The following is a 126,883-nucleotide window of genomic DNA, read 5'->3' as shown; positions in this document are numbered from 1 at the left end:
TCTCTCGACTCTCTCTCTGTGTCTCTCTCTCTCTATGTCTCTGTGTCTGTCTCTCGACTCTCTCTCTGTGTCTCTCTCTCTCTATGTCTCTGTGTCTGTCTCTCGACTCTCTCTCTGTGTGTATCTCTGTGTCTCTCTCTCTCTATGTCTCTGTGTCTGTCTCTCGACTCTCTCTCTGTGTCTCTCTCTGTGTGTATCTCTGTGTCTCTCTCTCTCTATGTCTCTGTGTCTGTCTCTCGACTCTCTCTCTGTGTCTCTCTCTGTGTGTATCTCTGTGTCTCTCTCTCTCTATGTCTCTGTGTCTGTCTCTCGACTCTCTCTCTGTGTCTCTCTCTGTGTGTATCTCTGTGTCTCTCTCTCTCTATGTCTCTGTGTCTGTCTCTCGACTCTCTCTCTGTGTCTCTCTCGCTCTATGTCTCTGTGTGTGTGTGTGTTTGTGTGTCTCTCTCTTTCTCTGTGTGTCTCTCTGTGTGTCACTCTCTGTGTGTGTGTCTCTCTCTCTCTCTGTGTCTCACTGTGTGTGTCTCACTGGGTGTGTCTCTCTCTCTGTGTCGCTCTCTCTCTCTCTTGTAGCAACACAAATACTTGTGTTGAGTGTGTGAAATCAAATCAAAGTTTATTTGTCACGTGCGCCGAATACAACAGGTGTAGACCTTACAGTGAAATGCTTACTTACAGGCTCTAACCAATAGTGCAAAAAAAGGTATTAGGTGAACAATAGGTAGGTAAAGAAATAAAACAACAGTAAAAAGACAGGCTATATACAGTAGCGAGGCTATAAAAGTAGCGAGTCCAGGTAGCCATTTGATTACCTGTTCAGGAGTCTTATGGCTTGGGGGTAAAAAAATTTGAGAAGCCTTTTGTCCTAGACTTGGCACTCCGATACTGATTGCCATGCGGTAGTAGAGAGAACAGTCTATGACTGGGGTGGCTGGGGTTTTTGACAATTTTTAGGGCCTTCCTCTGACATTGCCTGGTGTAGAGGTCCTGGATGGCAGGCAGCTTAACCCCAGTGATGTACTGGGCCGTACGCACTACCCTCTGTAGTGCCTTGCAGTCGGAGGCCGAGCAGTTGCCGTACCAGGCTGTGATGCAACCAGTCAGAATGCTCTCGATGTTGCAGCTGTAAAACCTTTTGAGGATCTGAGGACCCATGTCAAATCTTTTTAGTTTCCTGAGGGGGAATAGGCTTTGTCGTGCCCTCTTCACGACTGTCTTGGTGTGTTTGGACCATTCTAGTTTGTTGTTGATGTGGACACCAAGGAACTTGAAGCTCTCAACATGCTCCACTACAGCCCTGTCGATGAGAATGGGGGCGTGCTCGGACCTCCTTTTCCTGTAGTCCGCAATCATCTCCTTAGTCTTGGTTACGTTGAGGGATAGGTTGTTATTCTGGCACCACCCGGCCAGGTCTCTGACCTCCTCCCTATAGGCTGTCTCGTCGTTGTCGGTGATCAGGCCTACCACTGTCGTGTCGTCTGCAAACTTAATGATGGTGTTGGAGTCGTGCCTGCCCATGCAGTCGTGCGTGAACAGGGAGTACAGGAGGGGACTGAGCACGCACCCCTGGGGAGATCCAGTGTTGAGGATCAGCGTGGCAGATGTGTTGCTACCTACCCTCACCACCTGGGGGCGGCCCGTCAGGAAGTCCAGGATCCAGCTGCAAAGGGAGGTGTTTAGTCCCAGGATCCTTAGCTTAGTGATGAGCTTTGAGTGTACTATAGTGTTGAACGCTGAGCTGTAGTCAATGAATAGCATTCTCACATAAGTGTTCCCTTTGTCCAGGTGGGAAAGGGCAGTGTGGAGTGCAATAGAGATTGCATCATCTGTGGATCTGTTTGGGCGGTATGCGAATTGGAGTGGGTTTAGGGTTTCTGGGATAATGGTGTTGATGTGAGCCATGACCAACCTTTCAAAGCACTTCATGGCTACGGACGTGAGTGCTACGGGTGTGTAGTCATTTAGGCAGGTTGCCTTTGTGTTCTCAGGCACAGGGACTATGGTGGTCTGCTTGAAACATGTTGGTGTTACAGACTCAATCAGGGACATTTTGAAAATGTCAGTGAAGACACCTGCCAGTTGGTCAGCACATGCCTGTAGCACACGTACTGGTAATCTGGCTGGCCCCGCAGTCTTGTGTATGTTGACCTGTTTAAAGGTCTTACTCACGTCGGCTACGGAGAGCGTGATCACACAGTCGTCCGGAACAGCTGATGTTCTCATGCATGCCTCAGTGTTGCTTGCCTCAAAGCGAGCATAGAAGTGATTTAGCTCGTCTGGTAGGCTTGTGTCACTGGGCAGCTCGCGGCTGTGCTTCCCTTTGTAGTCTGTGATAGTTTGCAAGCCCTGCCACATAAGACGAGTGTCGGAGCCGGTGTAGTATGATTCAATCTTAGCCCTGTATTGACGCTTTGCCTGTTTGATGATTCGTCGCACGGCATAGCAGGATTTCTTGTAAGCTTCCGGGTTAGAGTCCCACACCTTGAAAGCGGCAGCTCTACCCTTTAGCTCAGTGAGAATGTTGCCTGTAATCCATGGCTTCTGGTTGGGGTATGTACATACAGTCACTGTGGGGACAACGTCCTCGATGCACTTATTGATAAAGCCAGTGACTGATGTGGTGTACTCCTCAATGCCATCGGAAGAATCCTGGAACATGTTCCAGTCTGTGATAGCAAAACAGTCCTGTAGTTTAGCATCTGCTTCATCTGACCACTTTTTTATAGACCGAGTCACTGGTGCTTCCTGCTTTCATTTTTGCTTGTAAGCAGGAATCAGGAGTATAGAGTTGTGGTCGGATTTACCAAATGGAGGGCGAGGGAGAGCTTTGCATGCGTCTCCGTGTGTGGAGTACAGGTGATCTAAAAAAAAAAATCCCTCTGGTTGCACATTTAACATGTTGATAGAAATTTGGTAGAACTGATTTAAGTTTCCCTGCATTAAAGTCTCGGGTCACTAGGAGCGCCGCCTCTGGGTGAGTGGTTTCCTGTTTGCTTATTTCCTTATACAGATGACTGAGTGCGGTCTTAGTGCCAGCATCTTTCTGTGGTGGTAAATAAACAGCCACGAAAAGTATAGCTGAAAACTCTCTAGGCAAGTAGTGTGGCCTGCAATTTATCACAATGTACTCTACTTCAGGTTAGCAAAATCTAGAGACTTCCTTAGATTTCGGAGTGTGCTGTTCTATATTGCCGGTGCAGCGTATATCCCGCTAGCTGAATATCCATGTCGTCATTCAGCCACGATTCCGTGAAACATAGGATATTACAGTTCTTGATGTCCCGTTGGTAGGAGATTCGTGATCGTACCTCGTCTAGTTTATTGTCCAATGATTTCACGTTGGCGATTTCACCCGCCTTTTCCGGGTCCTGACCAGGCATCCGGCTCTTTGTCCTCTGTACCTGCGTCGCTTCCTCTTGCAAATAACGGGGATGTCGGCCCTGTGGGGTGTTTGGAGAATGTCCTGTGCGTCTTGCTTGTTGAAGAAAAAATCTTTGTCTAATCCGAGGTGAGTGATCGCTGTCCTGATATCCAGAAGCTCTTTTTTCCCGTAAGATACGGTTGCAGAAACATTATGTACAAAATAAGTTACAAATAACGCGAAAAAAACCACATAATAGCACAATTAGCGCCCGTAAAACTGCTGCCATTTCTTCCGGCGCCATTTTTGCTTTACTTAATTAGAGACTGTTATTTCCTGGGCCTCCTAAGTCCAGACTGGCCCAGCTGACATTTGTATCTCTAGCTCATGTGTCAGCAACAGGTTTATCCAGTGATAAGTCTCTGTCCTTTTACATGTCAATACTTGTAATGCCAATGTAATGGCATGTGACATTCATACCCAGAAAACATGACTCCCATGTGGGTATATGGTGGGCAAGATGGGCACAGGCTAGCCCACACCAGCCCTAGCCTAGTGTTTAGAGTGTTGGACTAGTAACTGAAAGGTTGCAAGATCGAATCCCTGAGCTGACAAGGTAAAAATCTGTCGTTCTGCCCCTGAACAAGGCAGTTGACCCACTGTTCCTAGGCCGTCATTGAAAACAAGAATTTGTTCTTAACTGACTTGCCTAGTTAAATATATATATATATATTTTTTAAATACATTTGCTGGGTAAAATGTTCAGAGTTCCACTTTGGAATGTGCTACAGACAGGTGTGTATTACTCCTCCCTCTGGCTGGGTCCCCACTGTGTATGAGTGTCTGTCTGAGGGCGCACGCACGCACGCACGCACGCACGCACGCACACACACACACACACACACGTCACACCTCCATGTTCACGTCCCCCTCTCCATCCAACGTGGAGGGGCAGAGTCCACTGACAACAGGACACGTGGGCTTCACAGTCATTCCCCAGATACTGAGAAACAACTCACTCAAACATCAAGCGGACAGTACACAAACACACTGTGGAGGGACAAACAGACATGTGAGGGGGACATGTGGAAGAGAAATCACAGCAGTGAAAATTATAATGAGTCATAGCAGGTTCAGACAGTGTATTCTGCTGATATGAAGCCATCTTAGACAAACCTGCTTAGTGCCTGTCTTCATTTTTTTGTAATACATTTTTTTAAACTACCCAATTTCTTTGCTAAGCATAGAGGCAACCTTTCCTTGAATATATGCCCACATGATCTCTGACAAGTCAAAGCTCCCTGATTCAGGATGAGGGTCCGGCAGGGAAACAAATGCTGATTTCAGATGACACCCTCTCTTGAGCCCATGTGTCTCCTCCATATTGGTGCCAATATGGGCACCGAGGGGGGATCTGTCTGTTCACACACGCCCATCACTTAGGAGGACACACCACCACAGAGCCAAAAGGCATCGTTAAACCCTGATCAAATGGCCTTCCTCATCCCAACAGAGGAGCGTAGTTTAGAGTAATATACAGTATCTCCCTCATCTCATTGACTGTCTATTGAGGAAGACATGACGGCCTATTGAACCATATGATGGGAACTGAGAAGACATTGAGAGGTAGTCAATCAGTGGAAAGACACAGGACAGGAGTCTCTTTGAACAAGCTGCGTCTTGCAGCTTATCTCACTATGGTGGTGATGCACAGAATGAGATTAGACATTGTTTTGATGCAGATAAGAGGTTGTTCCAGACAGAATGGCTGTAGTCAGGGATGGTTTGGTTCTGGCATCAGAACAAGTGGAGATGAGGAGATACTGTGGATAACAAGCACATGTAGATGAGTCATTGTAAATCTCCAACCCTGAAGGCAGTGTTTCATTGTGTTGTTTTTCCCCAGCATGCCCTTTGATATGACTTGGATCAGACCAGGTTTTTGTAATACAAGGGCCCTGTACAACAACATCCACATAGCTGGTGTCTTTTTTAATCCCTCCATTTATATGGGTGCTGTTTGTGAGGCATTTCCCTCTTCATAAATGTGTGTGCTAACCAGCTGTTGGGATATGAGGGCAATACCTTTTTTTTTATCTGATTAAACTCTGCAGTCTGACTTCAGTTTTCAGGGCTGTCTGGGATTTCCTTCAGAATAATAATAGAGTGGCAGTGCTAAGAGCAGCAGTAGGTTAGACTTTCCTGCCACCTGGTGTCAAAGCTGTGATACTGCAAGAGAGATGGAGCGAGAGAGAGAGATCTACATTACAACACTGTATATAGCCATAACATGACATTTGTAATGTCACTATTCCTTTGGAACTTTTGTAAGTGTAATGTTTACTGTACATTTTTTATTGTTTATTTCACTTTTGTTTGTTATCTATTTCACTTACCCATCCAAATCCGTCTGTTTAAGGTAGAGATATGTTTTTTTGTTGTTGCATGGGCTGCGTCTCAATCTACCACATCTGCCGATATTGCTCTTTTGCATCTGTAGTGAAAGGTGGCAGAGCTAGAGTGGTGTTTGCCAACCATGAGACTTTCCGAAAATAGGTATTCTCACAAAAACGTCTGTAGTGTCCGAACGGTTTGGCCTACGAAGTATTCTGACCACTCTATTGAAAGACGAGACTCTCACTATTGTGTTTGTGACATGTCTGAAGTCTGTACAGCCTCTTCTGCCAACTTCTGTCTGTAGCGTCCAAACGGTTTGGGCTACACACTAGTATGAGCACTCGGTGGACAGCTGAGACTCTCATGAACACTCTCACGATTAGTCTGAATGTCCCCAGTACCAGTTAAAGAAATGAATGGAAGGGAACGGGGGATACCTAGACACTAAGGTAACCTGCCTAAATGACTACTGACCCGTAGCACTCACTTCTATAGCCATGAAGTGCTTTGAAAGGCTGGTCATGGCTCACATCAACACCATTATCCCAGAAACACTAGACCCACTCCAAGTTGTACACCGCCCCAACAGATCCACAGATGATGCAGTCTCTATTGCACTCCACACTGCCCTTTCCTACCTGGACAAAAGGAACACACACCTATGTGAGAATTCTATTCATTGACTACAGCTCAGCGTTCAACACCATAGTGCCCTCAAAGCTCATCAATAAGCTAGGGACCCTGGGACTAAACACCTCCCTTTGCAACTGGATATTGGACTTCCTGACAGTCTGCCACCAGGTGGTAAGGGTAGGTAACAACACATCCGCCACACTGATCCTCAACACAGGGGCCCCTCAGGGGTGCGTGCTCAGTCCCCTCCTGTACTCCCTGTTCACTCATTACTGCACGGCCAGGCACAACTCCAATACCATCATTAAGTTTGCCGATGACACAACAGTTGTAGGCCTGATCACCCACAAAGACTAGACAGCCTATAGAAAGGAGGTCAGAGACCTGGCCGTGTGGTGCCAGGACAACAACCTCTCCCTCAACGTGATCATGACAAAGGAGATGATTGTGGACTACAGGAAAAGGAGGACCGAGCACACCCCCATTCTCATCAACGGGCCTGCAGTGGAGCAGGTTGAGCGATTCAAGTTCGTTGGTGTCCTCATCACCAACAAACTAACATGGTCCAAGCACATCAAGACAGTCGTGAAGAGGGCACGACAAACCTATTCCCCCTCAGGAGACTGAAAAGATTTGTCATGGGTCCTCAGATCCTCAAAAGGGTCTACACTTGCTCCATCGAGAGCATCCTGACTGGTTGCATCACCGTCTGGTATGGCAACTGCTTGACCTTCGACCGCAAGGCACTACAGAGGGTAGTGCGAACGGCCCAGTACATTACTGAGGCCAAGTTTCCTGCCATCCAGGACCTCTATACCAGGCGGAGTCAGAGGAAGGCCCTAATAATTGTAAAAAACTCCAGCCACATTAGTTATTGACTGTTCTCTCTGCTACCGCACGGAAAGAGGTACCGGAGCGCCAAGTCTAGGTCCAAGAGGCTTCTAAACAGCTTCTACCCCCAAGCCATAAGACTCCTGAACACCTAATCAAATGGCTACCCAGACTATTTGCACTGCCCCCCCTCTTTTACACCGCTGCTACTCTCTGTTGTTATCATCTATGCATAGTCACTTTAATAACTCTACCTACATGTAAATATTAACTCAACTAACCGGTGCCCCCACACATTGACTCTGTACCGGTACCCCCCAGTTTATAGTCTCGCTATTGTCATTTTACTGCTGCTCTTTAATTACTTGTCACTTTTATTTCTTATTCTTATCTGTATTTTTTAAAACTGCATTGTTGGTTAGGGGCTCGTAAGTAAGCAATTCACTGTAAGGTCTATCTGTTGTATTCGACACGTGACTAATACAATTCGAATAATTGCTGTATTTTTGAGACAAAAGTAATATTCTGCAGATGTTGCATAAATCCGACAGTATGCCTTGAACTATTTGAAGTCTGGGTTTATCACTCCTTTACAACACAATCATATGGTGTGATTTTTGCTTTTTCTGTGTTCTCTTATTTTTCATGATCATAGTCATAGTCAATATTTTCTGTTCTGGTAGTTTTGAAATAGTAAATAAAACAAAGGATGAATTCCATAATAAACTTTTCACAATACCGCATGCAGCCATCCACAGCAACATCTCTAGGATATGTGGATGGTAGCGGTGTGAACAGGTAGTGGCTCGAGTTGTTGTTGTCCTTGATGATCTTTTTGGCCTTCCTGTGACATTGGGTGTTGTAGGTGTCATGGAGGGCAGGTAGTTTGCCCCTGGTGATGCGTTGTGCAGACCGCACCACCTTCTGGAGAGCCTTGCGGTGCAGCTGTGATACAGCCCGGCAGGATGCTCTCGATTGTGCACCTGTAAAAGTTTGTCAGGGTTTTGGGCGCTGTTGCGCCTTCTTCACCACACTGTCTGTGTGGGTGAACCATTTCAGTTTGTCTGTGATGTGTACGCCAAGGAACTTAAAACTTTCCACCTTCTCCACTGCTGTCCCTTCGATGTGGATAGGGGTGTGCTCCCTCTGCTGTTTCCACGATCATCTCCTTTGTTTTGTTGACGTTGAGTGAGAGGTTGTTTTCCTGTCACCACACTCCGAGTGCCCTCACCTCCTCCCTGTAGGCTGTCTCGTTGTTGTTGGTAATCAAGCCCATTACTGTTGTGTCGTCTGCAAACTTGATGATTGAGTTGGAGGCGTGCATGGCCATGCAGTTGTGGGTGAACAGGGAGTACAGAAGGGGGCTGAGCACACACCCTTGAGGGGCCCCAGTGTTGAGGATCAGCGAAGTGGAGATGTTGTTTCCCACCTTCACCACCTAGGGGAGGCCCATCAGGATGTCCAGGACCCAATTGCACAGGGCGGGGTTGAGACCAGGGCCTCCAGCTTAATGATGAGCTTGGAGGGTACTATGGTGTTGAGTGCTGAGCTGTAGTCATTGAACAGCATTCTTTCATACGTATTCCTCTTGTCCAGATGGGATAGGGCAGTGTGCAGTGTAATGGCGATTGCATCGTCTGTGGACCTGTTGGGGCGGTATGCAAACTGAAGTGGGTCTAGGGTGGCCGGTAAGGTGGAGGTGATATGATCCTTGACTAGTCTCTCAAAGCACGTTTTGATGACATAAGTGAGTGCTACGGTGCGGTAGTGATTTATTTTAGTTATCTTTGCCTTTTTGGGTACGATGGTGGCCATCTTGAAGCATGTGGGGACAGCAGACTGGGATAGGGAGCGATTGAATATGTCCGTAAACACACCAGCCAGCTGGTCTGCGCATGCTCTGAGGATGAGGCTAGGGATGCCGTCTGGGCCAGCAGCCTTGCGAGGGTTAACACATTTAAATGTTTTACTCACGTCGGCCACGGACTTGTCCAAGGTTGTCCAAGGTACTAGACAAGGTTGTCCAACGGACTAGACAACAACAGATAGACAAACATTCTACAGTACTTATCACTCCTGGAGATATTAACCCCCAACAACAGCTGCTCTCCGGCCACCAATGACAGGACATTGATTAAGGCAGCCCCCGCACCTCTCTGATTCAGATGGGTTGGGTTAAATGCAAGACATTTCGGTTGAATGCATTCCGTTGTGCAACCATATAGGCCAATTCCTATGACTGTAATAGGTTAAAATGGCAGTCAGTAGTATAGACAATAACAAAGCGTATTCCCCCCTTGTTTAGGTAAAAAAATGACTGACCATACATGATATCAAAATTGTAGTTTTAACCATGTTTTGAGGCTATATAGTGTTTGTTTACAAACATTGCCGTTTAAGGCATTTGTAAGTTATATTCTTCAAGAATCAATGGGTACATATCAATTTATAAGTCCAAAAATCGATATAGCAACTGCTGATTGCCCCTTTAAAGTGGCACTCTAGTCTCATTTTCACCACATTTATAACCTGATTTACTTAACAAAAGCCTCATTTTAATAGATAGTCCAGGTCAGTTGCATTTCTCTTTTGTTCTCTATTAGTCTTCAATTGTTCATCAAGCAAAGAGGCTGATCACATCGCGGATTCCCATCAGACCTACTCCTTGAAGTTTGCAATTGTGTAAAAAATGCCCACATTTTTTTTACCCTTTAGTATATGTACTTTAGTATACTTATACATGGGATATCACTTTAACAGTAAAAGTTCAGAAATCGCTGGAGGACGTCTTCAAGAATATAACAAAAATGCCTCATGAGCTTAGTTCAACTGTCGTATCCCACCAGAAACCAAAATACAATATTGTTTTAATACAATGTAATTGTAAACAAACACTGTATAGCTTCAAAGCATGGTTAAAACTATAATTTGATATTATGTATGGTCAGTCCTTGCATCCATAGCTCTATCTATGAATTTAAGAGTGGTTACCTTTCTCCAGCCCCATCCCTGAGCATTTTACCAAAACCAGTGGCGGGGTGTCTGCTTTGTTATTGTTCGAAATGCAGATTGCCCCTTTAAAAGCATCTATATGACTCATTCATTTAGTGGAAGGTTGCTATTTCTGTCCTTTTTCTTCCAGCCTCTTTGCCTTCTCCTCTGGACTGGTGTCTTCCCCAGCGATCATCGTTATGGCTCTTATGTTGTGGTTGATTCACTGAACGACATTAGAGCATATAGCTAACAACAGTCTATAAAGCCTGATGACCTACAATGATTTACCAGAGAGATTATATTAATGTATGGTAAATGTTTGTGCCTTGTTTGTGCCTACCAACCCTAATGCCATCCTGATGGATATAACAATAGTTTTGCTAAAGAAATGTACTTATGAGATGATACAATTTTAGATTTACTTTAAAACGCTATGGTTATTTTGATGGTAAGCATTATAGTTAAGACCAAACCTTGTCATACTGATTTAATAAACAAATGATGTAATGGAATTATAAAAAGTAATCAATACGTTATAACCAATGATTACAATATAGTAAGTAAGTAAAATAGTACATCTGCCAATGGGATTGCAAAAGCTAGGAATTAGGTGATTTGTATATTTTACATATGACATAAAATACAATTTAGTGAACTATTTACAATTTACAGCACAAAATATTTTAACTTTTCTATATTACATGTAAATATTTAACTAAAGTGTACTTTTTGCATCATACAAATGGGGTCATATTTGGATTGTCCTTGACAAGTTATGGGGCCTTTTCACTGAGTTTCTCCCTCTATATTTTCCATGTCACACCGGTAAAGGATATGTACTCTTTTTGCTCTTATCCAGAGCGAGTTATAGTTAGTGTATTCATCTTAAGATAACTGATGGGACAACCACTTATCACAGTCATAGAAAGTCCATTTTCCCTCAATAAAGTAGCTGTCAGCAAAGTCACAGCTAGTAAGGGGGAAAAAGTGAAGTGTGAGTGTTAGTTCACAAAAAGTCTAAATAATTATACTGTGCCTTCGGAAAGTATTCAGACCCCTTGACTCTTTCCACATTTTGTTACGTTACAGCCTTATTCTAAAATTGATTAATTATTTTTCCCCCTCATCAATCTACACCAATACCCCATACCCCCCCCCCCCCCCCCAGACTGAAATATCACATTTACATAAGTATTCAGACCCTTTACTCAGTACTTTGTTGAAGCACCTTTGGCAGCGATTACAGCCTCGAGTCTTCTTGGGTATGACGCTACAAGCTTGGCACACCTGTATTTGGGGAGTTTCTCCCATTTTAAACTGCAGATCCTCTAAAGCTCTGTCAGGTTGGATGGGGAGCATCGCTGCACAGCTATTTTCAGGTATCTCCAGAGATGTTCGATCAAGTTCAAATCCGGGCTCTGACTGGGCCACTCAAGGACATTCACAGACTCATTCAGACACACTCCTGCGTTGTCTTGGCTGTGTGCTTATCCTGTTGGAAGGTGTAAGTTCGCCTCAGTCTGAGGTCCTGAGAGCTCTGGAGCAGGTTTTCATCAAGGATCTCTCTGTACTTTGTGCCGTTCATGCTGCCGCTGAAAAACATCCCCACAGCATGATGCTGCTACCATCATGCTTCACCGTAGGGATGGTGCCAGGTTTCCTCCAGATGTGACGCTTGGTCTTCAGGCCAAAGAGTTCAATCTTGGTTTCATCAGACCAGACAATCTTGTTTGTCATGGTCTGAGAGTCTTTAGGGGCCCTTTGTCAAACTCCAAGCGGGCTGTCATGTGCCTTTTACTGGGGAGTGACTTCAGTCTGGCCACTCTACCGTAAAGGCCTAATTGGTGGAGTGCTGCAGAGATGATTGTCTTTCTGGAAGGTTCTCCCATCTCTAAAGAGGAACTCTGGAGCTCTGTCAGAGTGACCATTGGGTTCTTGGTCACCTCCCTGACCAAGGCTCTTCTCCCCCGATTGCTCAGTTTGAGTAAGAGCTCAAGAGTCTTGGTGGTTCCAAACTTCTTCAAGAATGATGGAGGCCACTGTGTTCTTGGGGACCTTCAATGCTGCAGAAATGTTTTGGTACCCTTCCTCAGATCTGTGCCTTGACACAATCCTGTCTCGGAGCTCTACGGACAATTCCTTCGACCTCATGGCTTGTTTTTTGCTCTGACATGCCCTGTCAAATGTAGGACCTTATATAGACAGGAGTGTGCCTTTCCAAATCATGTCCAATCAATTGAATGTAACAAAATATGGAAAAAGTAAAGGGGTCTGAATCAGTCAATCAATCAATCAATCAAATGTATTTATGAAGCACTTCTTACATCAGCTGATGTCACAAAGTGCTGTACAGAAACCCAGTGTCACGCCATGACCATAGAGAGCCTTTTTATTCTCTATTTTGGTTAGGTCGGGGTGTGACTAGGGGTTGTTCCTATCTAGGTTGTTTATTTCTATGTTGGCCTGGTTATGGTTCCTAATCAGAGGCAGCTGTTTATCGTTGTCTCTGATTGGGGATCCTATTTAGGCAGCCATTTCCCCACTGTGTTTTGTGGAATCTTGTTTTTGTGCGTTTCATTGAATAAACATGTGGAACCCATATCACGCTGCGCTTTGGTCCAAGTATGCTTACAACGACGATCGTGACACCCAGCCTAAAACCCCAAACAGCAAGCAATGCAGGTGTAGAAGCACGGTGGCTAGGAAAAACTAGAAAGGCCAGAACCTAGGAAGAAACCTAGAGAGGAACCAGGCTATGAGGGGTGGCCAGTCCTCTTCTGGCTGTACCGGGTGGAGATTATAACAGAACATGGCCAAGATGTTCAAATGTTCATAGATGACCAGCAGGGTCAAATAATAATAATCACAGTGGTTGTCGCGGGTGCAACAGGTCAGCACCTCAGGAGTAAATGTCAGTTGGCTTTTCATAGCCGATCATTCAGAGTATCTCTACCGCTCCTGCTGTCTCTAGAGAGTTGAAAACAGCAGGTCTGGGACAGGTAGCATGTCCGGTGAACAGGTCAGGGTTCCATAGCCACAGGCAGAACAGTTGAAACTGGAGCAGCAGCACGGCCAGGTGGACTGGGGAAACGAGTCATCAGGCCAGGTAGTCCTGGGGCATGGTCCTAGGGCTCAGGTCCTCCGAGAGAGAGAAAGAGAGAGAAAGAGAGAGAGAGAAAGAGAGAGAGAAAAAAAGAGAGAAAGAGAAAGAGAATTACAGAGAGCATACTTAAATTCACACAGGACACTGGATAAGACAGGAGAAATACTCCAGATATAACAGACTGACCCTAACCCCCCGACACATAAACTACTGCAGCATAAATACTGGAGGCTGAGACAGGAGGGGTTGGGAGACACTGTGGCTCCGTCCAACGATACCCCCGGACAGGGCCAAACAGGCAGGATATAACCCCACCCACTTTGCCAAAGCACAGCCCCCACACCACTAGAGGGATATCTTCAACCACCAACTTACCATCCTGAGACAAGGCAGAGTATAGCCCACAAAGGTCTCTGCCATGGCACAACCGAAGGGAGGGCGCCAACCCGGACAGGAAGATCACGTCAGTGACTCAACCCACTCAAGTGACGCACCCCTCCTAGGGACGGCATTGAAGAGCACCAGTAAACCAGTGACTCGGCCCCTGTAATAGGGTTAGAGGCAGAGAATCCCAGTGGAGAGCAGGGAACCGGCCAGGCAGAGACAGCAAGGGCGGTTCGTTGCTCCAGTGCCTTTCCGTTCACCTTCACACTCCTGGGCCAGACTACACTCACTCATAGGACCTACCGAAGAGATTAGTCTTCAATAAAGACTTACAGGTTGAGACCGAGTCTGCGTCTCTCACATGGGTAGGCAGACCATTCCATAAAAATTGAGCTCTATAGGAGAAGGCACTGCCTCCAGGTGTTAGCTTAGAAATTCTAGGGACAGTAAGGAGGCCTGCGTCTTGTGACCGTAGCGTACGTGTAGGTATGTACGGCAGGACCAAATCGGAAAGATAGGTAGGAGCAAACCCATGTAATGCTTTGTAGGTTAGCAGTAAAACCTTGAAATCAGCCCTTGCCTTATCAGGAAGCCAGTGTAGAGAGGCTAGCACTGGAGTAATATGATAAAAAAATGTTGGTTCTAGTCAAGATTCTAGCAGCTGTGTTTAGCACTAACTGAAGTTTATTCAGTGCTTTATCCTTGTAGCCGGAAAGTAGAGCATTGCAGTAGTCTAACCTAGAAGTGACAAAAGCATGGATACATTTTTCTGCATCATTTTTGGACAGAAAGTTTCTGATATTTGCAATGGAAAAAAGCTGTCCTTGAAACAGTCTTGATATGTTCGTCAAAAGAGAGATCAGGGTCCAGAGTAACGCCGAGGTCCTTTACAGTTTTATTTGACACGACTGTACAACCATCAAGATTAATTGTCAGATTCAACAGAAGATCTCTTTGTTTCTTGGGACCTAGAACAAGCATCTCTGTTTTGTTCGAGTTTAAAAGTAGAACATTTGCAGCCATCCACTTCCTTATGTCTGAAACACAGGCTTCCAGGGAGGGCAATTTTGGGGCTTCACCATGTTTCATTGAAATGTACAGCTGTGTGCCATCCGCATAGCAGTGAAAGTTAACATTATGTTTCCGAATGACATCAAGAGATAAAATATATAGTGAAAACAATAGCGGTCCTAAAACGGAGCCTTGAGGAACACCGAAATTTACAGTTGATTTGTCAGAGGACAAACCATCCACAGAGACAATCTGATATCTTTCCGACAGATAAGATCTAACCAGGCCAGAACTTGTCCGTGTAGACCAATTTGGGTTTCCAATCTCTCCAAAAGAATGTGGTGATCGATGGTATCAAAAGCAGCACGAGGACAGATGCAGAGCCTCGGTCTGACGCCATTAAAAGGTAATTTACCACCTTCACAAGTGCAGTCTCAGTGCTAAGATGGGGTCTAAAATCAGACTGAAGCGTTTTGTATACAATGTTTGTCTTCAGGAAGGCAGTGAGTTGCTGCGCAACAGCTTTTTCAAAAATTCTGAGAGGAATGGGAGATTCGATATAAGCTGATTAGTTTTTTAAATATTTTCTGGGTCAAGGTTTGGGTTTTTCAAGAGATGCTTTATTACTGCCACTTTTAGTGAGTTTGGTACACATCCGGTGGATAGAGAGCAATTTATTATGTTCAACAAAGGAGGGCCAAGCACAGGAAGCAGCACTTTCAGTAGTTTAGTTGGAATAGGGTCCAGTATGCAGCTTGAAGGTTTAGAGGCCATGATTAGTTTCATCAATGTGTCAACGAGATATAGCATTAAAAACTTGAGTGTCTCCCTTGATCCTAGGTCCTGGCAGAGTTGTGCAGACTCAGGAGAACTGAGCTTTGGAGGAATATGCAGATTTAAAGAGGAGTCCGTAATTTGCTTTCTAATGATCATAATCTTTTCCTCAAAGAAGTTCATGAATGTATCACTGCTGAAGTGAAAGCCATCCTCTCTTGGGGAATGCTGCTTTTTAGAATACTTTCCAAATGTACCGTACCTTAATGCCTAACGTTAAGGTTTCAGAGTAAATGACTAAACTTAACCCTAACCTTAAAAATGTGGAGTTAATGCCTATTCTTAACCTTAAACATTTTGAAATAACTTTGAGATGTAACGTTTGAGAAACATGGATGAACGTCTAATTGTGATGTGAGAGCTAGTTGTGAGAACCACCATATAGTTTTAGCATGGCATGCATTAGCTGACAGATCTGAAACAGATTTGATATGTTGACCAGATGATAATCAAAAGGTAATTTGATCTCTCTCTAACAAAAGGACAAAAGATGTGTCAGGAAAGGAGGCTATTGTACATGAACAATGCTAAACTCATTGACTACCAAAAAATGCATACACATAACAATCAATCTGTCATCACGTCTTAAAACAGAAGCATGACAAACAAGGAAACTATTGTGACACCATATAACATTTGACAACTTTTAGACTAAGTTTGACCTCCTTTATCCCCACAGATAAAGGTCGGGGGAAGATCAGTTGATGATTTTTCAGCAGACTGAGATAGATATGTATGTACAGTTATCTTACCTTGTGCAATTATCTATCATCTTACATGATGATCTATTAGTGTATCACAAAGAACTGAGGACTCTGTGGTGTCTTTTCAGACATTTCACTGTGGTTTGCATAACAATGAGCGACAATTTACAAGCTGAGCTGCTCCCTGTCACATCTGCTCCTGCTACGTCCTCTGGTGTTCATCCGGTGTCTTCTTGACCTGCAGTCACTCCCCCTGTACTCCCTCTCTCTCTCCCTCTCTGTGTGATTGTGTGGTTGGAGACAGGTGTGCTGGAGTCAGAGCAGATCCCTAACAGCTGCAACTCGTTCCATATCAAGACCTCTACAAATACTCAGTCCTGCCACTTCCACTCTGCCAGATTGTAATCTCTGTTCATTACCGCTCTGTCTCTGGCTCCACATCTCACCACCCAACTATGTTGCTCTGGATTTTACTCACCACCACTACCTTGGATTCCCCTCAGGACCTGTTTACCCTGTTCTACTCAGCCAACTCCAACCACAGTCTCCACATCTGTTTTTTTTGCAACTCATCCAAGCTACCCCGGATCTGCACTCCATATCTCTCTGTGTAACAATAAATATTTTGGTTCATTCATCCCTGTTTCCTCATCTGAGTCTGCTCCTGGGTTCCCCGGTGTCGCTCCGCTTAATACTCCCACTGAATGTCCCTGAACACAGCTATCTACGGTCATTTTCTTTTTGAAAACATAAAGTTCTGTCCAACATTATGCAATTGGAAGTTGGGTGTGTTGGAATTAAGGTATAGTTGAAGTCAGAAGTTTACATACACTTAGGTTGGAGTCATTAAAACTCATTTTTCAACCACTCCACAAATGTCTTGTTTAACAAACTATAGTTTTGGCAAGGCGGTTAGGATATCTACTTTGTGCATGACACAAGTACATTTTTCAACAATTGTTTACAGACAGATTATTTCACTTATAATTCAATGTATCACAATTCCAGTGGGTCAGAGGTTTACATACACGAAGTTGACTGTGCCTTTAAAAAACTTGGAAAATTCCAGAAAATGATGTCATGGCTTTAGAAGCGTCTGATAGGCTAATTGACATAATTTGAGTCAATTGAAGGTGTACCTGTGGATCTATTTCAAGGCCTACCTTCAAACTCAGTGCCTCTTTGCTTGACATCATGGGAAAATCAAAAGAAATCAGCCAAGACCTCCACCTCCAATTGTAGACCTCCACAAGTCTGGTTCATCATTGGGAGTAATTTCCAAACGCTTGAAGATACCACGTTCATCTGTACAAACAATAGTACGCAAGTATAAACACCATGGGACCATGCAGCCATCATACCGCTCAGGAAGGAGACGCGTTCTGTCTCCTAGAGATGAACGTACTTTGGTGTGAAATGTGCAAATCAATCCCAGAACAACAGCAAAGGACCTTGTGAAGATGCTGGAGGAAACAGGTACAAAAGTATCTAAATCCACAGTAAAACGAGTCCTATATCGACATAACCTGAAAGGCCGTTCAGCAAGGAAGAAGCCACTGCTCCAAAACCGCCATAAAAATAGCCAGACTACGGTTTGCAACTGCACATGGGGACAAAGTTTGTACTTTTTGGAGAAATGTCCTCTGGTCTGATGAAACAAAAATAGAACTGTTTGGCCATAATGACCATCGTTATGTTTGGAGGAAAAAGGGAGATGCTTGCAAGCCGAAGAACACCATCCCAACCGTGAAGCACAGGGGTGTCAGCATCATGTTGTGGGGGTGCTTTCCTGCTGGAGGGACTGCTGCACTTCACAAAATAGATGGCTTCATGAGGAAGGACAATTATGTGGATATATTGAAGCAACATCTCAAGACATCAGTCAGGAAGTTAAAGCTTGTTCGCAAATGGGTCTTCCAAAATGAACAATGACCCCAAGCATACTTCCAAAGTTGTGGCAAAATGGCTTAAGGACAACAAAGTCAAGGTATTGGAGTGGAGTGGCCATCACAAAGCCCTGACCTCAATCCTATAGAACATTTGTGGGCAGAACTGAAAAAGCATGTGCGAGCAAGGAGGCCTACAAATCTGACTCAGTTACGCCAGCTCTGTCAGGAGGAATGGGCCAGAATTCACCCAACTTATTGTGGGAACCTTGTGGAAGGCTACCTGAAATGTTTGACCCAAATTAAACAATTTAAAGGCAATGCTACCAAATACTAATTGAGTGTATGTAAACTTCTGACCCACTGGGAATGTGATGAAGGAAATAAAAGCTGAAATAAATCATTCTCTCCACTATTATTTTGACATTTCACATTCTTAAAATAAAGTGGTGATCCTAACTGACTTAAGACAGGGAATTTTTACTAGGATTAAATGTCAGGAATTGTGAAAAACTGAGTTTAAATGTATTTGGCTAAGGTGTATGTAAACCTCCGACTTCAACTGTATTTTATACTTTCTATTGCATCTTACCTATGCCGTTTTGTCATTGCTCATCCAATTATTTATATGTAAATATTCTTATTCCATTTCTTTACTTAGATTTGTGTGTATTAGGTAGTTTTTGTGGAATTGTTAGATTACATGTTAGATATTGCTGCACTGTCGGAACTAAAAGCACAAGCATTTCGCTACACTCACAATAACATCTGCTAACCAAGTATATGCGACCAATACAATATCATTTGATTGGAAGTGTTGAAATACAATCATACTAACAGTATCCTATCGTCAATCGTTCATATTATACAACACTTCTAGGTTAATAATTTTGCTTCAGTTAACGAGGATGAAATATAACAGTGCTAGCTAGCAACATCGACAAGTACCATGTCAAGTAAAGGCATAATTCTACTTATTATTTTTGTACTCAGGAAAGGAGCACAACTTTAAAAAACGCAGTGCAAGTCAAACAAGCACCCTAGGTACCCCGTTTGACTACACCTCGGTGATGCACTACGGAAAGTAGGACTTCACCAATGGCAATGGATCCACCATCATCACTAAGCAACCAGAATGTAGTTGGCCAACTGCCTTACATGAGCTCCAATGACGTCTTAAAACTAAACACGCAGTATAACTGCAGTAAGTAAGCTATAGAACTTTGCTCAGTGAAAGAATGAGACAAAACCATGGACTTATGTGTTTCATTAGCAGCATGTCAATGGCTTTTATATTGTATTGGTCATTGATGGGAATGTCGTAAAGCCGTTTACAAGGTGTTACGTCATAGGTCAGTGTTTCATTCAAAGTAAATGTATTTGAAGCTAATGAGATCTCAGAACAGTACATAGTGTGCATAGTCCAATGATATTTGGAGGTTATACAACAAAGTGCAGGATGTGCCTTTAGCTAGCGCCTTAAGCACTATGAGTAATCCATGTGTTTGCCCAGCATCACTACTGGTCTACCATGCAAATACTTCCCTTGTATCTCTATGTTCCAATTATGCAGCATCTGCGGTCACATTCCTAGAGACATGCAGCTTTGAGGACAACCAGGAGTGTGGTATCACCCTCTGTTCCAGTGTCAGTGCCAGCTAGGAGAGAGTGGGCAGGGTCCTTAATGGGCCAACCTCAGACCACACCAAGCTGGGTCCTTTAAGGGGTAAGCCTCCATGTTACAATTGTTTGGGCACATTTCAATCAAACATGAAAACGTAACATTTTAATTTGACACACACATATATATATATATAAGGAGTTAAACATTGATACGTTAGGTGCTAGAAGACTGGCAGTTATGTGTTTTTATTGTTAGAAGTCTGGTCAACTCTCATCCCTGAAAGTATGGTACATCTTGTGTTTTACAGGCTCAAAACTCACCAAACCATGTCGCTTGACTAATTCCTCATGGCCTGCAATGATCAAGCTGATCAGATTCAGAATCACATACAATAGGCCAGAACCTAATTTCCCCCTGATGACATTGATAACACGAAGCTGACACCAGTGTTCATGGGTCCCTCTCATATATAGATTTTTATTTCTGACAGATACTGATCCAGTGTCTGTGGATAACAGTACCACGTTTCAAAATGGTATGTATACTGACTGACTATATACAAATTTTCTGGTGTTTTTATTTAGGACATACATATTTTTGCTCAATAAAATTAAAGCGGCAATCAGCAGTTGAAACAATAAAGCGTTTTCCCCACCTCTGTTTCGGTAAAAAGCTGAGGGATGGGGCTGGAGAAAAGTGACCACTCTTCCACTCAAATTCATAGACAGAGCTATGGATGCATGTTGAGGCTATTTAATATTTGTTTACATCTACTTTGCTTGCAAACATTGGAGTATAACAAGCTTATATTTTGGGTTCTGATGAGGTAGGACAGTTGAACTAAGCTCGTGAGGCATTTAAGTTATATTCTTCAGGAATCAATGGGTCCATATCATTCATTTATAAGTGCAAAATTTGATGTAGCAACTGCTGATTGCCCCTTAATAGGTGGTCCAGGTAAATCGCCTTTCCTCTTTAGTTCTCTATTACTCTTCCATTGTCTCTTAAGTAAGGAGGCTGATGACATTGCGGATTCCCATCAGACCAACTCCTTGAATGCCCTACCCCTTGAAGTTTGCAATGGCTCAAAACATTTTTTTTACCCTTAAGTGTGTACTTTACTGTACTTATACATGGGATATCACTTTAACAGTAAAAGTTCAGAAATTGCTGGAGGACGTCTTTAAGAATATAACATAAATGCCTCATGAGCTTAGTTCAACTGTCGTATCCCACCAGAAACCAAAATATGACTTTGCTTTAATACAATGTAATTGTAATCAAACACTGTATAGCTTCAAAGTATGGTTAAACTATAATTTTGATATCATGTATGGTCAGTCCTTGCATCCATAGCTCTGCCTATGAATTTGAGAGTGGATATATTTCTCCAGCCCCATCCCTGAGCATTTTACCAAAACCAGTGGCGGGGTGTCTGCTTTGTTATTGTTTGAAATGCAGATTGCCCCTTTAAAAGCATCTATAATGACTCATTAATTGAGTGAAAGGTTGCTATTTCTGTCCTTTTTCTTCCAGCCTATGACTTCTCCTCTGGACTGGTGTCTTCCCCAGCGATCATCGTTATGGCTCTTATGTTGTGGTTGATTCACTGAACGACATTAGAACCTAAACATATAGATAACAACAGTCTATAAAGCCTGATGACCTACAATGATTTACCAGAGAGATTATATTAATGTATGGTAAATGTTTGTGCCTTGTTTGTGCCTACCAACCCTAATGCCATCCTGATGGATATAACAATAGTTTTGCTAAAGAAATGTACTTGAGATGAGATAATCCAATTTTAGATTTACTTTGAAACGGTATGGTTATTTTGATGGTAAGCATTATAGTCAGGACCAAACTTTGTCATACTGATTTAATAAACAAATGATGTAATGGAATTATAAAAAATAATCAATACGTTATAACCAATGATTACAATATAGTAAAATAGTAAATCTACTTATGGGACTACAAAAGCTAGGAATTGGGTGATTTGTATGTTTAATAACATGTGACATAAAATAAAATGTAGTAACTGTTTAAAATGTACAACAAAATGTTTTAACTTTTTTAAATTACATGTAAATACTTAACTAAAGTGTACTTTTTGCATCATACAAATGGTGTCATAATATTTGGACTGTCCTTGACAATCCAAATATACAATCCAAATGTACTCTGTTGCTCTTATCCAGAGCAACTTACAGTTAGTGCATTCATATCACAGCTATAGTAAGTACATTTTCCCTCAATAAAGTAGCCATCAGCAAAGTCACAGCTAGTAAGGGGGAACAAGTGAAGTGTGAGTGTTAGTTCACGAAAAGTCCAAACAATTATACAGTGCTTTTGGACAATATTCAGACCCCTTGATTTTTTTCCACATTTTGTTACATTACAGCCTTATTCTAAAATGGATTGAATCATTTTTTCCACCTCAATCTATCCACAATACCCCATAATGACAATATAAAAACATGTTTTTACACATTTTTGCATATTTGTTTGTTGTTGAAAAAAATGGAAATACCATATTTACATTAGTATGCAGACCCTTTACTCAGTACTTTGTTGAAGCACCTTTGGCAGCGATTACAGCCTCAAGTCTTCTTGGGTATGAGGCGACAAGCTTGGCACACCTGTATTTGGAGAGTTTCTCCCATTCTTCTCTGCAGATCCTCTCAAGCTCTGTCAGGTTGGATCGGGAGCGTACAGCTATTTTTAAGGTCTCTCCAGAGATGTTCGATCAGGTTCAAGTCCGGGTTCTGGCTGGGCCACCCAATGACATTCAGAGACTTGTCCCGAAGCCAGTTCTGCGTTTTCTTGGCTATGTGCTTAGGGTCGTTGTCCTGTTTGAAGGTGAACGTTCGCCCCAATTTGAGGTCCTGAGTGCTCTGGAGCAGATCATCATCAAGGATCTCTCTGTACTTTGCGCCGTTCATGGTTAGGGACTGGTCTCCCAGTCCCTGCTGCTGAAAAATATGCCCACAGCATGATGCTGCACCACCATGCTTCACCGTAGGGATGGTGCCAGGTTTCCTCCAGGCGTCACACTTGGCATTCAGGCCAAAGAGTTCAATCTTGGTTTCATCAGACCAGAGAATCTTGTTTCTCATGGTCTTGATAGTCTTTAGGTGCCTTTTGGCAAACTCCAAGCGGGCTGTCATGTGCCTTTTACTGAGGAGTGGCTTCCATCTGGCCACTCTAACATAAAGGCCTGATTGGTGAAGTGCAGCAGAGATTGTTGTCCTTCTGGACGGTTCTCCCATCTCCACAGAGGAATTCTGGAGCTCTGTCAAAGTGACCATTGGGTTCTTGGTCACCTCCCTGACCTAGGCCCTTCTTCCCCGATTGCTCAGTTTGGCCCAGTGGCCAGCTCTAGGAAGAGTCTTGGGGGTTCCAAGCTTCATTTAAGAATGGGCTCCCGAGTGGCGCAGCGGTCTAAGGCACTGCATCTCAGTGCAAGAAGCGTCACTACAGTCCCTGATTCGATTCCAGGCTGGAGTCCCATAGGGCGGCGCACAATTGGCTCAGCGTCGTCCGGGTTTGGCCTTCATTATGAATAAGAACTTGTTCTTAACTGACTTGCCTAGGAGGGGGGGACTAAAATAAAAAGTAAAACAGAATGATGGAGGCCACTGTGTTCTTGGGGACCTTCAATGCTGCAGAAATGTTTTTGCACCCCTCCCCAGATTTGTGCCTCAACACAATTCTGTCTCGGAGCTCTACGGACAATTCCTTCAAACTCATGGCTGGGTTTTTGCTCTGACATGAACTGTCAACTGTGGGACCTTATCTAGACAGGTGTGTGCCTTTCCAAATCAAGTCCAATCAATTGAATTTACAACAGGTGGACTCCAATCAAGATGTAAAAACATCTCAACAGCTCAATTTCGAGTCTCATAGCAAAAGTTCTGAATATTTATGTAAATTACGTATTTCTGTTTCTAAAAACCTGTTTTCCTTTGGTCATTATAGGGTATATTGATGAGGAAAATGTTTTATTTAATCAACTTTAGAATAAGGCTGTAACGTAGCAAAATGTGAAAAAGTCAAGGGGTCTGAATACTTCCCGAAAGCACTGTACGTACACCGAGTATACAAAACATTAGGAACACCTTCCTAATATTGAGTTGCACCCTCTTTTGTCTTCAGAACAGCCCCGATTTGACTGTTTAAGATACACTTTGAAGAGGTAGGGTTTCAGATGTTTTCAGAAGATGGGCAGGGACTCTGCTATCCTAGTTTCAGGGGGAAGCTGGTTCCACACTTGGGGTGCCAGGACAGAGAAGATCTTGGACTGGGATGAGCGGGAGCTGCTCTCCTGTAGGGGTGGGAGGGCCAAGAGACCAGAGGTGGCAGAACAAAGTGCTCAGGTTGGTGTGTAGGGTTTAAGCATAGCCTGAAGGTAGGGCGGGACAGTTCCTCTTGCTGCTCCTTAGGCAAGTACCATGGTCTTGTAGTGGATGCGAGCTTCGACTGGAAGCCAGTGGAGTGTGCGGAGGAGCGGGGTGACATGGGAGAACTTGGGAAGGCTGAACACCAGGCGCGCTGCAGCATTCTGGACCGGTTGCAGGGGTGTGAGGACACAAGCGGGGAGCCCAGACAACAGAGAGTTGCAGTAGTCCAGATGGGAGATGACAAGTTCCTGGATTAGGACCTGCACCGCTTCCTGTGTGAGGTAGGGTCGTACTCTACAGATGTTGTAGAGCATGAACCTGCAGGAGCGAGTCACTGCTTTGATGTTTTCAGAGAACGACAGGGTGTTTGTTGTCCACGGTCAAGCCATGGTTCTTAAGTGCAATTACTTATTGTTATTCAGTAATTAAAGCCATTATAATTACTACAGTTATTACCTGGCCATTGATTTCCACACGTCTTTCTTACCTCCATACATCATACTTCCTGTCTGGGTTGGCGCCCCCCCCCTTGGGTTGTGCCGTGGTGGAGATCTTTGTGGGCTATACTCGGCCTTGTCTCAGGATGGTAAGTTGGTGGTTGAAGTTATCCCTCTAGTGGTGTGGGGGCTGTGCTTTGGCAAAATGGGTGGGGTTATATCCTTCCTGTTTGGCCCTGTCCGGGGGTATCATCGGATGGGGCCACAGTGTCTCCTGACCCCTCCTGTCTCAGCCTCCAGTATTTATGCTGCAGTAGTTTGTGTCTGGGGGCTAGGGTCAGTTTGTTATATCTGGAGTACTTCTCCTGTCTTATCCGGTGTCCTCTGAATTTAAGTATGCTCTCTCTAATTCTCTCTTTCTCTCTCTCAGAGGACCTGAGCCCTAGGACCATGCCTCAGGACTACCTGGCATGATGACTCCTTGCTGTCCCCAGTCCACCTGGCCGTGCTGCTGCTCCAGTTTCAACTGTTCTGCCTGCGGCTATGGAACCCTGACCTGTTCACCGGACATGCTACCTGTTCCAGACCTGCTGTTTTCAACTCTCTAGAGACCGCAGGAGCGGTAGAGATACTCTTAATGATCGGCTATGAAAAGCCAACTGACATTTACTCCTGAGGTGCTGACTTGCTGCACCCTCGACAACTACTGTGATTATTATTATTTGACCATGCTGGTCATTTATGAACATTTGAACATCTTGGCCATGTTCTGTTATAATCTCCACCCGGCACAGCCAAAAGAGGACTGGCCACCCCTCATAGCCTGGTTCCTCTCTAGGTTTCTTCCTAGGTTTTGGCCTTTCTAGGGAGTTTTTCCTAGCCACCGTGCTTCTACACCTGCATTGCCTTCGGTTTTTGTTGTTTTAGGCTGGGTTTCTGTACAGCACTTTGAGATATCAGCTGATGTAAGAAGGGCTATATAAATACATTTGATTTGATTTGATCATACACCTAGATGATTTGCTTTGACAATGAAGAAGATGTCATGTTTGTTCAAGGTACACAATTTGTTACCTTGTGCAAATAAATGTTATTTAACAGTATGATAATTGTGTTTGTGATGAATAGTTGTTTGCAATGCTAACTCACATGTCTGCAAGGAAAAACTATGTTAATAAAGAGAGGGTAAAAGTTCCAAGTTTTGAGTCACTTCACTTCAAGTCTTGATCCTTTGCAATACCCGGACATACACTACTATGAAGATACAGAGAAGGGAAGAAACACAAGATTTTAATACATTTGTCTTATGATTTACAACTTTCTTTTCACATGACAATCTTTGGTTTGGTGTTTGTGTTGTTGTAAAGTATTTAGAATTTTAGGTAACTTGACCATAGCAAGGACATATGTTTCGTATCCATAGGAGAATGTATATTTATATTTTCCTAGTTGTGGACTTCATAACGTTGTCTCGGGTAAGAGATTGAACTGTGAATACCAATTTTATATTGATTAAAAATATATATTACATTTTCAAATTACAAAGACATGATCAGAAATATTTACACGGTTAAGTTATTTATTTATTTACCCGGAATTGCTACAAAATCATATTTTGTTCTTCATCCGCAGCCTCAAGCAATTTTCAGAGGTGAGTTTGTATACTCTAGCCATACATCATTTTATTTAATATAATAACCAGAGAAATAAATACACTAGGGAGTTTGAGTAGTCCAGACCAAAGGTTTTACATTGGCCTATACGGGATTGACACCATTTTTTAAATGTACACTTTTAGAAAACTGTTGCCTTTAATCTACATTCAAATACAAATACAAAATAGATACTAACAATTATTAATAATTTTCTATTTCAAACTTGTCTATTTTGTTATTTTTCAAGATATTGAGGATTTCGACTTGGACATCAACAGAATAAACATGGGTAGGTTGAGCTGAGTTATGCAACTAGAGTTGGTGGTTGTATGTACTGCAATATTCTTTTAGACTCTGTTTTACCTTGATTCCATAGTGAATAATAATTTACAGCATTTACATTTCCAGACTTAGACTTACGCGAGGGTGATATAATCGAGGTCAGTACACCCTACAAAAGATGAAGAATTTTGATGAATATTCTGCTGGCTTCAGATGTACTCTTTCACTATCATTTACTATTTCTGGTGTATTCAAATCATGTAGCCTCCGCATAAACGAAGGGTTCCAAGGAATACCGTTTTGAACAAGGACAAACTATGGGACCTTCCCGTCCCCTATGTGCTAGAAGAAACCCTTGGTGAGTACAAATCTTCATCAGGTCTCCATTTATAAATCCATATATGGACAGACATCCCCAAGTAACATCACACGGTAGACTATACCTGTCACTTGAGGGATGTCCTCAGGTGGGATGTCATATGTCTATACACAGAACGTTGGCTTGTTCTTTGTGAATGGAGACCTAATGAAAACCTAAGTGGCCAAAACACTGTCTCCAATAAACCACATGGGAGCTAAGATTGCAGAGTCTCTTTTGACCATTTACTGAACATATTATTCTGCATCCAGCATCTGCTCAGAAACAGTGGTTGTGTGTATGTAATCTGTTCCTATACTGAGTGAAGGCTTTCCCACCCGGTTGATAAATAAAGGTTGGATAAGTGATGGATCGTTCCCCCAAAGGCCTTCATTTGCCATCACTTTACCATGTGTTTTCTATATGAACTCAGCTTTGAATGCAAAAGGGATCATTCTGCGGGCCTTTGAGCAGTTCAGACTAAAATCATGCGTCGACTTCAAGCCCAGAGGCTCTGAGTATCACTTCATTTCAGCCCAGAAGAACAGAGGGTAAGATCCTTTTTTCACTGCCTGATCACTTGAGGGAACATGGGTAGTTTGCCCCTTTTTACTGAAGATATCTGACTTGCTTGATATTGATACAGGTTAATTTTTGTGTCTCCTTGCTTTCTTTTAATGTAGGTGTTCCTCCCACGTAGGGAGATCTTCCAAGTATGGACAGCCTCTTTCCATTGGAAATTACTGTGATCATATTGGCATTGTGGAGCATGAGTTTCTACACGCTCTGGGAATCTGGCATGAACAGTCCAGATATGACAGGGATGAATATGTGACCATTGTTTGGAAAAATATAAGACGTGGTTTGTTCACATTTTCTTCAGCGTTTTTCAGTTATAAATTCTAATAATATGGTCTACATATTATGCTATTTTTTGTTATTAAATTAACTTGATATACATGATGTCTTCACAATGTTAGCAAAATGTTGTACGTGAAAGTAAATGATGGTTATTTATCATGAGTGTAATAGGCTGATAATCAAGACTTTAATTTCAGGAAATTTGAGGTTGTAAACTAAAGCAGTAATTAAGTGTCATGAATCGACTCCTTGTCTACAGGTCATGAGAGGAACTTTGTGAAGGTCTCTCCCCATTATTCGACCACCCTGGGTTTCCCGTATGACTACAGCTCGGTGCTGCATTACAGTGAGACATCATTCAGCAAGGGAGAGGGACCTACCATCATCACTAAGCAACCTGAGTACCAAAAGATTATTGGACAACGCCTTGAAATGAGCCCACAAGATGCCTTGATGCTGAACAAGCTATACGGATGCAGTAAGTGTGTGTCATGAAACCAAGCAGGTCTACTGTACTGCATGTCCAAGTTGAAAAACATGTATATTCTTCTCCTCCTTTAGAAAAATCTATTTCATTTATGGAACATTGCAACTTCGACAACCAGAGATTGTGTGGGATGAGTCGCTGCACCAAGAGTTTGGTAGGTGGCTGGAAAAGAATGAAGACTGTCATTGGGGGGCCCTATTCTGATTTCACCAACCTGGGGAAAACAGACGGTGAGATTTAATGCTGTAATACAGCTCACACTTTACTAACAGTTGACTACTTCATGAAAATGCTGTTAATACAGACAGTAAACTGAACTTGTGCTGTAGGACCATTAGATACAAATATCAGACAATTGTTAAAAATGCTTACCCTACTTTACCCAGGTACTGGTTTCTTCATGCATGCCAGCACAGCGTCAGGCCAGGAGGGGGACACAGCCCGACTGGAGAGCAGGGAGACGACTCCCAGCAGGAAGTGCAGTGTCCAGTGTCTGCAGTTCTACTACTACCACAGTGGTAACGAGTTAGACCAGCTCAACATCTGGATCAGAGAGTATCGTGATGAGAAAGACCCTAAAGGAACTCTCCGCCTCATGGAACAGATCACAGGTTAGGATGATGAGAAGGTGAATCAACCACTTGGAAAATTCACTCGTAGAAATAATTGTTTAATCTCTAGTGTCTCTCTCTGAAGGTTCCCCAGGATCTCACTGGATGCCCTACCACGTGCCCCTGAATGGCACCAAAACCTTCCAGGTGGAGTTTGAGGTGCGTAAAGGAGCAGGACAGTCTACAGGTGGGTTTTCCATCGATGACATCAACCTGTCAGAGACAGAATGCCCCCATCACACCTGGCAGATGAAAGACTTTGAGAATCTTTTAACCACCAGTGACATTAACACTGTTGTGTACAGCCCCAGATACTATTCCCCAGAGGGCTATGCCTACCAGATTGCCATTTATCTTCGTGAAATGTTGTTTGGAGTTTATGTGCGCTTAGTCTCAGGAAAGTATGATGACCAACTCCAGTGGCCTTGCCACCATCGACAAGTGACGATTCAACTGCTGGACCAGAATCCCCACATCCAGCAACGCATGTCCAAGCAAATCAGCATTACCACTGAACCCTCACTTCAGGACGGTAAGAGAAATTTAAACATTCAATACGAGTGTGTCCAAAACACAATCGATTATAGTAAGTGCACAGCTCATTTGCAATACCCAGCCTAGCTTTGATCACATTTACAAACAAACCCTTTCGAGACAGTGGCAAACAGAAATGGCCATGCTTATGAGTCATATGACTGAATGCAAATGCTTCTATATTATGAGAGCCTCCATTCCCTTGCATGTGTATGACGCTAGGTATTCCTCCATTTTTCAGACCATGATTCCTGGAACAATCCCTGTAAAGTCGGAATGCTAGAAAACAGGGGTGATGAGTCCTTCTACGTAAACCCTGCAGTTGGCTACTTAAAGTTCCTAACCGTGACGCACCTGAAGCATAGAGAATTCCTCAAGGGAGGCAACATTTTCTTCCTCATCACCATGCAAGGTGAGCCATCAAATCCATATGCGATTTATTTTTTATTTTTATCAATGGCCAACATCAGATAACATTTAACTTAATTAGGTTGAATCAGATACATAATTTAATTTTCTGTTCACAGTTTTTTCCTACACACCACTTATAATGGTGATCATATTTATTTTCTCCAGATATCTCCAATCTGCGATTTACCAACTCCCTGCCCTGTTCCAAATGGTCACCACAGAACTTAATTAGAAACCCAAACAACCGTGATGAAGGCCCATGTGCCAGAGTAAGAAAGATTAGATCAAGGACAGATTAGCATAGATTTGATTAATTTCAATATATGTGCTTAGGTAAATATTGTATGTATTTGATTTTATATTTAAAATCAGTATGCCCATGGTCATTATGTTATTTAGATTCATTTAATTGTATTATGTTCTATATTTATTGTAAACATCTTGCCCACCTAAATGCCATCCTGGGACAGATTATGTCTATTGTAGTCTTAACTATGATAGGCCAGTATCGATAGCAAGCATTACATCTAGTACCCGTTGACCACACTCTCCTTATCCTGCTTCAGTATGTATTAACATGTCCTATGTTTATTGATAATCATAACTAACCACTGATTGTATTCTGTCCTAAACCACACACTTTACATAATACTGGTTGTATGTTTTATGAGATTGAAAAAGCTACAAATTGGGTGATTTGTATATTTCCTCTGTTCCCATGTGACACTAAATTTTGTTTATGAAAATTAGAATATCCTCAGTATAGGGAATTTGTCCAGTAAAAACGTTAGGTTTGTCCCATTTATCTGCATATTCTGTTAAGCCGGAAGTTTACATACACTTAGGTTGGAGTCATTAAAACTCGTTTTTCAACCCCTCCACAAATTTCTTGTTAACAAACTATAGTTTTGGCAAGTCGGTTAGGACATCTACTTTGTGCATGACACAAGTAATTTTTCCAACAATTGTTTACAGACAGATTATTTCACTTATCACTGTATCACAATTCCAGTAGGTCAGAAGTTTACATACACTAAGTTGACTGTGCCTTTAAACAGCTTGGAAATTCCAGAAAAGGATGTTATGGCTTTAGAAGTTTCTGATAGGCTAATTGACATAATTTGAGTCAATTGGAGGTGTACCTGTGGATCTATTTCAAGGCCTACCTTCAAACTCAGTGCCTCTTTGCTTGACATCATGGGAAAATCAAAAGAAATCAGCCAAGACCTCAGAAGAAACATTGTAGACGTCCACAAGTCTGGTTCATCCTTGGGAGCAATTTCCAAACGCCTGAAGGTACCACGTTCATCTGTACAAACATTAGTACGCAAGTATAAACACCATGGGACCACGTAGCCATCATACTGCTCAGGAAGGAGATGCATTCTGTCTCCTAGAGATGAACGTACTTTGGTGTGAAAAGTGCAAATCAATCCCAGAACAACAGCAAAGGACCTTGTGAAGATGCTGGAGGAAACAGGTACAAAAGTATCTATATCCACAGTAAAACGAGACCCATATCGACATAACCTGAAAGGTCGCTCAGCAAGGAAGAAGCCACGGCTCCAAAACCGCCATAAAAAAGCCAGACTACGGTTTGCAACTGCACATGGGGACAAAGATCGTACTTTTTTGAGAAATGTCCTCTGGTCTGATGAAACAAAAATAGAACTGTTTGGCCATAATGACCATTGTTATGTTTGGAGGAAAAGGGGGGAAACTTGCAAGCCGAAGAACACCATCCTAACCGGGAAGAACGGGGGTGGCAGCATCATGTTGTGGGGGTGCTTTTCTGCAGGAGGGACTGGTGTACTTCAGAAAATAGATGGCATCATGAGGGAAGAAAATTATGTGGATATATTGAAGCAATATCTCAAGACATCAGTCAGGAAGTTAAAGCTTAGTCGCAAATGGGTCTTCCAAATGGATGACGACTCCAAGCATACTTCCAAAGCTGTGACAAAATGGCTTTAGGGCAACAAAGTCAAGGTATTGGAGTGGCCATCACAAAGCCCTGACCTCAATCCCATAGAAAATGTGTGGGCAGAACTGAAAAAGCGTGTCCGAGCAAAGAGGCCTACGACTCAGTTACACCAGCTCTGTCAGGAGGAATGGGCCAAAATTCACCCAACATATTGTGGGAAGCTTGTGGAAGGCTACCGGAAACATTTTACCCAAGTTGAACAATTTAAAGGCAATGCTACCAAATACTAATTGAGTGTATGTAAAGTTCTGACCCACTGGGAATGTGATGAAAGAAATAAAAGCTGAAATAAATAATTCTCTCTATTATTCTGACATACCACATTCTTAAAATAAAGTGGTGATCCTAACTGACCGAAGATAGGGAATTTTTACTAGGATTAAATCTCAGGAATTGTGAAAAACTGAGTTTAAATGTATTTGGCTAAGGTGTATGTAAACTTCCGACTTCAACTGTATCTAATCTGTCATATTTTAGCATTCAAATAAACAGATTTATTAAATATTAATTCATAATGTTATGCATTTTGCGCCGACTTATTTATACCCTTCTCTTTAATCTTTGATTTCTCGTTTATTCTGCAAGCAGCTGCGTCTTTGCGTCATATGTTTGTACATGCAGGTATGATCATCATCATGATCGTCCTGAGTTGACGGGGATGATTTCTAGTGAAAAGGCCACAGTTGGCATGACAATGTAAGATTAAGATGAGAGGTGGAATCTGAACTTGTTTGGTTACCTCCATGACAAAGGTGAGCCACTTTGCAAAACATCAAAACTGACCTGAAGTTTATCACACAGTGCAGCAATAATGTTGCTTTATAGAGCCCTTGAAAAAACTGGTTTGAATTTAATTAAATAGATATTTATTTCATTTTTTACAGGCGTGAATGTTATGAAGACCTGATGTGATTGATTTTCTTGCTCAGATAATTGTGAGTCCATAGTTAATTGAGCATCCAGACTTTTTATATGTACCTTCTTCATTTCACAATTATATGTATCACTGCACCATTGTAGAGAACAGAATGTAAAGTACTGTATGTATTCTGACATTTAAGTTAGTCTCACACAGCAGAGAAAGACTGAACTAACCGGCTCTGGGATCACCTGGACACAGTGATTAACATTCTGTTTATGACGTTCTGCAGGGGAAGCCATGAAACTAGATTTACAACACCACTCTTAACTGAATATACATTTGATCACCTTAAAATACATATGAAAGACTGACATTCAAATGACAATGCTTTCATTCTTATTTAAAAAAAGTGATGCAAACATGTATGGTTATGATTACAACCAATCAAATCAATTGGAGCAGGTGTCATCCTATCTTTGCATTTTAGCTCTAACAGTATTATTTGTTTTTATTCAATATAACTCCAAGTGTAAAAAATCATAAGGAATACATAGTGGTGAATGCAATTTTGACTGGCCAGGTATTCTATGATATAACGAACAAATGTGATGTACTGGGTGAGATGCCAAGCGTGAATGAATAAGGGTGAGATGCCCAATGGGCTATATGTCCAAAAGCATGGGAGAGGGTGGGGAGTAATGCAACAGTGAATGAAGTGTGTTAAGGTGAGATGCCGAGTTTGTATGGTGTAAGTTGAAGCTTACTGGTGTGAATGAAGATTTAGAGACGCTCAAATCGTATAAAAGAATTACACTTGATATTTCAGTAGGAGCTGGTATCAGTTTGAATGAGGTCAGAGACCTTCAGATGAGATGTCTACGTTGTATTAACTGAAACTGCCGAGTGACAGCAGTACATTAGATATTTCAGTTGGAGCTGGTATCGGTGAGAATGATTTTTAAAGGGTCGCGGACCGACGGATGAGATGTATGTAACAGAGTTATATCATTGAATATTGAGGAGGTGTGCATGAAATACGAGAAAAGTGATACAGTAAAGTACGTTAAGATTGGCCCTGAATGTATACAATTTATACCCTCCCTATTGTGTGGGACTGTGATTAATTTGAATACATATTTGATAAACATCTATTATATTAGGGATTGTTATTTCCATTTAGTAATAAGTACTATAGTTGAGGAGTTTTTAATAAAGAGGGCAACAGTGTAAATGTAAATCTGTTGAAGGAATTCGATTCCTATATGGTCAATAACCAATTTAATTATACAAAGCAAACACTCTGTCCGTTTATAAGAATTTATAAAATCATTATTTGCATAAAATAGACATAGACCCGTGGCCAAATGTAATCAGTAGTGTTTATTCTCGAAAGTACTCAGACGTGCATATAAGAAAGGGCCGTTCTTTGTGTCCCTTCTTTTGCTAGCGCACATGCATACACACTAATCTGGATTGTCTCCTGAGGCTTTTTGACAGTTTATTACCCCTTAGCTGACAGTTCCAGTTCCCCCCAGATACGGAAATCCCAGAGGTCTTGAACTATTCTCCCTTATCTCCACAGAATTGGAGCTGAATCGGGTCAAACATAAGTTAACGATCAATTTCGTTTTCTTTAGAGACACACAGACATTCCTTTCTACCCTCCTAAAAGATCCAAGACCTCTTCCGTATAAACTAACATTATTCATCCATATAGAAAAACAGTAATTCAATTAGTTATAGTTATAGCTGGATGTGTACATGGTTTGGTCATTTATACATAAAATTCATAACAATATCCCTATGTAAACGCATATCCTGATTTAAACTGTACTAATCTACTAGAACATTTGACAATAATTACCAAATCCGTATATTTAACCACAACGTTGAATTTAGCATTAGGTATTGTGGGAAATGGACTTTTTAACTTGATTGATGAGTAATAAGTAAGGTACATATTAGATACGGGGAACGTGATACAATTTGTACATTCCCCACCGGGTGTGGCCGTGATTGACGGGTGGATTACCTTATTCTCCCGTGTCCAGTTAAATAATTACTGTTTCAGAGATATAAGTATATTAATAAAAATAATAGAAAAATTTGTTGAGCCCAATTTTAAGCCTTAAAAATATATTCCTATTTAAACATACTCCAGGAGATAAATAAAATCGTTACCATGGAACTCCCAAAAATTTAAAGTGTTGAAGACACTGAAATCCACATTAGAAATAAATGGCAGAAAAGAGGGAAAGGAATGGAGGAGAGAAACTATACAGAGAATGGACTGAAGAGGGCAGCATTGCCTCACATAGCGGGCTCCCAGTCGATGGGGAGCCTGGTAGAATACTAGACTCACTAAAAAGTCAAACATATAAATCCAGTTCCGAGTGGAAACAAGAGGGAGAGATACGGTTAGTTAGTGTTTGTTTAGGATATAAACTGAACGTTTTAATAGCTTGTTTAGGTTAAATTGAAAGACTAATCCATTCTAAATGATAGCGAGGCGATTTCGATGGAATGCGTTGTCTTGCCTAAATGGTCCGCTGGAACAACGTATTAGGAATGAAGTCGTATTTAAAATACTGAATCATAGGAGAGACAGTTACCTAAATCTAATGAATTCTAAATAATAACGAAGAGAAAATGACGATAGAGTTGTGCCCATCGAAATGATATTATTCTTATGGATTGACTGACATACGTTATAAATTTAGCGAGGTACATGGTGTTTAAAAAAAAGTTGGAGTAGAGAAAGTTGGAGTAGAGAAAGTTGGAGTAGAGAAAGTTGGAAAGCTTGCGATAGACTTAAAGGTTTGGTTGTTAACTAACGTTGTGATAACATTGAGTACTAACGTAAAACTGTGTCATAAAGTAGAATACACCATAACGGTACTCAAATGGATTGGTTCCCTGACCGGTTTGGGTTCTTTATTTTGTCTAATATAGTAAGGAACACTTCTTTGAAGTGGTGGTATGACTTATGACTTCTATCATAACTTTCCATTGTGGTCTGATCAGCCACATTGGAAAGCCATTTGGATGGAGAATCTAAGGTCATTGGCGTCTGAGATTAAGGTAATTTGATACAACAAGGCGGTGAAATTAATATTATGGATATTGGTGGAGGATGAAAGGTCACTTGAGGGCGCCATTGGTCAACTTATGTTTGAAGTGCCCACTTCTCTGTTCATTGCACTATGCTTGGCTGTGGAATGGGTATAATGGTTTCAGGGGGGGAGTGATGGAGGTCCATGCCCGGGTTGGGTGCATCCTCTATGCGGTCCCCTACCCCCCACCCGGGATTGTCCACAAGAGGGCGCCACTGGACATTTTAAGCTGATTTTAAGCATATGGGCCTGGGAACACAATGAAAATCAGTTAGGATACATAAAACATTTTATTTTTAAAGGTACACTCATGTTAAGTAAATAGAACATATTTTAAGCCAACAGGGCAGGAACAGAGAATTGTTAGATTTGCGCCAGTATTGATACAAGTATCAAAAGGGGGATGGAATAGCGCACTTAGTGGTGTGGCCTATTAGTTAAATATCCCTAGAGTTGGTTTACTAGGATAATAATGGAGGACATTCTAGCTAATCAGATAGAACAAATAGAATGACAGAGTTAGGGACCTGAACAAGTAGGCAAAGAAGAAGATATAATCAGAGAGAATAAATGAGAAATTGTTTGTTAACCAAACCTGTATGTCCAAGATTTTATGCACTACAGGTGAATTACAGGAGAAGGTGATTCATGCAATCCATTCCATGAGGAGAATAGGTGGAATGCAGCCCCGTTGGGAGGGGCCATACCAAGTATTCCTTGGTATGGCCAAGGAGTATTTGCTTTATCTTGGCCAGGTCGCAGTTGTAGATGAGAACTTGTTCTCGACTGGCCTACCTGGTTAAATAAAAATAAAAAAACTGAGGAAGACAACAGGTACTTAACTATTCCCCTCTTTTATGAAGTTACTCACTGAAGAGGGTTAAACCAAGGCCTCATAACTTTTAAAGGGTTAATAAATTGTGTTATGATAAACTGTAAGTCTGTGTGTGTATTAACACATGCTTTGAGTGTTGTGCCATTCAGACATTATCAGAAGGCGGAAACCGCCTAAGTTCATACATACTCCTCCTGTCTGGGCCCCACCTGGGTATCTGAGGTTCTGAGAATACCACTGGTTTCCCGAGAACACAAGGCTGCCGCAGGCCTGATGAAAACAGCCACCTATCAGAAGAAGCTTGGACTCTTTCACCTTGTTATGACCCTACACTTGTGATGTTTGTTTTTTAAATTACATTTTACTTGCATTGAGTGTGATATGTGTTCGCATTACCTAACTTCATTAATTGAATGGTCTGTACTATGCAGAATCCTTGGACGTCCCTAAATTGAAATGTAAAATGTTTAGGAAAGGCGTTAAATGCGTAAGCATGCTTCAGTTCTGTTGGCGACTAGCCGAACCGAGTGTGCTAGCATACTCCCTTAAAAGACATTCGCTTGAAAAACGAGGTGAAAAAAATGGCAATAGTACTGTTTGTCCATTTTGCGACGCCGTAGCCAGTTACACTTCCTCAAAATAGTCAGAACTAATCGAAGATATCACAAGAAATCTGTCATTAATGTTGACGTTTTTACCGAATAAATCTTAGTTGCGCAATTGTACATCTAACTAAGTTTTTTTTGTGCAGTATTTCTCAATGAAAAAATGTGCAATAAAAGGACTCGTCTCTGGTTGAATAACAACAAAGACTATATTGAAGAATCCCTACTGTTGACCAATCACCGACGAAGGGGCGTAGACATCGGCTCCGAACTTCGGCTTGCCTCCAGAAAAAAATGTCGTGTGCCCGAACAGCGGAAAAAACCCTCACCGAAGTCCAAAACTAACAAAAACCTCACAAAATGTCGACATAGGTATGTGCACGAACTCTACCGAACTGTTTCGCCCGGGAAGCAAGCAAACTTTTTACGTTAAGTACGTCCCAAGAACCTAGATATCTCTAAACCATTTGAGTTCGAAACAGGACACGCTGATTGGGTAGTTCATGTACCTGCGCAGCCAGACGAACGAAGGGTTCCATTAGTTACCACAGCCACAAAGTCAAAATGGGTTATATCGTAAAAATGCATAAAAATAACAAATTTGCCTTTTAAGACTAGGCATACAGTTATCAGGTTAAAATCATATTTTAAGAAGATAAATGGGCGGGGTTTATGACTTTGTGGCTGTGGTAACTAATGACGACCCAGTAGGAAAGCGAAAGAGACAACCAGCTAAAGGCGAGCGCGCGGCCATGTTGAATTGTCGTTTTTTTAAAGAAGAGACAATAGAGAGACAAGTCGGTGGGTTTCACGAAACACAAACAGTTTCATAATACTTGGGAAAATTGCTTTAATTAAGTTAACGAGAGAAGACGTTCGATGAACATTAAGGTAACGTGTTATATTTGTTTGAAGTAGCTGATAGTGCATGGGCGCTACTCGGCTGCCTTTGCTAGTAATGTTATGTTTGAAGGAGAGTCGACCAGTCAGCCTACGCTAAACGTTAGTTACCATAGCTAGTTAACCAGCAATGTTTGCTAAGCAAACGTGCTAGCTAGTTATTTCATATTTAACTTTCTAAAATCTGTCGACTGTATCTAAGTCGTTAGCCTCAGCTCGAACATGTGTCGTGAAGGTACTGCTAGCCTCCTAGTTGTCAGTCAAACTATCTCAGCCCAAAAACTTCGATTAACACGTTGTCACAGCTAGCTAGCTAACGTTAGTTGACTAACACAACTCTAGCTAGCTACGTTAGCTTAGCTAATCTACTTTACCGGGCATTTAATGCCACTATGTAGATAATTATCCAAGTAAAGTTTGCATACCGTTACTGTGGTCACACAACCAATCATTAGTTAGCCATCTAACGTTAGCTGGTAAACCAATTGTGGGTCTGTTGGTTGCTCATACGGCTATCAATTTGTTAATTGTCTCATGAGTACACTGATCACCAACTCAGCGCTAACGTTAACTAAACTATTTTGTTGAACTCAGTCCTAGCTAACTATCGTAGTGTTTTAGCACAGCCAACTTGTGCGTAGTTAACGTGTACTCGTAACTTATTTTTTGGGATCTTTTTAAAACAGTTTTTCTGCTTTGCTTTTGCCCCAGACCACTGCACTTGGTAACTAACGTTAGCTAACTGCTAACTACTCTTACATCGACAATTTTTAACACGTAACCTAACTAGCTAGCTAAACACCTTGCTAATATGTCCAGTTCGCTAGTTACACGTTAAAATTAAAATGCTCAAGTGTAACGTTAGACTCGATTAGCTCACGTTCTGGAAATAAACACATTCTATCATTTCAAGTGCAGTCCTGGTTAGTGGTTGTTTTGTTTAGAAATTTAGATTAATTTACATGTTTAAATTATTGAAACCAATCTCAATTTCCTTTTAGTATTAGCTACACTCAATAGCGGCACAGGCACAAGTTTTCATTTGTGATGCATTTGTCCTTATGATGTATTGTTGCTTTCGTGCAGGTAACCAGGAGTTGAATGCAAATGTGACTGAGGAGTGTGTCAGCTCCACATCTACCACAGCAAAAGAAGAGCACAACAGCAGAACACACATTGTTACTGTCAAAGTGAACAGCACAAAGGGTTGGAACTATTTCCCTCAGTGTTTTGTGCAAGTAATTTTTTTTGTGGTTGACAAGAGCACGATTTTTTTGCTTCATAACACACCAAAAAAACACCAAGTTGAAAGACTCAGAAAAACATTGGAATAGTCCATGTGAATCAGAGGACAGTACAGGTCTGTTTGAATGTAAAAGCACTTGAGACTAACAAAGAAACGTACGACCACTTCAGTCCAGGAAAAACGGTGAAAAGGTCTTTGACCATAGAAACGATATTAAAAACTTTACAGGTTGTTGTACACGGAAAAGAGACTTCAGAAAAAGCTATTTTCACCAGGAATAAGACTGCTTCAGGATAATTTACTTTAATGTTTGAATTCTGAAACACTTTCACAAAGGTTTGTTTTTTTGAGCGGATATATGATCTATTTATTCATATAAATGCTAATTTCTCCCTTTTTCGGGAGCGTCGTCTTGTAAATATACAATTTTCATACTCCAGACTCTTCTTTTCAAGAGGGCTGTACGTATAAGTGTATACATAAATTCTTTAAATTAGAAATTCTGAAAACAAGGTTTTATTTTTTTTGTGAACTAAATAACACAAGGACATTAGTTCCACGAGTGGAAAAACAAGATCTAAGGAAACATTGGATAGGGGGAAAAAAGTTTAGCTTTACACTGTGAGTGACTAAGGAATTGACAAACTGTGAAGGAAAAGCTCTCTAAGCCATGTCTACAGCAAGAACGGAGAACCCAACATCCATAATGGGACTGAACAAGCCCAACGGGCAGTTTAGAGGACCACTCAAGCCAGTTGGACTAACATCAGGATCCCTGGCAACTGCCCCACAACCAGATGCCCACCAGAAGGGAGGTAACATTCCCCAGGGCAGTGGGGGCATCCGTTTTGGCGATGACTGGAAGAAGTGCCTGCAGCTTCCACAGAAAGACTGCAGATTTAGAACATCAGTAAGTCCTAGTGACACATTCAGTTTAATAAAGCAAGTCCATCAATCAATAATGACCCTAGCTTCAACCTTGACATCTACTCTTTCCCCAGGATGTGACATCGACCAAGGGGAATGAGTTTGAAGACTACTGCCTGAAGCGGGAGCTACTGATGGGGATCTTTGAGATGGGCTGGGAGAAACCATCTCCTGTACAGGTGACTTCCCTCTGCTGCTCTGTCCATTACTTTTTTGGAATTTTGTTGAATGTGTGTTAGTGTTTGCGGATGTTTGTGGAACTGTCTCTCTCACCACCCTGTGTGTCTCTGTCCCCAGGAGGAGAGCATCCCCATTGCTCTGTCAGGAAGGGACATCCTGGCCCGGGCTAAGAACGGCACCGGGAAAAGCGGAGCCTACCTCATTCCTCTCCTGGAGAGGATAGACCTGAAGAAGGACCACATACAGGGTGAGAACTGCACCAGCTGCTATTCAATACCCTTTCAACATCAATCCATGTAATCTCATTTGCTTGTTTAAATCAATTTTGGTACGAAGTCCGTCTGTGAAATCTGAGTTTAATGTTTTATGATTAATTTGGCCTATTTTGACGTAATCACTGGTGAATACCCCTATTAAGTTGTCTGAACAATTCACTAGATTGATGCACAAGTAAGCACACATTCAGTGTATGGAGAGGACATTACAACGGTCCAGTACGCCTGGTGGGACACGGAATCTCTGACATATGGACAGACCTAGTGTCACAAACCTAACGCCCACACAGTGTGGTCTAATAGATCTGGTCCACAAGGGAACAGCATGCCACAGATTCATAATATGTCAAGGCCACTTGAGTTTAGTGAGTTGGATAAATTACATTCAGTTAAGCCAGTGCCTGAGCTCATGACCTGTCAGTGAAATTGAGCTTTTTAATGGTCTCCAGTTATAGGTTATTTATTCCAATTGATTTGTGGAGATTTTTTCCTCTTGTCCCTCATTCCCCAAACCCCTTTTTTTTCTGTTCTATCCTTCATTTCTCCCTCTCTCTCCTTCCTCTCATCTCTGCAGCCATGGTGATGGTTCCTACACGAGAGTTGGCCCTGCAGGTGAGCCAGATCAGCATCCAGGTGAGCAAGCACATGGGTGGGGTCAAGGTCATGGCCACCACGGGAGGCACCAACCTGAGGGACGACATCATGCGTCTGGACGAGACTGGTAACTACCACTCAGTCACGGGGGACGGGCAGTCGAAAGGGTTATAGAGTGGCTGTAGTGTAGTGGCATAACCAATGTGTGAAGAATTGCAGCTGATCATAGCTCTACATGCATTAATGATATTGTTTGCTTGCGTGACTGACACTGAACTTTGTTACTTTAAATCCAGTTTGGCTGTCGATCAAGAGACTTGCCCGTGTGTTACGCAACAGCACATTGTGCAGATCCTCAATGTGCCTTTATCTACTGTACGTACTAGGGCTGTAACGGTCGGTCCCCGATTCAAATGTTTAAGATACTTTTGGTCATGTAGTGTATGTGGACACCTGCTCGTTGAACATCTCATTCCAAAATCATGGGCATTAATATGGAGTTAGTCCTCCCTTGGGGCAGTTGGTATTCTACTGGCATCTGCCTAACCCAGATTTGTCCTTTGGCCTGCCAGATGGTGAGGCTTGATTCATTACTCCAGAGAACGCGTTTCTAGTGCTCCAGAATCCAATGGTGGCGAGTTTTACACCTCCCCAGCCGACACCATGCGCAATGCCAAGCGATCTTGGGCTTTAGTGCGGCTGCTCGGCCATGGAAACCCATTTCATGAAGCTCCCCGTCGAACAGCTCTTGTGCTGAAGTTGCTTCAAGGCAGTTTTGGAACTCCACAATGAGTGTTGGACCGAGGACAGACTATTTTTATGCACCTCAGCACTACCACTTCGTTGCTGAGCTGTTATTGCTCCTAGATGTTTCCACTTCACAATAACAGCACATACAGTTGACCTGGGCAGCTCTAGCGAGGCAGAAATTTGACGAACTGACTTGTTGGAAAGGTGGCATCCTATGACGGTGCCACGTTGAAAGTCACTGGGCTCTTCAGTAAGGCCATTCTCCTGTTAATGTTTGTCTATGGAGATTGCATGGCTGTTGTATATAGTGTATGAGTTCTTTTGTCTGCTGTAACGATAGCTCCCTGATTCAAATGTTTAAGGTATGAGTGCATTGATCCGCAGGATCCCAAACCGATCCAAATGTAACATGCATCGTCAGAAAATCTTTTCAAATTTACGAATCACCGAATCATTGTTTAAATTTTTTTTTTGGCTCAAATTACTTTCTACTTTCCGGAAATACCTAATCTTTTATGGCAACTGCGTCCTCTCCTTAGTGTTGAACTAAGCATGTAATTATGTTGACAGTCATTGATCTAAAAGTAATTTTGCATGCCCAACAACCCCAGTCAGTAGACTGGTCAATCTGCGTCCTGTGTGCAGCTTCGCACACTGACCAACGATGGGTAGGTCTATTCCTGATCTGGTATATCTGCGACTCACCTTCAGCATTCAAACGTTTGTAAAATGGCTTGTGCAATATTAGCCTTTATTAGTTGAGTGACAACCAATTACATTTTTCTAGTTAAAAATAAAAAATAAAATGCTCATTTTGAAAAGGTGGGTAGGCTACATACTGATCAGGGCATACATTAGATTTTATTTTGATTGTTCATGTTCACTATCAGCAGTAGTTTTGCTTAAAACAATCTGTATTTGTCATTTTTAGCTATATACGGTAAAAGTTTATAATTTCATAACGAAGACGGCAATCACTTTTTCTATCTGTTGTTGGTCGAAGCTAGAGAAGAAAACAAGCTCACTCTGAGTCCGTCAACTTCCAAACGGTCTAAACCAGGGGTATTCAACTCTTACCCTACGAGATCCGGAGCCTGCTGGTTTTCTGTTCTACCTGATCATTAATCGCACGTCTGGTGTCGCAGGTCTAAATCAGTCCCTCATTTAGAATGAACAACAGAAAAATGCTGTGGATCTGGCAGATCCGAGATACCCAGGGGTGGCAGGTAGCCTGACACGGTAAAAACCTGTTCTGCCCCTGAACAATGCAGTTAACCCACTGTTCCCCGGTAGGCCGTCATTGTAAATAAGAATTTGTTCTTAACTGACTTGTCTAGTTCAACTTAAAAAGCTCATGAGCGCCATCTGCAGCAAATTTTAATTTAGAATGGAAAATGAATGTGTGTATGCAACAGATGTTAGTGGATCGCATCAATACGTTCCTCTAATCAAACTGAATCGCTTCAAACTAAAATGTATTATACACTTATCGGTGACAATTTGTCTAGATGCGTAACAACCCGTCTTAAAAGGGAAAGATGAACATCCCTAGTACTTACTGTTCATTTTCACTCTTCTCTTCCTCGTCCCCTGTCTCTCAGTGCATGTGGTGATAGCCACACCAGGCAGGATCCTGGACCTGATAAAGAAGGGCGTGGCCAAAGTGGATAAAGTCCAGATGATGGTGATGGATGAGGTGAGCGTTACTGGTTGTTTTATTGAAGCGGCATATGTTATGAAATCTGGAACGTATATTTTTTGTGGGAAAATCCGTAGTTGCTAATTTTGTTTTGCTAATGGAATAATATTGTTGGTTTAATAAGCCAAGTGAACGTAGCCCCACTTTGCCACCTGCTCTGTTTGAAATACACTGCTCAAAAAAATAAAGGGAACACTTAAACAACACAATGTAACTCCAAGTCAATCACACTTCTGTGAAATCAAACTGTCCACTTAGGAAGCAACACTGATTGACAATGAATTTCACATGCTGTTATGCAAATTGAATAGACAACAGGTAGAAATTATAGGCAATTAGCAAGACACCCCCAATAAAAGAGTGGTTCTGCAGGTGGTGACCACAGACCACTTCTCAGTTCCTATGCTTCCTGGCTGATGTTTTGGTCACTTTTGAATGCTGGCGGTGCTTTCACTCTAGTGGTAGCATGAGACGGAGTCTACAACCCACACAAGTGGCTCAGGTAGTGCAGCTCATCCAGGATGGCACATCAATGCGAGCTGTGGCAAGAAGGTTTGCTGTGTATGTCAGCGTAGTGTCCAGAGCATGGAGGCGCAACCAGGAGACAGGCCAGTACATCAGGAGACGTGGAGGAGGCCGTAGGAGGGCAACAACCCAGCAGCAGGACCGCTGCCTCCGCCTTTGTGCAAGGAGGAGCACTGCCAGAGCCCTGCAAAATGACCTCCAGCAGGCCACAAATGTGCATGTGTCTGCTCAAACGGTCAGAAACAGACTCCATGAGGGTGCTATGAGGGCCCGATGTCCACAGGTGGGGGTTGTGCTTACAGCCCAACACTGTGCAGGACGTTTGGCATTTGCCAGAGAACACCAAGATTGGCAAATTCGCCACTGGCGCCCTGTGCTCTTCACAGATGAAAGCAGGTTCACACGCACATGTGACAGACGTGACAGAGTCTGGAGACGCCGTGGAGAACGTTCTGCTGCCTGCAACATCCTCCAGCATGACCGGTTTGGCGGTGGGTCAGTCATGGTGTGGGGTGGCATTTCTTTGGGGGGCCGCACAGCCCTCCATGTGCTCGCCAGAGGTAGCCTGACTGCCATTAGGTACCGAGATGAGATCCTCAGACCCCTTGTGAGACCATATGCTGGTGCGGTTGGCCCTGGGTTCCTCCTAATGCAAGACCATGCTAGACCTCATGTGGCTGGAGTGTGTCAGCAGTTCCTGCAAGAGGAAGGCATTGATGCTATGGACTGGCCCGCCCGTTCCCCAGACCTGAATCCAATTGAGCACATCTGGGACATCATGTCTCGCTCCATCCACCAACGCCACGTTGCACCACAGACTGTCCAGGAGTTGGCGGATGCTTTAGTCCAGGTCTGGGAGGAGATCCCTCAGGAGACCATCCGCCACCTCATCAGGAGCATGCCCAGGCATTATAGGGAGGTCATACAGGCACGTGGAGGCCACACACACTACTGAGCCTCATTTTGACTTGTTCTAAGGACATTACATCAAAGTTGGATCAGCCTGTAGTGTGGTTTTCCACTTTAATTTTGAGTGGGACTACAAATCCAGACCTCCATGGGTTGATAAATTTGATTTCCATTGATAATTTTTGTGTGATTTTGTTGTCAGCACATTCAACTATGTAAAGAAAAAAGTATTTAATAAGAATATTTCATTCATTCAGATCTAGGATGTGTTATTTTAGTGTTCCCTTAATTTTTTTGAGCAGTGTAGTTAATGTGCTGAGGATGCACTCAATTGGGTCATCAACAAATGTCTTTGTGTCCTGACTCTCTCCCTCTCCAGGCAGACAAGCTGCTGTCTCAGGACTTTGTGGTTCTCATCGAAGACATCATCAGCTTCCTGGCTAAGGGTCGTCAGATCCTACTCTACTCTGCCACCTTCCCCATCAGTGTGCAGAAGTTCATGGTGAGAGGACTTGCCTTGATGATTGGGGGTCTAGAGAGTGAGCGAACAGGGGGAGACCAAGGGGGTGGTTGGATAGACCAAGGGGGAGATGAGCATGGAGGTTCAATGAGAGAAAGGAGTCTGAATTAAAAGTTGACAACTGAATTGTTTTTACTCTGAATTGCGATTTGTTTCCCCCTGTCCCACTCTCCAGGCGAAGCACCTTTCAAAGCCCTATGAGATCAACCTGATGGATGAGCTCACGCTGAAGGGCATCACCCAGTACTACGCCTACGTCACTGAGAGGCAGAAAGTCCACTGCCTCAACACCCTCTTCTCCAGGGTGAGTGTCTAAAGCTGTGGAGGTAGTTTGTTGAGCCAGTGCATTCGATAAGTATTCAGACCCCTTGATTTTCTCCACATTTTGTTACATTACAGCCTTATTCTAAAATGTATTGAATTATTTTTTCCCCCTCATCAATCTAAACACAATACCCCATAATGGCAAAGCGAAAACAGGTTTTTATACACTTTAGCAAATGTCAAGACACAAATCTGGGGAAGGTTACCAAAAAATGTCAACAGCATTGAAGGTCACCAAGAACAGTGGCCTCCATCATTCTTAAATGGAAAACTCCTCCTAGAGTCTTCCATTCCTTTGCGTCCTCAGAGCATGCGCGTACCAGTTGGCTGGTGTGTTTATGGACATATTCAATCAATCCCTATCCCATTCTGCTGTCCCCACATGCTTCAAGAGGGCTACCATTGTTCCTGTTCCCAAGAAAGCTAAATGACTATTGCCCCGTAGTACTCACTTCTGTTATCATGAAGTGCTTTGAGAGACTAGTCAAGGATCATATCACCTGACACCCTAGACCCACTCCAATTTGCTTACTGGCCCAATAGGTCCACAGACGACGCAATCAGACTGCCCTAACCCATCTGGACAAGAGGAATACCTATGTAATAATGCTGTTCATCGATTACAGCTCAGCATTTAACACCATAGTACCCTCCAAACTCGTCATTAAGCTCGAGACTAGAGGTCGACCGATTAAGATTTTTCGATACCGATTATTGGTGGACAAAAAAGCCGATGCCGACTAATCGGCCGATTTATAAATTTAAAAAAAAAAATATATATATATATATCATACACACACACACATTTTTGTAATGACAAAATGAATGAACACTTTTATTTTAACTTAATATAATACATAAATACACACACACGCACACAGCTCTGAAGTGACAATGATACTGAAGAGTCTGCTTAGGAGACAAATACTCTCAACTGTTTGAATAAAAATAGAGTTTAAGTTACCTGTGATGAATGTTGAAAACAAAAACTGTAATTTCTATATGCAGGAAATCCTATTTAATAATGGGCATGGTAAGAATTGACAACCAAAGTTGGAGTCATAATTCCCATGACAATCTGAAAAGCGGTTCCTTCATTTATTCCATAGGATATTTTTAGATTCACTTAAAATAAGGTCTGTGTTTCGTGTAGGCTTACATCACCGTGCCAATTTTATAACTGTAGATATCCATAGGACAAGGTAACTCTGATCAATATTGGCTAAATATAAGCGAAGATAAATGTTTTTGTAGGGCGGATTTATGAAAATATGTTGACAAACGTTACCTTATCCTAGTGAGATTTACACGGGTATCAAAACGTCGAGGCGGTTTAAGCCTGCACGAAACACAGACCTTATTTGAAGTAGATCAAGACATTCTCTATGGAAGACATGAACGGTAAAATAACGAGGGAACCCCTTTCAAATTCAGCCGCAAGTTATTACAGGAATTATAACGCGTCGACTATTTCTCTCTAAACCATATACCTTTGACTAATCCGGAAACTATCACCTCGAAAACAAACCGTTTATTCTGTTCCGTATTTTATATAACGGGTGGCATCCATGAGTCTAAATATTCCTGTTACATTGCACAACCTTCAATGTTGTCATAATTACGTAAAATTCTGGCAAATTAGTTCGCAAAGTGCCAGGCGTGACACAATTTCACCTGGTTAATATTGCCTGCTAACCTGGATTTCTTTTAGCTAAATATGCAGGTTTAAAAAATATATACTTGTGTATTGATTTTAAGAAAGGCATTGATGTTTATGGTTAAGTACACATTGGAGCAATGACAGTCATTGATTGTTTTTTATAAGATAAGTTTAATGCTAGCTAGCAACTTACCTTAGCTTACTGCATTTGCTAACAGGCAGGCAATGTAATCAATGCAAGATTGGATCCCCCGAGCTGACAAGGTTAAAAATCTGTCGTTCTGCCCCTAAACGAGGCAGAACATTCCTAGGCCGTCTTTGAAAAAAAGAATGTGTTCTTAACTGACTTGCCTAGTTAAATAAAGATTAAATAAAGGTGTAAAAAAAAAAAAAACATTAAAAATCGGTGCCCAAAAATACCGATTTCCGATTGTTATGAAAACTTGAAATCGGCCCCGATTAATCGGTCGACCTCTACCCGAGACCCTGTGTCTCGACCCCGCCCCGTGCAACTGGGTCCTGGACTTTCTGACGGGCTGCCCCCAGGTGGTGAGGATAGGAAACATCTCCACCCCACTGATCTGCAACACTGGGGCGCCACAGGGGTGTGTTCTCAGCCCTCTCCTGTACTCCCTGTTCACCCATGACTGTGTGGCCATGCACGCCTCCAACTCAATCATCAAGTTTGCAGACGACACTACAGTGGTAGGCTTGATTACCAACAACGACAAGACAGCCTACAGGGAGGAGGTGAAGGCCCTCGGAGTGTGGTGTCAGGAAAATAACCTCTCACTCAACGTCAACAAAACAAAGGAGATGATCTTGGACTTCAGGAAACAGCAGAGGGAGCACCCCCTCATCCACATCGACGGGACAGTAGTGGAGAGGTTGCAAAGTTTTAAGTTCCTCGGCATACACATCACGGACAAACTGAATTGGTCCACCCACACAGACCGTGTGGGGAAGAAGGCGCAACAGCGTCTCTTCAACCTCAGGAGGCTGAAGAAATATGGCTTGTCACCAAAAACAGATGCACAATCGAGAGCATCCTGTTGGGCTGTATCACCGCCTGGTAGGGCAACTGCACCCCCCACAACCGTAAGGCTCTCCAGAGGGTAGTGCGGTCTGCACAATGCATCACCGGGAGCAAACTACCTGCCCTCCAGGACACCTATACCACCCGATGTCACAGGAAGGCGAAAAAGATCAAGGACAACCACCACCCGAGCCTCTGCCTGTTCACCCCGCTATCATCCAGAAAGCGAGGTCAGTACAGGTGCATCAAAGCTTAGACTGAAAAACAGCTTCTCGGTCCATCTCAAGGCCATCACTGTTAAACAGCCATCACTAACATTGAGTGGCTGCTGCCAACATACTGACTCAAATCTCTAGCCACTTTAATAATTAAAAATGGGATATAATGAATGTATCACTAGGCACTTTAAACAATGCCACTTTATATAATGTTTACATACCCTACATTACTCATCTCATATGTATATACTGTACTCTAAACCATCTACTGCATCTTGCCTATGCGGCATGGCCGTCGCTCATCCATATATTTATATGTACATATTCTTAATTCCTTTACACTTGTTTGTATAAGGTAGTTGCAGTGAAATTGTTAGATTACTTGTTAGATATTACTGCATGTTCGGAACTAGAAGCACAAGCATTTCGCTACACTCGCATTAACATCTGCTAACCATGTGTATTTGACTAAATAAAAAATAAAATTTGATTTAGAGCTGGCCACCTGGCCAAACTGAGCAATTGGGGGTGAAGGCCCTTGGTCAGGGAGGTGACCAGGAAACCAATGGTCCATCTGACAGAGCTCCAGAGTTCCTCTGTGGAGATGGGAGAACCTTCCAGAAGTACAACCATCTCTGCAGCACTCCAGCAATCAGGCCTTTATGGTAGTGGCCAGGTGGAAGCCACTCCTCCGTAAAAGGCACATGACAGCTCGCTTGGAGTTTGACCAAAGGCTCCTAAAAGACTCTCAGACCACGAGAAACAAGATTCTCTGGTCTGATGAAACCAAGATTGAACTATTTGTCCTGAATGCCAAGTGTCACATCTGGAGGAAACCTGCCACCATTCCTACAGTTAAGCATGGTGGTGACAGTACCATGTTGTGGGGATGTTTTTCAGCGGCAGGGACTGGGAGACTAATCAGGATCGAGGGAAAGATGAACAGAGATCCTAATTGAAAACCTTCACCCCAGTCTGAGGTCCTGAGTGCTCTGGAGCAGGTTAACATTCCAAGAGGAGTGGCTTTGGGACAAGTATCAATGTCCTTGAGTGGCCCAGCCAGAGCTCGGACTTGACCCGATCGAACATCTCTGGAGAGACCAAAAAATAGCTGTGTAGGGGCGGTCTTCATCCAACCTGACAGAGCTTGAGAAGATCTGCAGAGAAGAATGGAAGAAACTTACCCAAATACACTTGTGCCAAGCTTGTAGTGTCCTACTCGTGGCTGTAATTGCTGCCAAAGGTGCTTCAACAAAGTACTGAGTAAAGGTTTTCTTTAAAAAAAAACTATGTTTACGTTTGCTAACATTTCTAAAAACCTGTATTTTCCTTTCATCATGAGGTATTGCTGTAGATTGAGGGGCGGGGGGGCTAATAAATGTTTGTATAAGGCTGTAATGTAACAAAATATGGACAAATTCATGGGGTCTGAATACTTTACGAATGCACTGTACCTGCTTGAGTAACCTTGAAGGAGCCTTAGCTCCCAGAGATATCGCCTCATGTTTTGCTAGATAGACTAACTCTTGAGGTGGGTTGGAAACTTGTGTTCTATAACTGGTCCTTTACATACGCAGTCAGAAAAGCTAAACTTCTTTCAGTCGTAGAGATATTGGCTAATGGTAGAGCAGGAAGTGATGTTTCGGTCATCCATTCGTTCATAATGAGTACATTGTCTCATCAATGCGTCTTTTGTTCTCCAATAGCTCCAGATCAACCAGTCCATCATCTTCTGTAACTCCACACAGAGGGTTGAGCTGCTGGCCAAGAAGATAACCCAGCTGGGCTACTCCTGCTTCTACATCCACGCCAAGATGATGCAGGTCAGCTCAGCCAGCCCAGCCACTTGCACTTTAGATGTAGACAGCATGGAATACCTTCTCATTAGACTTATTAGTGTGTAGATTTGTGTAGCCACGTTTTGCTAACCCTTGCACTGGTTTTGCCTTTGAAACAGGAGTACAGAAACCGTGTGTTCCATGACTTCAGAAACGGACTCTGCAGGAACTTGGTCTGCACAGGTAATGTATTTTACCCTTGAGTTGAATGATTGCTTGGTTGATAAAAAAAGATAACCGATAGACTGATTGTTAAATTATTCTCTTGCCTCCCTCCTTAGATCTGTTCACCAGGGGAATTGACATCCAAGCGGTGAACGTAGTGATCAACTTTGACTTCCCCAAGAATGCTGAGACGTACCTGCATCGCATCGGCAGATCAGGTGAGCCCATACACTGCATTTTCATCACGTTGTCAAATCAGACCTCGGACAACATGTCCTCCAGCTACCATCTGCTTATCTCCTTGGTAAATAAAGCATCAAATATAAGCCTGTTGCCTATTTTAACACCTCCTTTTCCAGGGAGGTTTGGTCACCTGGGTCTGGCCATCAACCTGATCACCTCTGAGGACCGCTTCAACCTGAAGTCCATCGAGGACCAGCTGGTGACCGACATTAAGCCCATCCCCGGCAGCATCGACAAGGGCCTGTACGTGGCAGAGTTCCACTCTGCCGACCCAGACGCCGAAGACGAGATCAGAGGCAAGGACGGCGAGTTAAGTGCAGCATAAACGGTAAGGTTTGTCCACTTATGCCGAGAAGTCTCCCACTACTCATAGAAAGGACTGGGTAGTTATTTCACCTTTGTTTATTTCATCTGTTGAGTCCTTTGACTCCTTGCTGGTCAGTGGTCATAAAACAAAATCATTTTGGGCATTAGGGCCTGAACTGAGAAACGGTTCACTCATGCCTAGCTCTTGATAAAAGATTCTCAGTGGATAGGATTGTTGAATTGGCTTTACTTCTGCTTTTGCAATTTGATTACATTAGTCCCTAACTGGAGCCTTGTCTCTTTTCCAGGAGAACAAGAGGCGTCTGGCATTCATCACACCATCCCCTGCTGCGCACAGACATTCAGATTAGTTTGACTGAATATAAAAAATTCTACAGGATGCATCTTCCAGTTATTTTTTTGTTGGGGGGGGTAACGTTTACAGCAGTGGTCAGTTTGTTAACCAACATGATATGTACCCAACCTGTCAATTTTCTAAGTCTGCCGTCTTTCTGTATGGTCAGTGTATCACTGTGGTGGCTTCTTATACAGTCACATTTCATAATTTCCTGTTGAAAAGGCCCTCCTCGCTTGTCAGGTTCACTTCCTATAGACTTATTTCTGAGCAGATGACTGTCGAGGAAACCAAACCAAAGCTGAACATGTTGATAGGGGAATATGGATTTACTCAAAAAACCAAAAGGACCCCCTCTGCTTTAACTGCTGTTTGGGGAAAGCTATCATGGTTGAAATACGAATAGAACTACATTTTAAAAGTTTGTTTTTAAGTGTTCGTGCTAATGTGACTTTACAGTCATACATGAAAGGCACCTCCATGAATAGTTTTTGTCAGACGCACACGGATGAGTCCAATGATGAGTGTTGATTAGTTTACTTATTGTTTATTTGTTACATATTTTACAGCCTCCTTAGTGGGCTATAGCACCAGACAGACCCGTAACTCTTTGGGCAACAGATCCAAGGAGATGATGGCAGTAGAACCTGACATGGAGAAGAGCCTGTATCAACAGGGTAAACATTTTATTTAGATACGCTGACTTACCGACCCCCCCCCCCCCCCAATGTTGACATGCTGAAGCCAGCCATCTTATTCTATCGCTCTCTGACTTCTGTTCATCTCTCATTCTTCCTCTTAACTCACTCGCGTGCCTTAATCTAACCTCCGCTCAGTGTTCATACTGTACATCTGAAAGGATCTGTCTGTGTGAACCAGAGCTCCAGAAAGCTTGAAAGTTCAGTTCCAAAAAGAGCTTCTCTGGTAATGTTCTTTAGCTCTCACCAAGTCAGTGCTTGTTTTCTCAGCTTCCCAGAACTCCCCTCAGTGTTTTTAATGTGAAGTAGTTGAAACTGATCTAAGGTCAATTTTGCAAACCCCTCTCCTATTGGTTAATATTAGGATTTAGGGATGAACCTGACCCAAGATCTAACTGTAGCTTGCCAGGGAGCAGGAATGGTCACACAGGATGGGGGGGGGGCCCTAATCTGTAACACAAGAAGTGATTTGTTACAATACTGGCAATTGTCATTGAGGAATCGCAGCATTTCAGTTATTTTCTCAATTGTTATGCAATGGATTTTTCCTCTTTCGTACAGCTATATTGGGTAGTCTGACAGAGCAATGGTTGTGTTGAGGGAAGATTGTAGCAGTACTCTCATTGGCCAAAGTACAGTGTTCTACTTTTAAAAGGATAAAAATATTGCCAAATACAATCTTGTCTTATAGCGACAACCCTAACAGATCCTACAATCTTCAACATTAGAGATGTAGCAGAGGGCTGGCCTCTGCATTGAGTGTAGCACCAGCAGAACAGAACAGGGACCATTGTAATGCATGTACTGTAAGCCCTTATTTAAACAGCCTACAATACTGAGCACTGTTTCCCCATATCTGGCTCTGGAGTATCCCTGTAAATGCTGGAGTTTATTTAACTTATTCCATTGTCAATTATCCTCAATCGAGGCACTTGAACACTGAAATGGAACTTATGATTTGAGCATTGTCAAGTGTCTGTGTTAAACGTTATTAATTGGTTAATCTCAGCACAGCAGCCGCCCACAGCAATGAGCAATAGCTTTGAGACGAGGCTATAAAATGGGTAAGTGAAGCAGTATTTGCCAAGGGGTACTCCAGGGCTAACTATAAGAAGACTATGGTAGACTTGTTGATTTGAATTTATTTATATCCAACTCATTTGGTTTGAATAATGCTCCTGTTGTAGTTGTCTTGTGTTGGCAGAGGTCACCTGCTGAGCTGTAAAGTGGTAGGAGGATGGCTAAGCAAAGTTTATTCTTGTGCCAATTGTGTCAATGCCAGCACCTGAAGGAATCAAATAAAGGCCTGCTGATTCTCCATTCCTGGGTCTAAGTTTTCATGTGTATTGGTTCATCACACTGAATGTTATGTGCATGTATTTTTGACAAGTTACATTGTGGGAAGTATGCATAACCTATTTGGCGTAGGCCTGTTGTGAAACTAGCTATATGTATGCATTACATTTGCTAGGTCAGATGTGGTGTTAATGATAAATCCGGAAAACGTTTAAGATACCACAATATACAGTACCAGTCAAGTTTGGACACTTACTCACCTTTTCTACATTGTAGAATAATAGTGAAGACAACTATGAAGTAACACAGAATCATGTAGTAACCAGAAAAGTGTTAAACAAAGCTAAATATGTTAGATTCTACAAGTAGCCACCCTTTGCCTTGACTGCTTTGTACACTCTTGGCATTCTCTCAACCAGCTTAATGAGGTAGTATTGAAGGAGTTCCCACATATGCAGATCACTTGTTCGCTGCTTTTCCTTCACTCTGCTGTCAATCTCATCCCAAATCATTTCAATTGGGTTGAGGTCGGGTGATTGTGGAGGCCAGGTCATCTGATGCAGCACTCCACTTTCCTTCTTGGTCAAATAGCCCTTACACAGCCTGGAGGTGTTTTTGGTCATTTTCCTGTTGAAAAACAAATGATAGTCTCACTAAGCGCAAACCAGATGTGATGGCGTATCGCTGCAGAATGCTGTGGTAGCCATGCTGGTTAACTGTGCCTTGAATTTTAAATAAATCAGTCACCCGCAAAGCACCATCACACCACCACCATGCGAACCACACATGTGGAGATCAACCGTTCCCCCTCTCCGTGTCTTACAAAGACAGTGGTTGGAACCAAAAATCTCAAATTTGGACTCGTCAGACCAAAGGACGGATTTCCACTGGTCTAATGTCCATTGCTGGTGTTTCTTGTCCCAAGCAAGTCTCCTATTATTGGTTTCTTTGCAACAATTTGTCCATGAAGGCCTGATTTGCACAGTCTCCTCTAAACAGTTAATGTTATCTGTTACTTTAATTTATTTGGGCTGCAATCTGAGGTGCAGTTAATTTCTGATTTCTGAGGCTGGTAACTAATTAACTTATCCTCTGTAGCAGATGTAACTCTGGGTCTTCCTTTCCTGTGGTGATCCTCAGAGACAGTTTCATCATAGTGCTTGATGGTTTTTGCGACTGCACTTGAAGAAACGATGGACTGTCGTTTCTCTTTGCTTATTTGAGCTGCTCTGCCATTATTTGGACTTTTACCAAATAGCGCTATTCTGTATACCACCTCTACCATGTCACAACACAACTGATTGACTCATGCATTAAGAAGGAAAGAAATTCCACAAATAAACTTTCAAAAAGGCACTTAATTGAAATGCATTCCAGGTGTCTACCTTAAGAAGCTGGTTGAGAGAATACCAAGCATGTATTAAAGCTGTCAAGGCAAATGGTGGCTACTTTGAAGAATCTCATATTTTGATTTGTTTAACACTGTTACTACATGATTCCATATTTGTTATTTCATATTTTTGATGTCTTCACTATTCTACAATGTAGAAAATAAAGATAAAGAACAAATCTGGAATGAGTAGGTGTGTCCAAACTTTTGACTGGTACTGTACATTCTACATGTAGAAAGAATCACAGGAAGACGACCACTGTGCATATAAAGATTACCCTTGGAATGTCTTGCCTCGTGGGATTGAATGACTCAACCGATTGGAAGGCGCAAAATACGCCTATTAATGTCGTAATATTGTGTTATTCAGAAGTAGGAAACTCGGACTTGATAAATGGCTGTAGTTCTACACGTGTTGCATTCAACCCATACCTCTGGTTCAACGACTTAACGTTAGTGTTTAACTAGATAGCAGCTCAATCATTTCAGAGTTCTGACTAGGTGATCAACCCAGCACATCACGCAATATTTAGGGGATTCCTAGTAGTTGGATGTGCTGGCCAATGGTAGTTGATTTTGTAGGTACACTACCCAATCCATGGGGTTATAGAGGACGGTGGGCGGGCCTAAATGTGCACCGGAAGGTTGTGGAACTTTGCCGGTGTGTAGCTAGAATTACTGCTGAACACGCACGAACAGTCAACGTGAGTAGCTCGCTAACACATTTGAAGGATAGTTGCATGAAACGGACAACTGTAAAACTTATGTCTTTATTACAGAAAGCTGATGGTGTTACAGTTTTGTCTGAGGCATGTACGGTGCTGCAATTGTTATCGCTAGCAACATTAGCACGCTAACGTTAGCTCAGTCAGTGACTGTCAGTCAAGTCGACCAGATCTCAGAGCATTTCGTATTTTTCTGTACGTAAATCCGAGATACTCCATTAAGTATGATACAGTATCTTACGTTTGGTATGGTTGCATAAGACAGATGGTTACTTAAGGCCAAAACGAAATGTGATTGTGGTTGGTATGGGTGGGCATATGCTATCCAGCTAACGTCACGTTTATGGCTTAAATACCCTTTGGCCTTGACCTAGCTGTGCTAGTCTTTGTCCCAGTTAATGCATAGAGTTGGATAACTAGCCACTAGCTAGAAACTATTTACATAACATCAAGTATCTCATCCCATCCCTCTCTCATTCTGCTTCAGCATGGGCAATGTGTTGGCTGCCAGCTCCCCCGCTCCCCCCTCTGCCCCAGGCAGTGGTGTTGTCCAGGGGGGCCCTGGGTTGGTGTCAGTCCCCCCAGGGTTCTCCATGCCCTCCGTCCCTCCCCCCTCTGTCCCCGGACAGCCAGCAGGTGAGACGGGGAGCCCCCTCCCCAACCCTGGTACCTATGAGGAGTGTCATCGCAAGTGCAAAGGTAAGGATCATACACAGTCATGTCATGCAGTATGTCATCAGAGTTGTACAGGTGCATCCTTCCTGTTCAAATAGGCTGGGCATTGACATGGCAGATTTGATGCTCTATCATTTATTTGAGAGGGGTGTGTTTTTCCTCAGATTATTATTTTTTTGATCCCATATTTTAGATTGTGCTCAAATAAAACATTGTTTGCATTGAACAGTTTCTGTTCTGACCATAGACTTGGACTACTCTAGTGCCCAAAAGACAGTTTTAGCAAGGGCAGCACCATTGAGGACTTAAACCATTTTGAAATCAACTGGGTGGGACTTGCTATTTGTAAAGGAAGGATCACATAATTCCTTCCAGGTCATCAGGAGGGATCAGCCAATGAATTATACGTGTGAGCAAACATTCCATTACTGCAGGTGGCAGTAAATCGCCAACCTTTCTTTTATACCTGTTCAAACAACTCACTCCATGTGGCAGATTGCACCCTTTCAGTTTGTTTACCAACTCAGAGTTAGTAGAAGATGAAAATTCACTACTTCCAAATGGAGGCGACCTTGCTCTCAGACGCCATAATGGAACCGATACAAAGTTGTGTTCTCTAACTATCTCTGTGGTTCTAACGCCATTTCAGAGGTGTTCCCCATCCAGTTGGAAGGAGTGCGACTGGTGGTCAACAAGGGCCTGAGTAATCACTTCCAGGTCAGTTGTGGAGCTAGAGGAATATATATTCTAGATGCAGCCAGTAAATTAAAGCCAGCGTTAGTATGCATTCTGTGCGAGCTATTATACAATGAAAAGGAACTATCTAACCCTCAAGGCTGTAAAGCTCAAGGTGGTGATTGTCCTATTTCATATGGATCAGAATACTATATTGTTTGCCACTTTACTGGATGTCTGCTGTATCTGTTCTACAGGTCAGTCATACAGTCACTCTCAGCACCTTGGCTGAATCTGGCTACCGGTTTGGTGCCACCTACGTGGGCACTCAACAGACAGGACCTGCTGAGGTAAACTAACTGTCACTAGTCTGGTCTGGAAATGGTCTCTCAGCCACTTTACCCTAATATTATTATACTCTAATAATATTGTTGTTTCATGTGTTGAACCCCCCCAGTCCTTCCCAGTCATGGTGGGAGACATGGACAACACCGGTAGTCTGAACGCCCAGGTTATCCACCAGCTCACCAGCGCTGTGCGCTCCAAAATAGCCATCCAGGTACGTCATTGTGAAGAACGGGGAAAGCCACACCAGGATCAGGAAGTTTATGTACACTACCATTCAAAAGTTTGGGGTCACTTAGAAATGTCCTTGTTTTTGAAAGGAGAGCGAATGTTTTGTCCTTTAAAATAACATCAAATTGATCAGAAATAAATTGTAGACATTGTTAAAACCTCTACGGACCACCCATCCCGGATCCGGGATCATTTTCATCAGAAACGCTGACTAGCATAGCGCCACAGGGATATAATATAATTTCATGAAATCACAAGTCCAATACAGCAAATGAAAGATAAACATCTTGTGAATCCAGCCAACATGTCTGATTTTTAAAATGTTTTACAGCGAAAACACAACGTATATTTATGTTACCTCACCACAATAGCCCAAAACACAACGCCATTTTTTCACCGTAAAGATAGCTTTCAGAAAACCCACAAATAGAGATAAAATGAATCACTAACCTTTGAACAACTTGATCAGATGACAGTCTTATGACATCATGTTATACAATACATTTATGTTTTGTTCGAAAATGTGCATATTTATAGCTACAAATCGTGGTTTTACATTGCCGCCATGGTCACAAATGGCACCAAAATGTCCAGAGAAATTTTAGACAGCCACGTAATCTAACAGAAAAACTCATAAACTTTGCTGAAAAATACATGTTGTACATATAATTAAAGATAGCGGTTGCATTAAGAACCAGTGTATGTTAGATAAAAAAAAAAAATATAATAACTTTAGTAAAAAGCACAGCTTGCAATAATCTGAGACAGCGCTCAGCCCTTCTCCGCCATGTTGGAGTCAAGAGTCAACAAAAATATGAAATAACATCATAAATATTCCCTTGCCTTTGATGAACTTTCATCAGAATGCAGTGCCAGGAATCCTAGTTCCACAATAAATCGTTGTTTAGTTTCCATGCGAGAAATTGCCAAGAAACTAAAGATCTCGTACAATGCTGTGTACTACTCCCTTCAAAGAACAGTGCAAACTGTCTCTAACCAGAATAGAACGAGTGGGAAGCCCCGGTGCACAACTGAGCAAGAGGACAAGTACATTAGAATGTCTAGTTTGAGAAACAGATGCCTCACAAGTCCTCAACTGGCGCTTCATTAAATAGTACCCGCAAAACCAGTCTCAACGCAGTCTCAAACTAGACACTAATGTACTTGTCCTCTTGCTCAGTTGTGCACCGGGGCCTCCCACTCTTTCTATTCTGGTTAGGGCCAGTTTGTGCTGTTCTGTGAAGGGAGTAGTACACAGCGTTGTACGAGATCTTCAGTTTCTTTGCAATTTCTTGCATGGAATAGCCTTAATTTCTCAGAACAAGAATAGATGGACGAGTTTCAGAAGAAAGTGCTTTATTTCTAGCCATTTTGAGCCTGTAATCGAAGCCACAAATGCTGATGCTCCAGATACTCAACTAGTCTAAAGGCCAGTTTTATTGCTTCTTTAATCAGGACAAGTTTTCTAATGATCAATTAGCCTTTTAAAATGATACACTTGGATTAGCTAACACAACATGCCATTGGAACACAGGAGTGATGGTTGCTGATAATTGGCCTCTGTACGCCTATGTAGATATTCCATTAAATATCAGCCATTTCCAGCTACAATAGTCATTTACAACATTAACAATGTCTACACTGTATTTCTGATCAATTTTGTTATTTTAATTTCAAAAACATGGACATTTCTAAGTGACCCCAAACTTTTGAACGGTAGTGTATATTCAACTTACTGTTTATTAATCTGTACATTTCCAATAATGCGTTTGTTATTTCAACAGACTCAGCAGCACAAGTTTGTGAACTGGCAGTGTGACCTGGAGTACCGCGGTGACGACTTCACATCTGCTGTTACCCTGGGCAACCCAGACGTCCTCCTCGGCTCTGGTAGGATTGTTTTCTCATCAAAGACTTCACTGGTGGTCCATGATGCTGCAAAACGACCCATCTCTCCTACAAGCACATTTGTGTGGAAGCTTCATCACTTACAGCAATAATGTTCTTGTTACCCAGCCTTTTGATCACACGTTATGATGGCCTCTGTAAACGGGCTGGTTATTATTCAGACATGAGTCCTTTTCTTGTGCTCTACTGTAACATCTATGATGACTGATGAAGATGTTGCTGTCCTCAGGTATTATCGTGGCTCACTACCTCCAGTCCATCAGTCCAGCCCTGGCGTTGGGAGGAGAGCTGGTCTACCACCGGAGGCCTGGAGAGGAGGGAGCAGTCACCTCTCTAATGGGCAGATACACAGGTGAGACCCACTCTGACCCGCATCACCTTCTGTTAGAGCCAGGAGTTTTACTGGTCAGGTCACTGAGATTAATATTCTTCTTGTTTTTACTCCAGGCAATAATTATGTTGCCACATTGACTCTTGGAGGTGCTGGTGCTCATGCAACGTACTACCACAGAGCCAATGACCAGGTACCCAAACTAAGCTATCCTATCACCTCTACCTTGCCCCCAGTCTAGGCCACACAACTCCTCAAGCTTTAGTGTGGATCACTGTGCAAAATAGTTGAGAATCCACTGGTAACCTACCATCTCTAGACCACGACTACAGGCACAGTACCATCCCTCTCCTATGAGTTGTGCTTAGTTGAAAGTTTGACCATGCTAATGGACCACTCCTTTTCTGACATGGAGGTGTTAGCCCACTGAAATACTTGAGGCTATGTAGCACCACAGTGCTAGGTCTGTTTGAGACCATCTTGTTGTCCTTCTACCAACTCAGCTGCAGCTGGGGGTGGAGTTTGAGGGCAGCATGCGGACGCAGGAGACCGCAGTATCGTTTGGGTACCAGCTGGACCTCCCTAAAGCCAACCTGCTCTTTAAAGGTAAGCAACTGTCTGTCCCTCTACAGCACAGCTATTCAGTCAGACCTCTAGGGTTAATTGATCCATTTAATGTCATTGATTGGCCAGAGTTCATCCACCTGCTGTCCCAGGTCTGAATTATTTCCTGATCAGTCCCTCCCTCCCCTCCATCCCTGTCTCCAGGTTCGGTAGACAGTAACTGGGTGGTGGGGGCGGTCCTGGAGAAGAAGCTGCTGCCCCTGCCTCTCTCCTTGGCCCTGGGAGCCTTCCTTAACCAAAAGAAGAACACGTTCCAGTGTGGCGTCAACGTCACCGTCGGCTAGACCTCCTCCAGCCGCCTCCGACACACTGGGCCATGCTTGGACCAGCACTTGTCATGTATGTATCTACTGGATTCAGAGACTCTCCTATACTGTGAATTGTGGGGCAGAGAGTTACTCTATGCCAGGCCTACATATTGTAGCACAAGTCTATTTCCTTCCAATGAAAACCTCATACATTTGGCAATTTTCAAACTATACATTCTTTAGGAAAGGGGAAAAAAGCTATATTTTACTATTAACGAATATACAATTACCAAACTTAAGAAGCATTTTGATTACATTATCTTGGTCCTAGAGTCATGAAATGTTCAGAGTACACTGAGTGCAGTTACTGCTTTTAATACATGTAACAAACATTGGCAGAAATGGAGTTGAGGTTTTCACCAGACCGTGATGAAATGTATTTAGAATCATAAATAAACAACTTTTGTATTTTTGGCTTTTGATGACGTTAAAGACCATTAAGGTCGTGCATGTGTCCGTGTGGTGCTATGCATGAGAGGAAATAATGTAGAAAAATATTTATTCTTGGACTTATCAATTCTACATTATTCAAAGTAAACAACAGTTACCCAGAAAAGAGAGCCTGAAAAATAATCATGAATTTCAAGTAAGGTAGCAACATTCAAGACCTCCTGGTGGAGCTCCAGTTTCCACACAGCCATCACACACACGGTGATAACAGTTCTGAATTAAGTCTATTCAGGAAACTGCAATAACGTTCATTCTTCCAGTGTATTAGTCTCTTTACAAATCCATATGCATCCAGCTGAGCGCTAGAAGTACATAATCATACCAGCATAGGCTCTATAGTCCAACAGTAGTAAATAAACTTCCTCCTTGTTTTAAGCTCAAGTCCTTCTAGTCACCAACCAATAACTCAAACAGTGGTGGAACCTAACTCAGCAGGGACACTGAAAGCGCACCTTTTGTCAACTGTTACCGTTGCCCATATTGACGCTCGTGATGGAGACATCTGATTGGTCGCTGCAGTGGCTGGAGGGCCGGGATTGGCCAGGGGTCATTTGGGAGGCAGTAGAGACAGTGGCTGGGTAAGGGATGTTGGTGTGGAGGAGGATAAAGGGAGGCTCTGGATAAAGAGGTCTCTGGACTCCAGGGGAGTAGTAGGCTAGTAGATGTCCTATTTGAACATCAGTGATGGGGGACTGGTGGTGCATTGCTGGAGGGTAGCTGTGGGTCAGTGAGTAGGTCCTTCTCTGGGCCAGGCTGTTGTCCACTGCAGTCATCCTGTCGGAGCCAAGCCTCACCGGCAGCTGCTCGCTCTCCTGGATCTTCATTGGAGACTGGCGGCCTGACAGGCTCTCTGCTGATTGGCTGTGAGGGGAGGGAGTGGGAGGTGCCCTGGGGGAATGGGATGCGCTGCGGTGAAGAGGCGAAGCTGTGGGAGTGGCCAATGGTGAAAGATGGGGAACCTGGGGACAGAGGGGTGTGATGAGTTTACTGTGTGCCCGAATGCATGATGCAGATAAGTCTGTACTCGTCTCACCATTACCTCTGTTCTGTGAGTGGGGTGTGCTCCTGTGTGGTGAGGCTGGTACACACTGAGGTTTGGGCTGCTGGTTTCTGGAGCCCTTCCCTCGTAGTACATCTGTTACCTGAGGACAGCGATCTAAAGGGTTAGGTTACCTGAGTGGACACACATTAACAGTGCTGCAATGACAACTAGTGAGTTCACTGCATCTGTGGGGCTACTGAGTGATAGCATTCCTTAGATTATTTGTGTGTTTTATTGTTGGTACGGTTTGTCATTGGCAAAGCAACAACACAAACTGACAATGACAAGAAAATCATTATTAGGTACAGCCACTAGAGGGAAGCACCCACAAGGATTAGTTCAGTCCTATGTCCACACTATCGTTTATTTAACCCACTAACTTCAGTTTTTATTCTCCTACACATGTGTAAAGCTATTGATTAGCGTGAAACAGAGACCCTCTTCCATAGATCCAGTGCATTCATTTTCTCCTCCCTCACCTTCTTGTTCTTGGCCACCATCGCGGGGGTGTCATTGTGGTAGTTCTTCACACTGCTGTCGGCTCTGTTCTTCAGTAGCAGCCTGGCTGTGTCTACCTGGCCTCGCCCACAGGCACAGTGCAGCGCCGTGTTGCCACTGTACGACTGGCCATTCACATTACAGTCATTCTGAGGGGGCAGGGAGAGAGGACAGAGGAAGCGAAGCAGGAGATTGATGAGAAGATATAAGCGGTAAAAATAAGTAACATGGTTAGTCTTTGATGATGATGTGGAACTAAACAGAGTCACTTAACGTTTTTCTTGTAAATCATTTTCCCAGAAAGGAAAGAAACCTAAAAAGGGGAACAGGGGAGGACCTACTGACCATTTTAAATATAGATGAGCTGACTTCAGTAGAACAGCTGAGTCACATACAACACACGTAGCCTTACCTCTATGAGGAAGTGCACCATGTCCATATTGTTGTTCTCTACTGCGTGTATGAGAGGACTGTGGCCACTCTTGATGTCCTGCTTAGAGAGAGGAGAATGGGGACACTGTAAAGTGGAACAGGAATTAATCTAATGAGTATTACCTGGTATTGAGTACTTGGATGATGCAGTAGGTTCAGTATGCCAGAATAAATCAAAGCCCATTTGAAATGGCCCACCATTTAAGGGGAGAGATGGAGAGTTGGGTAGGGGAGGAAGGTGACTGACCATAGCGTTGATGTCCGCCCCAGCATCCAGCAGCATTCTGACCAGCTCCTTGTGTCCACCCTGTACAGCTAGGTGGAGAGGGGTGAGGCCTGGAGAGAGGGGGGAACAATAAGCAGTTAAGAAGAGAATCACATGCTCCAGAGCCCATGTGTATTCTAGGGGCTTTCTGCTGTTTTGAGTACAAGGCAAACCATGCTGTGCCCAGACTTGTCACACAGACCACCACAGCAGGAAATGCCCTCTTCCCTCTCTGCCTCACACACCCACCACCATGGGACCCACAGCCTGAGTCAAACAGGGGGATGTGAGAATCAATAATACCAGTAGATTAAGCTCTAATCATATCAAATGGGTAGGTCACTTTCAGTGCAATTCAACTTACACAACTTAAGTCAGTCAAGCAACCATTTGAAATGTGTGCTACATATAACGTTAGTATCTGTGTCGCAACTCAAATATTCCCATATGAATATGGGAATTCCCATACATTAGGCATGAATGTTGTAAACATTGGGGGGGGGGGTTTACTGGCTTTATTTGGGGTAGTAGTATACATCTCACCGTTGCCACTTGTTGTAGACTCCCTTCAGCCCCCAGCTGTGCCCTGGACACCATATGTGAATTGATTGCCCCCCCATCTATCTTCAGAGTTCGTACTGTTAGGTGACCTAAACTGGGATATGCTTAACACCCCTTCCGTCCTACAATCTAAGCTAGATGTCCTCAATCTCACACAAATTATCAAGGTACCTACCAGGTACAACCCAAAATCTGTAACCATGGGCGCCCTCTTAGATATCATCCTGATCAACTTGCCCTCCAAATACACCTCTGCTGTCTTCAACCAGGATCTCAGCGATCACTGCCTCATTGCCTGCGTGCGTAATGGGTCCGCGGTCAAACAACCACCACTCATCACTGTCAAACGCTCCCTAAAACACTTCAGCGAGCAGGCCTTTCTAACCGACCTGGCCTGGGTATCCTGGAAGGATATTGACCTCATCCCGTTAGTAGAGAATGCCTGGTTGCTATTCAAAAGTGCTTTCCTCTCCATCTTAAATAAGCATGCCCCATTAAAAAAAAAGAACTAAGAACCGATCTAGCCCTTGGTTCACCCCAGACTTGACTGCCCTTGACCAGCACAAAAACATCCTGTGGCGTTCTGCATTAGCATCGAATAGCCCCCGCGATATGCAACTCTTCAGGGAAGTCAGAAACCAATATTCTCAGTCAGTTAGGAAAGCTAAGGTTAGCTTTTTCAAACAGAAATTTGCTTCCTGTAGCACTAATTCCAAAACGTTTTGGGACACTAAAGTTCATGGAGAATAAGAGCATCTCCTACCAGCTGCTCACTGCACTGAGGATAGGAAACACTGTCACCACCGATAAATCTTCGATAATTTCAATAAGCAATTTTCCACGGCTGGCCATGATTTCCCTCTGGCTACCCCTACCCCAGCCAACACCTCAGCACCCCCTGCAGCAACTTGCCCAAACCCCCCCCCCCCCCCCCCGCTTCTCCTTCACCCAAATCCAAACAGCTGATGTTCTGAAAGAGCTGCAAAATCTGGATCCTACAAATCAGCTGGGCTAGACAATCTGGACCCTCTTTCTAAAATAATCCTCTGAAATTGTTGCAACCCCTATTACTAGCCTGTTCAACCTCTCTTTCGTATCGTCTGAGATCCCCAAAGATTGGTAAGCTACCGCGGTCATCCCCCTCTTCAAAGGGAGAGACACTCTAGACCCAAACTGTTATAGACCTATAGCCATCCTGCCCTAGCTTTCTAAAATCTTTGAAAGCCAAGTTAATAAACAGATCACCGACCATTTCGAAACCCACTGTACCTTCTCCACTATGCAATCTGGTTTCCGAGCTGGTCATGGTCACCTCAGTCACGCTCAAGGTCCTAAACGATATCATCACCGCCATCGATAAGACAGTACTGTGCAGCCGTCTTCATCAACCTGGCCAAGGCTTTCGACTCTGCCAATCACCGCATTCTTATCGGCAGACTCAATAGCCTTGGCTTCTCAAATGACTGCCTCGCCTGGTTCACCAACTACTTCTCAGATAGAGTTCAGTGTCTCAAATCGGAGGGCCTGTTGTCCGGACCTCTGGCAGTCTATGGGGGTGCCAGGGCTCAATTCTCGGGCCGACTCTTTTCTCTGTATACATCAATGATGTTGCTCTTGCTGCTGGTGATTCTCTGATCCACCTCCATGCAGACAACGCCATTCTGTATACATCTGGCCCTTCTTTGGACACTGTGCTAACAAACCTCCAAACAAGCTTCAACGCCATACAACACTCCTTCCGTGGCCTCCAACTGCTTTTAAATGCTACTAAAACTAAGTGCATGCTCTTCAACCGATTGCTGCCCACACCCTCCCGCCCGACTAGCATCACTGCTCTGGACGGTTCTGACCTAGAATATGTGGACAACTACAAATACCTAGATGCCTGATTAGACTGTAAACTCTCCTTCCAGACTCATATTAAGCATCTCCAATACAAAATTAAATCTAGAATCGGCTTCCTATTTTGCAACACCTCCTTCACTCATGCCGCCAAACATACCCTCGTAAAACTGACTATCCTACCGATCCTTGACTTCAGTGATGTCATTTACAAAATAGCCCCCAACACTCTACTCAAACTGGATGTCGTCTCACAGTGCCATCTGTTTTATCACCAAAGCCCCATGTACTACCCACCACTGCGACCTCTATGCTCTCGTTGGCTGGCTCTCACTACATATCCGTCGCCAAACCTACTGGCTCCAGGTCATCTATAAGTCTTTGCTAGGTAAAGCTCCGCCTTATCTCAGCTCATTGGGCACCATAGCAACACCCACCCATAGCACGCGCTCCAGCAGGTATATTGCACTGGCCATCCCCAATGCCAACACTTCCTTTGGCCGCCTTTCCTTCTCGTTCTCTGCTGCCAATGATCTCTGAATCAAACATCTCTGAAGCTGGAGTCTTATATCTCCCTCTCTAACTTTAAGCATAAGCTGTCAGAGCAGCTTACCGATCACTGTACCTGTACACAGCCAATCTTTAAATAGCACACCCGACTACCTCATCCCCATATTATTACTTACCCTCTTGCTCTTTTGCACCCCAGTATCTCTACTTGCACATATCACTCCAGTATTAATGCTAAATTGAAATTATTTTCGCCTCATGGCCTATTTATTGCATACCTCCCTACTCTTCTACATTTGCACACACTGTACATAGATTATTTTTATTTTGTTATTGACTATACGTTTATTTGTGTAACCCTGTGTTTTTGTCGCACTGCTTTGCTTAATCTTGGCCAGGTCGCAGTTGTAAATGAGAACTTGTTCTCAACTGGCCTACCTGGTTAAATAAAGGTGAAATAAATAAAGATCTATTATTGTTTTAGCCAAGTCATGTCTGGCATGACTACCACAAAGGAGCTGGCTATAGCAGAAACAGACTGTCAATTAGGTCGCATTGGAAAGTTCAGGGGAATTTAAACTAATCCCCTGAATTGTCTCAATTGAAATTGAATCGATCCCAACATAGTAGAAGTAGTAACTTACCCTCATAGTTCCTGACCTCCAGGCAAGTCAAGATGGAGGGGTGGGAAAGGACCACAGAGAGGCAGGCCTGCTGGCCGTGTTCACAGCAGAGGTGGACCGTTGTCTGACCGTTACGGTCCAGAGCCCGCGGGTCAGCACCCGCACGCAGCAACGCCTCCACCAGCTGGGCCTGATGGGTAATCACAGCCAGATGAAGAGGGGTCTGAGAAAGAGGGAGATAATTCATCTTTAGACAACAATCTCATTAAACAAGAACATTTGAAAACCAGGAGCCTCATAAACGTTGGATACGTTTCACACTAAATATCTGCTGTCACCATTTATGAAAAGACTGCGCACGTACAAAAGTATTGATTTATAAACTTGGCATGTTTCCCGTTATAGACCCGTTCTGAAACTGCGCGTGTGAACTTACGTTAAAACACCGGCTGAAAAACGTCCATCATTCATCTTTTATGGTGACAATAACGCGCTTATTTGCTGTATACTTTGGAAGTATTCAAATTAGGCGAGGCAATTTTCTAAAGGCAATAGCAAACTTGATCCAATGTCTTTGGAAGGGATTGTAGAATGTTAAACTTTTGCAGTGACATTTTCTGTAGTCCTAGGCTATCTGACAGTTTATGAAAGACAACTGCAAATTGCTGTGGACCTTTTTTATTTATTTAAATAGGCAAGTCAGTTAAGAACATTCTTATTTACAATGACGGCATAACCTGTCCAAACCCTAACGACGCTAGGCCAATTGTGCGCCGCCCTATGGGACTCCCAATCACGGCCGGTTGTGATACAGCCTGGAATCGAACCAGGGTCTGTAGTGATGCCTCTAGCACTGAGATGCAGTGCCTTTAAACCGCTGCGCCACTCGGGACCTGTAAACAGATCGTTTTGAATTTAATAGGGCCTAATGATTTGCATTTACTTTCTCTCAAACCTATGCTGCACTGCCCTCGAATTCTGAAACTATCTACTTAGTGGTAGACACAATTCAATGTAAAATATGAACTGTCTGTTCCCTTGTTAAATTCTACTGCATGTTATAAACCATGCTTACTTTGATGCATAGAGCAAAATACTTGAAATAATATCTAATAGCCCCAATTAAATTAGATCTACATGGTAATTTATTTTAGTCTATATGAACCCATCATGGCCAGAAAAGGTGAAGAATTTATTCTGCAATGGTTATGAAAATATGTAGTGTGTATAAATGCAATATTGTCTACTTGAGAAATGTGAAATTGCAGTATTAAGATGTAACCTACAACAGTCTGTTCCACAATTAATAAACTGCGATCTGGATCGGCCTGCATAGAGCAAAAATACTTGAAATAGCCTGTCGTTCTGCCCCTGAGCAAGATGGTTAACCCGCTGTTCCCCGGGCGCCAAAGACGTGGATGTCTTGGACAACTGACTAGGTATCCCCCTTTCCCCTTGTAGGCCTATGCTACCTCGTGAGTATTAAACCATCACAGAAAAGGTGAGGGATTTTTTTTATGCAATGATCATGGAAATTAAAAATAATAACCCAGGATTTAGATGCCTATTTCTAATTATTTTAAAATGCTAAGATAAATTCTCACTAAAGGCAAATTATTGAATCTTGTTATTAACCTGTTAATTATGAATAAGTGTGTCCATCATATCCCCTATTTGCACAAAATACTAATCTGCTTGCAATGCTTCAACCACTAGAAAATGTGCATAAACATGGTCTAAAGTTTGCGGGAAGGTGAGCACATTTCCATGTCAAGCTCAGTTTTTATAAATGCCAACTTTTGCATGAACGAATGTTTGGGGTTATATTTTGTACATACGCACGGTTTATAAATGAGGTAAACCATTTTTTTTTAACCAAGAGGAAGAAGGAGAAAGAATAGTGTATTACTCCTGTTAATGGAATCACATCTCCATCCTGTTCTGCAGGGGGAAGTTCACAAGAGCTGATAAACGATTGGCTAGATAAGGTTGGGCATACGCCCCCAAACAAACCGGAGCCGCCCAGTCACGGCACAGAAGGCTTTATTAGCATTAGACATCGACAGACAAAGATAAACGCCATACAGGATGGTAAACACACTATCAAAGTCCAAAATGCAAAACAGCTAGGAGATGGCTTCCACCAAGGTCAGGATACAGCCCCATATGTTTGTTTTTCTTGTTTCAAAATGAGGTGCACCTAAAGTATTTGAAAGAACTCATGCTTTTTCAAGCCAGGTCGGATGTGATCAATGATGAGGTAAAAACCTGTTTTTGTCTCAAGTGACCGGAACAGCCCATGTTGTGTAGGAAAGCCTGGGACCCGGCCCAGGTGATTCCAGAGACATGCCACTATGCAGGGGATTGCAGATTCCAACACGGGTTTACTGAAAGCACTTGTGCAATCCAGGATCTTCCAGAGACTATGGCCAATGATTCATTGATTCGTAAAACCCGATTTGATAAATGTTAACTTCGTCAGTGGTCCAATGTCCAGAGACATTCAGAAAGGGTTTAGGGAAGTCACTTGATCTGGAATCTATCATTGTTCAGTACGATTAATCTGTGGTCAGGATGATGTTCATTTAGTTTCACTTTTGATTCAGGAAAAGCACATACTTAGTGTGTGTGTGTGGGTGGGTGGGTGTGTGTGGCTATGTTCCAGTAAAGAACAGCAGTAAAATACCAAAGCAGTGGCGGGAGAAAACACTGGTGAAATGCCTCCAATGTCTCAATGCCAGTGGCCTTCACTTCCGGAGAAAACCCTCCTATTTCCCTGAATCCTCAGTTACTCATGACTGATCTCACACACACCCGAGTGTTTGACCTCCCATGAACTACCAACAGTCTGACTCAGTCATCTTGATCTTCCTAGAATGTCCCTGAACATGAAGCCGTAAAGGACGTAACCATCAACATGTCACAATACTTAATCAAAGGCCAAATCAAAGCTTTTATCATGGTCCAAAAACACTCAAGTTCATTGAGTTTAGTACTAGCTTCCTGTAAACCATTCCAGAAGGACAAACAAAAACAGCACAGATAAGAGGGGCAGAGTGGGGACGGAGAGAAGGGGGAGCATAGGGCAAGAAAGCCAGGGAGAGGAATAGCTGGAAGTGGTAGAGAGGGGAGGCAAGGGGATAGACGGGATAAGAGGGGAAATCCCTTCCCTCTCCCCTGCTGGCTGTGTGTCCAGAGTTACATTCCAACGAAATGAGCGGATAAACCAGAAGAACAGAGGAGTGGAGGGGAGAGTTCTAGGTATGAGGAAAAGCCTTGAATGGGTGGGTGTGTGCCAGACAAGGATACAAAGAACAGGAGGAGGAGGAGGTAAAAACAATATGAGAAACTAAAGGTGTGCATAGGGTGTACTTCCTGGTATGACCTGTTAATGTTATAGTTATGCAACTTCCCAGGAAAGACTAACAAAGGTCCTTAACATACCATGGAAGAGCTCATTCTGCTAGTTATTTTGCATAATTTATGCAATAGGAGGGGTCAACTCACAATGTACTGAGATAAGATCAGAGGGAGAGAGACAGACTAGCGCAGAAAGGGAAAGTCCCTGATTCTACCCTCAACCTCAGCAACAACTTATGTTGAAACAGTGCAGAGCAGGGGGGGGATCATGTGACTTCTCAGAATGAGGATACTAAGTGCACATACACATGCACTGTAGAATCCTCACACAATACACTGCATGCCACAAGCATACACACACAAAGCATAATGTACAAAGTGGCAACGGTAGTGTTAAGGACATGGTCATTCATTTGCAATATCTGAACAGTTTCCAGGGAATCTGCATAACTTAACATGGAAGTAGCATTGGCCAGAGAGAATTGGGAAGTGCACCAGCTAGTAGATGTCAGTGTTTGGTTAGTAGTAGTGACAGTGTGGGAGTATCAAACAGCTGTTTCATAGCACCAGTGCTGCAGCTGATCTGGTAGTCGCACAATGTGCACATGCAACTCAGTACTGATATTAACTCTGTCGAACCATTTAATTAAAGTGACCACTGAAGTATTGTTTGGACTGCACAACACATTGAATTGCTTAGAATGGCTATAGAATTTGTAAACATTGCTGACAAAAGAATGTTAAAGTATTGTGCAGTGTGTTTTTAAGATGTTTATTTTGGGTTACAGACTATCCTATATAGTAATTTACTTGATTATCACTGACAAATCTAATAAACAATAAAATAAATTGTTCTCAGGCTTGGCATTAGGGTCATTTTGTTATCTAGCACAAGCCTATCTGGTAGTCACAACATTGTGGCGAGCATCATGTCTCTCAGCCTGGACTGAAATCTCCCCCTGGCTCCTCACATGGTACGAACGTATGCAGCCTGTCTGCTAGACTATACACTACAGACAGGATATCACTGTAAATGCCTCGGTCTCACCTCAATGGTGAGAACACACAACAAACTACCAACGTTATTTCTGGTAAGTGAGCGATGTGTTGTCTGAAACCCCAGTTCTGTGTGTGTGTGTGTGTGTGTGTGTGTGAGTGAAGGGTTCAGGGTGATTTCTCTGGGGTGATTAGGCAGACTAACAAAGCTGCAGAGGGGATGTGGCATTGACAGGACGTGATGGCACGCTGGAGGGGGGAAGAGGACTCATTTGAAAGTGATGGGAAAAGGCCATGGGGCATTGATGAAAAGAGAACAGAGCACAAAATATCACTTCAGAACACACAGCCCTGAACAAAGGATACCGATCATAGCTCATCCTTCCAAGCAATAGTTTTGTGCGTGTGACTGGCCTGCGGTAAGCACAGGTAACCAGAAACTACATTTCTTCTGATAACCGGCAGCCGAGAGGTGTCTGTCTGTACGGTAAAGAGGCTGGGCGAAGAGGAAATCAAGGACTTCCTCAACTTTCCTTGTTGTGATCTGAAATCTGCAGTGAGTGGCAAGTGTGTGTGTACTTGTTTTCCTACATTATCAGGACCCCAATGTCCTAACAAGGTAGAAAAACTACTTTTTCAGGTCTTGAGTTTTTTCCAAATGCTATTTTAAGCTTAAGGGTTTTGGGGTTAGGGAAAATAGGATTTTTACACTCAAAAGCCCTGACATTTCTGAGAAAACAGCTGTGTGTGCATGTATCGCACCTGTCTCAGGTTGTTGTAAATGTCCAGGTCTGTGTGAACCAGTCCCAGGAGAAGGATCATTCTTTGGATCTGAGCGTCCTGCCCCTGCACCACTGCTATGTGAAGAGCCCTGTAACACATACACCGGAGTCAAAACTACACACAAATAACAGGTACACATACATTCTTATACACACAAACTATTTAAATGCACACAAAAAATTGACACACTTTTTCACACAACTCCAGCATGGTTGTAAAGTGGCTGCTGATATGTCATGACACAGAAGCCCACTGATGCCCTGACTAACCTTTTAAGCCAGCTAACTAACACGGCCAGGATAGGAACTGATTGACTGACCTGAGAAATCCTATGGCCTACAAACTGACTGACAGACTAACTGGCATGTGATGGCTGACTGTGTAAAACCTTTACACAATTGCGGTAGAAAGTTTACACAAACCTACAATATGTTGACAAAGTCAGGCTAACCCATAAATGTATCTCACTGGTCTGCCCCTGCAACACCTGTCTGCCCCTGCACCATTACTGAATGACGAGCACTGGCCAACTTCACTTGACCTATGACCTGATTCTCCACAACTGACAGGCTGAGAGAAGAGCAGTGTGGTGCGTGACTCATTACAAAGCCTGTTGAAAACTGATCAAGTTGACTAGGAAAGTGATATTTATATTGTATGTAAAGTGAAAGAACATAGGAACAAGGAAGAATGACAGGAGTTCTTTATTTTATATATATATATATATATATATATATATATATATATATATATATATATATATATATATATATATACACACACACACACACATACATATACACACACACACTTTCGAACGGTAGTGCGTGGGTGTACACCCACACACTACCGTTCAAAAGTTTGGGGTCAAATGGCAGCTTCATTAAATAGTACCCCCAAAACACCCGTCTCAACAGTGAAGAGGCAACTCTGGGATGCTGGCCTTCTAGGCAGAGTTGCAAAGAAAAAGCCATATCTCAGACTGGCCATTAAAAATAAAATATTAAGATGGGCAAAAGAACACAGACAATGGACAGAGGAACTCTGCCTAGAAGGCCAGCATCCCGGAGTTGCCTCTTCACTGTTGGTGTTGTGCGGGTACTATTTAATGAAGCTGCCATTTCAGGACTTGTGAAGCGTCTTTCTCAAACTAGACACTAATGTACTTGTCCTCTTGCTCAGTTGTGCACCGGGGCCTCCCACTCCTTTCTATTCTGGTTAGAGCCAGTTTCTTGGCAATTTCTCACATGGAATAGCCTTCATTTCTTAGAACAAGAATAGACTAATGAGTTTCAGAAGAAAGTGCTTTGTTACTGGCCATTTTGAGCCTGTAATTGAACCCACAAATGTTGAGTATCTGGCGCATCAGCTAATCTAAAGAAGGCCAGTTTTATTGCTTCTTTAAATCAGAACAACAGTTTTCAGCTGTGCTAACAATTGAAAAATGGTTTTCTAATGATCAGTTAGCCTTTTAAAATTATTAACTTGGATTAGCTAACACATCGTGCCATTGGAACACAGGCGTGATGGTTGCTGATAATGGGCCTCTGTACGCCTATGTAATGTAGATATTCAATTTTTTTTAAAGGCAGTTTCCAGCTACAATAGTCATTTACAACATTAACAATGTCTACACTGTATTTCTGATCAATTTTATGTTATTTTAAATGGACCAATTTTTGGGGGCTTTTCTTTCAAAAACAAGGACATTTCTAAGTGACCTCAAACTTTTGAATGGTTTTGTGTATGTGTGTATATATTTTTGAACAATAAGTGTACACACACACACGTTCAAAAGTTTGGGGTCACTTAGAAATGTCCTTGTTTTTGACATTATGTATATATTTCAGAAGCTAATTTCAGTAAACACCCGTTTGGTTTGATGTAATTTCCTGTTGTGTGACAATGGCACGGCTCTCTGTATTGGGGAAGATAATCACCATTAAACCATTAGAACTACGGTCTCTATTAGGGGATTTCTGTGTGTTTTCATGTCTTTCAGCTTCCTCCAATGAATATCAATCGTAAATGCAGAACAAGAGAAAAAAAGGTTGACAGGAAATTGGGTAGGGACATTTTGAGAGAGAATCATTTAAAAGTACCTTCACTAAGAATTTGGGGTTAGCACAAATTTATGGTAATTAGCTTTTTTTGTTTACTTCCTAATCTATTGTCCATTTAAACAGAGTTACAACAGACTAAAGAACATATTGGTGTTTGGCATGTCTACCTACTGCACATACAACTAAAGTCTGAGGAGATGAGTAACAACATATTTTCATACTGCAAAGAGGAAATGGAAAATAAAGAAAATACATAGGCCTGCACACAGAGACCATCTTTCATGCATTGCTCAAAGACAGCTCTTATACAAAACAAATTTAGCGGAAAACCCTTTTAAATCTCCAGCATCTACCTTGTTGGCTTTCTAACACTAGTCACAAATGGTACATGCTGCAGGCCTACACAATACAAATGTAATGTCCCGAGACAAAAACATGTCATTCTCTTTCAGAGAGTTGTGAGTTGATATGTCATACATTCCTCCACATAACTACACTGAACAAAAGTATAAACACAACAGTGTTGGTTTCATGAGCTGAAATAAAAGATCCCAGAAATGTTCCAAAAGCTTATTTCAACAAAAAAAAGTACACATTTGTTTACATTCCTGTTAGTGAGAATTTCTCCTTTGCCAAGATAATCCATCCACATGACAAGTGTGGCATGTCAAGATGCTGATTAAACAACATGATCATTACACAGCAACTGATCAGTATCTGACCGTAAGGCGCTACAGAGGGTAGTACGCAAGGCCTAGTCCATCACTTGGGCCAAGCTTCCTGCCATCCAGAACCTATATACCAGGCAGTGTCAGGAAAGCGCAAAATATTTTCAGACTCCAGCCACTCAAATCGTAGACTGTTCTCTTGCTACCGCACGGCAAGCGGTACCGGAGCGCCAAGTCTAGGTCCAAAAGTCTCCTTAACAGCTTCTACCCCTAAGTTTTAAGACTGCTGAACAATTAATCATTCAAATGGACACCCAGACTATTTACATTGAACCCCCCCCCCTTTGTTTTTATACTGCTGCTACCCCCGCACATTTACTCAGTACCGGTGCCCCCTGTATATAGCCTCGTTATTGTTATGTAATTCCACTGTGTTACTTTTTATTTTCACTTTATTTTGATTTAGTAAATATTTTCTTAACTCTATTTCTTGAACTGTACTGTTGGCTATGGGCTTGTAAGTAAACATTTCACGGTAAGGTCTACACCTGTTGTATTTGGCGCATGTGACAAATAAAATTAGATTTGACAGGTGCGCCTTGTGCTGGGGACAATAAAAGACCACTAAAATGTGTAGTTTTGTCACAACACAGTACCACGGATGTCTCAAGTTGAGGGAGCGTGCAATTGGTATGCTGACTGCAGGAATGTTCACCAGAGCCTTTGCCAGATAATTGAATGTTCATTTCTCTACCATAAGCCGCCTCCAACGTCGTTTTAGAGAATTTGGCAGTACGTCCAACCGACCTCACAACCACAGACAACATGTATGGCATTGTGTGGGCGAGTGGTTTGCTGATGTCAACGTTGTAAATGGAGTGACGGTGGGGTTATGGTACGGGCAGGCATAAGCTACAGCCCACGAACACAATTTAATTTGATCAATGGCAATTTGAATGCACAGAGATAACGTGACACGATCCTGAGGCCCATTGTCGTGCCAATTATCCTCTGATATCACCAGAGCCTTTTGTTCAGTAGAAATGGTAGTACAAGTCCATAGCTTGAGCCAAAAATTCCCTTAGCATCAACAAAGTGAACACAGGTTTAATTTTTTTAAAATATATATATATATATATATATATAAAACTCACAACTTATGCTCTGGATCGGTGTACGACAGCGTGTCCCAGTTCTTGCCAATATCCAGCAACTTCGCACAGACATTGAAGACGAGTGGGACAACATTCCACAGGCCACAATCAACAGCCTGATCAACTCTGAAGGAGATGTGTTGCGCTGCACGAGGCAAATCGTAGTCACACCAGATACTGACTGGTTTTCTGATCCAAGCTCCTACCTTTAAGGTATCTGTGACCAACAAATGCGTATCTGTATTCCCACTCATGTGAAATTCATAGATTAGGGCCTAATACATTTATTTCAATTGACTGATTTCCTTATATGAAGTGTAACTTAGTAAAATATTTGAAATTGTTGCATGTTGCGTTTTGTATTTTTGTTCAGTAGAAATTTTAGTACTAGTCCGTAGCTTGAACCAACAATTCCCTTAGCATCAACATCAAAGTGAACACAGGTCTAAAAATATATATAATAATTCACAACTTATGTTGGAGGGCTCGTGTGAGAGATAGGGAGAGGTCATACAGCTTAGCTCTGTTTTGCCAGGCAGAGAGAGACGGACTTGACAGCTAAAGTAATATTTGGGTGCCAAGCCGAAACATTACATTCTTTCTGAGCTTGATTTAAGGCAAGTCCTAACAGAACACTTATCAGCATACGGCCTTGGGTGGATCTCAGAACTGCCTCTCTTGAAGACAGGTGCGTGCCTACCTGCACTTATGAGTAATTCAACCTAACATTATGCATTAGGAGTATATTGTGTTATACAGGGCAGTATGTTACTAATACAGACTGATCATTGAGACATTATTCATCTCTGATCAACCTGTGTCACCGTAGACCTTCATATTCACACACACAGAGTGGCTGGATGGATGCATCTTTCACAAAACAATCACAACACAACACGTACAATGCATAGCACAGGTGTGGAGATATGTGGTAACATTATACAGAGCCTGAGGTTTGGAGGCGGGTGTTTGACTGATGTCAATGCAGAAGGCAGGTCTAACCAATCACAACCAGCCATCTCATCCGTGTAGCTAGTGTAACACAGACCAAAACATGTCAACAAACCATAGCCAATACAACCTTGTTTTCCTCATTTCTTATTCAACTTGAGTAAACAAATCTTTCACATAGAGAAAGACACAATAGGGATGACAGTTTGTCTTTGTAATTGAAACCCATCTCCATACAAGTGTAGTTCTAACCGGCATGGTGGTGACTGGTGCAACTGAAGATGACCACAAGACAGTCTCATAACAGTAAAACGTGCAACAGTGTTGACGCCCCTCTCTCGCAATCTGACCTGACTAACGGCCATACAGCACAGTGAAGCCACTCAGCCGTCTGATCAGAAAAACAGAAATGGTTTGGCCATGTGTGTCGGTTCTTTCCTCTTAGCTCCCCTTACCGGTAAGTGAGAAACACCCATCACCACACACACCGTACAAATACCACCCCTCACCACACACACACCGTACAAATGCCCTTCACCACATTCACAAGTGTATCTGTCTAAATGGCTGACCCCATTTAGTCGACTTGTCGATTGTTTGGTCGATAGGCTGTTGGTCGAGCAGTATATAATATATATTTTTATGGCAAAAGTGACCTGATGGATTCACTCCTGTCTCAGTGGACTAATCCATTGTGGAGGCCGGGGGGATTGCTCATCAGAATCACCAGTAGTACATTTCATTTCCCCAATTTCTAGTCTACAATGTTTTATGGTAATTTCTGTTAATGCATTCAATTTATTACTACTACAACAGTCTTTTACCATTCTCATTGTCAGAGTGTACACGTTGTTTGAGGATCGCACAACCTAGGCTACACTTCTGAGGAACAAGTTTTGGTTTATTTCATTCCATTTAGGAGTTGTCAATTTATTAATTGTAATTTGTAGCGCTTCTGTTAATGTTGAGCAAGGACGAGCACCTGACCATACATACAAGTAGGCCTAGGCTACCTGGCCTGCGCGGACATATAGGCACAAATGTGCCCATTTGGGGATCTGATAGTATTTCTGATCGTCTTAACTCACCACCACAGTGGAACTTCTGAAAGTAATTTTTTCTTCACCTCAAACAGCGAGTCAACTAAGTCAACTAAGTCTGTTTTTACATCCATTGAGAATGACAAGGTCATGACAAGGTCATCCTCAACATAGACTATTTGAAAAACATTTTTAGCTCTCTTTCGATAACCACTCAGCATGAAAGGGAGAAAAAAATAATGCTCTGATCCCGTGGAAACTACTTATCCCTTGCGCAAATAGCCAAGAGCTACAGTGCCTTGCAAAAGTATTCATCCCCCTTGGCGTTTTTCCTATTTTGTTGCATTACAACCTGTAATTTAAATATATTTTTATTTGGATTTCATGTAATGGACATACAGAAAATAGTCCAAATTGGTGAAGTGAAAAATGTTCTTGTTTTAAAAATAAAATAAAAAACGGAAAAGTGGTGTGCATATGTATTCACCCCCTTTGCTATGAAGCTCCTAAATAAGATCTGGTGCAACCAATTACCTTCAGAAGTCACATAATTAGTTAAAGTCAACCTGTGTGCAATCTAAGTGTCACATGATCTCAGTATACATGCCTGTTCTGAAAGGCCCCAGAGTCTGCAACACCACTAAGCAAGGGGCACCACCAAGCAAGCAGCACCATGAAGACCAAGAAGCTCTCCAAACAGGTCAGGGACAAAGTTGTGGAGAAGTACAGTTCAAGGTTGGGTTATAGAAAAAATATCTGAAACTTTGAACATCCCACGAGCACCATTAAATACATTATTAAAAAATAGAAAGAATATGGCACCATAACAAACCTGCCAAGAGAGGGCTGCCCACAAACTCAGACCAGGCAAGGAGGGCATTAATCAGAGGTAACAAAGAGACCAAAGATAACCCTTAAGGAGCTGCTAAGATCCACAGCGGAGATTGGACCACTTTAAGTCGTACACTCCACAGAGTTGGGCTTTACGGAATACTGACCAGAAAAAAGCCATTGCTTAAAACTTCTTTAGGGATAGGGGGCAGTATTCAGAAGTTCGGATGACTAAGGTTCCCAAAGTAAACTGCCTGTTACTCAGGCCCAGAAGCTAGGATATGCATATAATTGGTAGTATTGGATAGAAAACACTCTGAAGTTTCTACAACTGTTAAAATAATGTATGTGAGTATAACAGAACTGATATGGCAGGCAAAAACCTGAGGAGAATATATCCAGATGTTTTTTTTTTGTTGAGGTGACCATTCATAATGGCTGTCTATGGGAAAAACAAAGGAAATCCTCCCAGATTGACATCTAGTGGAAGCCATAGGAACTGCAGTCTTTAGAAAGGGTTTCAGCTTGTTTTTTGAAAAATGAGCTAGAATTTGTAGTTTTCCTAGGTGGCTCTCATTTTGACTGTAGTCTTGTTGCGCGTGTGGATGAGGGTGCGCACTTCGTTATTTATCGCCGGTATTGAACACACTATTCTCCGTCTTAAATTTTATTGTTTATTTACATATTAGGGTACCTGAGGATTGATTAGAAACGTTGTTGGACTTGTTTGGACGAAGTTTATTGGTAACTTTTGGGATTCCTTTATATTCCTTTTGAAGAGGGGAACAGGTGGATTACTGAATCAAGCACACCAACTAAACTGACTTTTTTGGGATATAAAGGACTTTATTGAACAAAACGACCATTTGTTATGTAGCTGGGACCCTTGGGATTGCAAACAAAGGAAGAGCTTCAAAGGTAAGTGATTTATTTTCTCTATTTCTGACTTGTGACGCCTCTGCTGGTTTGGAAAATGTTTTTAATGCTTTTGTATTACGGGGCGCTGTCCTCAGATAATCGCATGGTAAGCGGCTGGATTAACAAGAAGTTAAGCTTTTAAATGATGTAAGACACGTATTTTCATGAATGTTTAATATTATGATTTTTGTATTTTGAATTTCGCTCTCTGCAATTTCACCGGATGTTGTCAAGGTGGGGCGCTAGCAGCACGTCTAGCCCAAAGAGGTTTAAAAAAAATAAGATACACATTTTGCCAAAAGGCATGTGGGAGACTCCAAACATATGGAAGAAGGTACTCTGGTCAGATGAGACAAAAATGTTGCATTTTGGCCATCAAGGAAAACGCTATGTCTGGTGCAAACCCAACACTTCTCATCACCTCGAGAACACCATCTCCACAGTGAAGCATGGTGGTGGCAGCATCAAGCTGTGGAGATGTTTTTGGTCAGAATTGAAGGAATGATGGATGGCTCTAAATACAGGGAAATTCTTGAGGGAAACCTGTTTGTCTTCCAGAGATTTGAGACTGGGAAAGAGGTTCACCTTCCAGCAGAACAATGACCCTAAGCATACTGCTAAAGCAACACTTGTGGTTTAAGGGGAAACATTTATATGTCTTGGAATGGCCTAGTCAAAGCCCAGATCTCAATCCAATTGAGAATCTGTGGTATGACTTAAAGATTGCTATATACCAGCGGAACCCATCCTACTTGAAGGAGCTGGAGCAGTTTTGCCTTGAAGAATGGGCAAAAATCCCAGTGGCTAGATGTGCAAAGCTTATAGAGACATACCCCAAGAGACTTGCAGCTGTAATTGCTGCATAAGGAGTCTCTACAAAGTATTGATTTTGGGGGAGGTGAATAGTTATGCACGCTCAAGTTCTGTTTTTTTTTGTCTTGTTTGTTTCACAATAAAAAATATTTTGCAACTTCAAAGTGGTAGGCATGTTGTGTAAATCAAATGATACAACCCCCCCCCAAAAAATCTATTTTAATTCCAGGTTGTAATAAAATAGGAAAAATGCCAAGCGGGGTGGGGGTGAATACTGTCGTAAGGCACTATATGTCTGTACGCAGCCCACAGTAGCGGCACTTCACTACCATCTTAATTTGCCTAAAAACTCCCACCAGATCAACATTGGCACTCAAGTGATTACAGTGATAATAGGTCATCCATCAAAAACAACTGACTAGGTTCTCCCATGCAGTGAGGAAGCAGAATTAATGAATCTGCAGCAGAGTCTTTGTCACATAGTAAACATGTATTTGTGGAGTATGTGAGTAGACGACAAACATGCATTATTGCAGCACAATGAGAATGGCATCAGTTCTGATTAAAAAGAGTCCCCAGATGAGTATTTGCGAGGTGCCTCTCCCAACATTCCTCAAAAAGCTATCAACACCTAACTAACCTAGTAACAAGTGTCTCCATTCAGTGCAATGGTGAGATTATCACACACTTGAACAAGGTTCCTCTCTTTCTCTTTCTCTCAAGATGAAACTGTGCGCTCTCCTGTTCCTGGAAGTGGGGCAGACCACAGCCCCAGATAACCCAAAGCACACTGACGCAGGAGCGCTGGGCCGCACTCAAACACACACACACTGAGCGACAGAGACTGGCAGTGGCGTACATGTGGTATCCTGTTTGGGGGGAGGCGAGGGAATGCGGGTTGCTGTGGCCAGCAGACCAGCTGAGAGAGCGATGACTCTAAGACAGGTGTATTAAACAAAGGGGAACCAGAAACACACCACAGTCCAATTTACAATAAATCATTTTTAAAAGCCCTTTGTCATTTAGCAGATCCTCTTATCCAGAATGCATACATTTCTTACTTTTTGCAAACTGGACCCCTGTGGGAATTGAACCCACAACTCTGACATTGCAGGAACCAAGCTCTAACAACTGAGCCACCCTAAGTCTGCAGCCTGACATAGCCTTTATGGTTGCTTGTCAGTTTTGGAAACGATTAAAAAAAGAATTGCTTTATTGATCTTTAAAGCAGCCTCTATGGTCCTGGCCTTTGGAACAGCGTGCCGGAGGATTTGAGGGCGGGCCTCAGAAACTGGAGAAATTTTTAAGAAGAATCTTAAGACATACCTTTTTAGCCTTGCTTTTACTTAAGGTGCTTTTAGTCATACTATTTACATTTTTTTTATACCATTCTATATTTATTTTAATCAATTAGTCTCATGTCCACTTATTTTATTGTTATACTATTTAATTTGTTAAGCACTTTGAAATGCAAATGTATCCTCTAAGAAATGTGCTATATAAATAAAGTTTGATTTGATTTTTGCCATGGCAGCACTATAGCTATTTCCTCCAGTTTATTGACCCCTCCCCTACCTACATGTCTGCATAGGTTGGATGCATATCCCTGGCCAAGCACAGCGGTGAGCCAAAGTTGTTGGGTACAATACATGTGCTTTACAAGGAACTGCTGAACAAACTTCCTCCCCACCTGTATTATATAAGCATGACTATACTCATCAAATACATTGTGTACTGTCCCCATGTTACTGCACTGACTACACACCTGTCTTTCATTCAAGCAGCTAGAAGGACAATGAACAGGGGAGTGTGTCACAGAGGGGTGAGAGATGAACAGGGGAGAATGAGACAGGGGTGAGAGAATGTTAGTGAGAGATAAGCAGGGAAATTATCAGAAGAAAAAGCGAGAGAGATCGATGAGGGAGAGAGAGAGAAAGCGGTAAATGAGGAAGTGAGGAGCGGATGTTTGGGTTTTGAGCTCATTCATTTAAAAACACAGAAATGAAAACAGAGATACAGAAAGACCTGAGAAAACCGCAGTCACACATTGAGAGGTGCACGCTCAGAGGTTTTCCCGAAACTGAGGGGCTCAGAGGTGATGAGAACTGAGGATTAACATCCCATTGACGTATGTACGCACGCACACACACAGACACACTTGGGGATGGTTGGGGGCTGAGAAGCGGCGCTGTCTTTCTGCTGAAATCTAACTTTATCAGACAGACCACAATACAATTAGCTACCAGCCAGGGAAATGTACTTCTTTACAGTCTACCACTTCATCAAGTAGTTTGACTTCATAAGAACAACACCCAAAAGCCCCAGTGCAACCGCCTAGGTAGTTTGATTTTTCTTTTTAAGTACTTTTTTTTTTATGCCACAAAAAAACGAGCACTGAAATGTAAATGCACTTTAATACTGATAAATCTTAAACATCCTGTGATCAGATTGCAAGGTGTTTTCTTCCTAATTGATTTCAGTGCTGGTCCCTGGGCTCTACATCACATGAAATCATCCCAAGCGGAACTGCCATGGCTCGAAACCCACAGCCAGGTCTGTACTTTCTCTATCATGTGTTTTTTGTAATGGGATGCAAATGACAGTGACACACGGCACTTAAACTACAGGAACATGACTTTGCAATGTCATGCTTGGAAGGACTTATGATTTCAGTCACATGACTATTTTTGTATCGTCCTCGCATTTCTGTCAGTGAACAGGTGAGTGCTCAGGTGTAGCAGGTCATAGTGGGCATTGGTGCGTGAGGTTGGTATTAACATGTGATTGAATGTACCACATCCACTCCTTAACCTCTGACATAAGGTGACCAGACGTCCCCGATTTTGGTGGCATGTCCCAGGCTAGTACTGGCAATGTCCCTGATTATCCCCCAGAAAGAAAAGCAACTCTGAAGTTAAATTGAGGCTGATATTTCAGTAATCAAAAGCTATATGCAATCGGATTTCAATGTAAAATTTGTCTCACCACTTGTATCAAACTTGTTTGCTCCCTTCTGTGAGAACATTTGGTCAGTGATTCATTGTAACAACCGCATGAACAACCATGCCCATAGCCAGGAAACCTTTCCAACAGCATAGGCTACCAAACTGGGGTGATTCAAAAATGATCACGGTAGGCTAAAATTAAGAAACATCTGAGGGGTTAATCCATTTGTGTTATAAATAATTAACGTATGTGAAAGGACTGTAGCGGAAATGTATAGTTAAAAATAATTCCATGGGCGGCCTCCCGAGTGACGCAGTGGTCTAAGACGCTGCATCGCAGTGCTAGCTGTGCCACTAGAGAACCTGGTTCGAGTTCAGGCTGTGAGCAGCCGGCCACGACCGGGAGACCCATGGGGCGGCGCACAATTGGCCCAGCGTCGTCCGGGTTAGGGGAGGGTTTGGCCGGCAGGGATGTTCTTGTCCCATCGCGTACTAGCGACTCCTGTGGCGGGCTGGGCGCAATGCACGCTGACACGGTCACATTGGTGCGGCTGGCTTCCAGGTTACGTGGGCGTTGTGTCAAGAAGCAGTGCGGCTTGGCTGGGTTGTGTTTCGGAGGACGCACGGCTCTCGACCTTCGCCTCTCCCGAGTCCGTACGGGAGTTGCAGCGATAGGACAGGACTGTAACTACCAATTGGATACCACCAAATTGGGGCGAAAAAGGGGTTAAAAAAATATATATATATATTATTCCATGAGATATTTTTATCTTCTTTCTTCATGTTTTTTGGTGTGTTGTTATCTGGTCACCTTACTCTAATAGTCATCCCAGCGACAAGCCTGTCTCTCATAAGAAAGACTCACACCAACAATGCAAACAGACACAGAACACGACACACACACAGTACAGATCACAGAGGTCAAGTTCAATTTCAGAATCCCCCTCACCCAGTGACACTTTCACTGAGCAGCAGAGCAGAGAATTGACTCCAATAATCATTACGGAGACAGGAAGTGAAATGAAGGTAAAGAATGTGGTGGGGTGTGGTGTGGTAAGGGTACACACAGCACACTCCTCTCTCACCACCAACACCCCTCACAGCCAGGTGAATCATAGACCAAAACAAACAGACTGTGTGACATCTCCTCTCCCTCCAACACATACCTAACTGATCAGGGTCAAATGTTTTGAAATGGAAAACAAAAATGACCTACTGAACTCGACCCAGTCCATAGCGCCTAGCAGGTAGTCAGAGTTAGCAAGGAACCCTCAGAGGGCAACAGTACTAGGCCCTATCTGCTTCATGAGACTAACTGAAGTTCAATGCATGTAGGGTTTTCAAAAACAAACATACGTGTCGCCGTCGTCATCTTGGCACGTCGCCTGGGCAACATCTGCCAGCAGGTGTTCGGTGTGTCCCGTCGGGTAAAGAGAGGACTGGAGGTGAGAGACAGGCACGTTCACAACCAGCGGTGACCTGCTGGGCCAGGAGTAGAATGGGTACCCTGGATAGGGATCTGGGTGACCGAGGGAGGGAGGGGGCAGATCGAGAGAGATGTTTGGTACAATACTGTGAAATAAGGAAATTACAGATGACCCATTGACATGTTTTGCAAGTTTTTAATCAGTTCAATAATTTATCGCTGGAAGGTCTGGCAAAAGAGTTTCTCAATGACTGGGGTTCCAAAGCAAGACTAACCATCACTGCACAATGCTATGAAGGAACATACCACAGAAAAAAACAGTTTGATTCCAAGGCAAATGACCACTAACTGATTCAGAAGTATATTCTCTTTCAAACCAATACCTTTGATTATAGTCAAATTAATACACTTATAACATGACTGTCAGATATGATTACGCATTTTGTTTTGCTCGATTAGGGGAAAAAATAAGAAAATGCGATGGGATAAACTTTGAATAATAATGTCATGGGCTGTACACTTTCATTTTAATATTTTTTTACGTGTCTTTTGCAAGGGCGACTAACTTACAGTAAGGACGGGGTGCTTGCATTGAACGAACCGGACCGACGCTTTGGTGTCCATTGTCAAAACCGCTGGCGACGGACAATTGTCTGTGTGAGACGGATGCCAGGGAACCAATATTCTCATTGTCGTAGCTCTGTAAAAAAATATTTGGAGGACTCGGTCTGCAGCACAAGTCTTTGTAGGGGGATAAGCGCTCCTCTCTCTCGGGTGGGGTACGTGACTGTTCCGGCGTCTCCCATTCGGTAGGAAATTGACGTTTCCTAAAAGGAAGCCTCGAGGAAGATATGTCCTGTGTTCGTGTGTCTGTTGTGCTGCGCTCACCAGGGTTCGGAGTGAATGGCGTGTGAGAAGTTACAGCTGGGGAGTGTTTTTTCTCCAGAACTGCCGGGTTTCCCGTGTTCACAGGAGGTTTTATCAACGATGATCCACAACGATGCGCCAGCGGCTCCACAGTAGGGCTGGGATTTCCGTTTGGACAGTCATCCTCCGTGAGTGGGGCAGTGGGATACGGCACTCTCACCCGAACGGAGAGACCTTTGCTGGTGGGAGTCCAGGCGGCACCGTTCCCACACTCCCTCTTTGTGGTGCGCAAATCCAGTGGCACTGTGGTTTGAGTCTGGTGACCGTTCATGGTCATGGTCCTCCGCATGAATACGGATCAAATATCCTGGAATCAGCCTCAGGTGTTTGTCGTCTCAAAACATAGCAGTGATTCAAATGCGAATTCAATTTATGTTTTCTATAGCCTAGGCACAGTCTCCTTCTCCACGAAAGTATCCAAATGTCGTTTTGCATTTGGAGTTTAATAATGTAATTTGCCATGCCAATACAAGAATGGCTCGAGGCTATTCTCCAAATCCATAAGTGTTCCTTTTGAGAATTTGTGGACACTGATAATTTAAATAAATTAAAATCACACAACTGACTCGTAAATGTTTTGAATATGATAAATAAGACTTTCGAATAAACTAACTGACGGTAACACACCTGCAATATAACTGCAGGTAGGCAAGTGAAGAAAATCAGTAGGCTATTATGTTCCTCCTTTTATTGCAACGAATCAAATAGTCCGTAAACTGTCTCTCTCTCATTCACATAACCAAATCCGCGAAACTGGGGCTTTCCCTTTCGTATAAGAATTAACTCTTTACCTTCCTGTTTGCAAACTCAAACAGTGCGTTCTGACGGTCTACTTTTTTTTTTTAAACCAACACCTTTAAGATATTAAAGGTTTATTGTAACCTATATAACTTAAGTGTTCAATGTTAATTAAGACAGATGATTGATTTAATTCACTTAATGTTCGAATTCCTGTTTTACCCCGGTTTAGGCTATGGATTGACCTAATATGTCAACGATGCCAAATTGTTTTTGGGGATTTTAATTTAGGACTAGCACAAACTCTGCTAGAGATGGCAAAATGGCACGCAATGCAAGAATTCTGCATAGAGTGCATTTGGCACCAGGAAGTTGTGAGAAAAAAGGGTTTGCATGTGATCTAATCCAGGGGTTTCAAACTCATTTCATGGAGGGTTTAGTGTCTGCAGGTTTTTCCTTTCAATTAAGCAATAGACAACCAGGTGTTTGAAGTTCCTTACTAAATAGTGTCCTTGATTCATCAATCGAGTACAATAGAGGGAGTGAAAACCCGCAGCCACTTGGCCCTCTGTGGAATGAGTTTGACACCTGTGATCTAATCGGTCAATCATATGGTGTTGTCAGTGTCATTCCACTAGTTTCCCAGGGTTTACCAATTCAGCGGGATCTCCCCACAGTTGATAGGCCTATTGGGGATCAACTCATCCTGTAGCAGTAACTGGATGGAGCATTGACTGGATGACTCTCTGTCATTGGAGAAAATAACCTTCTGGGCGGTGAGCCACCCGGAGGTTTGCCAGTTCGAATCCAGGGTCAGATGGGGGGGGGGGGGGATCTGATGGGCAAGGCATTGTGCCCTTGAGCAAGGCACTTAACCCGCCACAACTCCTCCTCCACGGGCGCCCAATGTGGCATCCCCCTCCTCCAAACTGTATATGTATGTGTGTCTTTTGGAGGGGTTGAGATAAAGCAGAGGTCAAATTTCAGTGTGACCTTATGTACAATTGACCAATAAAGGGATCCTAATCTTAAATAGCCTTCTGATCTGGGCCTCTGTGTCATTGCACATCTCACTCCATCAAACACCACACCTCCCCGCAATACACACACACACTTCTCACCCAACCTTGTCTGTGCCCGCCCCCAGCTGATTCTTTAGTTACCAGGGCCAATTTGGGACTTTCCTCAGATGTATCGAAGTGTGGAACCGCCAACGGAAAATGAAGCTTTGTGTCTAAAGTCCCTGAAACACCCTGCTGAATCTGTGCTGACACGTTGTGCAGCTGCTGGATACAGTAGATAGTCAAGGTGTCCTGTGTTCCTGTGTGTGGGATGTGGTGGGATGGTCATTACCATGAACTGTTGGAGCCAGGTAGCCTAGCGGTTAGAGAGGTGAACCAGCAACCGGAGGGTTGCCAGTTGGAATTCTGGGTCCAATGGGAAAAATCTGGCTGGGAAATTAACTGAAACCAGAGGGTTGCTGGTATCACATCCTAGATGCCATTGTGCCCTTGAGCAAGGCACAACAACAGTTCCCCGGGCGCCCAGTGTGGCAGCCCCGAGCACCTCTCCAAAAGAACCTGTGTGTGTATGTGTGTCTTTCGGTTGGGTTAAAAGCAGAAGTCAATTTTCGGTTGGACCTTGTGTGCAATTGACCAATAAAGTGATCCTAATCTTAATCTGTTTAAGCTACCCTGGCCAACCGTACACTCATACAGCACCCACCTCTTCATGACTGCATGAGTGACTTCTGCCCTTATTTTATGTCTTTACACTAAGCTTGTCAAAATGCAGAAAAGTGCAGCATTCTGTTAAGAACAGGGCCTTGTCAGGAATGGTTTTGTGGTGGTGTAGAGGTGAATGGACAGACAAGATGGAACACCCTGAGACAGTGAAAGGAGGCAGGGCTGCACGATATGGGCAAAAAATTGAATAGCGATTTTTTTTTTTTAACAAGTCAATATTGAGATTACAATTTGACTTCCGATATAGATCAAAACATTTGGATGAACCATTTGAAATAGAATGATTTATATTAAGAAGCAAAGTGGAAAGCAACATCATTCTTGTTTGGAACAATCTGTTGACTGCATTAAACCTTACAGAACAGCATGAAACTTATAGTGAATCTAACAGCGAGGAGCAGCCATGAGGAGAGGTGGAGAGACGACAAACACGCGGCTTATTGGTGTTTCAAAATATTGCATGATATATGGATCTCTTGCTATATGGATATTGCACATGTCAATATTACGATTTTGATGTGAATTTGATTAATTATGCAGTCATAAAAGGGAGCCATGGCCACCTAGTGTCATTAGATATACACTCAGTGGCCAGTTTATTAGGTACACCCATCTAGTACCGGGTTGGACCCCTCTGTAGCCATGTTCAGCAACAATGTACAGATGCGCTGTGTCGTTCAAACATTGCTCAATTGGTATTTAGGGACCTAATGTGCGCCAGGAGCACATTCCCCATACCATTACACCACTGCAACCAGCCTGTACCGTTGACACCAGGCACGATGGGGGCCATGGACTCATGCAGCTTACACCAAATGTTTAAAAAATCAATTTAAAAAAATCACCTTTATTTAACCAGGTAGGCCAGTTGAGAACAAGTTCTCATTTACAACTGCGACCTGGCCAAGATGAAGCAAAGCAGTGCGACAAAATCAAACAACACAGAGTTACACATAACCAAACGTACAGTTAATAACACAATAGAAAAAATCTATGTACAGTGTGTGCAAATGTAGAAGAGTAGGGAGGTAGGCAATAAATAAGACATAGAGGCAAAATAATTACAATTTAGCATTAACACTGGAGTGATGGATGTGCAGATGATGATGTGCAAGTAGAGATACTGGGGTGCAAAAGAGCAAGAGGGTAAGTAATAATATGGTATCATCTGTTGCATCATCAGCATGACGCAACAGGAGCCAGGATTCGTCAGACTCAGACCAGGTAATGTTTTTACGCTCCTCAATTGTCCAGTGTTGTTGATCACGTGTCCACTGGAGCCGCTCTTCTTGTTTTTAGCTGATAGGAGTGGAACCTGGTGTGGTCGTCTGCTGCAATAGCCCATCTGTGACAAGGATCAATGAGTTGTGCGTTTGTAACGGATGTGAAATGGCTAGCTAGTTAGCGGTGGTGCGCGCTAGCAGCCTTTCAGTCGGTTATGTCACTTGCTCTTAAACCTAGAAGTAGTGGTTCCCCCTGCTCTGCAAGGGCCGCGGCTTTTGTGGAGCGATGGGTAACGATGCTTCGTGGGTGACTGTTGTTGATGTGTGCAGAGGGTTCCTGGTTCGGGTCGGGGCGAGGGGACGGACGTAAAGTTATACTGTTACACGTTCTAAGATGCCGTTCTGCACACCACTGTTGTACTGTGCTGTTATTTGCCTGTTTGTGACCAGCCTGTTAGCTTGCACGATTCTTGCCATTCTCCTTCGACCTCTGTTTTAACAAGCTGTTTTAGCCCACAGGACTGTTGCTGACTATCGTGCCTGAAAAGCCCAGGAGACCGGCCATTTCTGAGATACTGGAAATAGCACCACTGGTACTGACGATCATACCACTCTCAAAGTCGCTTAGGTCACTGGTTTTGTCCATTCTAGCGTTCAATCGAACAGTAACTGAATGCCTCCATGCCTGTCTGCCTGCTTTATATAGAAGCCACGGCCACGTGACTCACTGTAGGAGCTAACCATTTTCGTGAACGGGGTGGTGTACCTATTAAACTGGCCACTGAGCGTAAATTGACAACAAACTGAATGGGACGGGCACTGGAGAATGATGCAGGGAAGACCCAGAGTCTCTGTAAACATTGCAGCATACACTTGGAGATCTCTTTGGCGCAGTGAGCAGCCTCACACGCTCGGACTGTGAACTTGTTGCCAGTGTCTCCATCATGTGGATATTGTAAGTATAGTCTGGTTATAAAGAATTCTACCAGGCCAATGCAGCTCCAGTCTCTGCCACCTGTCAGCAGTAGAGACCTAATCATACAGGAAAGGTGCATAGTGGTTTTCTTCATTTGGAAAACTGTGACTTGACATCATCATTATCAAGCATTTTATCTTAACACATCCCATGTCTTTCCAATGTGCTACTGCTTAATGATGACTCTACACTAAACCTAACATCCAGGCCTAACAGCAGCCAAGAGAATGGTTCCCTTACCATGGCAAGCCTCACACACTGCAATGGATTTCCTTATTCATGATATTTTGGTATTTGTATTTTATTAGGATCCCCATTAGCTGTTGCAAAAGCAGCAGCTACTCTTCCTGGGGTCCACACAATGCATGAAACATGACATAATACAGAACTGTAATAAACAGCTCAAGGACAGTACTACATAAAAAAGTGTTTATTTTTTACAAAAGGCACACGTAGCCTACATATCAATACATACACAAACTATCTAGGTCAAATAAGGGAGAGGAGTGTGTTTATGATGTGTTGCTTTATCTACTTTTTTTAAACCAGGTTTGCTGTTCACTTGAACAATATGAGATGGAATGGACTGTAATGGCAGATTTCCTCTTCGTTTGAAGAGGAGGTGTAGCAGGGATCGGACCAAAACGCAGCGTGGTAAGTGTCCATGTTTTAATAGAAACAACTGAACATGACACAATACAAAATAACAAAGAGAATCTAACCGAAAACAGTCCCGTGTGGCACAAACACTGACACAGGAAACAAACACCCACAAACCAACAGTGAAAACAGGCTACCTAAATATGGTTCCCAATCAGAGACAATGAATGACAGCTGCCTCTGATTGAGAACCATATCAGGCCAAACTAGAAAACCCCACATAGAAACAGACAACATAGATAATACCCATCCAACTCACGCCCTGACCAACAAAATAAAGACAAAACAAAGTAAATAAGGTCAGAAACGTGACACAGACTTCCATGCAGTAATGGCTCTATATAATACTGTACGCTTTCTTGAATTTGTTCTGGATTTGGGGACTGAACTTATTGAACTTATTCATGAGCTCAACTTGAACTCTAATTTTCTCGACAAGGTGCAAAATCAGACAATATTAAAATATGGACTACAACACTTGACAGTGTGTATTTGTGTAATGTCTGTTGATTTGTGTTTTTTGTCCTGTCAACCAAAAAATAATAAAAACTTGATACAAAAATTTATAGAAAAGATGTATTCATTAGTCTGTGGCGGTTTTTAGACACCTCCAACTTTATCCAATTGGGATGGCATTTACCGTTCTCTCTAGGTAGTTTCCCTTTACAAATGTTACAACAGAGAAGAATATGGTGCTAACAGTTAAATGACAATTTGTCATTGAATGCCTTTGTATTTTCTGCTTGGTCCCACTGTCTCACAAAGGGAAGACAGCAGTTCAGGGCTGCTTTACACATTAAACATCACTGGGCCTTGACCTGCAGTGCAATGACTTCACATACATCCTGTTGCACAGTGCTCTTCATCTTTGTGACATCTAATCACTATAAGTTTTCATTACTCTCTCCCTCTCTCTCTTTCTATACTCTCTTTTTCTCTTCTCTCTCTACTCTCTCTCTTACCATTCTCTACACGACACACTCTCCTTGTGGGTATCCCCTGTTTCCTCTTCCCCCCTCCTTTCTTACTAATCGGTTACCTCTAAGCCCATACCTATCTCAGCCTCACTCCACCTTCACACACAAAGACTACAAACCTGTTTGTCTGGCTGCAAACCTGGAAGAACATCAAAGAAAGAGAGAGCGAGAGGGGCCAGCCAGAGTCAGACTGAGACATAAAAACAGTTTTTGTTGTGCTGCAAAGAGAGTCTGGGGTCTATATCTGAGACACCATTTGTATGTTGTAGATGAAATCAGAGAGAGTTACGCCACACGGGGGGAGAGATAGTGCCTGGGCATGAGAGCGTAAAATGTTGAGTAAGAAGGGGAGGAGAGAACAGGGGAGGAGAGGGGTTGAGATTGTTTAGGAAGGGTGAGTGGTTATTTGTCTGTCTAGTTCTGCCCTCCCTTGCTCTCTCTCTTTCAGGGTTTCCTCTTTACACGTTCTCTTTACAAAATGAACTGGAAAGAGAATGTTCTTAAAAAATCTTGGCTACTTCTGAAAAACTGACCAAAGAAAATTAGGATTTATGAATTGAGCTTTTCTGGACAAGACGTTTCCCCTCCACTCTTTCTAAACCACAGCAGTTGTCTCCATTCCTGTTGGACTATGGTATATTCTGGCGCTCTGCCCCTATCTGGATTACCTGATTTCATTGGATTATTCTTTGGATTACTGAGGAACACTGGTGAAGATATATTGGATAAAGTGTGCTCTTTTCAACTCAAGCTGTCAACCATAAAGATACAATGACAACATTTACTAAGCCGTCCATGCCAGACATGACAGACATCTAGATCACTCCCTCATTCAACTGTCATAGATAGGGCTGCCAGACAGAAACCGTCAGGCTGCACTGAACAGATCCCCCTCGGACTAACACACCACAACCAGGAATCCCTCCTCAGGACAATGGCCACGGGAGGGAACGGGCTAGGATCTGACCGGAGCCTGAAATCCACCTCCCAGCCGCCCAGTGCCTCTGACCAGCGGCAGGTGGACAAGGCCCTGAAGAGGCTGGAGAAGCTGCATCGGCTATGTACCAACCTCAGGCTGGGCCTGAGGAACAGCCCCCCGTACCTCCCCGGGGTGGTCTCAGAGACAGCCACGCTGCTCACCCAGGTGTGGGAGCCGTACAGGGGGCCTGCAGCTGGGGGGCAGGCCCCCCGGGGGGATGAGGGGGAGTACCTGAGGATCCATGCAAGACACCTGCTGGATAAGACTAACCGGGCCGTGCTGCTGTTTAAAGAGGGGCGCGATAAGATGTTCGAGGAGATGTCCAGCTACAGGTGAGAGAGAACAACAAGGGCCGGAACATAACTTGATATATGCGCTATCTTTGTAAAAACTCAAATGGCTCAAAAAGTTACCTGCATGTGTCTCCAGTTAGGATTTGGCGCTTAATCCAATACATACACATTGTCAGTGTTGGGGAAGCTACTCTAAAAATATAGTTTACCAAGCTACCAATTACTTTACACTGGAAGACTAAAGCTACCCTTAAGAAAATATTGTTTACTACAGAATGTATAAAACATTAGGAACACCTTCCAAATATTAACTTGCACCCCCTTTTGCCCTCAGAACAGCCTCACTGTGTCGGGTAATGGACTTTACAAGGGGTCGAAAGCGTTTCACAGGGATGCTGGCCCAAGTTTACAGTGATATCCTGTCTGTAGTGTATAGTCTAGCAGACAGGCTGCATACGTTCGTACCATGTGAGGAGCCAGGGGGAGATTTCAGTCCAGGCTGAGATACATGATGCTCACCACAATGATGTGACTACCAGATAGGGTCGCTTTGTTATCTAGCACAGGCCTATTGCCAAGCCTGAGAACCCTTTTTTAAAAATTGTTTATTAGATTTGTCAGTGATAATCACAAGTAAATGACTATATAGGATAGTCTGTAACCCCAAATAAAAATCTTAAACACACTCCACAATACTTTTATATAAAGCCTGCCAAGCTCTTTTGGCAGTGCCAGGACAAAACAAGACTTTTAGTCCGTACAGAGAACTTTGTCTAGCAATTCTAAACTATGAAATATTTCCCAATATAGACACAGTGTACAAAACATTAGGAACACCTTCCTAACATCTTCCTAATATTGAAGGAAGGTGTTCCTCAGAACAGCCTCAATTCTTTGGGGCATGGACTCTACAAGTTGTTGAAAGCATTCCACAGGGATGCTGGCCCATATTGACTCCAATGCTTCCCACAGTTGTGACAAGTTGGCTGGATGTCCTTTGGTTGGTGGACCATTTGTGATACACATAGGAAACGGTTGAGCGTGAAAAACTCAGCAGCGTTGCAGTTCTTGACACACTCAAAGCAGTGCGCCTGGCACCTACTACCATACCCCTTTCAAAAGCACTCAAATATTTTGTCTTGACCATTCACCCTATGAATGGCACACATACACAATCCATGTCTCAATTGTCTCAAGGCTTAAAAATCCTTCTTTAACCTGTCTCATCCCCTTCATCTACACTGATTGAAGTGGATTTAACAGGTGACATCAATAAGGGATCATAGCTTTCACCTGGATTCACCTGTTCAGAGCTAAATGTTTTGTACACTCAGTGTAGTTCACTACATCCAAATTCTAATATCTAATTCTGAAATGTCATAGACTACAAATTGCAAGAACATATCACTTTAGGGTCATATGTTAACAGAATTTGTAATTAAGGCTATTAAACACAAAACTATGTTTCAAGTGAGAATTAGGCAGGGCTGATGCCGAAAAAGGAAGGAAATGATTGCCTGCTACACCTATATATTATTTTATTTTTCCAAATAAAAAGTGTCTAGTCCCAATAGTTAGCTACATCACAACATTACAAAAAAGTAATTCACTACTAAAAACACTACCAATATTTGAATTGAGTTCAACTACCCCCAAGCTACTGCTAAATGTAGTTGAATTACTAGTTGAGCTACATGGAGTTCACTACTCTCCAACACTGCACATTGTTGACATGGTTTTTGCTCTCCTCTTTCACTTTTAATCTAGCATGAATAAACATTAATACTTTTTTTATATCCACAGAAGCAAAACAATTACTACTCAAAAAACATTATGGATCTGTAGGCTACAAGACTATTATACCATACCAGAAATTGAACCCTGAGGATACCATTGATTTAGAGTACATTTTAATATGTTGACCTTTTCACCCGAAAAAGGCAAATAAATCAGCTGTGGGGTCAAGGGCAGGGCACATGTCTGAGATATCTGACTCCACCAGCACCATGACACAGACTTTCAGCCAATATTCTCAATGGCCAATATTCAAATCAATTCTCAAGTAACTAAGGCCAACTAGGAAAATTAAAATGCATGGTATTAGATTGGCAAATTCATAAAGGCCTTGGTTGGCATTAGACTTGATATGTACAGTAAGTGAATTTTGGAGCACAGCCAGAGACAGAGCAGAACCACAATGACACAAATAGACCTGAGCACCCATTATTATCCAGTTATAGTACCAGCGAGACAAAAATCAACATTCCCAGTTCCCTCAAGTCGGCTGTCTTAAAACATAAACACAGAATCAATATGGCATTTAGGTTCACACTACTGCAGATACATTTAGTTATTTAGTAGTTGTGCAGTAGTTGTGCAGTTTTTAAGGTGGGTATTTTGGAAATAAATGTGTCTGAGTGTATCTAAATGTTTGGAACCAAACCTCTGTTCCGTTGAGACTACTAATGTCTCAGAGAGATAATGGAGTGGACCTGAGGCTTTATCATGCTAATATGAACTGGGTGAAACTGGGTGATCGCAACAACTCTCTGGGATATACGGGCCATGGAGAAAGGCAGTGTGGTTCTCTGACACATTTTTTATTTTTTAAATATTGTTTCTTACATTTGTTAATCACTCAAAGTACAAAATTAAACAAATATTTCTCAATTATATATCTACCGCTAAACATATAACATTTTTACAATAAATCAAAAAAGTCTTTATTACCTGTGAAGTCAAGAAAAAGCTATGAGCTATGTGTAATTTTCCCAAAATGCTGAATCTTACTAATGGTAAGAAGAACAGGGCTTGGCTAAGGATGCATGTTCAGTGCAATGCAGTACAGCAGGACTGGCAAGTCTTAACATAACTGTTATTCCCTTCGCTCCTTGTCGTCCATATTTTGCTCTCTGAATCTACAGAATGTGTGCATCATGAAATCACATCAATTTGCATTACGCCTTGTCGTAACAAAAGTTTAAATTTTCAACTGAGAGAAGCAGATTATTGTTAGTTTATATTAATAACACCCACATACAATGAAACAAACATTCACACCTCCTACTCGCCCACACTCTCCTTCAAACCCCTCTCTGTTCGTAGAAAGCAACACACAAACAAAAATTGATGTTTCTCTGTTCTTATACGTTTTTACACACCGCCCATGCCTGGGTAAAATGCAGTAGTTTGCTATAAAGCTAAATTCAGTGGCAGGGTCCCTGCAGGTACAATTGCAATTAACCACGGTTGTTGCAACAATAAGTAACAGCTATAAGGTAGATATTGTATATTACATTAGTGATAATAGTCAATTGCAAAAACCGGTAACTATGCCACATGCACTGTTGCCTTGTTGGTCTTCAGTGAGAGGCAGGCACATAGTACTGTCACACGTACTGTAGGTACAGTAGCAATGCCATGCGAGCTCTTTTTTTCCAAAAGAAGTTGCTATGCTTTACACACACCATTGAGCTCAACTGTAGACAGGATGCAGTGAATGAGTGTGGTGGAAAGTAAGAAATTTACATGGTCAACCAGGTTGAGGTAAGGATGGAAACTTCAGTCCTGCTCTCAACTGCCCATACAGCCAGAGAGATGAGAGAATGGTTGAGACGGTGAGTGGAACACACAGTAAGAGGTTTGTGGCCGGATCTTTACTGTCCCTTGCAGGCTAATAATAGACACACACTCAAGAGAAGAGCCACACAGTAACCTTTGAGTGTCTTGTTGGTTGGTCAAGTTGCTAACGGAAAATTCTGTTTCTGCGGCACAAAACGAACAAGGACAGGAAGAGCTAGACTGTGACATCCTGTTTGTACAAGCATGAGTGTACCTGTGTGTGTGTGTGACATAGCGAGAGAGAGAGAGAGCGAGAGAGACAGAGAGAGAGAGCAATACAGAAATACACTACGGAGAAAGAAGGAACAGCACGTCAGAAATCAGCTCAAAGTAATTGAAGAATCCATAGAAACGAACCACTTCTGGGAAAATTGGAAAACTCTGAACAAACAACAACACGAAGAGTTATCTATCCAAAATGGAGATGTATGGATGAACCACTTCTCCAATCTTTTTGTCTCTATAACAAAGAACAAACAGCAAAACATATACACTACCGTTCAAAAGTTTGGGGTCACTTAGAAATGTCCTTGTTTTTGAAAGAAAAGCAAATTTTTTGTCCATTAAAATAACATCAAATTGATCAGAAGTACAGTGTAGAAATGATTAATGTTGTAAATGACTATTGTAGCTGGAAATGGCTGATTTTTAATGGAATATCTATATAGGCGTACAGAGGCCCATAAACTTTATTGCTTTTCTGACTTTCGTGACCAAGCTAATTTAAGGCTAGCTGTTCTAGCATTGATTGATACACTCACAAACGCTTGGATTGCTTTCGCTGTAAAGCATATTTTCAAAATCTGACATGATAGGTGGATTAACAACAAGCTAAGCTGTGTTTTGGTATATTTCACTTGTGATTCCATGATTATAAATATTTTTAGGATTATTTTTGAATTTGGCGCTCTGCAATTCAGTGGTTGTTTAGGAAAATGATCCCGGTAACGGGATCCGTAGTGTCAAGAAGTTTTTAAAAGGCTAATTGATCATTAGAAAATCCTTTTGCAATTATGTTAGCACAGCTGAAAACTGTTGTCCTGATTAAAGAAGCAATAAAACTGTTCTTCTTTAGACTAGTTGAGTATCTGGAGCATCAGCATTTGTGGGTTCGATTACAGGCTCAAAATGGCCAGAAACAAAGAAGTTTCTTCTGAAACTCGTCATTCTATTCTTGTTCTGAGAAATGAAGGCTATTCCATGCAAGAAATTGCAAAGAAACTGAAGATCTCGTACAACGCTGTGTACTACTCCCTTCACAGAACAGCGCAAACTGCCTCTAACCGGAATAGAAAGAGGAGTGAGACTGGTGTTTTGTGGGTACTATTTAATAAAGCTGCCAGTTGAAGACTTGTGAGGCGTCTGTTTCTCAAACTAGACACTCTAATGTACTTGTTCTCTTGCTCAGTTGTGCACCGGGGCATTCCACTCCTCTTTCTTTTCCTCGTGAAATAGGCCAATACCCGCTAATGATCAAAATCCAGAAAAGAGCCGTTCAATTCTACAACCACCTAAAGGAAGTGATTCCCAAACCTTCCATAACAAAGCCATCACCTACAGAGAAATGAACCTGGAGAAGAGCCCCCTAAGCAAGCTGGTCCTGGGGCTCTGTTCACAAATACAAACAGACCCCACAGAGCCCCAGGACAGCAACACAATTAGACCCAACCAAATCATGAGAAAACAAAAAGATAATTACTTGACATATTGGAAAGAATTTACAAAAAAACTGAGCAAACTATAATACTATTTGGCCCTAAACAGAGAGTACACAGTGGCAGAATACCTGACTACTGTGACTGACCCACAATTAAGGAAATCTTTCACTATGTACAGACTCAGTGAGCATAGCATTGCTATTGAGAAAGGCCACCGAAGGCAGACCTGGCTCTCAAGAGAAGACAGGCTATGTGCACATTGCCCACAAAATGAGGTGGAAACTGAGCTGCACTTCCTAACCTCCTGCCAAATGTATGACCATATTAGAGAGACACATATTTCCCTCAGATTACACAGATCCACAAAGAAATCGAAAACAAATCCAATTTTGATAAACTCCCATATCTATTGGGTGAAATACCACAGTGTGCCATCACAGCAGCAAGATTTGTGACCTGTTGCCACAAGAAAAGGGCAACAAGTGAAGAACAAACACCATTGTAAATAAAACCTATATTTATGTTTATTTATTTTCCATTTTGTACTTTAACTATTAGCACATCATTACAACACTGTATATAGACATAATATGACATTTGAAATGTTTTTATTCTTTTGGAACTTTTGTGAGTGTAATGTTTCCTGTTAATTTGTTATGGTTTATTTCACTTTTGTTTATTATCTATTTCACTTGCTTTGGCAATGTAAACATATGTTTCCCATGCCAATAAAGCCCCTTAAATTAAATTGAACTGAGAGAGAGAGAAAGAGAGGGATACATTACTGCTTGTTAGAGGGTACAATACCCATTATGTCTATGAGATCTAAAGTTTATTTTCATTCTAGCTGCCGCTGTTGCATTTTAAGCTGTGGACCAGAAAGCCTACCCTTATCACCCTAGTTGATACATTGTAAAAAGCTCAGAATAGCTTAATGTTATTTTCTGTTATTCACAGGAGAAACTTGACCAAGCTGTCCCTGCTCTTCAGTCACATGCTCTGTGAGCTAAGGGCCATGTTTCCCGAGGGAAGCTTTCAAGGCGACACCTTTAGGCTGACTAAGACAGAGGCCGGAGAGTTCTGGAGGCGAGCATTTGGAAACAAGTGAGTGTTGGGTGGGGTAACAGTGGAACTAGAATGGAATAAGGGACGTGGGCTTGACAGAACATTCCACAAATAGGAACAGTCTATTTGTATATACACTACTGGTCAAAAGTTTTAGAACACCTACTCATTCAAGGATTCTTCTTTATTTTGACTATTTTCTACCCTGTAGAATAATAGTGAAGACATCAAAACTATGAAATAACACATATGGAATCATGTAGGAACCAACAAAGTGTTAAACAAATCAAAATATATTTTATATTTTATATTCTTCAAATAACCACCCTTTGCCTTGATGACAGCTTTGCACACTCGTGGCATTCTCTCAACCAGCTTCACCTGGAATGCTTTTCCAACAGTCTTGAAGGAGTTCCCACAAATGCTGAGCACTTGTTGGCTGCTTTTCCTTCACTCTGCGGTCCGACTCATCCCAAACCATCTCAATTTGGTTGAGGTCGGGGGATTGTGGAGGTCAGGTCATCTGATGCAGCACTCCATCACTCTCCTTCTTGGTCAAATAGCCCTTACACAGCCTGGAGATGTGTTGGGTCATTGTCCTGTTGAAAAACAAGTGATAGTCCCACTAAGCCCAAACCAGATGGGATGGCGTATCGCTGCAGAATGCTGTGGGAGCCATGCTGGTTAAGTGTGCCTTGAATTCCAAAATAAATAACAGACACTGTCACTAGCAAAGCAACCCCACATCAGAACACCTTCTCCTCCATGCTTTACAGTGGGAAATACACATGCGGAGATCATCCGTTCACCCGCACCACGTCTCACAAAGAGACGGCAGGTTGGAACCAAAAATCTCCAAAGGAGAAGGACAAATTTCCACCGGTCTAATGTCCATTGCTCATGTTTCTTGGCCCAAGCAAGTCACTTCTTCTTATTGGTGTCCTTTAGTAGTGGTTTCTTTGCCGCAATTCGACCATGAAGGCCTGATTCACGCAGTCTCCCCTGAACAGTTGATGTTGAGATGTGTCTGTTACTTGAACTCTGTGAAGCATTTATTTGGGCTGCAATTTCTGAGGCTGGTAACTCTAATGAACTTATCCTCTGCAGCAGAGGTAACTCTGGGTCTTTCTTTCCTGTGGTGGTCCTCATGAGAGCCAGTTTCATCATAGCGCTTGATGGGTTTTGCGACTGCACTTGAAGAAACTTTCAAAGTTCTTGAAATTTTCCGTATTGACTGACCTTCATGTCTTAAAGTAATGATGGACTGTCGTTTCTCTTTGCTTATTTGAGCTGTTCTTGCCATAATATGGACTTGGTCTTTTACCAAATAGGGCTATCTTATGTATACCAATCCTACCTTGTCACAACACAACTGATTGGTTCAAACATATTAAGAAGGAAAGAAATTCCACAAATCAACTTTTAAGAAGGCACACCTGTTAATTGAAATTCATTCCAGGTGACTACCTTATGAAGTTGATTGAGAGAATGCCAAGAGTGTGCAAAGCTGTCATCAAGGCAAACGGTGGCTATTTGAAGAATCTCAAATATAAAATATATTTCGATTTTTTGTTTACCACATGATTCCATGTGTTATTTCATTGTTTTATGTCTTCACTATTATTCTACACTGTAGAAAATAGTAAAAATGAAGAAAAACCCTTGAGTGAGTAGGTGTTCTAAAACTTTTGACTGGTGATGTAGGCAGTTTTTTTCTAGTCTTGTGAAAAGTATTCTGTTCCTCCACTTGCTTTTTCACTCTTCTCACTTTCACTCTCTTTCTCTCTCTCACTTTCCTTTTTCCTTTATCTCCCACCCCTCTCTCCCTCTCCTCCCCTCCTCTCGTTCTCTCTCCTAGGTGTATTGTGCAGTGGAGCAGTTTTAAGCAGCATCTCCGTAGGGTCCATGACTTTGAAGAGGGGATGGAGTCCATGGCTCTAAAGTCAACTGTAGATCTCACCTGTAACAACCACATCTCAGTGTTCGAGTTTGACATCTTCACCAGGCTATTCCAGGTACATGTGATCCATATATGTTAGCCCTGTTCTAAGTAGCCCTACATCCTGGTTAATTAGACACCTCACATAATGTTCAGTGAACATGCATTCTGCCACTTTCCAAGATGTCTATCCCATTCTTTCTGTCTCCGACTGTCTAAAGAAAGCCAGAACATTCCAAAGTGGAAAATAATAACACATATTTCAACTGATAGTAAATATGTCCTCCCCTCTTCTGTCAGCCCTGGAGGTCTCTTCTGAGGAACTGGAACCAGTTGGCAGTGACCCATCCTGGCTACATGGCCTTCCTCACCTACGACCAGGTCAAAGCCCGCCTCCAAAACTACCTGCACCAGCCCGGGAGGTGAGGACAGGAGAGATTGTTTGGGGGTGGATGGGTTGGGGTGTGGCGAGAGAGACTAGATGAAGGGAAGGAACAGTGGGATAGGAGGGGCTCAGGAGAAAAGAGAGGAGGTGTACCATAACCTACAACAATATCTGCAGTGATTACTTTTAATGGGACACGCTGTCATTATAATTATAGTGATAGTAAAGAATAATACCTAGATAAGTAGAGTTAACTGCCAAAATAATGGAAACACTTGAGGAAATGAGGGGTACAAAGTATGAAAGGATGAAAGAAGGTGTTTCCACACAGGTGTGGTTTCTGAGCTATCTAAGCAATTGACATCCCATTATGCTTAGGGTCATGTACAAAAATGCTGGGCAGGCCATTATTTTGCCCATTATTTGGGCTACTATGGCTATGCCCCCATAAGATGACACCCACAGGGCATGAGAGGTCACTGAATGGTTTGATGAGCATGAAAACAATGTAAACCATATGCCATGGCCATCTCAGTCACCAGATCTCAACCTAATTGAACGCTTATGGGAGATTCTGGAGCTGCGCCTGAGGCACCGTTTTCAACCACCATCAACAAAACACCAAATTATTGAATTTCTCATGGAAGAATGGTGTCGCATCCTTCCAATAAAGTTCCAGACACTTGTAGAATCTATTCCAAGGATGCATTGAAGCTGTTCTGGCTCGTGGTGGCCCAACGCCCTGTTAAGACACTTTATGTTGGTGTTTCTTTTATTTTGGCGGTTACCTGTATTTCATGGTCAAATCTGTATCAACTACAGTAAAGACGTTTCCATGTGAACTGTGTATCTCTGTCCAGCTACGTCTTCCGTCTGAGCTGCACTCGGATGGGCCAGTGGGCCATTGGTCATGTGACTGGTGATGGCGACATCGTACAGACGATCCCCCAGAATACACCTCTCTACCAGGCCCTCATCCAGGGCTTCAGGGAGGGCTGGTGAGTAAACATACACATGGACACACCGCAGGAGGTTGGTGGAACCTTAATTGGGGAGGACAGGCTGGTGGTAATGACTGGAGTGTAATCATTGCAATGGTATCAAATACATCAAACACATGGTTTCCAGGTGTTTGATGCCATTTCATTTGCGCCGTTCCGGACGTTATTATGAGCCGTTCTCCCCTCAGCAGCCTCCACTGACACACACACTAGTGATGCGCGGGTTGACTCATAAAAAAAGGTGGTTATATCCGTGGGGTGGGTTCAGGGTCATTAAGTATTGTGTGGATGAAGGGACGGTGGGTTCAGGGTCATTATGTATTGTGTGGATGAAGGGACGGTGGGTTCAGGGTCATTATGTATTGTGTGGATGAAGGGACGGTGGGTTCAGGGTCATTAAGTATTGTGTGGCTGAAGGGACGGTGGGTTCAGGGTCATTAAGTATTGTGTGGCTGAAGGGACGGTGGGTTCAGGGTCATTATGTATTGTGTGGCTGAAGGGACGGTGGGTTCAGGGTCATTAAGTATTGTGTGGCTGAAGGGACGGTGGGTTCAGGGTCATTATGTATTGTGTGGATGAAGGGACGGTGGGTTCAGGGTCATTAAGTATTGTGTGGCTGAAGGGACGGTGGGTTCAGGGTCATTATGTATTGTGTGGATGAAGGGACGGTGGGTTCAGGGTCATTAAGTATTGTGTGGGTGAAGGGACGGTGGGTTCAGGGTCATTAAGTATTGTGTGGCTGAAGGGACGGTGGGTTCAGGGTCATTATGTATTGTGTGGCTGAAGGGACGGTGGGTTCAGGGTCATTATGTATTGTGTGGATGAAGGGACGGTGGGTTCAGGGTCATTAAGTATTGTGTGGGTGAAGGGACGGTGGGTTCAGGGTCATTAAGTATTGTGTGGGTGAAGGGACGGTGGGTTCAGGGTCATTATGTATTGTGTGGCTGAAGGGACGGTGGGTTCAGGGTCATTATGTATTGTGTGGATGAAGGGACGGTGGGTTCAGGGTCATTAAGTATTGTGTGGCTGAAGGGACGGTGGGTTCAGGGTCATTAAGTATTGTGTGGCTGAAGGGACGGTGGGTTCAGGGTCATTAAGTATTGTGTGGCTGAAGGGACGGTGGGTTCAGGGTCATTATGTATTGTGTGGCTGAAGGGACGGTGGGTTCAGGGTCATTATGTATTGTGTGGCTGAAGGGACGGTGGGTTCAGGGTCATTAAGTATTATGTGGATGAAGGGACGGTGGGTTCAGGGTCATTAAGTATTGTGTGGCTGAAGGGACGGTGGGTTCAGGGTCATTAAGTATTGTGTGGCTGAAGGGACGGTGGGTTCAGGGTCATTAAGTATTGTGTGGCTGAAGGGATGGTGGGTTCAGGGTCATTATGTATTGTGTGGCTGAAGGGACGGTGGGTTCAAGGTCATTAAGTATTGTGTGGCTGAAGGGACGGTGGGTTCAGGGTCATTAAGTATTGTGTGGATGAAGGGACGGTGGGTTCAGGGTCATTAAGTATTGTGTGGATGAAGGGACGGTGGGTTCAGGGTCATTAAGTATTGTGTGGCTGAAGGGACGGTGGGTTCAGGGTCATTAAGTATTGTGTGGCTGAAGGGACGGTGGGTTCAGGGTCATTAAGTATTGTGTGGCTGAAGGGACGGTGGGTGGCGGGCGATTTGAATAAAGAGAAAACAATACCTTCAAAAATCCACAAACAATGAGGTTTTAATTTAATTATATTAGGCCTTCTGGCAATGGCTTTAGAGCATAAGCCTAAGCTTTAGGGCCTAACTGTACAAGTGCTAAATAGTGTACACGCCAATCGCCAAATGCTTATGGTAACTGGCAGAAAAAGCTCACTTCAATACATGGAGGCAAAAAGGACAATGCCAGAGTTTAATTCAATTAGAGAAAAGCTGTGAAATGAAGAGTTGAAAATAAAGGAAAGGGAGGGCCATAAAAGTCATGTTTGGGAAAGATTTGTGAAGTGGTAAAAGAGGATGATAGCAGTGTGATGTTATGTTATTTATGTGTGATGATTGTGAGACTCTATACAAATTTGACAGTCACAAGATGGGGACTTCAAATAGGCCTATGGCAAGTCAAAGGAACTGTAGCCTACTGTTCAGATGGGTTCAATGGAAACCAAAATCTGGACACTAACAGTACGTCTATAGCTTCTCACATAGCCTTAATATTAACTCCTGCAGAATTAAGCATTTCTTGCAGTAAAATGATACACCAAATGTAGGCTAAATTTTGACTTGGGAACAGGAGTTGTGGTGGTTCATTTCTTTACTATCAAATGAGGAGAGAAAAACTTATCACACAAGTCAGAGTTATACTTCAACTAAATCTTTAATAATGAGAGCTTTGCAATAGCAATGACTTGTCAACGATTCACCATTTCTAATGATCCGTTGAGAGTGGCGAGACAAAAGTACAAAGGTCTTTTATAGCCAAGATACACCCCTTTCAACCTTTTTTTCCCATGACAGAGTGCTGATGGGTTATTAAAAATTGTGGGTGGGTGCAGGTGAACAAAAAGCTGACCAACACTAACACACAACATTTGCACAGGCCTGTAATCGTTTTACATAATGTGTGTGTAATTCTGTGTTGTGTTTGTCTGCAGCTATCTTTACCCTGACGGACGTGATGTGAACCCAGACCTCACCAGTCTGTGTGAACCAGCACAGAGAAGCAGGGTCAAAGTCACAGAGGACGAGTATGAGATGTACTGTGAGATGGGTAGTACCTTCCAGCGGTGTAAGATCTGTACAGAGAGAGACAAGGACACACGCATCCAGCCCTGCGGACACCTGCTGTGCCAACCCTGCCTCACAGGATGGCAGGTATGCCTACTCTGTGATTGACCACGTCACCAACAAAATCCTCAAAGCCAAACCACACATCGTTCGCTCACACAATGTCTCTGACATCACCCAGCCACATCCTCTTTTATTAATATATATCATCAACATACCAATTTGGGTTAACTGTATGGAATTGTTTTTTGGTCAGACAGTTAATGTCTTCCCATCCACCTGTCAATCAGTCAGTTAGTCAGTCAGTTTGTCAGTAGGCTAGTCTGTCCGTCTGTGCGTCAGTCAGTGAGCCAGCCCACTACACATCAGTAGGTGAACCGGCGTAGCAGCACCTAGAGCAGTATTATTGGCCATCGTTGTCCTAACATGTGGGTTAGGACTTCCTGTGTGAGCCGAAGCGTACATCCTCCTCATGCTACACTCACACTGAGGAGACTCGCCCTTAGAGTTTCCACTCCTCGCCTGGTCTCACACTCTCACACACTGACACACACTGTCACACACTCTCACACACTGACACACACTGTCACAGTCACAATTCAGGGGACAAGAAGACACAATAGAATAGATTTGAACAGAATACTCCGGTTTTTACCAAAGTGAACTACGGTAGAATGCTCAATCTTAATTTGATATGCTAAACCAGTTGCTTTACTGTAAATGCAAATAACACACAGAAAGGACAATATTATGTGCATTACACTTTCAGCATGGGAAATGCATCTGCTCAGGAATGCTCTTGACGGAACCAAATTACTGCATCATCCCAGGGATCTTTTTGACATACAGCAATCATTTTCTCTCTGCATTGTTGGGAAGGGCCCGTAACTATTTCACTGTTAGTCTATACCTGTTGTTACGAAGTATGTGACAAATAAAATGTGAATTGATTTGATACAACAATACACAAATGTACACAGACACGTGAGTTTCCACACATTAACAGACAGTACAGATGTGTAGATAATGTTTATTCTGCTAAACCAAGTGTGATCATTCCATGTGTTGCAGAAGTCGGATGGACACACCTGCCCTTACTGTCGCTGTGACATCAGAGGAACAGAGTCCATCCTGGTGGAGCCTTACCTGTCTGTCAGCGAGGAAGAGGAAGAGGAAGATGACCTGGAGGATGTACAGCTAGTCATGAAAAACCTGGCCTATATGAAGAGGGTGTGTTTTGTTGTGTGTGGGGGTGGGGGTGGGGTTCTCTTTTACTGTCTCTGTCTCAGGGGGTTTTCTCTTGCATTGACTCTCTCTCTCTCTCTCTCTCTCTCTCTCTCTCTCTCTCTCTCTCTCTCTCTCTCTCTGATGCAGATGTCGTCTGAAGAATACCAGTTCCCCAGCTCTCGCCTCGTTCCACCCCTCCCTCCCAAACACAGCACCTCCTCCCACTGCCCTTCCCCACAAGCCCCCTTACGGCCCTCTGTGCCCGATATACTGGCCAAATACTCCCACTCTAACTCGCGTTCTGTAAGTTCCCCCATACACACACTCTACAGAATTGATAGTAACAGTACCACAATGGAAATAAGAAGTCTAACCCATATTCACTGATAACTGGGGCTTCGGTAGACAGGTAAAGGTGTGTCCTTATTCCACCACAGGCTCACAGTGACACCCCCTCAGATAGAGCGCTCACACACCACACTGCCAGCACTAACAGGTGAGCTCTAAATGCATACTGCAGTGGATGGATAACTGCATTTTAGGCTTTTAAGACATATGGAAGATGTCTGTCAGAAAGAAAATAATTGTGTACTGTAGCCTACATCCTAAAGAAGCTCAGGAGATAAAACAGGGCAATGTGACCAATGTTAGCTCACTGTTTGTTCCTCCCTAGGTCTGATGTTTACTGGCCGTAGCCATACAGTTTTCTGAATACATTTTTTATAAACACTTTTGGTTTGTATGGTTTGCTCAATAACCTGAAACCTCACCACTTTGTGTGTGACTTAATGTTACACAACTAAATATAAATCATTTGGTTACAGTACTTCCTCATTGAACTTGATTGAGAGCTCTTGTGTTCTGTCTCCTCCCCTTAAGATGCCAGTGGGAGGAGCTAGCTAGTAGTGAGGAGGAGAATTCTGGGGGGTTCAGACAACCGCCCACACTCCCAATCTCTCACAGGCCACCCATGCCTGTCCCCAATGGGACTTTCTTCAAAAAGTGTGTGTTTATTTTTAGTGTAACACAACAATATGCTTGCTATACATAAAATAGTAAATGTGGCCACATTTAATTGTAAACATTATTTGTATAGCACCTTGTATACAGTATTAGCTTTCCAAAGTGTTAAAACATGACGGTGGTGAATGTTGTTGTGTTCTCTGGTAACAGTGAGGATTCTGTCTCAGAGCCAAACCTCCACTCCTGTTGTGTCTCCTCCCAGTCCCGTGGAGAGGGTGAGTATTAGAGAGGAGGGGGAGGGAGGGAGGGAGGGCTGTTCTTTACCATAATAAACTATTTTACAGGGGCTTTTCCACTTACTGTAACACACACTGAGAGTTAGTGAACCCTTCACTAACCTCTCTCTATCTATCTATCTATTGATCTAACATTTATCTTGTAGGTGGAGCAGCCTGGTTAGGGGCCTCAGATTCAGTGAAACAGAAGAGACAAAGAAAGGAGTGAACGGACGTCAGAGTTCGGGTGCAGCCAGAGAGAGCGGGAGAGAACCATGTCCTCCTGACTCTGGGAGAAAAGATAAGCACAACATCTCTGACTGACTCAAGAATGGATGGATAATAGGAATAAGAAAGGTCCATTTCCACTGTTCCTGAAAAACAGCCATTGTTAATCTTCTATACCTTATGTATACAGTGGGGCAAAAAAGTATTTAGTCAGCCACCAATGTGCAAGTTCTCCCACTTAAAAAGATGAGAGAGGCCTGTAATTTTCATCATAGGTACACTTCAACTATGACAGACAAAATGAGAAAAAAAAATCCAGAAAATCACATTGTAGGATTTTTAATGAATTTATTTGCAAATTATGGTGGAAAATAAGTATTTGGTCACCTACAAACAAGCAAGACTTCTGGCTCTCACAGACCTGTAACTTCTTCTTTAAGAGGCTCCACTGTTCTCCACTCGTTACCTGTATTAATGGCACCTGTTTGAACTTGTTATCAGTATAAAAGACACCTGTCCACAACCTCAAACAGTCACACTCCAAACTCCACTATGGCGAAGACCAAAGAGCTGTCAAAGGACACCAGAAACAAAATTGTAGACCTGCACCAGGCTGGGAAGACTGAATCTGCAATAGGTAAGCAGCTTGGTTCGAAGAAATCAACTGTGGGAGCAATTATTAGGAAATGGAAGACATACAAGACCACTGATAATCTCCCTCGATCTGGGGCTCCACGCAAGATCTCACCCCGTGAGGTCAAAATGATCACAAGAACGGTGAGCAAAAATCCCAGAACCACACGGTTCTAGTGAATGACCTGCAGAGAGCTGGGACCAAAGTAACAAAGCCTACCATCAGTAACACACTACGCCGGCAGGGACTCAAATCCTGCAGTGCCAGACGTGTCCCCCTGCTTAAGCCAGTACATGTCCAGGCCCGTCTGAAGTTTGCTAGAGAGCATTTGGATGATCCAGAAGAAGATTGGGAGAATGTCAGATGAAACCAAAATAGAACTTTTTGGTAAAATCTCAACTCGTCGTGTTTGGAGGACAAAGAATGCTGAGTTGCATCCAAAGAACACCATACCTACTGTGAAGCATGGGGGTGGAAACATCATGCTTTAGGGCTGTTTTTCTGCAAAGGGACCAGGACGACTGATCCGTGTAAAGGAAAGAATGAATGGGGCCATGTATCGTGAGATTTTGAGTGAAAACCTCCTTCCATCAGCAAGGGCATTGAAGATGAAACGTGGCTGGGTCTTTCAGCATGACTGATCCCAAACACACCGCCCGGGCAACGAAGGAGTGGCTTCGTAAGAAGCATTTCAAGGTCCTGGAGTGGCCTAGCCAGTCTCCAGATCTCAACCCCATAGAAAATCTTTGGAGGGAGTTGAAAGTCCGTGTTGCCCAGCAACAGCCCCAAAACATCACTGCTCTAGAGGAGATCTGCATGGAGGAATGGGCCAAAATACCAGCAACAGTGTGTGAAAACCTTGTGAGGACTTACAGAAAACGTTTGACCTCTGTCATTGCCAACAAAGGGTATATAACAAAGTATTGAGATAAACTTTTGTTATTGACCAAATACTTATTTTCCACCATAATTTGCAAATAAATTCATTAAAAATCCTACAATGTGATTTTCTGGATTTTTTTTCTTCTCATTTTGTCTGTCATAGTTGAAGTGTACCTATGATGAAAATTACAGGCCTCTCTCATCTTTTTAAGTGGGAGAACTTGCACAATTGGTGGCTGACTAAATACTTTTTTCCCCCACTGTATGTATCTTGTGTATGCCTTAATATGGAGGGAGAATGCCCTGTTGATCTACTAATAATAACATCAAAGTGAGTGAAGAAGGACAGACTGATGGAACAACTCACTGATGCCCTCTGCTGCACAGCAAACAGAGTTAGCTGCTGCACAGTTCCAATAACAGGTCAAATTCTTTCATTGCTTGATGTGTGTATGTAGGGCATTGAAAATATGCTACCTCATAATTTACCCCATACTTAAAACATATTGCAAACCTCGGCTTTAATTCATGACTGCAAATTACAGAGTGGGGCAGAGTCCCTCAGAACCTTGTCCGGGATGTATGACTAGTACGGTATATAGCCTACATACTATAGTTGTATGTTAATATGATCAAACATGAAACCCAAATAAAACTTTTGCACCTCCCTCAAGTTGTTAAAATGTACTCAGAAGTTTGCCCACTGATCATACCAATAAAAATGCACATAGTAATGAAAGTGTAGTTCCTAAGACAGACAGATGGAAGATAGTGTAACTTCAGGCTTTATTGTGTTTGACATGCTTACACTCTGTGCTGATTCCACTTTAGTATTAAACTAGGAGGAGAACGAGAGAGAGAGGGGAAGAGTTTGGAGGAGAGGAGGTCTGAGAGACAGGGAGGAAGAGTTTGGAGGAGTGGAGGTCTGAGAGACAGGGAGGAAGAGTTTGGAGGAGTGGAGGTCTGAGAGACAGGGAGGAAGGGTTTGGAGGAGTGGAGGTCTGAGAGACAGGGAGGAAGAGTTTGGAGGAGTGGAGGTCTGAGAGACAGGGAGGAAGAGTTTGGAGGAGTGGAGGTCTGAGAGACAGGGAGGAAGAGTTTGGAGGAGTGGAGGTCTGAGAGACAGGGAGGAAGAGTTTGGAGGAGTGGAGGTCTGAGAGACAGGGAGGAAAGCAGCTAGTGGTGTTACATGTTGGCCTTCATGGTCTCATCGATCCAGGGGAGGAACTCACACACTTTGACGTAGACTCCGGGGTATCCGGGCACGGCACAGCCCTGACCCCAGGACACCAGGCCATGAACCTCACCCAAACACACTAGACCACTGCCAGAGTCCCCCTGAGAGAGAGAGAGAGAGAGAGAGAGAGAGAGAAAGAGAGAGAGAGAGAGAGAGAGAGAGGAAAGGGATAGAGACAGAGAGAGGTAAGAAATCAATTCAGGTTGATCCTAATATGTACCACTGTGTTTTCTAAATGACTGCACAACAAAGATAGCAAAAGGGCTCATCAAAAAGGTGTCATATACTGTACGTACGTTGCATGCGTCTCTGCCTCCGTCCATGTATCCGGCACACACCATCCTGCGGGTGAGCATGCCAGGGTAGGCCATCTCACACTTCTCATCCTCCAGTATGGGCACATCCAGACACTGCAGACGGGCGGGCATGTTAACTGAGAAAGAAATAAAAGGCAGGGAGATTTAGTTATTTAATATAATTTATCCGTAGTCATACCTCTTCTCCGGGTGAGGCGTGTGTTGTTAGAGTGTGTGTAGATAAAGGTACTGAGGGTATAATTAATGTTGGTAAAGTTTGTTTGGTATAGTGTGTGTGGGTGTAATTTCTGTGGTTAAAGTTTTGTAAAGGTAAAGTGCAGGGGTATTTGGTCCGTCTCACCCTCTTCGGTGGCGATGTTGCCCCAGCCAGAGACGGAGCAGGGGAGGCCTGCGTATGGGCAGCTGGTGGGCAGCGGGATGGGCTTCACATAATCAGTGATCTCCACAGGGTGGAACAGCTTGATCAGCATCATGTCATAGTCCAGCGTCTGGTAGTCATAGCTACAGAGAGAAGAGAGAGAGGTCAAGGGATTTGTATTGAATCATGTAATGTGATAAAACTCCATTCAGTCTCGGTTCGATTGTTATAAAATGGCTTCCCTAAAGTGATGTGTAAGGGGTAAGTGTGGGTGTAGCTTGCCTGGGATGCCAGATGATGTTTTGAGTCTTCATGAGCTGCTCAGTTCCCTCAAACACACGCAGGTTGTGCTCTCCAAGCATGATCTGCATAGCGTAGGGGCTGAGAGAGGAGGACGAAGGAGAGGAAGGAGAGGAGGAAGAGGACAAAGGGAAAGACAGGGTGATACAACTATGATTACAGAGAAACCTCATGTCAGTTTGATAACATTCAAAGTGTCACACTGCGGAAGACATAGAAGAGCCCTCCTTTTGGTTCATATTGGCCCAGAATCTGTGGCTCTGCCCCTGAGCAATGCTGTTAACCCACTGTTCCCCGGGCGCCGAAGACGTGGATGTCGATTAAGGCAGACCCCCGCACCTCTGATTCAGAGGGGTTGGGTTAAATGCGGAAGACACATTTCTGCTGAATGCATTCAGTTGTACAACTGACTAGGTATCCCCCTTTCCCTTTCCCTCCCCTGCCCTCCACCCTTACTCACTTGTACCAGCAGTGAGCGACAGAGAGCACCCACTGCTCGTTGATGAGCACGGCTCCGCAGAAGTGGTACCCGTAGTTGAGGGAGGCCATCCAGGGTCGGGAGTGAGGTTCACACTCCTGGCCACCGATGATCTTACCATCCTCACGGGGCACTGCCACTGAAACACACAGAGAGAGACACCATACAGAGAGAGTGGTCACAAGAGGGGAGAGATGAGGACATTGTTGCACTCTGAATAGTATTCATCAGAATTGTTCTACATCACATAGAAACAGCCTGTTTGGTAAAAAAGTTGAAAGCTGTTATAAGCTATATGTAAGATTAATATTCCTTACGAATAGTTTTTGATATATAATTGGTAGAGTATGTTAAAGTGTGTGTGTGTGTGTGTATGTGTTTAATTACCAGCAGCTCCAACCAGCAGTATCAGAGCGAGCAGTCTCATGGTGTCTGTCTGTCCGGTGAACACTGGCTGATCAAAGACACCTGGACACGCGCATGGACTTTATTTATACACACCCTATCTCCCCTCCCCCACCCCACAAACCCTACCTTACCTCCCCTACCCAGCACACCCTATCTGCCCTCCCCTACCCCTCACACCCTATCTGCCCTCCCCCACCCCACACCCTACCTTACCTCCCCTACCCCTCACATCCCATCTGCCCTCCCCCCCACCCCTCAAACCCTACCTTACCTCCCCTACCCCTCAAACCCTATCTGCCCTCCCCTACCCCTCACACTCTACCTGCACTGCCCTCCCATATGCTCACAACATTCACTCTACCCTGCTGACCACCCTAATCACCTCCCCTTACTCTGCCTTATCCCTAAACATACAAGCATACAAGGGCCACAATATTTTATTTAAGGCACCTGCATACACTTCGCTTCATACACGCCCCTACGTATTTATTTGGACAGTGAAGCTAAAACTATTAATTTGGCTCTATACTTCAGCATTTTGGATTTGAGATCACATGTTTTATATAAGCCGACAGTACAGAATGTCACCTTCAATTTGAGGGTGCTTCATACATATGTTTTACCATTTCGAAATGATAGTACTTTATGTATCTAGTCCTCCCATTTGAAGGTGTCATAAATATTGAGGGTGTTGTAGTGTGCCATCTGATTTGCTTAATATAAGGAATGTGATGTATAGCGTTTACTTTTACTTTGTACTTTTACTCAAGAATGAAAATGTAATACTTTTTACACCACTGCTAAATCAAGCTTGTGACTCTACAAACTTGTTGGATGCATTTGCAGTTTGTTTTGGTTGTGTTTCAGATTATGTTGTGCCCAGTAGAAATGAATGATATAAATATCATTTTGGAGTCACTTTTATTGTTAATAAGAATAGAATATGTTTCTGAACACTTCTACATTCATGTGGATGCTACTATGATAATCATGAATGAATCTTGAATAATGATGAGTGATAAAGTTACAGATGCATGAATATCATACCTCCAAGACAATCCTATCCTCCCTGTTATTTGTAATGGTGAGAGGTTAGTATGTTTTGGGGGCATGACCTTTGTCCATCTGTAACATCATTATTCATTCATGATTAAAAAATATATATTTCACCTTTATTTAACCAGGTAGGCCAGTTGAAAACAAGTTCTCATTTACAACTGCGACCTGGCCAAGATAAAGCAAAGCAGTGCGACAAAAACAACAGAGTTACAAACAAACGTACAGTCAACAACACAAAAAGAAAAATAGAAAAATCTATGTACAGTGTGTGCAAATGTAGAAGAGTAGGGAAGTAAGGCAATAAATAGGCCCTAGAGGCAAAAATAATTACAATTTAGCATTAATACTGGAGTGATAGATGTGCAGATGATGATGTGCAAGTAGAGATACTGGGGTGCAAAAGAGCAAGAGGGTAAGTAATAATATGGGGATGTCACAATTCGTGTATATAGGTGGCAGGGAAGTCAGGCGCAGGAGAATTAAACTTGGTAAAATGGAGTAATTTAATAAAACAAAACATAACTCCAAAACCATAAATACAAAATGAAACAAATTGGGTACGAGGACCCGTCGCGCACCAAATACAAACAACACGACACTGAACATAAAACAATCTTTGACAAAGACATGGGAACCAGAGGGTTAAATACACAACAGGTAATGAATGGGATTGAAACAAGGTGTGTAGGAAGACAAGACAAAACCAATGGAAAATGAAAAATTGATCAATGATGGCTAGAAGACCAGTGACGTCGACCGCAGAGCACCACCCGAACAAGGAGAGGCATCGACTTCGGAAGAAGTCGTGACAGGGGATGAGGTAGTTGGGTGAGCTATTTACAGATTGGCTATGTACAGGTACAGTGATCGGTAAGCTGCTCAGACAGCTGATGCTTAAAGTTAGAGAGGGAGATATAAGACTCCAGCTTCAGCGATGTTTGCAATTCGTTCCAGTCATTGGCAGCAGAGAACTGGAAGGAAAGGCGGCCAAAGGAAGTGTTGGCTTTGGGGATGACCAGTGCAATGTACCTGCTGGAGCCCGTGCTAAGGATGGGTGTTGCTATGGTGACCAGTGAGCTGAGATAAGGTGGGGCTTTACCTAGCAAAGACTTATAGATGACCTGGAGCCAGTGGGTTTGGCGACGGATATGTAGTGAGGCCCAGCCAACAAGAGCATACAGGTCACGGTGGTGGGTAGTATATGGGGCTTTGGGGATAAAACGGATGGTACTGTGATAGACTACATCCAGTTTGCTGAGTAGAGTGTTGGAGGCTATTTTGTAAATGACATCACCGAAGTCAAGGATCGGTAGGATAGTCAGTTTTACGATGTTATGTTTGGCGGCAAGAGTGAAGGAGGCTTTGTTGCGAAATAGGAAGCCAATTCTAGATTTAATTTTGGATTGGAGATGCTTAATAATGTGAGTCTGGAAGGAGAGTTTACAGTCTAACCAGACAGGTTAGACTTGGTCAGAACCGTCCAGAGTAGTGATGCTAGTTGGGCGGGAGGGTGCAGGCAGCAATCGGTTGAAGAGCATGCACTTAGTTTTACTAGCATTTAAATGAAGTTGGAGGCCACGAAGGAGTGTTGTATGGCGTTGAAGCTCGTTTGGAGGTTAGTTAGCACAGTGTCCAAAGAAGGGCCAGATATATACAGAATGGTGTCGTCAGAGAATCACCAGAAGCTAGAGCGACATCATTGATATATACAGAGAAAAGAGTCGGCCCGAGAATTGAGCCCTGTGGCACCCCCATAGAGACTGCCAGAGGTCCGGACAACAGGCCCTCCGATTTGAGACACTGAACTCTATCTGAGAAGTAGTTGGTGAACCAGGCGAGGCAGTCATTTGAGAAGCCAAGGCTATTGAGTCTGCCGATAAGAATGCGGTGATTGACAGAGTCGGAAGCCTTGGCCAAGTCGATGAATACGGCTGCACAGTACTGTCTTTTATCAATGGCGGTTATGATATCGTTTAGGACCTTGAGCGTGGCTGAGGTGCACCCATGACCAGCTCGGAAACCAGATTGCATAGTGGAGAAGGTATGGTGGGATTCGAAATGGTCGGTGATCTGTTTATTAACTTGGCATTCAAAGATTTTAGAAAGCTAGGGCAGGATGGCTATAGGTCTAAAACAGTTTGGGTCTAAGGTGTCTCCCCCTATGAAGTGGGGGATGACCGCGGCAGCTTTCAAATCTTTGGGGATCTCAGACGATACGAAAGAGAGGTTGAATAGGCTAGTAATAGGATTATCTGTAATCAAGGTAGCATCCACATTAATGTAGAAGTGTTCGGGAACATCTTACTTACAATAAAACTGACTTGACTCCAAAATGACGCAATACATTATTTACCATTTGCACAACATCATCCGAAACACAACCAAAACAAACTGCAATTGCATCCAACAAGTTTGTAGATACATAAGCTTGATGTAGTCATTGTGTGCTAGGAGTATTGCACCAAATACTAAACTTTTGACTAAATGAAATACACTATAAGTGATGGGGTGACTAGATACAAAAAGTGCATTCATTTCTAAACGATAAAACAGATATGTATGAAAGCACCCTTAAAATAAAAGGTGAAATTCTGTACTGTCGCCTCATACACTACATGACCAAATGTATGTGGACACCTGCTTTTGTGGCCTGCCATTTTGCAGCTGAGCCATTGTTGCTCCTAGACGTTTCCACTTCACAATAACAGCACTTACAGTTGACAGGGGCAGCTCTAGCAGGGCAGACATTTTACGAACTGACTTGTTGGAAAGGTGGCATCCTATGACGGTGCCACGTTAAAGGTCACTGAGCTCTTCAGTACGGGCAATTCTACTGCCAATGTTTGTCTATGGGGATTGCATGGCTTTGTGCTTGATTTTATACATCTGTCAGCAACGGGTGTTGCTGAGCCAAATCCACTAATTTGAAGGGGTGTCCACATACATATGGCCATGTAGTGTATAAAACATTTGTTCTCAAATCCAAAATGTCCGAGTATAGAGCCAAATAAAAAGTTTTATCTTCACTGCCCAAATAAATATGTAGGGGAGTGTACACCTAGCTGATGATTAACCAGTAGCTGGCAAACTGAATGTGACAGACATTTAGCCTTTTGAAGTGGCATGTGGCACATAAGGACATGTACCCATGGCTGGCCATATGCAGTATCAAAAGGACCACGGCTACTTAACAGCCTGTGCTCATCCCACAAAGTCTATTCGCTTTCCAATGTTGCATCTTACAGAACAACCAATTATTCTGTTGAATGTTCTGATTGCATAACATTTTAAATGTGAAAATCATCTTTCTGTCAGGTTCTATTCAAATTTTACTCATAGAGCCTTCCTTATCTCTGCTACTATTCTTTAGTACTCTTGGTATGCCCTTGAATATAGGCCAGGGTCTGTGAGAGAAACGGCCATCTGTGATGTTAGAACTAGTACCTGAAAAGTACAACAACTTTTTTCCCTCCTCTTCTTTGAGGTGTTGCAAAAGGTCTCAATGATCCTACCACTCTGACAATCTGGCCGACAGCACAACTGTTTCAACACTAAACACTTTCTGTCCAAAGTCCCAAGGTTGAGACAGCTGCAGCTGTGACTTATTCCAATAACTAAATGTCCCATGATGACATTGGCGTGAGGAATGGGATAAACGCATGCTCTGAGTACCTGGTAGAATGTAAGGGGAGTTTGTGATAAGATGAGGCATGATGGGGCAGGAGAGTTTGGGGTGGGGCATCAGGCACGAGAGACTTGGAAAGGGGGCAGGGCAGGGTGGAGGGATATCAGTTGAGATAAAGGTATAAATGTAGAGAATCGCGGAGTGCACATGTCCAGTCTGGTAAATGAAGACTTGTCTCAGCAGCACGATGATTGGCCTGATTGTACTCACACTCCTGGGGGCTGCAGGTAACAAACACACACATAGAGACACACATAGAGACACGCAAAGAAACACGCATAGAGACACGCATTGAGACACGCATAGAGACACGCATTGAGACACACATAGAGACACGCAAAGAAACACGCATAGAGACACACATAGAGACACACATAGAGACACGGATTGAGACTCGCATAGAGACACGGATTGAGACTCGCATAGAGACTCGCATAGAGACACGGATTGAGACTCGCATAGAGACTCGCATAGAGACACGCATAGAGACTCGCACAGAGACACGCATAGAGACACGCATAGAGACACGCATAGAGACACGGATTGAGACACGGATTGAGACTCGCATAGAGACTCGCATAGAGACTCGCATAGAGACACGCATAGAGACTCGCATAGAGACTCGCATAGAGACACGCATAGAGACACGCATAGAGACACGCATAGAGACACGGATTGAGACACACATAGAGGCACACATAGAGACACGCATAGAGACACAGATTGAGACACGCATAGAGACACGCATAGAGACACAGATTGAGACACGCATAGAGACACGCATAGAGACTCGCATAGAGACACGCATAGAGACACGCATAGAGACACGCATAGAGACACAGATTGAGACACGCATAGAGACACGCATAGAGACTCGCATAGAGACACGCATAGAGACACGGATTGAGACACGCATAGAGACACGCATAGAGACACGCATAGAGACTCGCATAGAGACTCGCATAGAGACACACATAGAGACTCGCATAGAGACACGCATAGAGACTCGCATAGAGACTCGCATAGAGACACGCATAGAGACACGCATAGAGACACGGATTGAGACACGCATAGAGACACGCATAGAGACTCGCATAGAGACACGCATAGAGACACGGATTGAGACACGCATAGAGACACGCATAGAGACACGCATAGAGACTCGCATAGAGACTCGCATAGAGACACACATAGAGACTCGCATAGAGACACGCATAGAGACTCGCATAGAGACACACATAGAGACACGGATTGAGACACGCATAGAGACTCGCATAGAGACACGCATTGAGACTCGCATAGAGACACGGATTGAGACTCGCATAGAGACTCACATAGAGACACGGATTGAGACTCGCATAGAGACTCACATAGAGACACGGATTGAGACACGCATAGAGACACGCATAGAGACACGCATAGAGACACGGATTGAGACTCGCATAGAGACTCGCATAGAGACACGCATAGAGACACGCATAGAGACACGCATAGAGACACGGATTGAGACTCGCATAGAGACACACATGTTTTACAGACAATGTGGACATCAGCTTAATGCTCTCCTTTTGCCAATCTTGTATAATATAACATTATCTCTAACCTCTGCATCTCTCTGTCTTCTGTCACCTTCTTCCTGTCATGCTTTCTGAACACTACTCCCTCTCTCCATCCTACTCTCTTTCTCCTCTGACCCTCCCTCTCCCTTCCACTCCTTCCCTCCCTCAGCGGCAGCTCCTATGGATGACAGGATCGTGGGGGGTTATGAGTGTGAGGCTCACTCCCAGCCCTGGCAAGCCTCTCTTAACATCGGCTACCACTTCTGTGGTGGCTCCCTCATTAACGACCAGTGGATCATCTCTGCCGCCCACTGCTGGATGAAGTGAGTACTGCAGGGTCACTGTCAACCATCTTTTCCCTTTACTGTGCCTCCCAAAGGCCTCTTCATGTAAAGGTTTCTATTTTTTTTATCCTCTCCCTTCTCCAATTTTCCATCTGTCTTCACTTTCTGTCTTCCCCTCTCTCCTTCTTATCTTCTCTGCCTTCCTCTCTCCACTTATTCACCTTCATCCCTTTCTGCTCTCCTTCCTCTCATAAATCATGTCCTCTCTCTCTCTCCCTCGCTCTCTCACTCTCTCTCTCTCTCTCTCTCTCTCTCTCTCTCTCTCTCTCTCTCTCTCTCTCTCTCTCTCTCCCTCTCTCTCTCTCCCTCCCTCCAGTCCTTGGAGTCAGCTTGCCATCCTGGGTGACCACCACATCTGGGAGCACGAAGGAACGGAGCAGTACATGTCTGTGGACGCCATCTACTGGCACCAGAGCTATGACTACCAGACCATGGACCACGACATTATGCTGTTGAAGCTGGCACACCCTGTCACTCTCAACAAGTTTGTCAAGCCCATCGCCCTGCCCACAGCCTGCCCCAAGGCCGGTGACATGTGTGTGGTGTCTGGATGGGGAAACATCTACACCGACTCGGGTATTTATGTAGATGGGGTGTAGTATGGGATGGGGTGGAATGACAATGAGATTGGGATGAGATGAGAAAATATGGGTTATTGAATGTAATCAACTAAAATACATTTTCTTGAAATTATAGCTCACGCTAGGTCTACATGTTGATGGGAAATCAGCAAATCAATTTACTTGAGAGGGTAGCTACTTCTAAGAATACCACTTACTGTATATTTTCTTTCCCCCCCTCTCTCTCCCCCCAACCATCTCTCTCTCTCTCTCTCTCTCTCTCTCTCTCTCTCTCTCTCTCTCTCTCTCTCTCTCTCTCTCTCTCTCTCTCTCTCTCTCTCTCTCTCTCTCTCTCTCTCTCTCTCTCCCCAACTGTGTCTCTATCTCTTTCTCTGTCTCTCATCTGTCTCTCTGTCTCTCTCTCTGTCAGTGTTCAACCCATTTAACCTGCAGTGTGTGGACATCCCCATCCTGTCTCAGAAGGCCTGTGAGGAGTCCTACCCTGGCCAGATTACTGATACCATGGTGTGTGCTGGATACCTGGAGGGAGGCAAGGACGCCTGTCAGGTATGGAGAATACCCCTGTAACCTCACAAACAGAACATTTCATTTGTTTGTTTATTCATTTATATATTAATTCATTATCTTTCTCTCTCCCTCTGTGTCTCTCTCAGGGTGACTCCGGCGGTCCCCTGGTATGTAACGGAGAGCTGCATGGCATCGTGTCCTGGGGTGTTGGCTGTGCCCAGCCCAACTATCCTGGTGTCTACACCAAGGTCTGTGCCCTGCTGCCCTGGATCCACGAGACCATCACCAACTACTAGCCTGTACCCTCCACACCAGAGTAGAGAGAGAGAGTGAGAGAGAGCTAGAGAGAGAGAGAGAGAGAGAGAGAGAGAGAGAGAGAGAGAGAGAGAGAGAGAGAGAGAGAGAGAGAGAGAGAGAAGGAGAAGGAGAAGGAGCTTGAGAGGGAGAGAGAGAGAGGGAGAGAAGATGAAGTAGAGAGAGACAGAAGGCTGATGTTGTTACATACAGGAAGACAAAGAAACATCTAGTCAATAAAATGGCATCTTTGACTTCACTACTGTATGTTTGTCTTTTTTATTACAATTCTTTGTGTCAATAAAAAAAATACACAAACAATCAATGATTTAGATAACAGGGTAGATTACTACAATATTTAAAGTCACATCAAACAATTTAATAATTGAAAATGAGATGACACAAAGAAGCATGCTAACAGAGGTACTCTTCCACTGTTTGACATTTCCTAAGCACCCACCTACTAGTTACTAGTACAATCAAATAGTGACAATGGTATATTGTACAGAGCAAGAAATTAGATGGCAAAGACAAATTAAATGGAAAAGTAACCATGCTAACAAACATATGCTAACAGATGTATGGCCTCCATTGTTTTGCACTACACACTGCTAATGCTGTTAATGATGCAAATGCTAATAATGATGCTATAGCTAATTACAATGATAATTAGAATAATGATGCTAACTCAACGTACAACACTAGAACTAAGTAAACAAACTCAAACCTTGGGTTCATGGCTCTATTCATATTGTCATGGTAACAAAAGTGATCAGACATGAATCAGACATTTGACTTGTGAAAAGCTGTATCTAAAGTACAGCCATTGTAACCGCATCCACCTTGAAGAACAGGGTGTTTTCAGTCTGACCATTTTTTGTAATTCCAAGCCTGCCACTATTAGCACTGCTTTAGCATCCTACACCAACTCTTTTATTCCCTTGTGCAGAAGGTGCAATGTAGTGGCAAAAGCAATCCCCATTGCACCAAAACTAAAAACAACAGTGGTCAACACAGCTTCGATAGCCTTGGCTGCCACCATGACTGCTGTATGCAGCATTCTAGCCATCACCTTCTCATCAACTCCCCCAGTGAGACTTAATCGCTGAGCTCAGTTCACCCACTGGCTTGTTGCCACGTTCTGACAGTCTCTGGAGGGATTTCTCATCCAGTCCAAAGGTTATGAAGGCCTTGTGGAAGAAGGCCTGCATAACACCAATCTCTCAGCCCAGGGATGGGTACGGCTGCTGTGGTGGAGGCGCTTTTGAAAAGACATTTCCTCTTCTTCTCAATCATGACTATTGAGCAAACCGGCAGAGCCTGGATTAAGGCCGACCTCTTGTGCTCTGAGAGGTTTTCCTCCAGAGAGTAGATTAGCTTCTGGAAATCGTACTTCCCCAGCTCAAATGTGGAGATGAGGAAAACGTTGGTGTTCCCTACGGTCTTCAGGTTCACCTCACAATTCTGTCTGATCTTGGAGAGCAAATCCTCCTCCCTGTAGTTCTTCTTCCATGCCTCAGCTCGGCTGTCGTTGTCAATCTTCGACCAGACGAAGTAAAATATCTTCTTCATATTCTGGATCTCTTTGGCCAGCATGATGTTGTTCTCTTTGAACCTCACTGTGCCGATGATGATGAAGAAGTTGTAGGTTTTAAACTTGTCCTTCTTCAGGTACTTCTTTGCTTTAAAGTTTGGCTGCCGATACCAGGCAGGTCCCAGAATTTCACATTAGGCATTGTGTGATGGCTGTATCTAATGGGCTTCATTGTGGTCTTGGTCACTCCAGTTTCTGCTGCCCCTTGGTCCAAGTAAGGCATTAAACAAAGGTGGACTTTCCCGCCCCGCTCTCCCCTGTCACAGCAATGTTAAGGGTCACGTTCTCCTGCAAATCCAGGTGCTCCTTTGCTTTGGCTGCATTCTCTGTTGGGGTAAACTTGTCGTAGTTCTTTATTTCCTTGACGATGTCAAGATCCTCATATAAGTTTTCATCAGACATCTTGCTCCTGACAACCCAGAAAATTAGCTAAATTAATAACACACAAACATTCATCACATGCAGAACTATCCATTTATGTAATATACATGCATTGTGCAATCTTAGAAAACAGGGTTATTTGGGGTTTTATGCATTGTTTTATGGATTGGCAATCTTCATGGTTCATTGGGCGATATTTCTTTCTTTTTACTTTTTGGATTATTTGTGTATTGTTTTGTGTTTTGTAAGGTATTACTGCACTGTTGGAGCTAGGAACAAGCATTTCGCTGCACCTGCGATAACATCTGCACATCTGTGTACCCGACCAATAAACTTTTATTTGATTTGACAAGATTAAATAACCCTTTACTAAAGAAGGTTCTATATATAAACCCAGTGAAGGCAAAAAACCTTGAGGTTTCTATCCCTATCCCAGAAGGTAATGTGGATTTTAGCAAACAATAGCTGAGAAAACCTAACATGCTGACCAGACCGGACACGTCGCGTGCGCGAGCGAGCGTCGCAAAATAAATGTAGAAATCCATGTTATTCAATTATTGCACCCACACTGCTTGCGCGTGCCAACGAGTGTCTGGGATGCCAAGGGCTAAAATAGAACTCCTTTCTATTTCTGACACAGATTGCGCTGAAAGTCCTGCCTCTCCCATCTCCTCATTGGTTTATAGAAGCAGGTACCCATCTCCTCATTGGTTATACCCACGTGGGTGATTGAAGCTGTTTTGCCGGTGGTCGTGGTAATACTAGGAAAGTTTAGATGCCGATCACCATATAAGTTCAAAGATGAAAAAGCCTGGAAGGAGAAGAGATGACTAGAAACGATTCGGTTTGCCGTTTTATGTGTGGATTAATTGTTGGAGTAGAAGACCTTGTGCATATCAGGTAAAATAACAACTCAATGTTTATATCCCAGGACAAATTAGCAACAGCAAGCTAGCTAAATAGGACAAATTAGCTAGCAAGTGCAAGCTAACTAGCTAAATTGCCATACATGTTTAATGTTTTTCGACCTGTCCCCAAATTAATGACATTGGTTCAGAGTTGGTTTTTATATTTTAACCTGCGTGTCGTGATCGCGGTTGGTGTAGGGGGACAAAATAAATGTATGCACGATAGCGCACGCGCGTAGCCGGTTTGGGTTCCGTGTCACAGTCACATCTAACTCTGAAATGACAGCTAACTAGCTGCCTTTTCATTTGTTTTAGCTGTTTTGCATTGACATTTATATCAATATTAATGATGCTGCTGAATGTTCAGAAAAATGGCTAGCTATCTCGTCCGACACGTTTACTCTCGATGGCAGGGGGTAGATAGTATTAGTATTTTTGCAGCATTGTTGGAGTGGCAAAGAGCAAGGTTCATAAAAATGTATTATTTAATTCAAATATGTTTATGAAGCAATAATCATATAATAAACTGTAGGCTAGCTAGATAAGGTTGTTTCAGGATTTGAGCACATTTTTGTAAACAGGAACAGGTAGGCTGCTTTTAGTTAGCTTCTTTACAAGCTAGCTAACTCTTACAAAAAAACATGAATATTTGTTATTGAATATGCCAAATAGAGCTACAGACCACCTGACATTGGCAATTAGCTAACTGTTACTTTTATTTCAGTGTGGAGTCAGATGATGGGACTATGTTTCATGAAGCCGTTAGAAGACTGGACTGAGTGTTGCTGTCGTCTGTTGAATGCATGACACGTGATGGGCAGTAAGCTGACTGAGAGGAGGTTTGTATTTCATTTATTTATAATAAGTCTTGGTGATTCAATAGTTAATCATTACATGCCTTTTAACACATTATCTACAGTGCCTTCAGAAAGCATTCACACCCCTTGACTTTTTCCACATTTTGTTGTGTTACAGCCTGAATTTAAAATGGTCAATAGTACAAATTTGCTTAACAAATCCCATAATAAGTTGCGTGGACTCACTCTGTGTGCAATAATAGTGTTTAACATGATTTTTGAATGACTACCTCATCTCATCTCAGACTACCTCATCTCATCAGTTGCCGGAGAGGAATGAAACTGCTCAGTGATGTTACCATGAGGCCATTATTGATTGTAAAACAGTTACAGAGTTTTATGGCTGTGATAGGAGAAAACTGAGGATGGTTCAACAACATTGCAGTTATTCCACAATACTAACCTAATTGACAAAGTGAAAAGAAGGATATACAGAATAAATATATTTCAAAACATGCATCCTGTTTGCAACAAGGCACTAAAGTAATAATGCAAAAAATATGCCAAAGCAATTAACATTTTGTCTTGAAAACAAAGTGTTATGTTTGGGGCAAATCCAATGCCACACATTACTGAGTACCACTCTCCATATGTTCATGCAAAGTAGTGGCTGAATCATGTTATGGGTATGCTTGTAATCATTAAGGACTGGGGAGTTTCTCAGGATAAAAATGAAATGGAATAGAGCTAAGCACAGACAAAATCCTTGAGGAAAACCTGGTTCACTCTGCTTTCAACCAGACTGGGAGATTAATTCACCTTTCAGCAGCAGAATAACCTAAAACACAAGGCCAAATCTACACTGGACTTTCCTACCAAGAAGACAATGAATGTTCCCGAGTGGCAGAGTTACAGTTTTGACTTAAATCTACTTGACAATCTATGGCAAGACCTGAAAATGGTTGTCTAGCAAATATCAACAACCAATTTGACAGAGCTTGAAGAATTTAGAAAATAATAAGAAAATGTAGCACAATCCAGGTGTGGAAAGCTCTCAGAGACTAACCCAGAAAGACTCACAGCTGTGATCGCTGCCAAAGGGGATTCTACAAAGTATTGACTCAGGGGTGTGAATTCTTATGTAAATTTGATATTTTTGTATTTCATTTTCAATACATTTGTAAACATTTGTAAAGTATTTTGTGTAGATGGGTGAGAAAATGTATATTTAATCCGTTAGGAATTCAGGCTGTAACACAACAAAATGTGGAATAAGTCCAGGGGTATGGATATTTTCTGAAGGCACTGTATATCAATTTCCATGTACTGTTGTATACACTTGACATTTTCTTGGGGATACTGGGGGGTAATCCCCAGTTCTATTGTTGAATCAGTTATTTCCACCTTTAAACAGAGGGGTTAGGCCTCTGATCGAGCCTGTCTCACATGGCGTCAAGCACAAGGAGGTAGATTGAATGTGATACTGAAGTTATTTCAAACATGAGGAGGTAGATTTACTGTGAAACTTACACATGGAAAAGTTCACAGACCCACTCCAAAAGGCTTTCGGAGCCATCATCGACTCAATGGGTTTTGTCCAACATGTCTCTGGACCTACTCACTGCCAAAGTCATACTCTGGACCAAGTTTTGTCCTGTGGAATACATATT

The 126,883-nt window shown here is 43.0% G+C and overlaps 7 protein-coding genes, 1 long non-coding RNA gene and 1 pseudogene across 12 annotated transcripts; 6 read left to right on the top strand and 3 right to left on the bottom strand.

Moving 5' to 3' along the window:
- The first annotated feature begins 25,636 nt into the window (after positions 1–25,636).
- LOC139572578 (meprin A subunit beta-like) lies at positions 25,637–32,441 on the top strand. Its single transcript, XM_071395283.1, has 10 exons — positions 25,637–25,663; positions 26,807–26,900; positions 27,334–27,451; positions 27,584–27,762; positions 28,021–28,239; positions 28,323–28,478; positions 28,635–28,859; positions 28,945–29,391; positions 29,635–29,805; positions 32,410–32,441. Exons 1-10 carry the CDS (start codon positions 25,637–25,639, stop codon positions 32,439–32,441), a joined length of 1,668 nt encoding a protein of 555 aa, XP_071251384.1.
- Positions 32,442–37,458: 5,017 nt separating this feature from the next.
- LOC139572365 (probable ATP-dependent RNA helicase ddx6) lies at positions 37,459–53,891 on the top strand. 3 transcript variants are annotated; one of them, XM_071395095.1, is made up of 13 exons: positions 37,459–37,575; positions 39,190–40,259; positions 40,351–40,455; positions 40,574–40,703; positions 41,306–41,452; positions 43,677–43,771; positions 45,588–45,710; positions 45,904–46,032; positions 50,673–50,789; positions 50,924–50,987; positions 51,086–51,187; positions 51,329–51,540; positions 51,827–53,891. In XM_071395095.1, exons 2-12 carry the CDS (start codon positions 40,020–40,022, stop codon positions 51,535–51,537), a joined length of 1,461 nt encoding a protein of 486 aa, XP_071251196.1. In that variant the 5' UTR covers positions 37,459–37,575; positions 39,190–40,019; the 3' UTR covers positions 51,538–51,540; positions 51,827–53,891. The 3 variants fall into 3 exon arrangements, with proteins under 3 accessions (XP_071251196.1, XP_071251197.1, XP_071251195.1); XM_071395094.1 differs by lacking the exon at positions 37,459–37,575 and adding an exon at positions 37,931–38,094; XM_071395096.1 differs by lacking the exons at positions 37,459–37,575; positions 51,827–53,891 and adding an exon at positions 37,930–38,094 and having other exon boundaries at positions 51,329–51,541.
- A 1,938-nt stretch (positions 53,892–55,829) lies between these two features.
- On the top strand, positions 55,830–61,487 carry LOC139572367 (mitochondrial import receptor subunit TOM40 homolog). The gene is made up of 10 exons (XM_071395097.1): positions 55,830–55,961; positions 56,470–56,681; positions 57,307–57,374; positions 57,590–57,682; positions 57,790–57,891; positions 59,693–59,798; positions 60,046–60,168; positions 60,264–60,340; positions 60,651–60,753; positions 60,916–61,487. Exons 2-10 carry the CDS (start codon positions 56,471–56,473, stop codon positions 61,053–61,055), a joined length of 1,023 nt encoding a protein of 340 aa, XP_071251198.1. The 5' UTR covers positions 55,830–55,961; position 56,470; the 3' UTR covers positions 61,056–61,487.
- Positions 61,488–61,561: 74 nt separating this feature from the next.
- On the bottom strand, positions 61,562–87,317 carry LOC139572364 (B-cell lymphoma 3 protein homolog). 2 transcript variants are annotated; one of them, XM_071395092.1, is made up of 9 exons: positions 85,821–87,317; positions 85,181–85,343; positions 72,421–72,529; positions 67,324–67,525; positions 63,749–63,837; positions 63,482–63,559; positions 63,051–63,218; positions 62,567–62,671; positions 61,562–62,495 (listed from the first exon to the last, which is right to left on the bottom strand). In XM_071395092.1, the coding sequence occupies exons 1-9, from the start codon at positions 86,464–86,466 to the stop codon at positions 62,208–62,210; spliced, it is 1,848 nt and encodes a 615-aa protein (XP_071251193.1). In that variant the 5' UTR covers positions 86,467–87,317; the 3' UTR covers positions 61,562–62,207. The 2 variants fall into 2 exon arrangements, with proteins under 2 accessions (XP_071251193.1, XP_071251194.1); XM_071395093.1 differs by having other exon boundaries at positions 61,562–62,488; positions 62,569–62,671; positions 85,821–87,316.
- LOC139572368 (uncharacterized) lies at positions 77,165–82,420 on the top strand. The gene is made up of 2 exons (XR_011674390.1): positions 77,165–77,734; positions 81,603–82,420. It is a non-coding gene; the product is annotated as an uncharacterized lncRNA (long non-coding RNA).
- Positions 87,318–92,520: 5,203 nt separating the features above from the next.
- Positions 92,521–111,074, top strand: LOC139573424 (E3 ubiquitin-protein ligase CBL-like). 2 transcript variants are annotated; one of them, XM_071396842.1, is made up of 12 exons: positions 92,521–93,807; positions 100,005–100,151; positions 101,971–102,127; positions 102,352–102,473; positions 103,297–103,434; positions 106,065–106,284; positions 107,269–107,427; positions 107,572–107,727; positions 107,862–107,920; positions 108,304–108,426; positions 108,598–108,662; positions 108,830–111,074. In XM_071396842.1, exons 1-12 carry the CDS (start codon positions 93,431–93,433, stop codon positions 108,889–108,891), a joined length of 1,785 nt encoding a protein of 594 aa, XP_071252943.1. In that variant the 5' UTR covers positions 92,521–93,430; the 3' UTR covers positions 108,892–111,074. The 2 variants fall into 2 exon arrangements, with proteins under 2 accessions (XP_071252943.1, XP_071252944.1); XM_071396843.1 differs by lacking the exon at positions 108,304–108,426 and having other exon boundaries at positions 92,529–93,807.
- A 99-nt stretch (positions 111,075–111,173) lies between these two features.
- Positions 111,174–113,606, bottom strand: LOC139573427 (trypsin-like). Its single transcript, XM_071396848.1, has 6 exons — positions 113,484–113,606; positions 113,079–113,235; positions 112,601–112,699; positions 112,301–112,461; positions 111,940–112,076; positions 111,174–111,744 (listed from the first exon to the last, which is right to left on the bottom strand). Exons 1-6 carry the CDS (start codon positions 113,521–113,523, stop codon positions 111,592–111,594), a joined length of 747 nt encoding a protein of 248 aa, XP_071252949.1. The 5' UTR covers positions 113,524–113,606; the 3' UTR covers positions 111,174–111,591.
- Positions 113,607–118,374: 4,768 nt separating this feature from the next.
- Positions 118,375–121,636, top strand: LOC139573426 (trypsin-2-like). Its single transcript, XM_071396847.1, has 5 exons — positions 118,375–118,475; positions 119,977–120,130; positions 120,468–120,727; positions 121,142–121,278; positions 121,386–121,636. The coding sequence occupies exons 1-5, from the start codon at positions 118,412–118,414 to the stop codon at positions 121,533–121,535; spliced, it is 765 nt and encodes a 254-aa protein (XP_071252948.1). The 5' UTR covers positions 118,375–118,411; the 3' UTR covers positions 121,536–121,636.
- LOC139572577 (interferon-gamma-inducible GTPase 10-like) lies at positions 121,572–123,529 on the bottom strand (annotated as a pseudogene).
- Between the last annotated feature and the right edge of the window lie 3,354 nt (positions 123,530–126,883).

This window comes from Salvelinus alpinus, chromosome 4 (assembly GCF_045679555.1).
Source record: "Salvelinus alpinus chromosome 4, SLU_Salpinus.1, whole genome shotgun sequence".
NCBI lineage: Eukaryota > Metazoa > Chordata > Actinopteri > Salmoniformes > Salmonidae > Salvelinus > Salvelinus alpinus.
The sequence above is the reverse complement of the archived record's forward strand: the minus strand, read 5'-3'. Positions and strand labels throughout refer to the sequence as shown.

What these genes read in the sequence shown, in the direction of transcription:
- LOC139572578 (XM_071395283.1), top strand. Translation starts at nt 25,637, where the DNA reads ATGAAGAAGATGTCATGTTTGTTCAAG. An exon ending in TCAGCCCAGAAGAACAGAGG is followed by an intron (nt 27,452 to 27,583) that starts GTAAGATCCTTT and finishes CTTTTAATGTAG; the next exon opens with GTGTTCCTCCCACGTAGGGA. An exon ending in TGAACCCTCACTTCAGGACG is followed by an intron (nt 29,392 to 29,634) that starts GTAAGAGAAATT and finishes TCCATTTTTCAG; the next exon opens with ACCATGATTCCTGGAACAAT.
- LOC139572365 (XM_071395095.1), top strand. Translation starts at nt 40,020, where the DNA reads ATGTCTACAGCAAGAACGGAGAACCCAACATCCATAATGGGACTGAAC. An exon ending in ACTGCAGATTTAGAACATCA is followed by an intron (nt 40,260 to 40,350) that starts GTAAGTCCTAGT and finishes CTCTTTCCCCAG; the next exon opens with GATGTGACATCGACCAAGGG. An exon ending in CAGGAACTTGGTCTGCACAG is followed by an intron (nt 50,988 to 51,085) that starts GTAATGTATTTT and finishes CTCCCTCCTTAG; the next exon opens with ATCTGTTCACCAGGGGAATT.
- LOC139572367 (XM_071395097.1), top strand. Translation starts at nt 56,471, where the DNA reads ATGGGCAATGTGTTGGCTGCCAGCTCCCCCGCTCCCCCCTCTGCCCCA. An exon ending in GCCTGAGTAATCACTTCCAG is followed by an intron (nt 57,375 to 57,589) that starts GTCAGTTGTGGA and finishes TCTGTTCTACAG; the next exon opens with GTCAGTCATACAGTCACTCT. An exon ending in AACAGACAGGACCTGCTGAG is followed by an intron (nt 57,683 to 57,789) that starts GTAAACTAACTG and finishes GAACCCCCCCAG; the next exon opens with TCCTTCCCAGTCATGGTGGG.
- LOC139572364 (XM_071395092.1), bottom strand. Translation starts at nt 86,466, where the DNA reads ATGCGGAGGACCATGACCATGAACGGTCACCAGACTCAAACCACAGTG. An exon ending in GCAAGCACCCCGTCCTTACT is followed by an intron (nt 85,344 to 85,820) that starts GTAAGTTAGTCG and finishes TCGGTCACCCAG; the next exon opens with ATCCCTATCCAGGGTACCCA. An exon ending in CAAGATGACGACGGCGACAC is followed by an intron (nt 72,530 to 85,180) that starts GTATGTTTGTTT and finishes TATGTGTTACAG; the next exon opens with GGCTCTTCACATAGCAGTGG.
- LOC139573424 (XM_071396842.1), top strand. Translation starts at nt 93,431, where the DNA reads ATGGCCACGGGAGGGAACGGGCTAGGATCTGACCGGAGCCTGAAATCC. An exon ending in AATGGGACTTTCTTCAAAAA is followed by an intron (nt 108,427 to 108,597) that starts GTGTGTGTTTAT and finishes CTCTGGTAACAG; the next exon opens with TGAGGATTCTGTCTCAGAGC. An exon ending in CTCCCAGTCCCGTGGAGAGG is followed by an intron (nt 108,663 to 108,829) that starts GTGAGTATTAGA and finishes TTTATCTTGTAG; the next exon opens with GTGGAGCAGCCTGGTTAGGG.
- LOC139573427 (XM_071396848.1), bottom strand. Translation starts at nt 113,523, where the DNA reads ATGAGACTGCTCGCTCTGATACTGCTGGTTGGAGCTGCTG. An exon ending in GTCGCTCACTGCTGGTACAA is followed by an intron (nt 112,700 to 113,078) that starts GTGAGTAAGGGT and finishes CTCCTCTCTCAG; the next exon opens with CCCCTACGCTATGCAGATCA. An exon ending in AACATCATCTGGCATCCCAG is followed by an intron (nt 112,462 to 112,600) that starts GCAAGCTACACC and finishes TTCTCTCTGTAG; the next exon opens with CTATGACTACCAGACGCTGG.
- LOC139573426 (XM_071396847.1), top strand. Translation starts at nt 118,412, where the DNA reads ATGAAGACTTGTCTCAGCAGCACGATGATTGGCCTGATTGTACTCACA. An exon ending in CACACTCCTGGGGGCTGCAG is followed by an intron (nt 118,476 to 119,976) that starts GTAACAAACACA and finishes TCCCTCCCTCAG; the next exon opens with CGGCAGCTCCTATGGATGAC. An exon ending in GCCGCCCACTGCTGGATGAA is followed by an intron (nt 120,131 to 120,467) that starts GTGAGTACTGCA and finishes CCCTCCCTCCAG; the next exon opens with TCCTTGGAGTCAGCTTGCCA.